The following is a 121,896-nucleotide window of genomic DNA, read 5'->3' on the forward strand; positions in this document are numbered from 1 at the left end:
GCCCATCACTGCCACCTCGTCAGTGCCTACCAGTGCAGCCTAACAGTGTCCATCAGTGCAGCCTATCGGTGTCCATCAGTGCAGCCTATCAGTGCCCACCAGTGTCCATCAGTGCAGCCTATCAGTGTGAATCAGAGTCCACGAGTGCCTCCCTTATTAGTGCCCACCAGTGTAGCCCATCAGTGCCACCTCATCAGTGCACATCAGTGCAGCCTATCAGTGCCCATCAGTGCACACCAGTGTAGCCTATCAGTGCCACCTATCAGTGTCAACCAGCGCAGCCTCAGTGTCCACCAGTGGAGCGCTCCCGACTCTGTCCTGCCCCATCCCCTGGACACAGACAGAAGACAGAGCAGCCCGAGCGGCCAACGCGCCGTACTCTATTCGGCCGCTCGTGCTGCTCTGTCTTTTTGTGGCCAGGGGAGGGGGCAGGACGGAACCAGGAGATTGTCCAGCGCTTGCGTTTGTCCAGGAGCCCGCAGCCAAATGCGGGAGACTTGTGGTGTCTGCTAATAATGCTATGGGTGACCTCATTGACCAGTAAGGAGGCTCAGTAAATTGGAAACAAAAGAAAATACTGGATTTACCAGCAAATCATTTCAGCTAAGAGAAGCCGCGCTAAAATAGTCCAAATAATAAATCAGGATAAGTGATTGAAAGACATGATGATATGCTTCGATAGTTGTAAATGGTGAAATAAATCTTCTAACATTGACACCACAGTGAATCACTCCATGAGGTGCACCACCACCATAAGAAAAGCTTGCTTACCAGATGGCAAACAAAACCAGGCATGTGGTTATAGCCCAGCCAAGGCATTTGTTTGCACAGGAGATCTTAGGGCTAGAACACTGTATAAATACAGATATTGCATACACCGGAACCACTGCAGAGTCCGTGATCGTCTCATTCAGCAAGGAACCCAAAAAGAAAAACTGACCATAGCTTAATACTGTCTAGCTGAACATTTATTGAAATATAAAAAGTATTGCACTTACATTTTATAGGTTAAAATCCCGCAAAAAATACAAAACTGTCCGGCTACAAACAAACTCCCATCCTCCTACTAAGACAGCGTGGTGACGTCAACACGTACCCTTCTCCAGATGCGTTTCGTCATATGTGATGTTCTCATTGACATTGTCAATGGGAACCCCTGATGAAGTCAGGTGACAGTGACGACACGTGTTGGGACATACGGTTGCCAATAAATGTTTTAAACATACTACACCATCCAGAATTCTCCCTTCTTCTTTTATATAGACCTCTTATATGTGCTAACTGAGGGAACGTTATTATTGCCTGTGATTTTCTGCTTTGACCGGGAAGGAGCAGGAGCATACCACCATACCAGAGGTCGGTCACCACTAGGACATATAGCGATAACACCAGGGATCTCCAAAGATACACTTATATGCTGTTACCTTACAACTGTGAGGTAAGGGGCCACCTAATATTTTAGTGTGCAGCACTGAAGAATAGAAGTCACCCTGCACTTTTTTTGCACAGAAGAAGAAAGGTCACTCATTTTGCACATTGTGTTGCTTTGCACATTGAGAAGAAATAATGGACATCTTTTATATCACATCTCAGAGGGTATCCAGTTCTTGGTCCTATCCCCTCACTGAGATTTCCAAATCAGATTCTTAGAATCAGTTACGCATAGATTTGTATTAGATCCGACCGGCGTAAGTCTCTTACGCTGTCGGATCTTAACTGCATATTTACGCTGGCCGCTAGGGGCGTGTACGCTGATTTACGCCTAGAAATATGTAAATCAGCTAGATACGCGAATTCACAAATGTACGCCCGGCCGACGCAGTACAGATACGCCGTTTACGTTAGGCTTTTCCCGGTGTAAAGTTACCCCTGCTATATAAGGCGTACATGCGGCGTACCAATGTTAAGTATAGACGTCGTTCCCACGTCAAATTTTGAAAATTTTACGTCGTTTGCGTCAGTCGTCCGTGAATGGGGCTGGACGTCATTTACGTTCACGTCGAAACCAAAACGTCCTCGGGCTTACTTTAGAACAATGCACACTGGGATATGTCCACGGACGGCGCATGCGCCGTTCGTAAAAAGCGTCATTTACGTGGGGTCACATAACATTTACATAACACACGCCCACATCTTCCAAATTTGAATTAGGCTGCCTTACGCCGGCCTATTTACGCTACGCCACCGCAACTTACGGAGCAAGTGCTTTGAGAATACTGCACTTGCCCGTCTAAGTTGCGGAGGCATAACGTAAATAGGATACGTTACGCCCGCAAAAAGATACGCCGATCTACGAGAATCTGGGCCTTTATGTTTTTCCATTCAGCACACAATCACTTTGATATAGATTTGTATCCACACCCATTGTATGAGATTATGTATATTTATTTATTTACAGATTAGTGATTATATCTAACAGCACTATTTATTATTCATTTATATCTTTTGTGGTTTTGGATTAAACCGTCAGTGTCTGCAGCAGTTAAAGAGCTTATCTATCTAGCAGCGTGGAAATATATATCTTACCTTTTAGGCCTCGTACACACGGACGGACTGTCCGATGAAAACGGTCCGCCGGACCGTTTTCATCGGACATGTCCGCTGCCGGATTTTGGTCTGATGGTTGTACACACCATCAAACCAAAATCCCCGCGTACAGGCCTGCGGACCAGTTTCAGCAGACATGTTCGATTGTGTGCACGGGGCCTAAGAGTACAAGGCGGTCACTGTATTTTTTGCCTGTAATGGGTCATTGCTAAAAATCTGTCCGATCTACAAACAGTGATTCAGCAAGAGCCAGCAAACAAGTGTGCAGGGGGAGTGTATAGGAAGATGTCCCTAAAGTTGTTTCTAATGTTTTGCTGAAGTCAAGCGGACCTCCCATCCCTATCCAAGTTTTTAACCCTCAATAAATAACAAAAACAAATTCACGGACTGTTCTCTGACTCTGGAGAGCCTGTGAAAATTTGGTGTGCCTGGCTATGCAGGAATGGGGGATCCAGTTCATCTGCAGCTCCTAACGGGGATGAGCTACAATATATTTATAATATTCACAGCAAACTTCCCCATCCATCCATGTCTTCATGGTTTATCTTGCTGAAAAATCACTTTGATAAAACCCCCTTGCATTTCTGGTCATTGCCATCTCGAGTAAGGATGAGGGGTGGGGCCCGGCCAGTGACATCATCACACTTGCCTGTATTCGCGGCGGTGTGCTGTGAGTCTGGTCTCTCTATTGTGAATGTGATTGTTACTCTTTTATTGTTAAACAAGACCGAGCAGCACAGTGGCTAAGTGGTTAGGTCTTCCACCCAACAGCACTAGGGTCGCTGGTTTGAATCCCAACCATAGTACTCCCTGCCTGTGTGGGTTTCCTCCAGGTACTCTGGTTTCCATCCAGACTCCAAAGACATGCTGGTAGGTTAATTGGCTCTTGTCGAAATTGGCCCTAGAATGGGAGTTGGGGACCTTTGATTGTATGCCCCTTGTCTCCATCCAATCTGACAGAGCTTGAGCTATTTTGCAAAGAAGAATGGGCAAAAAGTTCACTCTCTAGATGTGCAAAGCTGGTAGAGACATCCCCCAAAAAGACTTGTAACTGTAATTGCAGTGAAAGGTGGTTCTACAAAGTATTGACTCAGGGGGCTGACTACAAATGCACGCCACACTTTTCACATATTTATTTAAAAAAAAGATTGAAAACTATTTATCATTTTACTTCCACTTCACAATTATGTGCCACTTTGTGTTGGTCTATCACAGAAAAATTCCAATAGAATACATTTACGTTTTTGGTTGTAACATGACAAAGTGTGGAAAATTCAAGGGGTATGAATACTTTTTCAAGGCACATTATATCTGCATGTGGTTTGTGCTGATTCTGATAATTAGCTATTTTTGCACTATTGTTTATTATTTTAAATGGATAGCACACCTTTTTTGGTTTAATACTTTTTTTTTATCCTGTATTTGGATATACAGTATAGTACGCTGCTTTCCTGGGTTGGATATGCTTACCTCAGACCTTTGGGTTATAAATGCAGAAGTATTGTGATCACCGACCGGAGTGCAAACAGAAGAGGCTTAATTTGACAAAATTATTAAAAAACAATCTCAAAATTAATATATACACATTTTATACATACCAGTAGTATGATATACCAAGGGGGTATAGCAGTCCAAGAGAGTTAGTTAAATCCCTGTAGAGAAAAATATGTATTCTACAGGAGGCTTTTTTAAATCAATAGCTACAGTACATGTTTGTATTGTTTTTATTTTAAAAAAATTAAAATACATTTTGTACAAGTTTAACAGAGTTGTCTAGTAGATCCTTGGGCCCCATTAAAGTCCAATTTCTCAGATACCTACTGTATATGCTGTTAGATTTTGAATTTATTACTATTTTATGTGATAAACGTTTCTGGAATCACTAGTTAAACAAGTTAATTTTGAAGGTTGCTGAGGAGAAGAGAACAGGACATTTGCTGTGTATGTAACATCTATTCTTGAAGTTCTACGTCAAGACAATGGGTGGAGTTAAGTTACTTAATATACACTAGTGGGTGTTACGTTTGTGACAGTAGCCTCATCACCTTTCTTGGAGCTATTCTAAAAGTAAATTATGCTTAGCTTGGCTTTAAGAACAGTATAAGAATCCATGTGGTTTGAGTAGCTAGTTAGGAACTCTGGGGTCACCCGACCCTACAGGGAGTGGGGGTAGGAAGCCCACCCTGTGGGAAGCTTTCACTATGGAAGTATCGGGGGAAGGGACCCTATCCAGCAGAAAGATGTACCATCTAATTCCTCCTTCTGAATTACCATCTTGCCATGTGTTACCAGCTGTAATTATGTAAGCACTGTCTTTTGCTTGTCTATCTTGAAGAATAAACTTTGTACTTTTGAAGGAAGCCTGAGTCTTGAATATTGGGAACAAAACGCCTGGAAGAAGAGACTATTGACATAACACATGACACGTGTCAAATGTCCCCTTTTCCACATTCTTCATATGCATTACTTAAAGAATGTGGTGTCTGTACCCAACTCTTCAATAATGAATACAAATCCCACAATCAAATTAATTAAAATATCTCACCTTGAATCTGCTGATGTTGACCTCTGTTCCTATGATCCCTTTAATCATTAAAGCGGAGGTTCACCCTAAACTAAAATCCAAAATATAGGGGGATCATGAAATATTTGGATCCCCCTATATTTCGGACATCCTTTGACTTCCAGCTGTATTTTGAAAATCTTTGTATGTAGTTTATCAATATTGTTGTGTTCTTTCTCACAGACTATATTTGCTACACTGTATGAATTTCACACCCCTGAAGAAGCCAATGATTTGGTGAAACACGTTGGGACATTGTGCTATATTAATCTCTCAGTGTATATTCCATACTTACAGTATATTGTCTTCAATTTTGTCTAATTGCAATGAATACAATTTTGTCTTCCTTTAATACTGTTTCAAACTATTTATGTGACTTGTTTAGGCACCGTCATAATCCCCTAATTTTCTCCTCTACGTTATAACCATTTAAGGGGGTGAGGTGCCGTATCTATTAGAGGACACACCAAACACTTTCACCCTTTAAACACAGACACTGTTACATTTGTGATCCCTGTGATTAGCTATCACAGTGATCACAAGGCACAGAGCCACACTGATTGGCTCTATCTATTTGTCCTGTTATCTGCGCTGTCTAATGACAGCACGATCACAGGCAATGTGTGTTCTCAATAAGTCTACAGAGCTTTGTTTTTAAATAGAGCTTCAGAAATGCACATCCACCTACCCACCTTTTTTCCATATGGTGGTAGTAAGTATTGTTCCCTGTGTCCCAACTAAGGAGATTCCCCCTCTATATTGTTTTGGTGACCAATATTACCAGGACACAAAGTACTGGAGGATACAACATTTTAGAGTTGTAATGAAACTGGAAGTGTGGGGAAATCTTCCAATGGGTACACCACTGAACATAACTCCACACTTCTTGTTGTGTCACAATGAAATGAAGAGAACTCTCCCTTTTGAGGTCTTAACCATGCTCTACTGTATCAAAAAAAGTTTAAGCTTTAAATTAACTTTTATGTTTGTGTATTGAATGAGGAATTTGTGTTGCTGTGACCCAGTGCCCAAATATAAATAGTATTTCTTGACAGCACCTGAAGTACTAGGGTGAACAACTCCAAAGATGTAACAGTGGCAGACAAGGGTGTTGCACAGGGTGTCTTGGCGGTCATAGATACCTCCAGGCAGATGGGCATGGTTGGCTAATCCATACAGACAGGTTATTTGGTTTGGAATTTGGCAGATACCCAAATTGAAGACACACGCACAAAGAGTTGTTTCGGCTATTTTACCCAAAGTGGACCTGACCTGACATGACCTGAAACATTTTTTAAAGTAACCACAGGGCTGAATTACGATTACAGTACCTTGCGGTGCTTTCAATTACTTGTGCTAGCAGAAAATCGATCTGTGTGTCTCTGATTTCAGGTATGCACAACCTACTTTTACATCATTCTTATACCATTGATAAAATAGGCGTTTATTTCTTTTTTGCACTTGTTCAGCATGTAGCCCTGTTTTGGGGCTGTAAACCTATAAATAATAGAACCAGAACCTTCGCTAAGTGGAAGAGTTGGTTTGATAATTACATTTCCAGAGCTTCCATCCAGGATAGGGCCTTTGTGAACACAGGGGATTTACCTTTCTGGGAAATGAATCCGTAATCTAATCAAAGTAATTGGAAGCCGAGGAACTAGTGCAACATCAGCCATAAGAAGTATATACCGTGTTTCCCTGAAAATAAGCCCGGGTCTTATATTAATTTTGGCAACAAAAGACACAGTAGGGCTTATTTTCGGGGTAGGTCTTACCATGTAATGTGCTGTCTTCTCTCCCCCTGCCTGACAGGAATCCCCAGTGTGAACCAAGTTAAAATGCTTGTAAAATCCTATAATCCACTTTATTACAGTATTATATAATGTACAATGTGTGTGTTTCTGTAATATAATTGTGCCAAATACCTTTGTTATAGTGCCGTTCTGCGCTTCTGTGACCCGCCGGAGCTCTCTTCCCCGCAAATATATTACAGAAACAAACACATTGTACATTATTTACTACTGTAATAGAGTGGATTATAGGATTTTACAAACATTTTAAACTAGTGCTTATTTTTGGGGTAGGGCTTATATTGCAGCCTTCCTGGAAAATAATGCTAGGTCTTATTTTAGGGGTAGGTCTTATTTTCGGGGAAACACGGTAGATGCACACTAGTATGGAAATAATACAAGCTTTATTTAAGAAGCCATTACAGTACGTACGGTACATGTACATTTGTAAAACAAAATCGTACGGTACATGTACATTTGTAAAACAAAATTGGTAGATAAAGGAAAAAATAAATTGCAGAGATCTGCTTTACCATGGAAAAAATTTAGTTGCGCTGTGATAAAGTATATAAACAAATTACTACAACAAGTGGTAATGAACAACAAGTGGTAATAAAACATATAAATGAAACTATAATGCCGCATACACACGATCGGTCAAACCGATAAGAACGGTCTGATGGACCGTTTTCATCAGACCAAACCGATCGTGTGTGGGCCCCAATCGGTTATTTATCCATCGGTTAAAAAAAATTCAATCTTGTTTTAAATTTAACCGATGGATACCTAACCGATAGAAAAAAAACGATCGTTTGTAGGCACGTCCATCGGTTAAAAATCCACGCATGGTCAGAATCGACGCATGCTTGGAAGCATTGAACTTCGTTTTTTTCAGCAAGTCGTTGTGTTTTACGTGTGTAGGCACGACTGACCATCAGTCAGCTTCATCGGTTAACCGATGGAAAAATCCATCAAACCGTTTTCATCATATCGTGTGTACGCGTCATAACAATTGTGTTTGTAATTAAGTTCAGTGAAGTCCAAGAAAACACAAATAGTGCAAAAATTGAAGAAAACACCCACCAAAAGTGAAGACAACATCAGGAATGCAGGCTTACCAGATTGCAAGCAAGAATAGCTTGCGGCTGTAAACCCCAGCCCGGGCATTTAACATAAGCTGCAGCACTCGCCAATGAAGACAATCAATGAATCCTCAAGACACGGATGTTCCCAGGCAGATGGAATACCGAGAAAATAATAGGGACTCACAATAGTGAAATACCGTAAAAGTAGTATCAAATTTAATGAGATAAAAAACACTTACAAGAAAACGATCGTAAGATCAGCATTTAAAATAAAGCTGGCCGGCTAAGCTAACGCCCGTCCGCTGGCACTGTCACGCAATAACGTCAGCACGTCTCTTCTCCCGACGCGCATTTCGTCACTCAAATTACGTTGTCTGCTTTACCATACCTGGGCACCAGGGGCGTACTTAGAGCATTTGGCACCCGGGCGGATCCTATATTTGGCACCCCCCCCACCTTAAAATGTAAAAACACCCCACTGTTCCCCCTGCATAACTCTGCATCTTTCAATATCTTTTTGTTACTACTGTGTACCCCCTCTCCACAACTGCACCTCTGGACCCCTTTACATTACACAGCACCCTGCACCTCTGAACCCCTTAACATTACAGAACCCGTGTACCTATGGACCCCTTTACATTACGCTGTACCCTGCACCACTGGACCCCTTTACATTACACAGCCCTTGTACCTCTGGACCCCTTTACATTACACAGCCCTTGTACCTCTGGACCCCTTTACATTACACAACCCCTGTACCTCTGGACCCCTTTACATTACACTGCACCCTGCACCTCTACAGTACAGGCCCCCCTACAGTGCAGACCCCCCTACAGTGCAGACCCCCCATACAGTACAGACCCCCCTACAGTGCACAGACCCCCTGACAATACAGACCCCCCTACAGTGCCGACCCCCCCTTCAGACCTATAATGTACCTCAGAAGAGACAGAACACCCACCACATGGAGAGCCCGAGGTAGTGGCTTTGTAAGGGGGGGGGTGTTCTGACCAGTCTTGGGCCGAGCAGAGTGAAGCCGCCTCCCCCTCCTCCTGCATGCACAGCAATTTGTAGACATAAAGGAGAAGGGGAGGTGGATTCACTCTGCTCAGCTGACAGCCGCTGCCCAAGACTGATCAGAGCTGTGACTACGGAGAGAAGGGGATCATTGTGCTGGTTCCAGATGTGCCGACTAGCTCGGGTGCGGCTCGAAGTCCCCCTCCCTGCAAAGCCACTACCTGGCTGCTCAGGCACTCCATGTGTGTTCTGTCACCACGCGGTGCCGCTGTTAAACCCGTGGCGCTGTCTCCTTTCAGTCCCGGAGGGCGGGGGGCTCCACCTGACACCCCCCAGTGTGTGGTACCCGGTGCGCCCCGCCCCCTCACCCCCCACTTAGTACGCCACTGCTGGGCACTACTTCCAGATGAATGTTGCAGAAAAATCCAGCTGCAGGGGCCCCTGAGGATGATGTTGATGCAGTGTCTGTCTTTAAGTGGGAGTCCTGAAGACTAAATCACCGGTGATGGGGAGAGCCTACAACTGTTGTCTAACCAGCCTGGAATTCAGCTTGACATGATTTGCAGATGTGAAAGCGTCGGCATGTTTCGTGGTGAAACCGGAAGTGATGTAACATTCTTTTGCTCCTACTGTGTGATGAGACACCTAGCTAACAGGTGGGAAGCCTCTGTGACTGAAGTTGCCAACTTATTTGTGGTGTCACGAGGGACAGTATCAAAGGTTATGATGGGGTTTCTAGGAAAACGTCATCTGATAAGCATAAGCACGGTCGGCATGGTCAACTGACTGAAAAAGGCAAAAAGGACAATGTGCAGGACTGTGACCAGGAAAAAGAAAACAACTGCTGCAAAGGTTACTGCAGCACATCTCAGTCTTCCAAAGTCGTGTCCACAAAATCTAACTAGAGGGAGCTTCATAAGCAAAACATTCACGGTTGAGCTGCAAATTACTCTTTCGGTCAGATGACCATGTCGGCTGCTTATCAGACAACGCTTTCCCGGAAACTGTATATGCCGTCATAACCTTTTATACTGTGCCCCATGACACCGCAAATAAATTGGCAACTTCCGTCACAGAGGAACCACCTAAACGAGCACCAACAATTTGCCCTCTTTGAAGCTCTGACGTGACTACGTATTTCTAGCAGCACATGCAGTGAATGACAAAAGTGAGGCTTTCCATCTGTTAGCAAAAGAATGTTACACCACTTCCGATTTCACCGCGAAACATGTCGTCACTTTCACACCTGCAAACCATTGGTGTTTCCATATCTTTGTTCAACCCCTGTACTAATAAACAGCAAGATGACTACTTACATACATATATGAACAAAGACATAGCTATCTGGCATTTTGCATGTGAGATAATCACAATAAAACAGAAATACTCTGTCTGTCACAAGGATTCAGTTACATACCCAAGAAGCTATTGGTAGCTGCAGTTAAACTACTAGAACATAGAAATACTTGCATAAGAGTCCCTTCTGGCCTGGACTTAACAGCGTGGACAAGACATGTGGCTGCGAATTTCTCTCTCTCTCCACTTCCTCCCTTTGGGGTTTCAAAGTTATCCTCCAAGAGACAGGAATTGCTAATAGATATGCCCCTGTTGACGAAGCCGAAACACGTCGGGTCTCCTTTACAGCATCCCATACTGCTTTTATTACTATTCACGTGATCCTATTTTATTCATGTTTTTGTTTATTTTAATTTAAATAAAACCTGTCAGGGTTTATTTTGACCTGCACCTTTTTCTTTTTTTCTTCCATTTTTGCCTATCCTGCTTGTGAGCCCACTGGGGCCCTATATATGCCCTGCATTGGAAGTCACATCCGTCCGGTTCCTGTGATTGGAGGTATTCGTCTCATCGGATTCATACAGCCATCGCCGCCCAGGGAGGTCTTCTGTGCAGAGATTCAGGTCCGTCGAGACCACTACGCCTATAAGGCCCGGTACACACGAGCAAACATATACGATGAAACCGGTCCGTCGGACCGTTTTCACCGTACATGCCTGCCAGAGGGCTTCTGTACGATGGTTGTACTAACCATCGTACAGAAGTCCGCGCGTAAACAATACGCGGGGCGTGTCCGCGTCGTCGCCGCGGCGATGACGCGGCGACATGGGCGGGCCTGCCATTTAAAGGCTTCCACGCATGCGTCAAAGTCATTCGACGCATGCGAGGGACGGCGGGCGCTCGGACATGTACGGTAGGTCTGTACTGACGACCGTACATGTCCGAGCGGGCAGGATTGCAGCGGACGGTTTTTAAAAACACGTCCAGGAATATTTGTCTGCTGGGAAAAGGCCCGGCGGGCAAATGTTTGCTGGAATTCGGCCCGCTCGCGCCTACACACGACCGAACATGTATGCTGAAACTGGCCAGCGGACCAGTTTCAGCATACATGTTTGGTCGTGTGTACGGGGCCTAAGACTTACTGTTAGCTAAAACAGCTGAGACCACATCTTCTGGTAAGAGTACCCATTATACTTACCTTTTCAATTTGATGCCTTGGTGATGCCTTCAGGCAACTGTATACTCAACGTCAATATATTCACTCATCACTTCTTCTTCAGAATCCAAATTTATTCACTTATTGGTGTGATTTATTGATTTATTTAGTGTCTCAATTTTTTGAGACACAGGGTTCCCACGCGGACTTTATATATATATATATATATATATATATATATATATATATATATATATATATATATATATATATATATATATATATATATATATATATATATATATATATATATATATATATATATATACTTAATTTGTGTGTATTTATATATATATATATTTTTTTTGTGCGTCATTTAATTACTGAGCTCAATATCAATTAGCGCTGCGTTATTGTTTCACCAATTATACATATCGCTGTGATATTTGCAGCTAACAGTAGAGGGCAGAAGATCCCAACAGTGTTTACCGGGAATATACTGTATATGCCCATCTAGTGACATGGAAGGGCATATACTGTATAATGACAGTGATAAGGAGGCATTTTATCAAACTGCATATGGCAGATCGAACCTTATACTGACTTTGCGATTTTGTTAAAGTGGTTGTAAACCCTTATGTAGCATTACCCCCATTGGAGCTGCTGGATTTTTGGGCGGCATGTTACCTCGTGGCTCCTCCCAAACGTAACACTTTTCTTCACCACTCCAGCCGGACAGGCCTCTCTCACCGACCTGGCAGCCGGAGTGTCACTCGGACAATTATAGGAATAAGTCTCTGCCACAGACCCTCCTTGGTGAACTTGAACTTGGGAGAAAGTCTCTGCCACAGACCCCTCTGAAAGAGCCTCAGAAGATACCTCTGCCACAGGTCCGCTCTGGGTGATATTCTTGGAGATATGCCTCCTTGGATAGGTTACGTCTGGATCTCCTTCAACTTTTCGCCCATGTACCGACTGGCTGGTGACCAGTCCCGCAGTGTCCGGTTACCTGTGATCCCCGGTGGTTTCGTCCTAGCCCTATTGGACTTCCAGCCTCTCAATGGCGCTCCTCAGACCTACTCCCCACCGAACAGCACACAGCTTGGGATCTTCAAAAGGGGAATCCAGACGCTCACTGGATCCCCATCGCTGGTTCAGATGCTCTGGGCCAACATGGTCCCGGAACCAGGAAGCACAGCACACGCGCCCTGCCAGGTAGGCCATAGCGCCGGTGCCCTGTGATGTGACCATATATATATATATATGTATTTATGTGTGTGTGTACGACTGTGTGTCCCAAGCGTGTCAAGATCCTACGGGGTAAAATGACCGCACCAGCCAGGAACACACTGGCTGCAAAAAGCGCCTAGAGGCGATTCAGTTCGCATGTGTAGCGCTATACAAGTCATTCATTCATTCACCCTAAAGGTGGGTGCCACACTGGACGAAGAAGACCCAGAACAATGGCGTCTGTCCCATAAATACCCCCTCCCAGCATGCACAACAAGGATAAACCCTCGCCATTGGCTGCTGGGAAGAGCACCCAAACCTCGACTCTACTGCTGCCACCTGCAGTGCCGGGGTTGGAAGAACACCCCAGCACAGCAGAATGGCCCACAGCACAGCCAAGCTGAGACAGAGACCTCAATTTGCCACTAACAATCAGGATTACAGTCTAACTGTACTTTGATCTACATTTAAATTTGACTAGCACCAGTACTGTATATAGTACATAGGCGCTACACCTACAACACACTTTTTGCTACAGGTAAGCCTATAATAAGCTACCCTGGATACCGGTTTAGGAGATATCCCCTGTCCACTGCATGTGCCGATGTCATCGGCCAATCACAGTGCCGGAGCCGCAAGTAACCCAGGAGAGATGTCGCCGGCCAGAGGGGGGTACGAGGACCGCTGCGGGGGCTTCAATGTGAGGTAAGAAATTCATAATGAGTTAGTATGCTATGCATACTAGCCCATTATTCCTTTGTCTTGCAGGTTTTTTTTATTTATTTTTATAGGGTTTACAACCACTTTAATGCGACTCTGTTGCTAGGCCACTCATTTAAAACAACAATCTTCCCATACAATTATATGTGCATTTAAAGTTGAGGAAAAGGAAGCTATTTAGGAAAAAAAAATTACCTTTACAACCCCTTTAGGCTCTGGATGTTTCTGTCGGCTGGTGGGTACAAACGTTACTATTTTTCTTTCAACCCAGCGAGCTAAACAAAAAAACAGAGAGGTCGTTGTACTTACTATGCAATGTGTAAAACACCCCCACTGCCCTAATGTAGTTTATACATTGACGGAAGTAAATGGATTAAACAAGGATATTTCTCTTACAAATTACAGCAAGTATAATGCCGCGTACACATGACCGTTTTTCATGACGAGAAAAATGCAATTTTTGAAATTGGTTGTGAAAAACGGTCGTGTGTATGCTCCAGAGCATTTTTCGATTTTTTTTTTAGAACCTGCTCTATTTTTTCTCGTCGTTTTTCACGTTGTTCTTTTCCACTATGTGTGTATGCTTTAACGAGGGGGAAAAACGTGCGTGCTCAGAAGCAAGTTATGAGACCAGTTTCACCACGGGACGTGTTGCACATCACCGTGCTTTGCTAGAGCATTTTTTTCACCAACGTGTGTATGCAAGGCAGGCTTGAGAGGAATCACGACAAATCACATTGAGAAAAACTTCGTTTTTTTGCACGGTTGTGTGTGCGCGGCATAAGGGAAATGGGAAGGAAAGGTTTATTTTAGCCTTTCCTTCTACTTTAACATATTTAGGCATGGTATTTATCTTTAAAAGCCTCCCTGGTGTAGACATCCCAAAAGTTCTAAAGGCTGATGCTGAGCACCACCATCTGGGATGTCAGCAGCTCCAGAGTTGTCACTAAAGTGACAACCTATAGTGTTCACCTTCACTCCACCCCCAGCAGCTACATAACATTTTATGTAGGGTAGTAAGGTGCAAGTTTTTTTTTTTTGTTTACAAACGATTTTATTATATCAAAAGGTCAAAGATTAATACAGAGTCATTACAGAAGCAAAGGGTACATTCAAACTAAACAGGCTTGTACTTGACATGTGATACATGAAACATGTAAAGATGAAAATGGTAAAACATTACAGTCCAGCTACATTATGGACATCTGATAAGTTCGTAAAAAAAAAAAAAAGAAGAGAAAAAAGGGTGCAAGTTTTAATGTGATGGAATAGAGCAGACGGTAATTGCACACTCCCAGAACAGGTGAAGGTTTTGATGTGCATGAAAGGGGGCTCTGCTAGAGAATTGACACTTCCTGAAGTAGTCAAAATTGCTAGAAAGTTTAAAGACACATTGCAAGTAAATAAAAACTTGTGGAAAAGAAAAATGCTGCAAATAAGAAGTAAAATACTTTTATTTTTTTCTGTGCTTTATCTGAACTTTTGAGTTAGTGACAGGGTCTCTTTAACTGCCTCCTGCCAGCCATATTGTCAAATGACAGGCGGGCAGGGGCGGCACTATTTTTCTGGGAGGACGTCCTATGACATCCTCCTACCCTCAGCATGCTGCGATCTGTGGCGCACTCTGTTCTTGGGACACAGCGCATCACCGATCCCGTTAAAGAGCCAATGACGAGAATCTTTACCCATGTGGCAGCTGTGTCCAGTCACAGCTGATCACATGTAAACAAGGAAATCCCGGTTATTGGCATTTCTCTCCTCACGATTAAAGTGTGTGAGGAGAGGAGAGCCAACCAGTGGCATTACCTCACAGGAGAGATCTCAGATATATTATTAGTTTAGCCCCAACAGTAATTATCAGTGCCTCCTCATCAGTGTCCATCAGTGCAGCCGAAAAATTACTTACTGTATTTACAAAATTGTATACCAGAAACTAAGCAAAACATTATTTTTTCACAATTTTTGGTCTTTTTTTGTTTGTTTTTTTACACAAAGAATACAAAAAACAGTGTTGAATGAATACCAGCAAAAGAAAGCTTTATTTGTCTCAAAAAAATATCAAAATTGTGTTTGGGTACAGTGTTGCATGACTGTGCAATTGTCATTCAAAGTGTGACAGTGCTGAAAGCTGAAAATTGGCCTGGGCAGGAAGGCTTCATTCACACTAATGCTTTTTTTTATGCATTTTGCAGAAATGCAGGGAAATTTTTTAACATGGTTTCCAATGGAACATGTTCACATCAATGCTTTTTTGTGCCTCTGCGTTTTTGGAAAGGGTCAGGGACTTGTTTTCCTGCAAAAAGCAGCGTTTTGCATGCAATAGAATTCAATGGACCTGTTAGGGTTGCCACCTCATCCCTTTAAAACAGAACACATATGAATTCCACAGGTTCTGAGGCTAATTTAATTTAGATAAGGCTCCACTTGAGTTCAATTACCACCTTAATCAGCCACATAACCTGTGTAATTCATATGTGTTCTGTTTTAAAGGGATGAGGTGGCAACCCTAACCTGCATCCAAAACGTAAGTACCGCGATTTGCGTTTTTTTTTAACCTGTTTATAGCTGGTTGTTAAAGGAAATGTAAAAAAAAAAATATTAATGGCTAAAAAAAAAAAAAAAACGCAAATCACGGTAAAAACGCACATCAAAAAACGCAGCAAGCACCGCAAAAAGCATTGCAAAAACGCTCAAAATCAACATGCATAGGTGTGAAACGAACCTAAAACAAAACTACTGAACTTATACGTAAAGGAATTCACCTTGTTACTTCTTTTTGTACTTATCCTGAACAAAATCCACAAAAAAAAAATGAAAAATAATAATAATTCAGCAACTCATATAGGCAGCTTTATCATCTAAGGCCCCTTTCACATTGAGGAGTTTTTCAGGCGGTACAGCGCTAAAAATAGCGCTGCTATCGCGCCTGAAAAACTCATTCACTGCAGACTCAATGTGAAAGCCCGAGGGCTTTCACACTGAGGCGATGCGCTGGCGGGAGACAAAAAAATCTCCTGTCAGCAGCATCTTTGGAGCGGTGAGAGGAGCGACGTGTATACCGCTCCTTCACCGCTCCTTCCCATTGAAAACAATGGGAAACCGCGGCAATACCGCCCGCAATGCGCCTCTATAGAGGCGCATTGTGGGCGGTATTAACTCTTTATCGGCCGCTAGCGGGGGTTAATACCGCACCGCTAGCGGCTGATACCCGCGGCAATTCCGGCGGTATAGCGCCGCTATTTTTAGCGGCGTTATACCGCCACCGCAGTTCCCGCCCCAGTCTGAAAGGGGCCTTACTGTGTAGAAATATGGACCTTGATGTTAGCATAGAAAGCTGAACACCTGAAATAATACTCAGAAAATGAACGCTGCAATGAAGCATCAAAGCATACCTTAAGGCAAAAATGCAAGTGCTTCATTTAAGCGATGAGTCACAGCATGTAAGTCATCTAATGATATCTACACCCATCATTACATTGCAAAACATGACAGTATTCTCCAACTTAGATTTTGGAAACAGTTGAGAATTGTAGTCAAAACAACTACATTTCAGAATTAAATAGGTGCAATTCAATAAACTGATATTCAACAATGCTCCCTATTAATTCAACATTCTATGAAGTGCATTAGTCATGTTTCCTTCTTGAGTATTGGTACCTCAAAAGGAGCTGCTGAGTATTAATAATTCCTCCTCGCTTGTTTAGGGGTAAATGTTTAACAAATGCAAGGATTAGGGTGTAATGGATAATTGGTAAATTCAAGAAGAATTCCTTCCATGACTGAGGCTGGCCATAGATACAATTTTCTTTGGTGGAAGGAAAGAAAATTGGTTGATTCCCCGATCGACACAGAGGCCTAGATTCACGTACCCCAGCGTAAGTGTGAGCGGCCGTAGCGTATCGTATTTACGCTACGCCACTGCAACTTAGAGAGGCAAGTGCTGTATTCACAAAGCACTTGCGTCCTAAGTTACGGCGGCGTAGCGTAAATGTGCCGGCGTAAGCGCGCCTAATTCAAATTGGGAAGAGGTGGGCGTGTTTTATGCAAATAAAGTATGACCCCACGTAAATGACGTTTTGAACGTACGGCGCATGCGACGTCCGTGGACGTATTTCAGTGCGCATGCGTCGGACAGAATGCCTAAGATACGTCGAACACTGCCTATGACGTGAACGTAACTTACGCACAGCCCTATTCGCGTACGACTTACGCAAACGACGTAAAAAGATACGCTTGTTCCGACTTCCATACTTTGCATGGGCTACGCCACCTAGAGACCTGCTTTATCTTTACGCCGGCGTATGTCTTACGTAAACGGCGTAACTAATTGCGACGGGCGTATGTACGTTCATGAATCGGCGTACCTTGCTCATTTGCATATTCGATGCGGAAAACAACGGAAGCGCCACCTAGCTTCCAGCATAAATATTGCACCCTAAGATAAGACGGCATAGGAGACTTACGTCGCTCGTATCTTAGCCAAATTTAAGCGTATCTGGTTTCCAGAATACGCTTAAATATACGACGGCGCAGATTCGGATTTACGACGGCGTATCTACTGATACGCCGACGTAAGTCTCTGAGAATCTGGCCCAGAATGCGACCCACTGTGCTGGGGAGCGTAGGGAGCATTCCCGGCTTTCAGAATACAATGGTTACTGCTAGTGGCTATAGCCGCTGACAATAACCGTTTTGTAGAAAAATCGGACATATTGACGCATACCCAAGTTTATTGATCAGCCTGCCCATGTATGGTTCGAATCTTGGCCAGTCCTTGCTGCACCAGCTGAGAATTAAATTGTCTATGGCCAGCTTAACTCAACTGCAGTAAACAACTCCAGCCCCTCTCACACACGTAGATGACCTCAACTTCTCTTGCAGACTGGTTTGGTGTGCCTTTAGGCATGGTTCACACCTTCGCATTTTTTTGGTGCATTTTCAGTTTGCAGAAACACTTTACAGTCCATTTAACCACTTGTCCACCGGAGGACGTCATATGACGTCCTGGACTTTCTGCGGTGATATCTGAATGATGCATGCAGCTACAGGCATCATTCAGATATCGCCGTCTTCAGCCGCCGATTCTGTGCACGATAAGAACGTTCAAATCGGCGTTTCCGCCGCTTAATCATTCTTATAGGCAGCGGGAGGGGATGTCCCCCCCTTCCACCACCATCCAGTGCTTCTCCGGGCTCTCCCGTGCCATCGGGGGCTCGGAGAGCGAATCGGTCGGCGCTGCCTGGAAAGCATAGAGATGACTGGTGACCAGATGGTCACCAGTCATCTCTATGACCGTCGGAGGCCCGGGCGCGACGTTATGATGTCACGCCCGGTACCCGGAAGTAAACAAAGACGCAATCGCGGCTGTCGGCATGTGATCAGTGATTTTTTTTTCACCGATTTCATGCTTGTAAGCCTGGAGGAGAGATGTGGGGTCTTATTGACCCCACATCTCTCCATAAAGAGGACCTGTCACACTGATTCCCATTACAAGGGATGTTTACATTCCTTGTAATAGGAATAAAAGTGATCAAAAAAAAATGTAAAAAAAATAAATAAAATTAAAACATATTTTTTTTCAAAACGCTCCTGTCCCCGTTATCTCACGCGCAGAAGCGAACACGCATGCAAGTCCCACCCACATATGTAAACGCCGTTCAACCCCACATGTGAGGTATTGTCGCGTGCGTTAGAGCGTGTGCAAAAATTATAGCACTAGACCTCCTCTGTAACTCGAAAATAGTAACCTGTACAAAATGTTAAAGCGTCACCTATGGAGATTTTTAAGTACCGAAGTTTGGCGCCATTCCATGAGTGTGCGCAATTTTAAAGCATGACATGTTAGGTATCTATTTACTCGGCGTAACATCATCTTTCACATTATACAAACAAATTGGGCTAATTTTACTGTTTTGTTATTTTTTAATTCATGAAACCGTTTTTTCTTCCCAAAAAAAGGTGTTTGAAAAATGATTGCACAAATACCGTGCGAGAAAAAAAAGTTGCAATGACCGCCATTTTATTCCCTAGGGTGTCTGCTAAAAAAATATATATAATGTTTGGGGGTTCTGATAAATTTTCTAGCAAAAAAAATTTTGATTTTTACATGAAGGAGAGAAGTGACAAAATAGGCCCGGTGGACAAGTGCTTAAAGCGGGGGTTCACCCTGTTAAAAAAAAAAAAAAATGTTTTTTTTTATTAGACCATTACATTCGGCATCGTAGCGCGAGCTACGGTATGCCGGTCTTACATTTTTTATCCCCGTACTCACTGTGCTATGGCTCATTGAAGATTCCGGGGAATGGGCGTTCCTATGGTGAGAGAAGGTGATTGACGGCCGGCCCTGGCACGTCACGCTTCTCCGGAAATAGCCGAAATAGGCTTGGCTATTCACGGCGCCTGCGCATAGCCTGTGCGCACGCGCCGTGAAGAGCCGAGACCTACTCTGGCTGTCTTCGGGGAGCGTGACGTGCCAGAGCCGGCCGTCAATCATCCTCCCTCTCCATAGGCACGCCCATTCCCCGCGGGAGTCGGATTCTTCAATGAGCGATAGCACAGTGAGTACGGGGATTAAAAATTTAAGACCGGCATACCGTAGCTCGCGCTACGATGCCGAATGTAATGGTCTAATGATGTGAAGGAGGGTGAACCACCGCTTTAACATGGTTTCCTAGGGGTCATGTTCACATCTGTTCATTTTATGAAAAGGGCCAGGGACTTTTTTCCGGGTTTTACATAGTTATATAGTTAGTCAGGTTGAAAAAAGACCATCCAGTTCAACCATAAAAAAAAAAAATATATATATATATATAATACCATACAATATACAATATATAATACCATACAATAGCTCCAAATATTATCAACCCTCCAGTTAAGAGTTCCTTTTTTCACAATTTAGTGGGTTTCTTCCCTTGCAGGAAATGCAAGGTTTGCCAATATAACACCTTAACCACTAGAAAGATTTCAGATTTCTCTTCAACGGTTACAGGCAAACAGTACACCATAAAAACATTTTGTACATGTGCGACTAAGTACATTGTTTACTTACTAACGTGTCCCTGCGGTAAACAATATGTAGGTCGGACCATCCGCACTTTCTCTATTAGAGTCAGTGAACATATTGCACTTATACTAGGAGGTGACACTAAACATCCAGTCCCCCGGCATTACCGAGAATTTCATCAGAGAAATCCAAAAGGAACCAAATTTACAGTCATAGATAAATACACCCCTCCATGGAGGGGCGGAGCTATGACTCGTGGCGTTTCACGCTTAGAGACGTTCTGGATATATGAGCTCCAGACATATGTCCCGTTCGGAATGAATGTTGAATGGGACATTAATTCTTTTATCAATATGTCATAAATGGTTTACAGTCATGGACTCCAGTGATATATATATATGTTTTTTCTATTCTGGGTCTTTGGGAATTTGTTCAATATGTATAGTGACCATGCTTATGCTTGTTTGTAATTTTCATATCCTGTTATCTTTATAACTGCAGTTCTAGCAGTCATTATATGTGGCGATCTGACTCACGTCAATCATGAGGCAGTAGATAGATTATTAGCATAAAAGTGGTTACACTATATACATATATATACATACATTTTAATTTGATACTCATTTCATTTAAAATTTTTTATTATATGGCCTGGCATGTGATTTACATGCATTTTAAACAGATAAGATGTTTTTTTAATAAATATGGTTTTTTATATGTTTAATATTCATGCTCTAGGGCTATTAACAACGTCCTCGAATGAATTTGGCCTTACATTCTGGCTAAGATAGATATGCAATTTTAATAAATGGCGTTTTTCATCGTGGTTCCTTATGAGGTCCCATGATTACAATGTATATATACCTTAGCCTTGTGTTGGCTTACTGATCAATTTCTAATGGATGTCTAATATCCACTCTGATTGACAGATCCTCTTATATGTGTGTGAACTCCGTGTATTCCTACAGGAGTTGTTATCGCCACAATGAGGTTTGGCTTGCACAGAGTTCTTAATCCAATACTTTCCTCTCTCCAAAGAGAGGCTTGGTTTGCAGACGCGCGTGACGTATGTACGGTACGTACGCGGTTTGTTTATTTCATTTTTGGATGACGTTTACGTGCCGCGCATGCGCGGTGACGTTGTGCGAATCGCCGTGGTAGCGATTAGTAGACGCCTCCGAGTCTCATAGCGAGACGTGGGAGGGACGCATGCGCGTCATAGTAGTGTAGTGTGAGGCGGCAATTCCCCGCTATTGCAGTATACTTCCGGGTCTCATAGTGAGGCTTGGAGTGCACGCATGCGCGTCACAGCTACATATCGCGGCGCGCCGTCTCCACGCCAACTGTAGTGAATATCAGCATCTACAGTTTATTCATAGTCTAGCTATGATCTCTTCAGGGGACACAAAGATTCAATATTTTAAACAGGGGCCTGATCCAGGACTCGTGTTGTCCAAATCATAATTTCAGTGCCTCTTTATCATAACTCCCCTGGTAATAAATACAAAAACATATAAGCCATACGTTTTATATAGTTTAATCTTTTTAAAACTTTTGAGAAATCTAATTAGTCACTAGATTTGACCTCACTTCCTGCTCCTGTTACGAGGGTGGTTCTACTCACAAGGAGGCTTGGAGTGCAAACTGCAGTGCCATCTTTGATGTATAGGATATGGCCTGCAGCTGCTGATTGCTGGAGGTGAGTCAGACCGTTACATGTGATTGGTTATTGATATGTGGTGTGTGTATATATTGGAGTGGGCTGCAGTGGAGAGACACCCCAGACGATGTGCTATTGACCACGAAACGCGTCGGGAGGACTCCACTGTTGCCCCATTTTGCATGCAAGATCTTGTCCAGCCAAATGTAAGTTTGTTCGCTGTGAATAAACATAGTATCTTTTTACCTTACGGAGTTACGCTATGTGGCCACCTTTTTTTTCTTCTCTCCTTTATGCATTTTATTGAGCCTACTTGTCTCAAGACATTAACAACTATACAGTCCCAAGTGTGTTTGGATCTCTGCATCATTTGGTGCCACGCTTCCTGTCCAGGATTGTCATTGAAATACCAACTTCTTAAAAGCTCAGATTGATCTCTCTTGGCATATGCCACTAGTGATCAACTAGTTCCGGTAAGCCTGCACTGTCACCGGTGGTGGGACTATCACGTTATTGAAGTCACATTCATTTATTTTTTTTGCCTCAGTGAAGGATGTACGGATGACACAGTGGTGGTTCATTGTTTCACATGAGTGGAGGATGTGCGGATGACAATTGACTTTGTTATGGATACTCAATCATCCTAAAATTGAGTTTATTGGACTTTTTGCTTTCCTCGTGTTTATATATTCTGTGCACTAATATTCGTTCGTTGGAAGTTTCTTTCATCAACACACCTGTTTTATATTTGATGTAGTGTTATTCAATTGTAATATTACACACATTATGGTTTTCTGATACCTCTGGCATCAGACTTAGCGCTACACTTACACCCCCCACTTGCCACCATCACCTGTCAACAAATTCAGCGTGTCAATTGCCACCCATCCCCTGCCACCAGATTCAGCGTGTCACTTGCCTCCAAATTCAGTGTGTCACTCGCCACCGTCACCTGTCACCAGATTCAGCAAGTCAGTTGCCACCCATCCCCTGCCACCAGATTCAGCGTGTCACTTGCCACCAAATTCAGCATGTCACTTGCCATTGTCACTTGCAACCAAATTCAGCATGTCATTTGCCATTGTCACCTGCCACCAGATTCGGTGTGTCACTTGCCACTGTCACCTGCCACGGGGGGGGGGGGGGGTCTGGGAAACACACGGCTCCCAGAACACAGTGGGGACTAGTGAGGATGGCGCTGCGCGACTTGCGAATGCACCGTAGGGAATCGGGCAGTGAAGCCGGACCACTTCACTTCCTGATTCTCTCACGAGGATAGCGGTGGGGGCAGCAGATAGACGAGCGATTGCTCGTCTTCTACTGCAGACGTCGCTGGACTCCAGGACAGGTAAGTGTCTATTAAAAGTCAGCAGTTGCAGTATTTGTAGCTGCTGGCTTTTAATATTTTTTTAACGGCGGAGCTCCGCTTTAATGCATCGTATGCATTAAGGTGAAAAAACACCTGGCAATCACAGGCCCCCTGTTTTACCTACCTGAGCCAGTTCACCTGCTCTGCACGTCCACGGTGTCCTCTTCTCCACGGAGTCTCGGCGTTGATTGGATAGATTGATAGCAGCGCAGCCATTGGCTCCTGCTGCTGTCAATCAAATCCAATGACGCAACCGCCAGGGGGGCGGGGCCAAGTCATACAGTCGGCGGCTATGGATGCTGACTGTATGACACGGGAGCACGCCCGCAAGGAAACCCCGGAGGGGGTTAGCTATTGCAGGGAGGAGCCGCGAGAGCCGCAGCGGGACCCCAGAACGAACGAACTGCACAGTGGAGGTAAGTTTGATATGTTTGTTATTTTTTAAATGAACCTTTACAACCCCTTTAATAAAAACATGCAAAAGAGCACAAAAAAAACTTCTTTAAGTTTTTAGTCAGAGAAAAAAAAGCTCAAAAGCTTCTCTCCAGGGGAAGGAAAAAAAGCTTCCTTGAAGTGGGACTGCCCCCCCCCCCCCCAGTAATGCAGGGGTTAATAGCTTAATATGTTTTGAATGACAATGTGGCTTGTGTAGCAATTATATATGCTATATTATATTTATTTTGTAATATTTTATTTTTGCCACGGAAAGTGGAATTATCCTTTAAGAAGAGATACCTGAATAGATTTTAGAACATGATGGTATTTGATACAATTTTTTTTTTTTAATTCAACCAGAGTTTATTTACTTTAAAATGTTTTGCATAACAATGGAGTGCTGCTCTCCTAACAACACGCACACTATGTACACTGAAGTACGGCTCTCTCCCCAGCACACACACTGTATACATTTCAATTGATGGATTGCACTTCCGGATCATGTGAGTGTCAGTGTGGTGTGTGACCCCGCCCCCTGAATATGCTCTATTAATGTACAGGGAGGGTGTCAGGTGCTGTGTAACCTTGTGCTGGGAGAGGAGAGGAAGGTGCACCTCTATCCACACTGACACTTCTGATCACAGGATATGCAGCGCTGCTCCTCTACACAACATCACTTGTGTAAGTAGAAAACATGGGAGGATCTTTATTCATTGCTGTCTGTTCTCCAAGTCCAGGCACAGGGGGGAGGTTGTGTCTTCTATTGCCTGTAGTGTTCCCTTATCATTCAGCGAGGTTCAAAGATTACTCTGCATGTCACTAGTTCTCTATAGACAGCGCTGGACTCTGGAGAGGTACAGATCAGTCTATGGATTCTGGAGAAGGGGGGACAGATCAGTCTATGGATTCTGGAGAAGGGGGGACAGATCAGTCTATGGATTCTGGAGAAGGGGGGGCAGATCAGTCTATGGATTCTGGAGAAGGGGAGACAGAGATCAGTCTATGGATTCTGGAGAAGGGGGGGGGGCAGATCAGTCTATGGATTCTGGAGAAGGGGGGGCAGATCAGTCTATGGATTCTGGAGAAGGGGGGACAGATCAGTCTATGGATTCTGGAGAAGGGGGGGACAGATCAGTCTATGGATTCTGGAGAAGGGGGGACAGATCAGTCTATGGATTCTGGAGAAGGGGGGGACAGATCAGTCTATGGATTCTGGAGAAGGGGGGGACAGATCAGTCTATGGATTCTGGAGAAGGGGGGGACAGATCAGTCTATGGATTCTGGAGAAGGGGGGGACAGATCAGTCTATGGATTCTGGAGAAGGGGGGGACAGATCAGTCTATGGATTCTGGAGAAGGGGGGGACAGATCAGTCTATGGATTCTGGAGAAGGGGGGGACAGATCAGTCTATGGATTCTGGAGTAGGGGGGGACAGATCAGTCTATGGATTCTGGAGAAGGGGGGGACAGATCAGTCTATGGATTCTGGAGTAGGGGGGGACAGATCAGTCTATGGATTCTGGAGTAGGGGGGGACAGATCAGTCTATGGATTCTGGAGTAGGGGGGGACAGATCAGTCTATGGATTCTGGAGTAGGGGGGGACAGGTCAGTCTATGGATTCTGGAGTAGGGGGGGACAGGTCAGTCTATGGGTTATGGAGAAGGGGGGACAGGTCAGTCTATGGATTATGGAGAAGGGGGGACAGATCAGTCTATGGGTTATGAAGAAGGGGGGACAGATCAGTCTATGGATTATGGAGAAGGGGGGACAGATCAGGCTATGGATTCTGGAGTAGGGGGGGACAGATCAGTCTATGGATTCTGGAGTAGGGGGGGACAGGTCAGTCTATGGGTTATGGAGAAGGGGGGACAGATCAGTCTATGGATTCTGGAGTAGGGGGGGACAGATCAGTCTATGGATTCTGGAGTAGGGGGGGACAGGTCAGTCTATGGGTTATGGAGAAGGGGGGACAGGTCAGTCTATGGATTATGGAGAAGGGGGGACAGATCAGTCTATGGGTTATGAAGAAGGGGGGACAGATCAGTCTATGGGTTATGAAGAAGGGGGGACAGATCAGTCTATGGATTATGGAGAAGGGGGGACAGATCAGGCTATGGATTCTGGAGAAGGGGGGACAGATCATAAAATAGTCTATTTTCCTATATAGAGGATGAGTGATTAGTGCCTTACCTCCACAATATGAAGAATTCAGAGTTCTATATATTGTGAAGGAAAACGGGCATTCTTAATGTGTAGAGGAGGAAAGATCCAAACGGTTTATAGCTGGATTCCAGTGTTGTCTTGTGGAAAAATCGGGGTTTGTGCATTTTGTGCGTTGATGCATATTTTTTTGTGTTTCCATTTTCTCATCCGTCTGCAGGTTGTCAGGTTCCATAGTATATTGTGTTAGAAGTAGAGCTGCACCATTCTGGCTAAAATGAGAATCACAATTTTTTGGCTTGGAATAAAGATCACGATTCTCGCGTTGTAATATCTTCTTTCACATTATACAAAAAAATTGGGCTAATTTGACTGTTTAGTTTTTTTTTTTTTTTTTTTATTCAGTAAAGTGTATTTTTTTTATTTTTTTTTGTTTTTAAATATGTTTAAAAAACCGCTGTGCAAATACGGTGTGACATAAAATATTGCAACAACCGCCATTTTATTCTCTAGGGTCTCTGCTTAAAAAAAATAAAAAAAAATAATCATGTTTGGGTGTTCCAAGTAATTTTCTAGCAGAAAATAATGATTTTTACTTGTAAGCAACAAATGTGACAAAAGGTTTGGTCTTTAAATGGTTAAACTTCCTCCATCTAGTTCTTTCCTTTAATAAAAGAACAAAGAGATACTTTGTTTCACTTGTTAGCCTGTTATAAAAGTTGGCAGGTTGCCTGGATTTTTTTCCCAGCTGTGAGAAACTCTCTGCACTTGTGACATGCTGTTTTGAAGATCTAGAAAGGGAAAAGATAGCAATTTTGATTCTTAACGATTAATGGCACAGATTCTATTCCCCTATGTATTATTATCTTTAAAAGTCTTTTCTATAGCTCTTGGCATCCTTCAAGTCCCCAAATTCCATTTATTTTGCCACTGTGATGGCACTTCCTGTTAGAGGGTGGCTACGTTTGTTCTCCATGGTCAATATGTAGAAATGTAGTCACCTTCTCTTGTTGGCTCTTGAGATGGACTATGCAATATAGGATGTGTAGTGTGCATGGAACATAACCACAACTAATGGGCACTGCTTCTTCCAAACAAACTGAAGTGAGGGGGAAAAGAAGAGATTTGGGCTGTGGGGATGTTACAAGGAGGCAGAAAAATACAGTAAGGCCCCATGCACACGAGACGCTGGTAAATGCAGCTTTTTCAACTGCCCCTAGACACATTCAATGTTATCCTATGTGTCCATGCACACAGTCACGTTTTTCAGCGTTTTTCGGCAGTTGCGTTTATCCTCGTTTTTTCAGAAGCAAAAAAATTTGTTCAGACGCAAAATTTTTCCACGTTTCAGACGCACGTTTTTAAAGGTGACCTATTTTTTTTACATTAGAAATCTCAAAAATTATGGCAAATTATGAAAAACCATTAAAAAAACTGTAATTGCTTGCATTGCATCGTGGACAACCCACAACTTGTGGCAGGTGACGTGGAAAGTGGACAATTCACAACTTGTGGCAAGTGGACAATCCACAACTTGTGGCAGGTGATGTGACCAGGTGACGTGGCAAGTGGACAATCCACAACTTGTGGCCAGGTGACGTGGTCAGGTGACATGGCCAGGTTATGTGGCAAGTGGACAATCCACAACTTGTGGTCAGGTGACATGGCCAGTGGAAATTCCACAACTTGTGGCAGGTGACGTGGCCAGTGGACAATCCACAACTTGTGGCAAGTGGACACTCCACAACTTGTGGCCAGGTGACGTGGCAAGTGGACACTCCACAACTTGTGGCCAGATGACATGGCCAGGTGACGTGACAAGTGAACAATCCACAACTTGTGGCAGGTGACGTGGCCTGTGGACAATCCACAACTTGTGGCAGGTGATGTGGCCAGGTGACGTGGACAATCCACAACTTGTGGCCAGGTGACATGGCCAGTGGACAATCCACAACTTGTGGCAGGTGATGTGGCCAGGTGACGTGGCAAGTGGACAATCCACAACTTGTGGCAGGTGACGTGGTCGGGTGATGTGGCAGGTATAGTGGCCAGGTGACATGGCCAGGTGATGTGGCAAGTGGACAATCCACAACTTGTGGCAGGTGATGTGGCCAATCCACAACTTGTGGCAGATGACATGGCCAGGTGACGTGGCCAGTGGACAATCCACAACTTGTGGCAGGTGACGTGGCCAGGTAACATGGCCAGTGGACAATCCACAATTTGTGGCAGGTGGCGTGGCAGGTGACGTGGCAAGTGGACAATCCACAACTTGTGGCAGGTGACGTGGCCAGGTAACATGGCCAGTGGACAATCCACAACTTGTGGCAGGTGACGTGGCCAGTGGACAATCCACAACTTGTGGCAGGTGGCGTGGCCAGGTAACGTGGCAAGTGGACAATCCACAACTTGTGGCAGGTGGCGTGGTCAGGTAACGTGGCAAGTGGACAATTTACTACTTGTGGCAGGTGACATGGCAAGTGACACGCTATATACAAGTACACTGCTCTCTCAGCTGCTACTCACTCTGGTCTCACAAAATGGCTGAACTGGTTAAATAACACTGTTTTTTGAGCTTAGGGAGGGTCTTATGATGTTTCTTAACTAAACGCAAACGCGGTAAAACGCAGCGAAATTCGCAGCAAAACATGCGTTTTTTAAACGCCGGTTTTAGCCTTTAGCAGACTTTGCACCGGCGTCCCGTGTGCATGGGGCCTAAGATGCAGTTGCATGAAAAATAGATTACAGGGTATATTTTTTTTCATTTTGGATAAAGCGAGGGAGGGTTATAACTAGGTTTGTCCTGATACTGATACCGTGTTGCTGTCAGAGATGCCCATCTTGGTACACCCTGCACTCGGCCACAGTATGCCAGCAGCGGACATCTTGTTACACCCAGCCCATATAGTTTGGGCTGGGTGTACCAAGATGGCGACTGCTGCTTTTATGCGGCTGAGTGCACGGAGTACCAGGATGGGCGTTGCAGGCAGCCTTCCCTAATGGCATTTTAGTGCCTGCCCATCAGTGCCCATAAATGCCACCTGCCAGTGCCAGCCAGCCGTCGGCGCCACCTGCCAGTGCCAGCCAGCCGTCGGCGCCACTGCCATCTGTCAGTGCCAGTCAGCCATCTATCGGTGCTGCATATCAATGCCACCGAATCCTATCAGTGCTGCAGATCAGTGCCACCTAATCTGTATTGTGCTTTAAGAAACTGTCACATGACATTTTTAAAAAAGTATCGGTAATCGGTATCGGCGAGTACTTAAAAAATTGTATCAGTACTTGTACTCTGTCCCAAAAAAGTGGTATCGGGACACCCCTAGTTATAATAACCCCTGTCAATTTTGTGTGTCCTATTGGGGAGATTTTCCTTCACTTCCTGACCCATAGCCAAACAGGAAATGAAAGGAAATCCCTCCAAAGTTTTGCCTTTAGTTCTACTTTAAGTTAAGGATTATTTTCGGAGAATAGGGGTATTGTTTAGCGCAGGGAGAATTTTATTTAAAGAGCAACTGTCCTCTCTTTCCCGCAGCAGCTCCTCCTCTGACCCACTGTTGACTCGCCAACAGTCTCATTCACTTTAATGGGACGGCTGGTGATGCGGCAGTGACACAACAAGGCGAGGGACGTGGTGGCAGCAGGTGAGTGGATGCCCGCTAACAGGCGCTGCCATGATGGATCTGAAATGACAGGTGCTCTTTAAATGTAAGAACTCATTCTTGCTGGTAGTTAGAATCTTTAATATTTGTAAACAAAAGGAAGGTTAAGGCCCCTCAACGATCAGGTTCACCTGTCAGTTTTTCAGGCGGACCTGATCGGACGCTCCATTCAGCCCTATGGAGCGGCGGATGTCAGCGGTGACATGTCCGCTGACATCCGCCAATATCTGTTCCGATCCGGTCTGTGAAATCCATACGGATGGAACCCCTATTTTTCATCTGTCTGGAGAATCGGAACGGATCGGATGATACCCTGCTCAGCGGAGATCAGCGGATCGATCCCTGCTGAGCAAAGCGGAGTCCGTACACCGACAAGCCCGTGTGAGAGGAGCCTAATAGATCAATCGCACAAAGTTGAACTACTCAAATTTATTGAATGAGTTTATCAAAAATTGTAATATTGCAAAATATACAACCTCATCATGGGCGTCCGCTCCATAGGGCAGGGGGGGGGGGCAATTGACCCCCCCTGGAAAATCGAGAAGGTGTTGAAGAGTTTTGCGGCCACGGCTGTCTGAGCGGTCCCGGGCTGGATGTCACACAGGCACAGCGAGCAGAGTGAAGCCACCCCCCTCCAGTGTTTATGTGTACACAGGGGGAGGGAACCTGCTGTGCCTGTGCTGCACTGATGGCTGATCTGAGGTACTGAATGGAATGGGGGAGGGGGGTCTGTGCTGAAGGGGGGTCTGTGCTGAAGGGGGGTCTGTGCGGAATGGGGGGGTCTGTGCTGAAGGGGGGTCCATCTGTGCTGAATGGAGGGGTCTGCGGAATAGGGGGGTCCATCTGTGCTGAATGGAGGGGTCTGTGCTGAAGGGGGGTCCATCTGTGCTGAATGGAGGGGTCTTTGCTGAAGGGGGGGGTCTGTGCTGAAGGGGGTTCTGTACATTCTCTAGGCTATATTTGATGGGCATGGAGAGAAAAAAAAAAATACGAATTAAATAAAAATAAAAATGTCAGTTTTTTAGTTGGACCCAATCGGATCCTCCATTGCCCTCTATAGAGAAGCACATGTATATGTTTAAACCAAACGCCATCCAAACTGGTCCTATCTGCTAAAAACGGACAGAGGAATTTGTTTCCCATCCGTCTGGCCGATTGGTTCGGATGACAGTCGGATGTGAACAGACAGGGGGTTCTTTTACATTCGTCCGCCCTATTGGAGAACAAGCTGTGTCCATGTCCACTCTGCATAAGCAGAACGGACACTGACCTGTCATCTACCTGCTCAGCGGGGATCAGCAGACTGACTGGGCAGATCCGCTGCCAGTGTGCTTGTGTGAATGGGCCCTTAGGCTGTATAATTAAAGGACAGGTTCTGCAGCTGTCCACGTGATTGATTGTGATTACACGTGGATATAGACAGATGAGTGGCTCAGTATGTGGACTTGTTTTCGCCCATAGACACTCCTATGTTCCTACCTGCAGGCAGTCTCTCCATGTGCAATTACATGCAGACAGCTGGGCTGCCTACCAGTCTGTCATTGATTTGTACAGATTGGGCTAGATTCAGAGAGAATTTACGCCGGCGTATCTATTGATACGCCGCGTAAATTCAAATCTGCGCCGGCGTATCTTCTTTCTGTATTCAGAAAGCAAGATACGCCGAAATTTGCCTAAGATCCGACTGGCGGAAGTCTCTTACGCGGTCGTATCTTGGTTGCATATTTACGCTAGCCGCTAGGTAGCGCTTCCGTCGATTTCAGCGTAGAATATGCAAATGAGCTGGATACGCCGATATAGAAGCGTACGTGCGCCCGGCGGTATTTTTTACGCCGTTTGCGTAAGGCTTTTTCCGGCGTAATGTTGCTCCTGCTATATGAGGAGCAACCAATGTTAAGTATGGACGTCGGGCCAGCGTCAAATTTTGCGTCGTTTGCGTAAGTCGTTCGCCAATAGGGCTTTGCGTAAATTACGTTCACGTCTAAAGCATTGACGATTTGCGGCGGAATTTCGAGCATGCGCTCTGGGATTCTTTCACGAACGGCGCATGCGCCCTTCGTTAGAGACGTCATTTACGTGGGGTCATGTTTTATTTACATAAAACACGCCCACCTCTTACAAATTTGAATTCGGCGCGCTTACGCCGGCTGATTTACGATACGCCGCCGCAACTTACGGAGCAAGTGCTTTGTGAATACTGCACTTGCCCGTCTTAAGTTGCGGCGGCGTAGCGTAAATAACATGCGCTACGCCCGAACAAACTTACGGCTGGCTACATGAATCTAGCCCATTGAGCGTCCGGCCATACCCACCACAGGAAAACGCTGATATGAGGCTACATGAGTGCTTTTTTTAAAGCTGAACACCAGGCTGGAGAAAAGCTCCCCTTGTAGTGAAGCTGAACTCTGGGCACAAACGCTTTGACTTAAAGCGGAGTTCCAGCCTGGGTCGAGCTCTCCTTTAACTGCTTCACGTAACTGTACGTCGGTACTTTGATGCTAAATGCGTTGTTATGGCAGTAGCTAGCTGCCATAACCCCGGTATTTTTAGCAACCGCATGTGGTTCTCTTTAGGATAAAAGTAGTCTCTGCGACGGATTCGCCGCAAGATCACTTTTATCGGGGGTGCTCCAGTCATCTCTGCCACTTCCCGGAGCCGTCGATAGCGGTAGAGAGGATCATGTCCTTTCCCCTCCTGAGTTTGGATGCCGAGTGAGGGAAAGGTGGCCCCCCACTCGGCTCTATAACATTCGATGGTGGAAGCGACGTCAAACGTCACTTCCGCCTAATGGTCTTAAAGGGGAATTTTTTATTTTTTTAAAAAAAAGGCCTCTTTTTTTCTTTTTTTGCGTTTGTGAGATCTGAGGTCTTTTTGACCCAGATCTCACCTTTAAGTGGTCCTGTCACGTTGTTGTTTACAGGCGCTATTGTGCTAAAAATAGCGCCTGCAAACCGACCCTAAACTGCTGCTGTGCCTTTTTCATTTGTAATGCAAAAATGTAAAACCCCAGAGGTGATCAAATGCCACCAAAAGAAAGCTCTATTTGTGGGAAGAAAATGATGAAAATGTAGTTTGGGTGCAGTATTGAATGACCGCGCAATTGTGATTCAAAGTGCGACAGCGCTAAAGGCTAAAAATTATCCTGGGCAGGAAAGGGGCAAAGTGCTTGGTATTGAAGTGGTTAACAGGACTGTAATGTGTTTCTGCCAAACTGGAAACGCATAGGTGTGACCCCAGCCAAATGGTATACAGCTCCTCCAATAGCTTCTGGGTCCTGTGCTTAGCGACTTCCCTGCTACATTGTGAATACAGCCGCTCAGCACAGGACCCGGACACTGGTGTATACTTCAGCGATTTCCAGCTTCTAGAGAAATCTCACAGGTTTGGTATAGGCAAGCTGGGCCAATGTAACTATGTAAAAATTAGAATTGCTGTATATGAAGTGCGAATACGGCTTCCAAATCAGGAAATGCTTGTTGAGCCCTATACAGTGGAACCTCGGATTGCAAGTAACGCAGTTAACGAGCGTTTCGCAATGCGAGCACTGTATTTAAAAAAATCATAAATCCTAAAAATTGCCGACTGATTCAGGCCAAAGCGGTGTGCAGTACTACGTTTGGCCTGAGGTGGGGGGGGGGGGGGGGGGCGCCGGAGCTGACCAAAGCTGAACGTCGCCGATCGGTGCCGTTCGCAAATGCACGGAAAGGCCCGAGGACAGCTCGGCTGACCTCTGCAAATCTTGGGAAAGAAGTCTTTCCGCGGTTTTCCGAGGTCAGCCGAAGTGTCCTCGGCCTTTTTGGTCGCTTCCAAGGCTCTCCAGCGTCCTCCCGCCTCTGGCCGCATGCGGTATTGCATGCCATTGAAGTCAATGCGGAACAAATTGTTTTAGTTTCCATTGACTTCTATGGTGAAACTCGCGTTGATATGCGAGTACTTTGGATTACGAGCATTTTCCTGGAACGGATTGTGCTCATAATCCAAGGTTCCACGGTAAACCACAACAACAAATCTGGCACAACCTCTTAAAGTGGTTGTGAACTTTAAACCACTTGTACCTACAGTTAGGCCCCGTACACACGACAGAGTTTCTCGGCAGAATTCACCGAGAAACTCGGTCAAAACCCGGATTCTGCCGAGAAACTCTGTCGTCTGTACAGTTTTGGCTCGATGGAGCCGCCGAGGAGCTCGACGAGAAAATAGAGAACATGTTCTCTATTTTCTCGTTGTTCTATGGGAGAAGGCGGCCCGCCGAGCTCCTCGGCGGCTTCATCCCAGAACTCGACGTGCCAAGCACGTCGAGTTCCTCGGCCGTGTGTACGGGGCCTGAGGCCTATAATAAGTCATAGGCTCCATGCACACTGAAGTTGTCTAAGGCTCCATTCACACTAATGCTTTTTTTGGTGCATTTTGCAGAAATGCAAGGACATTTTTTAACATGGTTTCCTATGGAACTTGTTCACATCAATGCTTTTTTGTGCCTCTGCGTTTTTGGAAAGGGTCAGGGACGTTTTTTCCAGCAAAGAGCGGCGTTTTGCATGCAATATAATTCAATAGACCTGCATCCAAAACGCATTTTGCCGCGATTTGTGTTTTGCGTTTTTTTTTTTCAACCTGTTCATAGCTGGTTGTTAAAGGTAATGTAAAAAAATAAAAATTACTGGCTTAAAAAAAAAAAAACGCAAATCACGGGAAAATCGCGGTAACAACGCACGTCAAAAAAACGCAGCAAGCACCGCAAAAAGCATTGCAAAAACGCTCAAAAGCAACATGCATAGGTGTGAATCGAGCCTAAACGCCCTAAAATCGCATTCAGGATCTGTTTTTCTGCCAACAAAAAAACGCTTAAAAATGTTAAACGCTGATAAACACTGATAAACGCTCAAAAAAGTGGCTCACCAGTGTTTTTAATGTTTTTCATTCATTAAAAAAAAAAAAAAAGATTCTTAAACAAAAAAAAAAAGAAAAACACTAAATGATAACGCAGAGAACGCTAATAAACGCTATTGCAAAACCCGGAAATAACTTCGGGAGACATGTCGCCGGTTACGGCGGACCACTGCAACAGCTTCGATCTAAGGTAAGTATTTAATGAGCTAGTATGCTGTGCATTTTAGCTCATTATGGGCCAGATTCTCAAAGGCGTTACGACGGCGCAACACCATTAGCGCCGTCGTAACACCTCATCTGGCCCCGGGTATCTATGCGACTGATTCTCAGAATCAGTTGCGCATAGGTACCCATTAGATCTGACATGCGTAAGGCTGTTACGCTGTCAGATCTTAAAAGTATTTTTTTTTCCCGCCGCTAGGTGTCGCATCGTCGCTTTTCCCCGTCGTCTATGCAAATGAGGTAAGTACGGCGATTCCCGAACATACGCGAGGTCGACGCAGCGAATTAACGTCGTTTGCGTAGCGTACCCGACGCGTAAGGTTGCCCCTGCTAATTAGCAGGCGCAACCAATGTTAACGATGGCCGTCGTTCCCGCGTCGAATTCAATAAAAATTACGTCGTTTGCGTAAGATGTCCGTGAATGGCGCTGGACGCCATTTACGTATACATCTAGGCAAATGACGTCGGGGCGACGTCATTTAGCGCAATGCACGTCGGGTAATTTACCCGACGGAGCATGCGCAGTACGCTCGGCGCGGGAGCGCGCCTAATTTAAATGGTGCCCGCCCCATTTGAATTGGGCGGGCTTGCGACGAGCAATCTAACGCTACACCGCCGCAAGTTTACAGGTAAGTGTTCTGAGAATCAGGATGTAAACCTGTAGACCTGCGGCGGTGTAACGTAGATCTCATATATTACGCTGCCCAGGAGCAGCGCGAATGTATGAGAATCTGGCCCTATGTCTTTTGTCTTGCAGATTTTTTTTTTTCTTTTATGCGTTTACAACCACTTTAAGTCTGAGCATTACTGCCTACCAGCTCATTAAATCCCAGTTGTGGTTTAGTAATACATTTTAGAAATTAAATCAACTTGGGGGAAAAAAAAGGAAAGTGCTAATTGGCTTATTGTTTGTTTTGAATGTTTGCCCGACCAGAAAACTCCCATGGCTGGCAGGTATAGTTGGCACAGCGAGCAGCTTCTATACAGGTCTGATACGCCCACAGCCTTGTCATTACTACTGCGGTGCAGGGAGTGGGAGTTGCGATAATTGCAGCGCTGTGATGGTGATAAGGCACAGGGTGTGCCAGACCTGTACACAGACTACTGTCCTTAGCCGCACGCTCCTACAGACCATGGGAGTCTTTTGCTGGGGCTGGGGGCATATAAAATAAAAGTACAGTTTAGATATTTCACTTCACGTCTCAACTACCTGGCAAGCAGATCTATCCATCTCACTAGCTTGTGGCTGGCATGCCCAAAACTTCATTACAGGATGCCGGGGGATGTTCACAGCTTCGTGTTTTAGCACGTGCGTGTAAAGCCAAGAAATGCGTGTGCCTTAAAGAAGAAGTAAACTCTGATGGGTCTTGCTTACTCTTTTGCTCCCTGTAAACCCTGCAAATTAAAAGCATAATGGGCTAGTATGCATTGCATACTAGCCCATTATGTGACACCTGCAAATGAATCCAGCATTATCCCCTGTGCAGGCTGCGTCCATCTTTTCACCCTTCTTCCTTCCGGGGGGGGGGGGGGGGGGCGCAGACTTCAGCTCTGTGATTGGCCGGAGTGGCGTGACGTCACGCCCGTAGCCGTCGGTAACGCTACATGCTAGGGAAGAAACGGCACGGAGGTCCGTTTCTTCCCAACGCATGTGGCGATTACATCATCGGCACACTACAAGTGCGCACGTTTACGAGATAATTCCACTACCTATAGGTAAGCCTTATTCTAGGCTTACTTGAAGGTAAAAGTAAAGAGGGAGGGTTTACAACCACTTTAAGGCTCGGTTCACACCTATGCGAATTGATTGAGCGGTTTACCGCATCCAATTCGCATAGCGGGAAAATGTGACTGGCTCTCTATGAAGCCGCTTCACATTTCAGGTTCGATTTCAACCCAAAATTCGGGCTGAAATCGGACCTGAAACGGTGAACCAACACGCACTGGACCTCTGCTGTGGGACGGATGCGGCGACGGTGTGAACTGAGCCTGGGACTCGATTCACACTAATGCGTTTTTTTTTATGCATTTTGCTTTTTTATTTTATTTTTTCCCACTGTATATAGTTGGTTGCTAAGGAGGGGGCTGAGAAACCGGCTGCTGCATCCTTAACAACCGATGAGTCATCAGTTGTCAGCGGGCTTCCTGCTGAATGTAAAAAAAAAGAATTGCCGGGAAAAAAAAAAGCGTGGGGTCCCCCCCCACGTCCATACCAGGCTCTTGGGTCTAGTATGGATTCGTGGCGGACCCCCCCCCCCCCCCCACACCAAAATTTTAAAAAAATGGCATGGGGGTCCCCCCAAAATCCATACCAGACCCTTATCCAAGCATGCAGCATGGCAGGACAGGAAAGGGAGAGGAGCGTCCCCCTCCCCTCCTGAACCATACCAGGCCGCATTCCCTCAACATGCGGGGATGGGTGCATTGAGACAGGGGGGGGGCTCTGCGCCCCCCCATCCCAAAGCACCTTTCCCCCATGTTGTTGGAGACAAGGGCCTATTCCCGACAACCCTTGCCCGGTGGTCGTCGGGGCTTGCGGGCGTGGGGCTTATCAGAATCTGGAAGCCTCCTTTAACAAGGTGGGGCCCCAGATCCTTGCTCACCCCCCCCTATGTAAATGAGTATGGGGTACATTGTGCCCCTACCCATTCACCAAAAAAAGTAGTGTAGTGGTAAAAAAGACAGTAGACAGTTTTTGACAAGTCTTTTATAAAAGATCTTCTTCTTCTCCCTCCGGTCTTCTCCTCCATCTTTATCCTCCGGTCTTCTTCTCCCCCTGCTTCTTCTTCTGCTCTTCTTTGTCCCCTGTTCTTCTTCCTCTTCCCTTTTGTTTACATTCAGCGGGAAGTCAGCTGGCAACTGATGACTCATCGGTTGTTAAGGACATGGCGGCCAGCTATATGCAGTGTAGCCTGGTATGCACGGGCCGTGTATTGGTCGGTATAACCGAAACCCAGCCGACATTCAGCCTGTGTGTACATTGGTTCGACTTAATGACTGACTTCTGTCGAACAGGCATGCTGGAAAACCAGCTTCAAATCATTCAAGCCATTAGCCGCCAGTGCTGACTGGTGTGTTCTGACAGAGGGATGCCACCCTGCCAGAACACAAGAGCTCAGTGGGAGGGATGCTCCTGCCAACACGGTCAGCGTTGTCCTCTTGGTGGTGAAAGAAAAGAAAATTGCATCATTTATGGCCTGCTTAAGTTTTCGGATTGTTGGTGAATACTTAAACATCTGGAGAGTGGGAAGAACATATAAACTCTGTGGTAATGGCATCACATTATAAGTATTTTATAAGACATGCGTAACTGCATTTTCTTATCCACCTGGAGTTCAGTCTGTCGCTCCACATATCAAAAATAATGATGTCCTTGCTACATCCTGTGAGAATAGAAGCAGCAGGTTGTGCAGTGATAGTGGCAGGAACACCAGATGCCTACAGACCTCTTTCTGGTGTGGTGGACATTTGAGGAACATGTCCAGAGAACTTCCCTATTTGTAGTCAGATTGCAGTGAACATGGACTTCAATCATCCATATCCATATCCATACATATCCCTATAAAAGTGACACGACTGTCCCTAGTCATCAGGCATTTCTAGGTAAAATGGACTAAAGACACTGAGACTCATAGGATGGAGGTCAACTCTAGAAAATGAGCAGAACACATGCCCACATCAGTTTTAAAAAAAAAAATGATTTTGACTTGAAATACGAGCAGTACAACCCATGTAGTAAAGCCGCTGGTGTATGCAGTACTGCATGTGGCCAGAGGTCTGGGGGTGCTGGTGTATGCAGTACTGCATGTGGCCAGAGGTCTGGGGGTGCTGGTGGCTCCTAGAGCTTCGTGGAGAAAACTTGGAGACACTCAAAGACATTCCCAGCTGGATGGGGCGGGTGTAACGTGTGACGGAGCTCCCGAAAGTGTCAACAGTTCTCAAGTGTCTCAAGTTCTCCAGGAAGCACTGGGAGCCACCAGCGCCCCCACACCTTTGGCCACATACAGTACTGCATACACCAGCGCCCCGCACCTCTGGCCTCATACAGTACTGCATACACCAGCGCCCCGCACCTCTGGCCTCATACAGTACTGCATACACCAGCGCCCCCGCGGCGTAACGTAATTGTACCTGAATCTGACCCCTTGTTCCTCTTTTTTCTGCTGCCCGGGCCCGTGGTTCCCCTTTCACCAAAGCAACAACCCAACAAGGCTCCAAAAATAGAAAGAAAATAATAATAGTAATACAGGCATACCCCACTTTTAAGTACACAATGGGACCAGAGCATGTATGTAAAACGAAAATGTACTTAAAGTGAAACAATACATTTTTTTCACTTCTAGGGTGTAGTGGGGGTGTCAGGAGCTGTAATTAAGGTCTCGGGGGCTGTAGTGGGGGTGTCAGGGGCACACTGGGACAGGGCAGGCTATGCTCTCGGAGCTTCAGCTCCTACTGCAGCTACAAAATGTCTGAACAGTAAGGCACTTTACATACACTCGCGGGTATGTCCTTACTCGCGAGTGTGTAAAGTGAGTGTACTTAAAGCGGGGTATGCCTGTAAATAGTATTGTAAGAGCCGGTTCACACTGGGGCGACTCGTCGGGCGACTCAGCTGCCTGACAAGTCGCGTCCCATTCTATTCACCAGAACCGTTCTAATAGGAGCGACGCAAGTCGCTCCGACTTAGAAAAAGGTTCTTGTACGACTTGGGGGGCGACTCGGGGCGACTTGCATTGACTTCTATACAGAAGTCCTTTTGCAAGTCGTCCTCTGAAGTCGTCTTCAGGACGCCTTGCCGAGGCCCCCCCCCTCCCGAAGTCGTGCCGCCCCAGTGTGAACCGGCTCTAAAGCAAAATAAAATAAATTCTAAAAAATATAAAACACTGCTTTACTGACTGACCACTCCCACAAAAGTCTGTTGCTACAGTATTTGCGATTAGGACGCTTACCTGTCCTGGAATCCAGTGATGTCAGCATCCCACCTGGTTTCCAACTGCGAGTGTGGGAAGCGCGCTACCTTTGTGAATGGTCTGGCAGTGGAGGAAGGAGGAGGAGGGCGAATTTCAGGGGGACCTTGTCGCAGCCAGGTCTCCTGAAAGTGGGGATGGGTACCTGTCAACCCGTGTGGGGTAAATAGGGCCCTGCAGGTAGTCCCATTAATGTCAATAGGGATGCTGTTCCCAATTTGGCATCTGCGCAGGTGCTACTGCCCAGCCCAGAGCACAGACATTCAGTATTCAGGGCCGTGCACCCGCGTTCCCACAGATGTCAAATCTATGTCTGTGCAGCCGCTGTGTTCCAGTTGACATCAGTGGGGCTGGCTACATGAGGATGCCCGGAACACCTGTCCATTCCCATGCGGGTAAATGGACATCTTTGCCAGCATACCACGGATTCTGTGTCTGCTGAGCTGTACATACTGTATTAGTCCATACATAGCGACTAGAAAAGGACGAGATGTCAGTGCGAAAGCCAAGCATGTTGTTTCTGTACCCGGACATCACCGATAACGGTGGGTGTAAGTTTCCACAGAACACAAGTATAATTATATGCCAGGCTCCTTTGTGTCCAAAGAAATAACATTTGCATATCTATGAATGTAACTTTATTTTCAATTGTGAGTTATTTATCAGCATGCAAAACTTGTTCACAGATGTTCTCACAGAAGTTTGTAATATCTTGTGAACATGAAGCATAAGGCTCCTTTCACACTGAGGGTCTGACCAGGTCCGCCCAGGGCCGGATTTGCTCTCCCTGCCGCCCCAAGGCCAGGTTCCGCAATGCACCCCCTCCCCGCCAACCAAACTACCCCCACCCCCCAAATCAACAGAGAATGGCAACCGGATGGCAGGGGCGGCACGGTTAGTTCAAATATTTTTTGTTTCTTTTTTTTTTTACTTTTTTAATCACTTTTTTATTTATTTTTATTTGTAGCTTGTCATTTACTCTTTCTTATTATTTTTAATATTATTTTTCTTATTCTTTACTTTTTTAATTACTTTTTTATTTTATTAATTTAATTATTATTTCTTAGTATTTCCCCCACACTACATTTAGTCCTGCTAGAAAGCAACTTACCGCCATTAACTGTATGTTCCGGGCGTCGGGGGACTCCATGCTGCTGCCGCCCCTTGGCACCCTGCCGCCCCGAGGCCTGGCCTTGGTGGCCTTGTGGGAAATCCGGGCCTGGGTCCGCCTGTCAGTTTTTCAGGTGGGCCTGATCGGACAATCCATTCACCTCTATGGACCGGACCTGTCTATTTACACCTGCCCAAATCTAATCTGATCCTGTCCGTTAAAAGACGAAAAAAAATAAAGGGGATCCGTGCTCCTTCATCTAGGCACAGCTGATCGGAGTGCAATCAGATGTAAATGCATACTTGCCAACTGTCCCGAAATTCCCGGGACATTCTCGGGATTTAAACCTTTGTCCCGGTCTTATCGAATCAGTGGAATGTCCCGGGAAATATATATATATTTTTTCTGCCGCTAGAGGTCCGCGCCACTGGCTGTCTCCGTCACCATTTTACAGAAGACCAGAGGTGGAGCCTGTGTGGCAATGAAAGCAACTACAATAGAAATAGAGCTCCATTTTTATTGGCTATTTTCTTGCCACCTAGGCTCCGCCTCTCTTGGTTCTGTAAAATGGCGTGGAGACGAACACACTGACCGTCCCAGCACCGCGCTATACTGAGAATGAGACTCTGCTGTCTCACTCTCACTGGCTGCCAGTGCCTCGGATTGTTATGCTGCCCGGAGAGTAAGTGAAAGTCTGAGCAAGTAACTCTCCGGACGGCTGCATGTCCACAGGTGCATGAATGGGGGGGGGGGGGTCGGTACTCCTGGAGGGGGGGGGGGTCTGTACTCCGCTGGGAATTCCCGATGTAAGGAGGGACTCCGCTGGGAATTCCCGATGTAAGGAGGGACTCCGCTGGGAATGCCTGATGTAAGGGGGACTCCGCTGGGAATGCCTGATGTAAGGAGGGACTCCGCTGGGAATGCCTGATGTAAGGAGGGACTCCGCTGGGAATGACTGATGTAAGGGGGACTCCGCTGGGAATGCCTGATGTAAGGGGGACTCCGCTGGGAATGCCTGATGTAAGGAGGGACTCCGCTGGGAATGACTGATGTAAGGAGGGACTCCGCTGGGAATTCCCGATGTAAGGAGGGACTCCGCTGGGAATTCCCGATGTAAGGAGGGACTCCGCTGGGAATTCCCGATGTAAGGAGGGACTCCGCTGGGAATTCCCGATGTAAGGAGGGACTCCGCTGGGAATTCCCGATGTAAGGAGGGACTCCACAGCCTGTGAACATCAGCACAGTAAAGCCTTCCTCTCTAGCTAAGCCAAGACATACAATCAAGACTGGAAATGTTCATCTTTTAATTGAAGAACAGGACATATAGCTTTTGAGACCAAGGAGAGGGGGATATTTTCTAATAAGGAAGTAACTTTTCTAGGCTTCAACAAAATGGCTTTCAGCAAGAAGAAATAGGAGCAATGCTAGAGGCAATTTCCAGTAAACTAATTTTAGTCAAATAATTAATATGGCATGTATGTTCTTTTGTTAAAGAACATTAATTGATCTCAAATCATTATGGGTACAGTTAATTTAACCGCTTGCCGACCAGCCACCGTGATTATACTGCGTCAAGTTGGCACGGCTGCTCTAATCGTCGTAGATGTACGTCGGCTGCTTTAAAAGCAATAGGGGGCACGTGATCGCTCCACAGAGAGCCAGAACGGGCATCTATCAATGTAAACAGACAGATCCCTATTCTGACAGGGGAGTAGAGAGAGAGATATGTTCTTAGTGATAAGGAACAACACTCTCTCTCTCCTCTAGTCAGTACATTGCCCCCACAGTTGGAAACGCCTCCCTAGAACACACTTAACCCCTCGATCTTCCCTGCCAATGTAATTTATACAGTAATTGGTGACTATTTTGAGCTCTGATCGCTGTATAGATGTCGCTGGTCCTAAAAAGTGTCAAAAGTGTTCAATCTGTCCCCATGTTTTGCACCCACTTCTGGCCACACAGTCTGCGGGTAGACTGCGGCAGGACGTCGGATCCCGTCCCCCCCTGTTGTGTTCTGGGAAACACACGGCTCCCAGAACACAGCGGGAACCAGTCAGCACGGCGCAGCGCGGCTCGTGCCATAAGGAACCGGGCAGTGAAGCCGGAGCGCTTCACTTCCTGGTTCCCTCACCAAGGATGGCGGGGGGGGGGGGGCGGGGGGGCAGCAGAGTGATGAGCAATGTCTGCTCTCTGCTGCGGACGGCACTGGACTCCAGGACAGGTGTGCTGATATTAAAAGTCAGCAGCTGCAGTATTTGTAGCTGCTCGCTTTTAATTTTTTTTTATTATTCAGGGGACATCCGCTTTAAGGCCCATACAGACGCTTGGCCTTTTTGACAACAAAGGTCCGACGGGCATGTTTTATCGGACAATCCGACCATCTGTATTCTCCATCGGACAATTGTTTTCGGTTTTTCAACAAATGTTCGCTGTGCATGCTCTGAAACTTTCCGACAACAAATGTCTGATGGAGGATCATCTGTTCGTGTGTTCACAAGTCCATCAGACTAAAGTCTAAAGTACAAACGCGTATGCTCCGAACCAATGCTAAAGATCAGACAACAATAGCAGAAGTTGCCCAAAGGGTGTCAGTAAAGAGTTGAAAAACCACGTGATTTGGTGAATGTTGGCTGGAAAAGTTCTGCCGTGTGTATGCATACCAAGTTCACGGCCAACGCCCCTTCGGACCAAAATCCACGGAAAAGTCAGATGGAAGTCCGATAGTGTTTCTGAGGCTTTAGTGTGTTTTTCTGCCTCTTTGTAACATCCTCCATACATTCCCCAACCTCTCCTTTTCCATTCGCTTTGGTTTGTGTGGAGCAAGCTGTACACATTAGTTGCGGTCAGGTACCCTCCTGTATGTACACTACAAATCGCATAGTCCATCTCAGGAGTGAGCTGACGTGCCATCAGAGGCTGGGCTACTTGAACCTGAACCTGGAAGAGGCAGCTGGCTGAAGAGGACCAAGATAGGACTGAGGTTCCGTGGCAGTGCATTCAGTTGATTGGGTTGCATTTAGGCAGCATTACTGCCTACCAAATGTGAGTTAACATGGCCAATGGTGGCACCAGACATTTAGATCTGGAGTTCACACCATTCTCCTCAACCCTGTAACCAAAAGTGAGACAGTGGTCCCCTTTATTAGCTAGATTCAGGTAGAGTTCGGTGGGCGTATCGGTAGATGCGCCGACCTAACTCGGAATCTGCGCCGACCTAGGTTTAAGTGTATTCTCAAACAGAGATGCACTTAAAGGGGTTGTAAAGACAAAAATATTTTCCTCTTAAATTAAAGTCTGACAGTAGCTGATAAAGTAAAAAGTAATGTTTTGCATTATAACTAGTTTGATACCTGTTGAAATCGAGCTGTTTTATTCACCTCCGTCACTCCTGAATCATTATTCTCACTGACTTCCTGGTTTGCGGTGCACATTCATTCTTGCTACATCACGGCCTAATGGGAACTACAGTTCCCATTAGGCTTAGCCTCCATGCCTGTGAGGGATAAGAGAGCATCTTCACGCAGGGCTGTAGTCATAGGGAGGGGGTGAGCACATTCTGCTTTCCACCATGCAAAACGGCTCAGATGCTGGTGGAAAGCAAGAAGAGGAGAGACAGGAAATGGCATTTTCAAACCTGGATTTTTGTATTTTGGAGGTCAAAAGGAAAAACGAGGTAAGTGATATTTAAATGCTCTAGCTTACAGCAATCAATTGATCTAATAAAAAACAAACCTTTAGTGTTCTCAGCTTGCGCCGTCCTATCTTAGGGTGCAATATTTTGGCTGGCCGCTAGGTGGCGCTTCCATTGCGATCGGCGTAGAATATGTAAATCACTAGATACGCCTATTCACGAACGTACGCCCGGCCGACACAGTACAGAAAATTCGAAAATTTTACGTCGTTTGCGTAAGTTGTCCGTGAATAGGGATTTACGTTGTTTGCGTCCACGTCGAAATCAATAGGCCCGTGCGGCGGACTTAGCTGCAATGCACACTGGGAAATGTAGGCGCACGGGGCATGCACAGTTCCAAAAAAAACGTCAATCACGTCGAGTTAAGCCTAATTATCATAAAACATGCCCCCTCAGCCGAATTTGAATTAGGTGCGCTTGCGCCCGCCGCATTTACGCTACGCCGCCGTAAGTTACAGTAGGAAGTACCGTAAGTACTTTGAGAATACAGTACTTGCCTCTCTGACTTAAGGCGGCGTAGCGTAAATACGATACGCTACGCCGCCTTAAAGTTGCGGCGAGGACTGTGAATCTAGCTATATGTCTATAAGATGGGTGCTCCTTCTATGTCACTATAAAGAGGGCACCCAATCACTGTCATATTTTGACTGATGAGCAGTCATTTTATTTATATGGCTTTGCCTGTAAAGATGGCCATACTGTATATAAATCAAATATATAATGGTGCATGGGATATGCTTTATGTATCTTTGCTAATTACTTTGAGCTTGAGGAAAGACAAATGTGCTCTGATGCAAGCCATGTTTATATCGGTACAAATAAGGCGGATTGCGCTTAACCTCTAAGGCGTGGTCTTCTGTTAAAGTGCATGTAGATGGAAATTATTTGGCAGCTGATATGGCACCATCATTGTTTGCTTTGTTCCTGCAGCATAACCTTGTGCTTCTGAAATAGAAATCATTTTATTATTGGCAATAAGGAGAGTCAAAATGTACATTATTTGTATATGTATTTTTTTTTTTTTTACTGTCATCTTGATTGATGGCTTGCTAGTTCCAGGACTAATGGCCCGTACACACGATCCGAATATCTGACAAACGATCGTCCGAGGAAGAATCGTACGATTTTTGGATCGTGTGTATGTAACGACTCTGGTGAATGGAGTGAACCACAACTGCGGTTAGCAAGGAATTGAATGCACTTCTCTCTGTTATGTGAGATTTCAGTATTGGACCCCAGGCGTCACTCCAATCAGAGATCAGGAGTTTGGGGGTTCTCTACATCATCTCTCTCTCTCTCTCTCTCTCTCTCTCTCTCTCTCTCTCTCTCTCTCTCTCTCTCTCTCTCTCTCTCTCTCTCTCTCTCTCTCTCTCTCTCTCCTCTCTCTCTCTCTCTCTCTCTCTCTCTCTCTCTCTCTCTCTCTCTCTCTCTCTCTCTCTCTCTCTCTCTCTCTCTCTCTCTCTCTCTCTCTCTCTCTCTCTCTCTCTCTCTCTCTCTCTCTCTCTCTCATAAAGGAATGCGTTGAGCTGCTAGGGGTGGACGTATTACAAAATCCGTCCAACCACTAGCGTTAAGATTACTATGCACGTCAAGAATCCAATGCACTTCTATATGCAAGTGATTATCAGTACTGGACCCCAGGCATCACTCCAATCACAGAACAGGAGTTTGGGGGTTCTCTACATCATATCACTTAAACATAAAGAAATGCATTAGGTCACTAAGGGAGCAGTTATGAAATACCTCAACCCTTGGCATAGAAAAGATAAGGCGAACATGTTCAGTAACCTAGGGCTTGGGCCCTTAAACAAGTAACAACTCATGTCAAGCACGTAGTAATTAGGGATTGTGATAGCAACTAATAGTTGCATAAGAGAGGCATATATAGCTTGTACGTCCTCTGCTAGACGTGGGTGGGGGGTCCGATCGGGACCCCCCCCCCCCGGTACATGCGGAGGTCGGGTCCGCTCGGGGAGCGATCCGGGACGACGGCGCGGCTATTTGTTTATAGCCGCTCCGGAGCTGAAGAACGGGGAGAGCCGTGTGTAAACACGGCTTCCCCGTGCTTCACTATGGCGGCGCATCGATCGGGTGATCCCCTTTATAGGGGAGACTCGATCGATGACGTCATTCCTACAGCCACACCCCCCTACACTAGTAAACACATACACAGTGATCCCTAAATGTTACAGCGCCCCCTGTGTTTAACTCCCAAACTGCAACTGTCATTTTCACAATAAACAATGCAATTTAAATGCATTTTTTGCTGTGAAAATGACAATGGTCCCAAAAATGTGTCAAAATTGTCCGAAGTGTCCGCCATAATGTCGCAGTCACGAAAAAAATCGCGGATTGCCGCCATAAGTAGTAAAAAAAATAAAAATGCAAAAAAACTATCCCCTATTTTGTAAACGCTATAAATTTTGCGCAAACCAACCGATAAACGATTATTGCGATTTTTTTTTTTTTTTACCAAAAATAGGTAGAAGAATACGTATCGGCCTAAACTGAGGGAAAAAAATGTTATATATGTTTTTGGGGGATATTTATTACAGCAAAAAGTAAAAAATATTGCATTTTTTTCAAAATTGTCGCTCTATTTTTGTTTATAGCGCAAAAAATAAAAACCGCAGAGGTGATCAAATACCACCAAAAGAAAGCTCTATTTGTGGGGAAAAAAGGACGCCAATTTTGTTTGGGAGCCACGTCGCACGACCGCGCAATTGTCTGTTAAAGCGACGCAGTCCCGAACTGTAAAAACCCCTTGGGTCTTTAGGCAGCATATTGGTCCGGGGCTTAAGTGGTTAAAGTGAATGGGACTGTCGTGAGTCAACAGCGGGTCAGAGGAAGAGCCGGTACAGGACAGAGATGACCGTTGCTCTTTAAAAATGAAGATTTAAAAGTGATTTAAATAAGAATTTAGTTTGTGATCGACTTGATTTTAATCAAATCCACCCTGGATATTTGTGCCACATTTTAAAGCCCTTGGATCAGCATGACAACCAGGAAAATGGATAATGGTATTCTTTGTATTTCCCCAACACTTTCTTTTTAGTTCAATTCTTTTTCTTCAGATGAACTCAAGGAGGCAGTTTGAGTACTTATTTGTTGCAAATGAGCCCTTTTGGTTGTGAGCAAAACAGAAAATCCATATATCAAGCGCTAAATCAAAAACCATTTGTGTCCAAGCAATGATGAAAGAAATGTAATTTTATTGCCATGAAACACTTTAAAAAATGCCAACAGTCCTCCATAATCTAGATGGTTCAACTAGCCAGCAAAATCTGTGTGGAGGTGGAATAAACAGAGTCAGACAGCCTTGCAATGTACTGTACATGTAAACCACAAGCGCAGCTCCACTGGCAGGGGGAGGGGGCGTGTGATGCCCAGAGTAAGCACGTCCGTGCTGTAACAACCTTACCAGGTCCAAAGGGAACGAATGGCCGGCAGAAACAGTTGGATAATGGTACCGGAGCTATGAAGGGCTCGACGGTGTGATAATTGTGTCGCCGCTGTTCGGTGTAGATCCACGCTCGTATGCACTATGGCTTCCTGTTTGAGACGTCTCACCGAATCAGGGCAGCGGAGCGGGAGCGAGGCTTGGAGACAGCGGTGGTGATAGGCTAGTGCCGACCAATGGGAGTGCACTGCGGGAGCCTATGCTGACGAATGTGCAGAACGGCTGGGACTCAGACAAGCTGGATGGCTGGACGGGGGTGGCTGGATCAAAGACTATCAAGCTGCAGTCATGACAACGCGTATCGGGGCGTGGCCCTTCATCAGGTCATATGACTGTATCAGCCAATAAGCTATTTATAGGGAGCTGTGCGTGTGGTTTAAGGCTGTTAATTAAAAACATTGATATAATTATAAAAACAGGCAAACCAGTAAACTGTCATATCGTACAGCAAACCCATAATTAAAAGTAAAAATAAAAAAACATGGTATGACTTTAGGAAAAAAGATTGAAGTGAAGTAAGAGATAATTTTTTTATATTCTTTTCCTGGATTCCGCTTTTCCCCATTCCATTGGGGCGAGTGGAACACATGGGGTCCGACTTGGAGAGCATCACGTGATAGCTTACGTGCCGCGCTAGCCATTAGGAGAGGAGTATGCCTTTTTTTACTTTCGTGTAGCACATTGTATGGTGTGCTGCCGTTGATTGGGCGTCGGTCCCGCTGATTCAGAGGGGTGTTTTGTTTTCCACTGGTCGTTGGGCGGGTGCTGACCACACAAGCCCACCTCCCTCTTTTTGACATAACGGCGTAACCTTGAGGTGTGGTACACACGCAGCTCAATCCAAACCGAGGCTTGGAACGCACGTCTGGATGCCATTTGGGCATCCAGGAAGTGTTAGTTTTTCACATTCGTTTTTCTTCCTTTGGGCGGGTGTTAACCTCACAAGCCCACCTCCCTTTCTTACGACGTAACTGCGCAACCTAGAGATGTGGTATACATGCAGTTCAATCCAAACCGAGGTTTGGAATGCTCGCCTGCCACCATTTGGGCATTCAGTAAGTGCGTTTTTGTTTTTGCGTTAGTTTTTCTTCCTTTGGGTAGGGGTTATAATCATTTGATGTGCATTTTTATGCTGTCATTTTATTACTATTGACTCCTTTCTAGATATCCTTGGCCATTGGAATCATTTAATGTGATCCACATGGAGGCTTGGATCCTAGGTCACAACCACAGGAAGTGATTATCTGTTGGGCGGACACCCGGGGGATGGCCTCCCAATCAAGGGGTCATATTGTTTTTCTTTGTGGAGGGCAGCAGTGGGGATCACCCCAGATGATTCACTTTTGTTGCGAAACGCGTCGGGGGACTCCACGGCTGCCGTTTTTTTTACCTAGAAGCGCTTTTATCCTCTTTAATGTAAGTGTTCCTACCTGCATTAAATTTCATTTATAAACATTATTATGCTATGTGCCCTTTTCTTTTTCTTTCAATTTACATCTTATTGGCTCCACTTCCCGGCCCTCATTGGGTCTCCATCTGGAAGCTACTTACCATCGAAGCACCCTCTTGTTCACGTTGATTGGTGTGGGTATCGTTTGTTTGGCAACTGAGGATCCAGTTCTTCTAGTGGTTCATACCGTGCCCCCTTTTGAACATATGTTCTTTTGGGTTCACTGCCTTCGGTAAGCCTCTTCTATATTGGATGGTGGTGTTTTTTTCTCACTTCACGTTTCAGAATATAGGGATCACTATCACTTTACTTATTTTGGACTTCTTTTGGACATTTATATGTGATTATTCATTTCATTTGGTGATACATATATATTCATTTTTTTTTTTTTTTATTCATTGTTGGACACTTTAATTAATATATAGGTGTTTATTGTATATGCGCTGCACTTTATGTATGTTTTGTAATTGCCATTTGTTCACTGGTAGTGTCAGCTGCTCACATTCAGACAGCGCGGAATTCTTCCTGTATTTTGTTATCAGTTTGATGAGTTGGACATTATACATATTGGGCCGGATTCAGAAAGAAATGCCCATCTTTAGGCGGGCGTAGCGTATCTCAGATACACTACGACACCGTAACTTAGAGCGGCAGGTCCCGTATTCACAAAGAACTTGCGCTCTAAGTTACGGCGGCGCAGTGTAAATGGGACGGCGTAAGCCCGCCTAATTCAAACTAGGCTGGTAGTGGGCGTGTTGTATGTTAATGACTCGTGACCCCACGTGAATGACGCGCTTAACGAACGGCGCATGCGCGCATGCTCAGTATCACGTCGAATTGTCTCCATAAATTACGCCCGCTTAATGCTTAGTCGACATGAATGTAACCTACGCACTGCCCCATTTACGGACGACTTACGCAAACGACGTAAAACGTGTAAAATTCTACGCTGTTCCGACGTCCATACTTAACATTGGCTGCGCCTCATATTGCAGGGGTAACTTTACGCCGGTCAGACGCCTTGCGTAAACGACGTATATTGATACGCCGGGCGCAACTACGTTCGTGAATCGGCGTATCTTACTCATTTGCATATTTTTATATGGGAACGCCGAATGCGTCCATGCGACCACGATACGCCGGCGTAGGCAAGTTACGTCGGTCGGCTGAAGCCATGTTTTCAGGCGTATCTAGCTTTGTGAATCGGCGTAAAGATGCGACGGCACACATTTTAAATTACGGCAGCGTATCTGGAGATACGCCGCCGTATCTCCTTTCTGAATCCGGCCCCTAGTACTTAGGAATGGGCCCGGCCGGGCTTGTTCGGATCGAAGCCAGCACTGCACACCACCAATCATAGGCAGCGTGTGTATGTGCAGCTGCCAGTCGGGAAATGCCTTCCTGCCTATGATTGGTGTGCAGTGATGGCTTCCTAGTGGGTTCGATCCGAACACTCCTGAGCCACGTCACCCACTCACATCATGTTGACACGGGTGCTTTCAGAATGAAAAGTATAACATTTGATTTGTATTTGTCAGCTTGAAAGCCATAAAGTAGGCTGGGGCGGATGTTGTATGAGGGTTTGCCTATTAGCAAATGTCAGTCTTGTTACAATGAAAGAACTGAATGAAAAAAGCCGAGTTCTGCCTGAACTTTTGTCCTCTTGAATGAACAGATTTGTGCGTACAATATATACCCTCATTTTTTTCAGCACTTCAAAAAGCATACACATTAAATCCTAGATTATACTTAAAAAGTACACTTTATCCTTTTTGTAATGAAATGAGGCTTGCGGCCCCGTTACCATATACACTGCTCAAAAAGGAATTAAAGGAACTTTTGAATCAGAACTCCTGGGATATTGATCTGGTCAGTTAAGTAGCAGATGGGGAGGGGTCAGGGGCGGACTGACCATTGAGTCACTCGGGCACTGCCCGAGGGCCCCCATGTCATTAGGGGGCCCCCATCAGGGTTGCCAGGCTCAGTAAAACCAGGGACAATATGTAAAAATCTATGTGTGTTGTGTTTTTTTTTTTTTTTTTTTAGATATGTCCGAAACCGACATGCTTTTGTGAAAATCCAGAGATTTTAGCTGCCCCGCCTCTGCACTGCCTCCTGGCGTGGTGGCCATCTGTAAGCCCGGGGGCCCCATAATCTTCTATTGCCTGGGGGCCCCATAAGTTGTCAGTCCGCCCCTGGGAGGGGTGTATACAGAGGGGTTTGTTAATCAGTTTCAGCTGCTTTGCTGTTATTAATTGAAATTAACAACAGGTGCACTAGATGGGCAACAATGAGACGACCTCCTGTTTTTTCAGGTGGAGGTGTCTGCCATTTTTTCCCTACTCATCTTTTCTGACTGTTTTTCACTAGTTTTGCATTTGGCTAGGGTCAGTGTCACTACTGGTAGCACAAGGAGATACTTGAACCCTATAAAGGTTGCACAGGCTATCCAACTCCTGGAGGATGGCACATCAATACGTGTTATTGCCAGAAGGTTTGTAGTGTCTCCCAGCACAGTCTTAAGAGCATGGAGGAGATTCCAGGAGACAGGCAGTTACTCTAGGAGAGCTGGACAGAGCAGTAGGAGGTCCTTAACCCATCAGCAAGATCGGTATCTGCTCCTTAGTGCAAGGAGGAACAGGATGAGCACTGCCAGAGCCCTACAAAATGGCCTCCAGCAGGCCACTGGTGTGAATGTCTCTGACCAAACAATCAGAAACAGACTTCATGGGGGTGGCCTGAAGGCCCGACACGTCCTCTAGTGTGCTTTGTGCTCACTGCCAGACACTGTGGAGCTCGATTGGCTTTTTCCATTGAACACCAGAATTGGCAGGTCTGCCACTGGTGCCCACAGATGAGAGCAGGTTTACCCTGAGCATATGTGACAGACGTGAAAGGGTCCGGAGAAGCCGCAGAGAACTTTATGCTGCCTGTAACATCGTTCAGCATGACCGGTTTGGTGGTGGGTCAGTGATGGTCTGGGAGGGAAAACCATGGAGGGACACACAAACATTTACAGGCTACACAATGGCACCCTGACTGCCATTGGGTATTAAGGAAGAAATCCTTGGACCCATTGTCAGACCCTACGCTGGTGCAGTGGGTCCTGGTTTCTCCTGGTGCATGACAATGCCCGGCCTCATGTGGCGAGAGCATGCAGCAAGTTCCTGGAGGATGAAGAAATTGATACAATTGAATGGCCCCCCACGCTCACCTGACCTAAATCCAAAAGAACACCTCTGGGACATTATGTTTCGGTCCATCCGGTGCCGCCAGGTTGCACCTCAGTCTGTTCAGGAGCTCAGTGATGCTCAGGTCCAGATCTGGGAGGAAATACCCCAGGACACCATCCGTCGTCTCATTAGGAGCATGCTCTGATGTTATCAGGCATGCATACAAGCACTTGGGGGCCATACAAATTACTGAGGACCCTTTTTAATTGACATTTCAGCAAAATGGACTAGCTTGCTGCATAATTTTTTCACTCTGATTTTCGGGGTGTCTTTGAATTCAGCCCCCTGTAGGTGGATAATTTTCATTTCCAAACATAGACAAAATCCTCACTTCCTGTTCTTCTGTCTGTAACTCCACACAGTAATGCAAGGCTTTCTCCCTGGTGTGGAGTGTCATGCTTGCTCCCTCTCTTGGACTACTGGAGAGTCAGGACGCTCTCTACGTTGCAGATAATAAAAAGGAGCTGTGTGTTAGTAGGCATCCTGACTCTCCTGTAGTCCAAGGGAGGGGGCGAGCACAACACTCCACACCAGGGAGAACGTGTGCATTACTGTGTGTAGTTACAGACAGAAGAACAGGAAGTGAGGATTTTCCTGAAGAAATAAGGACATTTAAAAGCAAAATGGAAGGATGAGGTAAGTGAAGGAGGACTGCACTAAGGTAAAGGAAGTTATTTAGGGAAAACAAATTGTACCTTTACAACCCCTTTAAGGCTGACCAATACTCCATCGATTTTTAATTTACATTTTGAACAACAATGTGTGAATACTATTTTGTTTAGTGACAGGAAATGGGGGGGGGGGGGGGTTGATTTTTAAACAAATCTGCTATCTGTTAAATTTTGAGGTTTTTCTACCTTCAGAATAAACCCAGATGGTCTTTTTTGTTTGTATGACGTTGTCTTTTTATTTATACTCCTTAGACTGTCAGTAGACATGTTTTAATAACAAGCAACACTTACTAATTCTTCAAAGCGGACCTTCGCTCTCCTTTTAGCGATTTCATAACCCTCCCCCTCCCCCTCCTGTGTACACATTTGGAAAGTCTTCTTTTCCCTCAGGTACTTGATCCCACTTTTCTACTCCTTGCCTAGGATATGATGTTTGCTCGGTGACACATGATGGAGACACATTAGTCAGCCACAGTCTGATGTGGTCACTATCTGGATTTCATGTAGGAATTAGTGGAGTTCATGCATGGAAAAAGAAAGGTACTGCAGAAGATCAACAACACTGAGGCTGGGTTCACACTTGTGATTCGCACTGCGCAGATTGTATGGCTGAATTTGCATCACATTCGGACCAAACTCATGCAGGATCCTTTTTTTTTTTTTATCTGCACTGGAATCGGATCGCATGGCTGTTCACACCTATGCGATCCAATTCCTGCACCATTTGGCAGTTTGCACTGCGATCTGCAAATCAATCCGGGGGGGGGGGGGGGGGTTCAATAACTTTGCATTGACACCCGCAGCAGTTTGCAGAGGTCAGTGTGAACCGCCGGCAGGTGAAATGCAATGCAGAAACCTGCACTGAATTTGCGCTTGTTCCCGCATTGCATTTGTGTGAACCGGGATTTGGATGCAACAAAATACGAAAAAGCTGAAAACTATTTTATTAAAAAAATTATAATACACAGCTCTAAGGCTGGGTTCACACTGATGCTGTTTTTATGTCTGAAATCGCATCGCATTTGGACCAAAATGGTGCCTGCACTGGAATCGAATCACATGGGTGCTCAGACCCATATGATCCGATTCCATCCAATTTCACAGTTCGCACTGCGTTCTGCAAACCGATTTGGGGGTGTCATTAACCACTTCCATACTGCGCCTATTCTGGCACTTCTCTACTTTATGTAAAAATCTAAATTGCTCCCAAACATATATACTGTGACAGGAAGTCAGATAAATCTGTGGGTGTTGTCACGGACGGGACATACATTTCTGCCTTGTTAGACAATACACTAATTGTTATTAGGCGTCGGCTGAAAAATGTAGCCAGGAAAGGTTTGAGGCCGTTGAAAAACTTCAGCTGTTCAGAATGAGGCAATTAAGGCCTCTATAAGTAGTCCAAGAGATTACCACTAATTGGCTGCATCATTCCTGAGGCTTTGTGAGTAAGAAGAGCAGTGCCAGAAGGTCTTCTGTGGAGGTGAGGAGAGGAGTGATTTTTCTGTGTGATAAAAATCAAGACTATTGTTTTGTGCTGTACGACCAGCACTGTCTGCCCAGAGCTAGGCTGAGCCAGACTCCATAGATAGGTTCCTGTGTGGAAGGTAGATGCCCAGAGTGGCTAGGGTTTATTTTATGTTTGATTTTTGTTTATGCTGTTTGAATGCTTGCAATTGTTTTCCAGCAAGATGGAAAAATAAACCAAAAAATTTGTTTTCAACCGTCTTCGACTGCCAGTCTGTATAAATTCAGTGTGTGGTGAACCCATCCAAGGGGTCACACACCCCGCTACCGAGCTAATCCTTTACTAATATATATTAGCAGACACCCTACGGAATAAAGTGGCGGTCATTGCAACTTTTTATCTTGCACGATATTTGCGCAATAATTTTTCAAACAACTTTTTTTTTGGAAAAACAAAACTTTCATGAATTAAAAAATAACAAAACAGTAAAGTTAGCCAATTTTTTTTTTTTGTATAATATGAAAGATGATGTTACGCCGAGTAAATATATACCTAACTTGTCACGCTTTAAAATTGCGCACACTCATGGAATGGCGCCAAACTTCGGTACTTCAAAATCTCCATAGGCGATGCTTTACATTTTTTACAGGTTACCAGTTTAGAGTTACAGAGGAGGTCTAGTGTTAAAATTGACGCACGTGGCAATACATCATATGTGGGCGGGACTTGCGTTCGCTTCTGTGCGCGAGCTACTGGGGACAGGGGCATTTAATTTTATTTTTATTGTTTTTATTTTTTACACTTTTTATTTTTTTTATTATTATTATTATTTTATTTTTTTGATCACTTTTATTCCTCTTACAAGGAATGTAAACATGCCTTGTAATAGGAATAGTGTATGACAGGTCCTCTTTATGGAGATATGCGGGGTCAATAAGACCCTACATCTCTCCTCCAGGCAGGAAAATTCACCGATCTCATGCTTTCAGCCGCGATTGCGGCTTTGTTTACTTCCAGGTACCCAGTCGTGACGTCATAACATAACGGTCTATGCCAGGGGTCTCCAAACTGCGGCCTGAGGGCCGGATGTGGCCGTTTGCTAGCCTTTATCCGGCCCTTGGGCAGTATTGCTCCCAATGATATGAGGCACTATTCCTCCCAATGACACCAACAATGGGGCTCTATTTATTCCACTAATAGCAATGATGGAGCACTATTCCTCCTCCTACTGCCCACCAACACTGGGGCCATGTTTATTCTCACTGATGTTCGGCCCTGGAGCATTTTCTACCCCCATTGATCAGAATCCGGCCCCCCCTGAAGTCTCAAAGACAGTAAACTGGCCCTTTGCTTGAAAAGTATGGAGACCCCTGGTCTATGCTCTTCTTTCGGTGGCGGCCGATTCGTTCTCCTGGCCTCCGATGGCAAGGGAGAGCCTTTACAACCCCTTTAAATTGGACCCCATCATTCAAATGAAGTTTCTCATTCGTTGTTTTATTCAGTAATATTATTATAACCGATGTGGCCATCGCTAATTCACTATTCTACCGTTAAATAACGAGGAATAAGCCGAAGGAGCACAACTCCGTTGTCCACATCCTTGAAGCTTTCTCTTGGATAGTCCTTCGGAAAACATCAAGAGGAAGATTGATCAAGTCATCAATTTACTTTGTGGTTGTTTCAGGTGGATGCCGATCATTCCATAGATGAGGTCATCAAGGATCTTGCTTCATTTGAAGTGGTGAACGTGCCCATAAATGGATGAGTTTTCAGTCATTATCATCAGTCATGAATCGCATGTGCTGCTACTTCTTCAGTAATAAGAATTTGCAAAGCACTTCCTCCTAACTTCTCTGTTTGCTCGTAAAAAATCAACTCAAAGTAGAATTCCAGCTAAAGCCTAACTCGTTTTAAAAATGCCCCCTCACCCTCCTAACACCTATACTGACTTGTATGAAAAAAGATCTATATATTTACCTGTTTTCAGCCCACTCTGGTCCAGCCACATGATCTAATTCCCCCGTGTCAGCCAGTGGTGGCTGCAGGGGAGAGGAGGGACCACCAACAACTGCTGCACCATGGGAGCCTCTGGTGGGCATCCACCACTTCTAGGTTTACCCAGCCGTTGTTGGGCGCCCTCTCCATTCCTCGGAAAGCTACTGCCCTTGATAGTACCCGAGCAGGCTGAGAATAGGTAAGCTTATCAGTCTTCTGTTTCTCATTTCACTGTCCAGTCACAGGCTTTGGGGTGGGCGGACAAGATCTGTATGTATTACTTAAAGTATTAGTTAAAGATTCCATATTACTTAACCACTTAAGACCCGGACCTTTAGGCAGCTAAAGGACCAGGCCCCTTTTTGCGATTCGGCACTGCGTTGCTTTAACTGACAATTGCACGGTCGTGCGACGTGGCTCCCAAACAAAATTGGCGTCTTTTTTTCCCCACAAATAGAGCTTTCTTTTGGTGGTATTTGATCACCTCTGCGGTTTTTAGATTTTGCGCTATAAACAAAAATAGAGCGACAATTTAGAAAAAAATTCAATATTTTTTACTTGTTGCTATAATAAATATCCCCCAAAAATATATAAAAAAACGATTTTTTTTCCTCAGTTTAGGCCGATACGTATTCTTCTACCTTTTTTTGGTAAAAATCGCAATAAGCGTTTATCGATTTGGTTTGCGCAAAATTTATAGCGTTTACAAAATAGGGGATAGTTTTATTGCATGTTTATTAATTATTTTTTTTACTACTAATGGCGGCGATCAGGTTTTTTTTCGTGACTGCGACATTATGGCGGACACTTCGGACAATTTTGACACATTTTTGGGACCATTGTCATTTTCACAGCAAAAAATGCATTTAAAATGCATTGTTTACTGTGGAAATGGCAGTTGCAGTTTGGGAGCTAACCACAAGGGGGCGCTGATGGGGTTATGTGTGACCTCATTTGTGTTTCTAACTGTAGGGGGTGTGGCTGTAGGTGTGATGTCATCGATTGTGATTCCCTATGTAAGGGAACACACGATCGATGACCGCGCCACAGTGAAGAACGGGGAAGCTGTGTTTACACACGGCTCTCCCCATTCTTCAGCTCCGGCAGCGGTCACGGAGCTTCGGACCAGGTCGCGGGGGCGCGCACAGGTACGTGATTGTGCCCAGCCGTGCCATTCTGCCGACGTATATCGGCGTTAGGCGGTCCTTAAGTGGTTAAAGTGGTTTTGAAGGCTGAAGGTTTTGTAACCTTCATACATTCTATGCATTAAGGTAAAACCTTTAAGGTGCAGCTCTCCAATACTTGCATGAGTCCAATCCCAATGCAGCGATTTGCGCGAAAGCCTAGGCTCTCCCGGGACTCTCTCTCCTGATTGGCTGAGACTGAGCCCACTGCTGTCAATTACATCCAGTGAGGAGGGTGTATAGGGCGGGACTAAGCCACACTCTGTGCGTCCCATAGGTACACAGGGGCAGCTCAGGAGGAAGCACGCATGAATGCCCCCAGAGCAAGCAGCTTTGTCTGGGTTCACTCGGCAAGGGGGAGGGGCAGAAGCGCCTGCGGGAGACCCGAGAAGAAGAGGATCGGGGCAGCACTGTGCAAAACTATTACATAAAACAGGAAAGTATAATGTGTTTCTTCTTTTTTATTTGTATAAACACATAGACAATACAAACGTACAATAGCACAGCGAACATCTGGCTTACAACACGGCCGGGACCCGCGCAGGAGTCGCAAGGTAGCAGTACAGAACCAAGATATGTTGGAGTATTTGCGACTACCATAATAAGCCATCATCAATGAGGTGGTCTGGCTCAAGCTCCAGGGGTAGGATGATAGTTAACTAGCTCACCTAAGTTGTCGTGCCAACAGGGGACGGTTCAGCAAGACTTCAAGGGATGTTATCAGAAATCAAAGAAGCCTAATCTGCTGTAGCCCCAATGGAGGGCTCTGCCAACCATTTAGACCAGACCCTGTCATATTTTTTCGGACAGCCTCTATGTATATAGGTATCTTTGTATAAGGGTATCACATTATTGACAAGTGTTTTCCATAGACCCAGTGAGAAAGGGGCCCTCCGCTTCCAGCATAGGACGATGGACTTCCTGGCATAGAACAGCAAGAGACCAAGCAGGGTTCTCTCAGCCACCCTGGGCATGTGTTTATTATTTTAAAGAAAAAAACAAGGCTTTAGAACCACTTTAACTGCAGCAGAGAAACATCAGGTATCCTGCACTACCAGTAGGGGTGCAACGGATCAAAAAACTCACGGTTTGGATCGTTCCTCGGATCCGAGTCACGGATCGGATCATTTTTCGGATCACCACCATATATAGTCCCCACTGTAATGTCCACCACATCTCCCCCCACTGTAATGTCCACCACATCTCCCCCCCCCCCCCACTGTAATGTCCACCACATCTCCCCCCCAATGTAATGTCCACCACATCTCCCCCCCACTGTAATGTCCACCACATCTCCCCCCCAATGTAATGTCCACCACATCTCCCCCCCAATGTAATGTCCACCACATCTCCCCCCCCCACTGTAATGTCCACCACATCTCCCCCCCCACTGTAATGTCCTCCACATCTCCCTCCCCCCCACTGTAATGTCCACCACATCTCCCCCCACTGTAATGTCCACCACATCTCCCCCCCAATGTAATGTCCACCACATCTCCCCCCCCCCCACTGTAATGTCCACCACATCTCCCCCCCAATGTAATGTCCACCACATCTCCCCCCCCCACTGTAATGTCCACCACATCTCCCCCCCCCACTGTAATGTCCACCACATCTCCCCCCCCCACTGTAATGTCCTCCACATCTCCCCCCCCCCACTGCAATGTCCACCACATCTCCCCCCCACTGTAATGTAATGTAATGTCCACCACATCTCCCCCCCCCCACTGTAATGTCCACCACATCTCCCCCCCCCCCACTGTAATGTCCACCACATCTCCCCCCCCACTGTAATGTCCACCACATCTCCCCCCCACTGTAATGTCCACCACATCTCCCCCCCACTGTAATGTCCACCACATCTCCCCCTCACTGTAATGTCCACCACATCTCCCCCCCCACTGTAATGTCCACCACATCTCCCCCCCACTGTAATGTAATGTCCACCACATCTCCCCCCCCACTGTAATGTCCACCACATCTCCCCCCCCCCCCACTGTAATGTCCACCACATCTCCCCCCCCCCCACTGTAATGTCCACCACATCTCCCCCCCCACTGTAATGTCCACCACATCTCCCCCCCACTGTAATGTCCACCACATCTCCCCCCCCCCACTGTAATGTCCACCACATCCCCCCCCCCCCACTGTAATGTCCACCACATCTCCCCCCCACTGTAATGTCCACCACATCTCCCCCCCACTGTAATGTCCACCACATCTCCCCCCCACTGTAATGTCCACCACATCTCCCCCCCACTGTAATGTAATGTCCACCACATCTCCCCCCCCCCCCCACTGTAATGTCCACCACATCTCCCCCCCCCACTGTAATGTCCACCACATCTCCCCCCCCCCCCACTGTAATGTCCACCACATCTCCCCCCCCACTGTAATGTCCACCACATCTCCCCCCCCACTGTAATGTAATGTCCACCACATCTCCCCCCCACTGTAATGTCCACCACATCTCCCCCCCCCCACTGTAATGTCCACCACATCTCCCCCCCCCCCCCCCACTGTAATGTCCACCACATTTCCCCCCCCCACTGTAATGTCCACCACATCTCCCCCCCCCACTGTAATGTCCACCACATCTCCCCCCCCCACTGTAATGTCCACCACATCTCCCCCCCACTGTAATGTCCACCACATTTCCCCCCCCACTGTAATGTCCACCACATTTCCCCCCCCCACTGTAATGTCCACCACATTTCCCCCCCCCACTGTAATGTCCACCACATTTCCCCCCCCCACTGTAATGTCCACCACATTTCCCCCCCCCCCACTGTAATGTCCACCACATTTCCCCCCCCCCACTGTAATGTCCACCACATTTCCCCCCCACTGTAATGTCCACCACATTTCCCCCCCACTGTAATGTCCACCACATTTCCCCCCCACTGTAATGTCCACCACATTTCCCCCCCACTGTAATGTCCACCACATTTCCCCCCCACTGTAATGTCCACCACATTTCCCCCCCACTGTAATGTCCACCACATTTCCCCCCCACTGTAATGTCCACCACATCTCCCCCGCCCCCACGGTAATGTCCACCACATCCCCCCCCCCCACAGTAATGTCCACCACATCTCCCCCCGTCAGCGCGCCGCTCTGGGGAGCTCACCTAGGCCGCCGGGTGTACCAAGATGACCGCCGCTCCAGAGCTAGGCCAAAGGCGCGACCTTTCCTATGGGCTCAATCCGTGGATCGCGTGGTGTGCCGATCCATGAACGTTGACCTGTTCGGATCACAGATCAATGACGATCCATTGCACCCCTAACTACCAGAGAGCTCTGTGCTGTTTGACAAAGCCATGTTTATCTGAGGACTGGATGGACAGAAATACAATAAAATAGCTGTGTTTAATATTTGTGTTTAGCTATTTCCCTGGAGTTTTACTCCCTGGAGTTTTAATTATTGAAATCCAGGTAAAATATAGATTATTTATATCTGTAATGATGAATAGTGAAACTATTTAATCAGAATAAATGCTGTTTACCTTTGGTAGTACTTTGACAGCTTAATCCACCTTGGCTAAACATATCAGGATGTCGTTTCCCAGACTGATTGTATGAAGCTTTGATCATTTTTGTTCACCCACACGTGCAGCTGAACACACATTCACCTGGAAAGGTGCTTTTACGCTTTTTCTTTTTATTTTATTTTAGTTGCAAAGTATTTTGAATGATATGACTCTTCATGACTAAGCAAGTCATGAACGTGAGAAGGGCTGATTTACTTCAGTAGCACCTGTAGTAACAAGCAAAAATCCATAACATCACAGGCCCGGAGTTTTGGAAACTTCCTTTAGAAACAATATTCCACTACAGGACTTGAGTTGGTCCCCTCTTTTCCCTGGCAAACTGTCTAACCCTCTGAAGACCCCTATTGTCATCGGATCCTTCTTTGTGTTTTTCAGTCCCATGTCATATGAGCTCCACAAACCACTGATATGGTTCATGAGAATCCCACCAGATTTATTCCCATAATCTTTCCATTCATTGTTCATTGGATGATTTTATGATCTAATACTGAAGAAGGGTGGTCTGTAAAATAGAAGGGATCAAAAAAGGTGGACATTTCATATTGGGGGTTTGAAGATCTGAGCAGTTGCTTTACAAACTTCCTGCCCGGCGCATAGTCAAATGACGGCCGCAGGAACCCTTCGTCCCTCCGGGCGGCTGTCATGACGTCCTGGGTTTCCCTGCAGTAAGGAAAGCCGTCAGCGCGCGCACGTACTCGCCGCATCACTGGGGACCTGATGCACGTGCCCGGCACCCGCGATTGCTCATCACAGAGCAGGGACGTGGATCTGTGTGTGTAAACACACAGATCCACATCCTGTCAGGGAGACCGATGGTGTGTCCCTTGTACACAGGGTCACCGATCGGTCACCTCCTCCAGTCAGTCTCCTCCCCCCCACAGTTAGAATCACTCCCTTGGGAATACATTTAACCCCTTGATCGCCCTCTAGTGTTAACCCTTTCTCTGCCAGTCACATTTATACAGTAATCAGTGCATATTTATAGCACTGATCGCTGTAGAAATGTGAATGGTCTCAAAATATTGTCAAAAGTGTTTGATCTGTCCGCCGCAATATCGCAGTCCTGACAAAATTCGCAGATCGCAGCCATTACTAGTAAAAAAAAAAAAAACCTGGAGCTATGCGGAAAACCTAAGGATTAAGACTTGAATAGGGGCTAGGGCAGTGATGGCGAACCTTGGCACCCCAGATGTTTTGGAACTACATTTCCCATGATGCTCCACTGCACTGCAGAGTGCATAAGGATCATGGGAAATGTAGTTCCAAAACATCTGGGGTGCCAAGGTTCGCCATCACTGGGCTAGGGCAAGAAGGAACAATATTGAAAGGGTGTAGGTGTAGCAACGTGGAGGTAGCAGGGGAAGGGATGGGGGGGGGGGGGAGTGGGATAAAATAGGAAGCAGTTTATTTAATATTTGTTTTTTCTTCTCTAAATGTCTGTATATGGTCACATATTTGTTATTTGTATATTTCGAAACTAAATGGGACTGTTTACGACTACCAGGGGGGAAAAAAAAGCAAAAGGGGGAAAAATAGATAGATAGATAGATTAATAATAAAAAAAAAGGAATAACCACAAATGATGCAAAACCATAGCAGAGACGTTATAAGCAAATAAAGTGTGAGCAAGTCTCGTGTATCTTTTTGGTGGAGTCTGAAGTGTTTTTTTTTAAGAAGCAAGACAAAAAAAATGCCATAATTCTATCCCCTATTTGTTTTTTTTTTACCAAAAATATGTAGAATAGTACGTATAAGCCTAAAATGAGGAAAACAAGTTTTTTTTAATGGGATATTTATTTTAGCAAAAAGTAATAAATATTGTGTGTGTTTTGTCTTTTTTTTTTAAATTGTCCAATTTTTGTTTATAACGAAAAAAATAAAAACCGCAGAGGTAATCAGATACCACCAAAAGAAAGCTTGTGGGGGGGGGGGGGATGATCAAAATTAATTTGGGTACAACGTCGCATGACTGCACAATTCTCATTCAAAGTGTGACAACGCTGAAAGCTGAAATTGGCCTGGGCAGGAAGGGGGTGAAAATGCCCGGTATGGAAGTGGTTAAGTAACAACTCCTTACTTCTCCCTAAGGTGCAACTCACGGCAGCAAACTAACGATAAAGTTCAGTAGAAAAGCATACTGTGTGTGCAGCAGAATACTTTACTTATACAAATTGTGAAAGTATTACAAAATAATCAACTAAAATAAGGGCACATGATTTGGCTGTCATGCTTTTTTTTTTTTTTCAAAAGATGGAAAATGGGTCACTACAGAGGCAAAAGTTGGTAGCATATGATGTAGTCTGACACTGGGAGTAGATTTGCTCCGCTAAACACTTGGGGCCCTTTCACACGGGGCGGATCCGTAATGATCCGCCCCGTGTGTCCGTACAGCTCAGCGGGGATCCTCCGTAAAATCCCAGCTGACTGTGCAGGGACCGCCCTGTCTTTCCTCCGCTCTCCCCAATGGGGAATCGGATGAACACGGACCGTATGTCCGTGTTCATCCGATCCGATCCGGCAGACTGAAGAAAAATAGGGTTTTCTTGCGTCCGAAAATGCGGATCTTTGCGGAGGCGGACAAATTACGGGTGTCAGCAGATGGTCATCCGCTGACACCCGGAATCGCATAGGAACCCATGTATGTCCTGTTTTCATCCACAACGGACGGATGAAAATGCGTACATACGGTCCGTAAGTGTGATAGGGCCCTTATTAGGCAGGACACACAGAGATATTTTGCTATGAATCGGCCTGTATGGATGGAGGGAACAGTGGAGACCGACTTTAGTGTACCTGTTGAGTCGTGGTTGCACTGCAAGATGCTCTGGCCCCTGGGATTCTCTGATCCCTGGGTGAGACCTCCGGTCTCTTGACTCCTGGCCGGGGCTCCTCTGACCCCTGGGTGAAACCTTCTGTCTCTTGACTCCTGACTAAGGCTGCTCTGACCTCTGGGTGAGACCTCCTGTCTCCTGACTCCTGGCCAGGGCTCCTCTGACCTCTAGGTGAAACCTTCTGTCTCTTGACTCCTGACTAGCGCTCCTCTGACCCCTGGGTGAGACCTCCTGTCTCTTGACTCCTGACTAGGGCTCCTCTGACCCCTGGATGAGACCTTCTGTCTCTTGACTCCTGACTAGGGCTCCTCTGACCCCTGGGTGAGATCTTCTGTCTCTTGAGTCCTGGTCGGGGCTCTTCTGACTCCTGGGTGTCTCCAAACTAGGAGCTCTGAGCTATCCTCAGGCTTGAGTATACAACGACCCTGCACACCTGTGTACTTAAAGGGGAGTTCCAGACTTTTTTTTTTATGTCTATTAAAAGTCAGCAGCTACAAAAAGCATAGCTGCTGGCTTTTAATAAACATACACTTGCCTGTTCCACTGTCCAGCGACGCCCGGAGCTCCGCTCCTCTCCCTCCCCCCCTCTCTGCCGGCGCCTCCATCCTAACTGTGGGCACCAGGCCGTGACAGCTTTCGGCTTTACGGCCGGGCACTTACTGCGCATGCGGTACCTGATTGGACAGGCAATCGCATGCGCAGGAAGCCCCCACTCCCCCCCCCTAAAAAAAATTACATTTGGCATGTAAGGGGGCGAGGAGTGGACTTTTGGGTGTAACTCCGCTTTAAACAGGCGGCAAGAATGCTGTAAGATCTGGACACAGGACTGAAGGTTCCATTCTACCCAATATATTTTGGAAACTGCAAGCTTTCGGGCCCCATCTGGGACTACACAATCCGGAGAAAACCAAAAACACAGCATTCTCCGCTCAGAAATGATAGTCTGGAGTTTCATATTAAGCCTTATTGCAAATCCTGTGCCCTTTTCTCCTACATTTTCAAAGTGGCAGGGCCTGGCACTGTCACAATATCAAGAAAAAGATAAAAGCTTGGGCACGTTTAAGGTAACGAGTAAGGAATGCTACCGATTAAATAAAATTTTGCCGTGACTTCTGGTTTAAATATAAGAACCACCGTGGACCACAATCTTAATTCTGGGAACCAGTTTGAGGTTTAAACCCATCTCTCCAATATATAATAAAGGGCACATTATGTCCATAGAGGTTTTGGTCATATTTTTCACTGTTTAGACCAGGGCTGTGGAGTCGGTAGATAAATGTTCCGACTCCTCAGTTTTATGTACTTCCGACTCCGACTCCTCTGTATTAATATGCAAATGTATTTTATACATTCCTTGAGGGAAAGAAACGCAACCTACCACAGGACTACTGGCTGGGAAGCCAACAGTCTACTGTATTGCACAGTTTAAGCAAAAGACAAACACAATGAAAACAAAGTTTTATTATATTTTTTTTATTAATCAATCAAATGGCTGGATAGTAGCAGCAGGCATAAACATCAGGAACAGGATCTTTACCAGTTCAAAAATACAAACCACATTATTTGGTTGTTTTAGAACAAAAACAAAGCTTATCTATAATGAACCAAAAACAAAATCTGTAAAACCTAGAAATGGTTTATATTAATCTTGAAATGTAGTTATAGGCTTAGCAAATGCAAATCAATTCAATGTAGAGTTCTAAGAAAGAGAATTGCCTCTGCCAGATCCTCTTTCATAGAGGCTCTTAAGTCAGACTTTATTATTTTTAGGGCTGAAAATAATCTTGGAGAGGTAGTTGGGCTGCTGCTTTCTCCTTTTGTGTGCTTATCTGCTGCTAAAGATAGGGCAGTGGGAGGATCCAGGAAGGGGCATTTATTCTAAAACATGATTTTCCTAGGAGAATCCCATAGTCATGTTTAAAGTTTAAGCTAACAATCGGAGTTTACAAGTTTTTATAGCCTTAGGGCTCTTTCACATGGAGCGAACCGTTTCTCGGTCCGCTCCGTATGTCCGCCAAAGCTCAGCGGGGATCCCCGCTGAGCTGTCGGCGGATAGGGCGGTCCCCACACACAGTGCAGGGACCGCCCTGTCTCTGCTCCGCTCTCCCCTATGGGGGACCGGATGCAGACGGTCCGTCTGCATCCGGTCCGTTCCGCCGAACGGAAGAAAAATAGGGTTTCTTCCGTTCGGAAAAGCGGAACCCGACTGACGCGGACGCTAGCGGATGCTCCATCCGCTAACGGACGCGTCCCCATAGGGATTCATTACAAGTCCGTTAACGGACTTGTAATGAACGGACAGACGGAGCGGATGTCTGAAAGGGGCCTAAGCTAAATGACAGCAGTTTTTCCAATGGTTTACAGCTTCAGTCTTGAACTATTGGCCCTCCATTCCCTTCACTTATACAAGTGTCTCACTCTCTAGTCCTGCAAAAAACATATTTATTTAATCCCTTATCAGTGAGAGGCTAGGTTACACATGGACGCTGCGTTCCCTGTAAAAGCAGAACACAACACTATGGAAAGTATAAGTATTGCAGCTCCTAATTGTGCGTTGCGTGCCATATAGTGAAGCACATGAAAAGCATGCTTCTTCACGGTCACTTAACGTGTTCGTTTTGTGGTTACGTGAGGCACTGCATGCATTGGTCTTTATTCTTACAGTAGAGAAGTCATTAATTATAACTTTTTGTGAATTGGGACATTTAAACTTGCTTTTTTTTTTTTTTTATTCCAATCTGAATTTAGTAGGAGTCAGAGTCGGTGCATTGTTTGCCGACTCCGACTCCAGGTACCCAAAATTTCCCCCGACTCCGACTCCTCGACTCCAACTCCGACTCCACAGCCCTGGTTTAGACTATCAGTTTTGTTAATATAAACTGAAAGCATGGTGCCAGTGCAGACGATTTAGAGCATGGTGAGATTTCAGAACTTTCTGGTATAAAAATCACCCCAGTACAATGGCCGTTTAGTTCCAGTTGGACAGAATGTAGAATTTATTCTAGGTGCAAGGACTGACATGCTTCTATTTCCATTCAGTTATATTTATACGGAGGTGGTGATTTTATTAGCTGATTCTGCCGATGTTTGCAAAAATCAAGCTGAACCATGCCACTTAATGTTTATAACCAGTAAGCACATGCTCTTTTTTTATCTAACCTACCTACAGTTCTCTATGGATTATTATTAAACAGCACTATTTTAGGCTTTCCTAAGCGCTCTTGTTGGCACTTGTAGGAACATCTCCCAAGCAGAAACAAGTACTTCTGTGCCAACTCAGATTCCATATATTAGCTGGCAAGATTCAATTGGGTATGAAGACTGTTTTCATGTGGTAATTTGTTTTATAAGGTTTGCAGTGATATAAAGAATATATTTACATAGTTACCTGCAGTTGTTCTTAAAGCCAAAATGTTTTTTTGTCATTTAGACACTACAGTCAAAGAAAATCACTGTAATGCCTCAGGCCTCGTACACACGACTGAGGAACTTGTCGGAAAAGACACATCGTTTTCCTCGACGAGTTCCTTGTTAGGCTTGTCGAGGAACTCGTCAAGCTTGCTTTGCGTACACACCGTCAAGACAAAATCTCCTGGTTCTCAAACGTGGTGACGCACAACACATACAACGGCAGGGGAAGTTCGATTCCACTGGCACAACCCTTGGGGCTGCTTTTGCTAATCTCATGTTACTGCGTGTTAAGTAAAAGTTTGGTCGGAGACGATTTGCACTTTTCAGTCTGTTACAGCGTGAAAAATGTGTTATCTCCATTACAAATGCTACTTTTACTCCCGTCTCATACTTTATTCTGAGCATGCGAGGGTTTTTTAACATACACACCATCGTGTTTCTCGTCGAAAACCAGCCCGACGAGGAAATTGAGACTCCCATTGAGGAAAAAGAGAACTTGTTCTCTTTTTTCCTCGTCGAGTTCCTTGATGGTTTCCTCGATGAAAAACATACACACGACCGGTTTCCTCAGAAAAAAGCTCTGCCACCAAGTTTCTTGATGGATTCTGTCGAATTTCTCGGTCGTATGTATGAGGCTTTATGCACACAACCGGTTTTCCCGTCAGGAAAACTGCCACGACAGCTTTTGGCCGGGAAAACCGTCCGTGTGCATGCTCCATCGTAGTTTTCCTGAGATGTTTGCTTTTTTCCCGCCAGGAATCCTGGCGGTATTTAAGCCGGCAGTTTACCTGTGGGGAAAACCTGCGGTGGAGCATACACATGGCCGGGTTTCCCGACCAAAGCTCTCACGGCAGTTTTCCTGCTGGGTAACCCAGCTGCGTGTAGGGGTAAAAAGCTACCGAGCAGGTTCTCTGTTTACCCGGCGGGAAAACCGATTGTGTGCACAAGGCATAAAGTAAAGAAACTCCTTCTATAGACATTTGTCTCCAAAACAAGTGCCCAATTGAAAGATTTTTCCCTCACTTTCAGGCTGGGTGACTTTGGTCACCAGGAAAAAAAGAAGGGGTAAATTTCCACATTGGGGATACAGCAGTAAAAATCTTTATTGGAGTTCTAGCTCCTTAGCTCTATATCGAAGGCTGACGCGATATAGGATCCGACTTGTGAGACCCCAAGTTGGATGACATGTGACATTCAAAGTCGCGCAACTGTGGAGTCAGGCTAGTGTGAACTAGGGTTGTACCGATACTAGTATCGGGACCGATACCGAGCATTTGCGCGAGTACTTGTACTCGTGAAAATGCTCCCAATGCCTTTGCTGATACCTGGGTTATGAGAAGTCAGAGGGCGGAGAGCGGAGCGCGAGTTCTCAGGCGGGTAAGCTTGCAGGATGCAGCCGCATCATGATCCATCGGTGACTGGAGCCGTCACATTCGGTAAAGGAAGTGACGCTCCATGTTGCCGGTTCACTGTCAGTGCTTGAAAATCACCCATCTTGGTACACCCTGCACTCGGCCACAGTATGCCAGCAGTGGACATCTTGTTACACCCAGCCCACGTAGTTTGGGCTGGGTGTAACAAGATGTCCGCTGCTGCTTTATTGAGGCCGAGTGCAGGGTGTACCAAAATGGGTGTCGCAGAGGCAGCATAGAAAAATAAATCCTCTCCTCAGTCTCCTGCCTATAAGTGCCAGCCATTAATCAGTGACACCTATTAGTCCAATCCATCAGTGCGTGCCACCTCTCGGTGCCCACCAGTGTGTGTGCCACCTCTCGGTGCCCAGCCATCAGTGTGTGCCACTTATTAGTGCTGCCTAATCGCTGCCACCTATCAGTGCTCATCACTCAGTGCATGCCAGTCAGTGCCCATCCATCAGTGCGTACCACCTATCAGTGCGCATTAGTGCTGCATATCAGTGCCACCAGGTTTGAAAGCTGTCACATGACATTAAAAAAAGTATCAGTACTTGTACTCTGTCTTAAAGTGGTATCGGGATAACCCTAGTGTGAACCGAGCCTAAAACTACTGTGCATATATAAAAATTGGCATTAGATACACTTTACTTACACTTTACTTTACTTATACTATGTTGTTTGCAGGTCTACATGTTTAATTGCCTAAGTTTAGTAACCAATTTTATGTTTCAGAGATGTGGATTGTTCCAGAATCTGAAATTTTCAGCATGGGATTGTGGTCCTTCAGCATCGGAGCCCTGGGAGCTGCAGTAGCTGGAATAATACTGGCCAACACCGATTATTTCCTTTCTAAAACTGAGAAAGCCTCTCTAGAATATCTAGGAAATGCCGACCTACAGACTATATCAGATGGTAATGTTAATAGATACTGTCTTGTTTTCGCTTGCACTTAAAATGTTTGTAAGTTCTAGAAAACTGTTTTATGGCTTCTGAATATTCCATCACAAACACATCGTACCAGTGACGTGCTGTATTACACATACTGGATTTTATTTATAACCGTGCCAGAAGAAAAATGATCACAGTCTGTATTGTGCATAGCAATCAATTTTGATTTTCGCATTCATTCTCATACTTCATTCAAAAAAGGAAAGTAATTGTTGTTAGCATTGGGACCTCCATAATTCTCACTCACTCGAATGGGTGGTACAGGGTATTGCTTTTTTATAGTTCACTCCAATGCAGTGGTCTCCAAACTTTCTAAACAAAGGGCCAGTTTAATGTCCTTCAGCCTTTAGAGGGGTCAGACTGGCCATTGGGAATACAAATTGTGGGAGTAAATAGTGAATCTTTGGTGTCCGTAGGAGGAATAGTGTCCTGTCATTGATGTCAGTAGGAGGAATAGTGCCCATCAATGATGTTAGTGGGAGGAATAGTGTCCCATCATTTGAATCAGTGGGAGAAATAGTGTCCCATCAGTGGGAATAATGAATGAATGAAAAACTTATAAAGCGCGGCGCATGCGAACTGAATCGCTTGTGGGCGCTAGTTGTTCGTGTCTCATGACATCAAAAGAGCAGAGTTTTGATCTGTCTTCTGAAAGTCAGGTGGTTTTCCTCCAACCGAATGCTGGTTGGTAAAGCGTTCCATAGTCTAGGACCCTGAAAAGCAAACCTTCTTTCTCCTTTGGACTTATATTTGGTTTTTGGTACCCTGACCAGATTTTGGTCGGTGGATCGCAGAACGCGATTCGAATTGTGAGGTTCTATCTTGTCGCAAAGATATTGCGGAGCCTTCCCATGGATGCACTTATGTGTCAGGCAGAGTGCTTTAAATGCAATTCTGTCTTTTACTGGCAGCCAGTGAAGGGTTCTCAACGAAGGTGAGATTGATTTCCCATTTTTTTTTTTTTTCCCAGTCACCAGTCTGGCGGCCGTATTCTGAACGACTTGCAGACGGGAGATTTGGTACTTTGGGAGTCCGAGGTACAGGGCGTTAGCATAGTCCAGTCTGGAATTCACGATTGTTCCCACCACGACTGCTACGTCGTCTTTGGGGATAAATGGAATAAGTCTGCGTAGTAGGCGCAACAGATGGTGCGCTCCGCTGACTACTGACCCTATTTGTGCGTCCATTGTCATGAAGGTGTCGAAGATGACCCCAAGACTTTTGACTTTGGAGCTAGGGGTGATGATTTGGCCCAGAATGGGCGGGGGTGTCCAGGTTGTTGCCAGTGTCCCATCATTGGTGTCAGTTGGAGAAATAGTGCCCTGTCATTGGTTTCAGTGGGAGGAATTGCTCCCCATCGTTGGTGTCAATTCAAGAAATAGTGCCCCATGATTGGCGTCAATGGGAGAAATAGTGCCCCGTTGTTGTCAGTAGCAGGAATTATACCACATTGTTAGTGTCAGGGGGGTCAATAGTGTCTTATATTAGTGGGAGGGAAAGTACTCAAAGGGCCAGATAAAGGTAAGCAAGTTTGGAGACCACTGCGCTAATGCTTAGAAAATATCCTTGTGTGAGATTACAAGTACCTCATATTTCTTGTGGTGCTTTTTACTGCACTCTAATGCCTTGTACACGCGACCAGTTTTCCCGACGAGAAAACTGCCATTTTTTTAGATCGGTCGGGAAAACCGGTCGTGTGTATGCTCCATAGCAGTTTTCCCAACGAGAAAACTGCCCACAAAAAAAATAGAACCTGCTTTATTTTTTCCTGTCGCGATTCCCGTCAGTCTTTTTCTCGTCGCGAAAACCGCTCGTGTGTATGCTTTTCTGAGGGGAAAAAAATGGCGTTTGTAATGGAGATGGCACATTCGTCACGCTGTAATGGACTGAAAAGCGCGAATCGTCTCTCATCAAACTTTTACACAAGGATCAGTGAAAGCAGCCCAAAGGGTGGCGCCATTTGAATGGAACGTCCCCTTTTATAGTGCCGTCGTACGTGTTGGACGACACCGCGCTTTGGTCGAACGTTTTTTTGACTGAACGTGTGTATGCAAGGCAGGCTTGAGAGGAATCACGTCGGCAAAAACGTCAGGTTTTGGCATGTCAGGAAAACTGTACATGTACAGGGCATAAGAGAGGAAAAGCGGCACAAACTTCACAAGTGATTCTTAAGTTTAGTGATGAGCTCAGACATGTTTGACTAGGATCCAAAGCCACATGTTTGAGCCTGAAAGAAAACGGTCACTTGTAAGGGCCGATCATCTCAGTCCGGGACATCCTGACCCCGCTGCGGCACATTAGCAAGGGTCGTGCATATCTGTGGCTGCAGGGCAGGAAATCCCTTGGCGGTAGATGATTGGCCTGTACAGGTGACCACTGCCTGGTAAGCTTGCACATGTAGGCTTGGATCCTAGTCCAAACATGCCTGAGCTCATCTCTACTCAAGAACAGCAACATCACTTCAATTGATCAATCATTCATGGGCAGTCATAATACAGAATATGTGTTACGAATTATGTCCCTAGATATCTGCATACATGTGGCACTTTAGGCTTCATTTCCACTGGCGTTTTTTACAGCCACTTTTGTTAGCCTTTTTTACAGCTTAAAAACGCCTGTCCATGTTTATTTTGTAAAAAAAAAAAAAAAATGCGGCCGCAGCGTTTTTGCGCTTTTTTAATGTCTGGCGTTTTTACAGCTCTATTGCTGGAGCCACAGAATGCCCTGGTCCTGCGTTTTTTTTACAGCTCAAAAACGCCTATGCCATTTGCACCTCAAAAACGCCTATGTGGGCATGATGCCATAGAATAACATGGACAGGCGTTTTTAAGCTGTAAAAAATGCTCAGGAAAGTGGCTGTAAAAACGCCAGTGGAAATTAAGCCTAATACTTAAAGCGACACTCAGCTCGCCCCACCCCCCTCCTCCTCATGCTTTGTCCCCACTTAACTGTAGTGCTCTTCAAAGCAAATACTCACCTGCACAGCAAATCAAACATTATCCTGCTGCAATCTGCTGTTCCTGTACCACACAGCAGGTCCTGTGCCACCATCTTTGTCTTCAGCTGGCTGCCTCTTCCGGGTGCTGACAGCTAGTTCCGATGACATGCTGCATGCAACCTCCTGGGAGATGTGATGTAAGTGTCCCAGGAGGCTGCAGGACCAGGTACATGTCAGGGCAGAATGGTGGCAGGGGTCGGGGCTAAGAATTAAAAAATATTCCCGCAATTCTACTTGGGGAAGAGGGGAGTGTGAAAGTTTGTCAAGTTCTGCTTATATATATATATATTGTCGTTGTAGATATAGTAGAGGATAATTAAATCCCCATGTCAGGTTTTTTTTTTTTTTTGCTGGAGATATTTTCCTTTAGTTCTTGTCCTGGAGATGCAACAGGAAGTGGGAGGAAATCTGCCAAAGTGAGGGGAATTCCCTTCTTGAACAGTATTATCCCGTAACATTTTTTGTTTTGGGGACAAGGCTAATGCCGCGTACACACGGTCGTTTTCTGCGATGTAAAAAAACGACGTTTTTAAAAACGTCAATTTAATTGATCGTGTGTGGGAGAAAACAACGTTTTATGTCTTCTGAAAAACGACCAAAAAAAATTGAAGCATGCTTCAATTTTATGTGTCGTTTTTCAAAACGTCGTTTTTTACTTCACAGAAATTGACCGTGTGTAGCAAAAACGACGTTTTAAAACAACGTTTTTACACCCGCTCATGCCCAGAAGCTAGTTATGAAGCGAGCTTCAATGGAAAAACGTGGTGAACGTAACCTCGCTTTGCTAGAGCACTGTGAAAAAACGATGGTGTGTAGGCAACATCGTTTTTGAAAAGTGTCGTTTTTTACTTCACAGAAAACGTCGTTTTTTTACATCGCAGAAAACGACTGTGTGTACGCGGCATAACATTTAGCATTTCCCCCACTTTCCTTGACAATGGTCACCAATATAAACAGAATGGTGTAATATCCCAATGGACTCCGATAGCAGTAATCCCCAGCCCTTCTCTAATAAAAATGATTAATTATATGTGCTAATGGGCTTTTGTATTTTTTAGACTAGTCAGCGATTAATTAGGAGTATTGCTGTAAAAAAGCATGAATACATTTTAAAATTATTTTCATTTTTAAGTTTTATTCTGCCATATTCTAATTAAAGGGGGTTGTAAAGTCTTGTTTTAAAAAAATAAATAAAATTACAAACATCATACTTACCACCTCTGCAAGGGTTTTTCAGAGTGGCCTGATCCTCCTCTTCTGGGGTCCCTCCGCGGCACTCCTGACTATTCCTTTTCTCTATTCCCCCGACGGAGAAGTGACTTCTTTGGGGGGCACTCGTGTGGGTGCACACCCATGTCCTGCTGCTGTGTCCTTTGACACAGACAGCAGGATCCGGCCCCTCCCCCCGGCTCCCACGTCATTGGATTTGATTGACAGCAGCGGGAGCCAATGGCCTATCGATCTATCCAATGAGGACCCGAGACACCGGCTGGAGCTGGTGTGCTCGTCCCCGTCGCTGGAAATACCGGGTTCAGGTAGGTAAAAGGGGGGCTCTGGGGGCTGCTGCATCACAGAAGGGTTCACCTTAAGCCCTCATTCACACGAGGCGGACACCAACGCTACAGAGTCCACCAGCTTAGCGGGAGATCTCTCCGCTGAGCCGGCAGATGACAAGTCCCTCTTTGCTCACTGAGCAGGGAGTGGATTGTCGAGCACCGTTGTCTCCTATGGAGAGATTTGATGAAAATGGACAGCATGTCTGTTTTCATCAGATCTCACCCGATCCGCAATGGACGGATGGCGACTTATCGCCATCCATCTGATTTTGGCGGATCAGATGTCACCGGACATGTCCCCGCTGACATCCTTGCATGGAGCGGCTGTTCAGGTCCATCGACAAAACTGACAGGCGGCCCGCGGACCTGAGCGGTCCGACCGTGTGAAAGGGGCCTAATGCATAGAATTTTATTAAGGTGAAAAACCATGAGGGTTTACAACCCCTTTAAGAGTGAAAAAAAAAAAAAAAAAAATAATAATATTTTATAACTCTTTTGTAACTCAAATAGTATTCAATAAATTAAAAGTCTACCTCTGACTAGTGGAAAGCTGCTTTTTGATAGGAATCCAAAAAAAACAGCAGAATCATCATTGCTGCAGGCGAAGAGAATTTTGTATTAAATATTAACAGAGATCCAGTCCCTGGCTGACTCAGCAAAAACTATTCTACCTGATTAATGGACTGCTGCATGTTCAAGCACTGTTTGCATTGAGACTAATTCCCTTTTGTATAGAAAATAAACTATCTGGTTTAGTATAAATTCTTCATACGTGATGTGTGATCCGTAGATCAAAGATATCTGTTTTTGTTGCTATCTGGAAGTGCCCTGCATAATATGGAGCCTACTTCAGCACTGGCTCTGTACAGAAACAGAACTAGTCCGTAGAAGAATATTCAATATCCAATGAAAACATGTATATTATATTGGTGCATCACTAGCTCTAATGCCGCGTACACACCATCACTTTATGTGATGGAAAAAAAACAAAATTTTCTGTGAAGTAAAAAACGACGTTTTTGAAACTTCAATTTTCAAAGACGAAGTTGCCTACACACCATCGTTTTTTCACAATGCTCTAGCAAAGCGAGGTTACGTTCACCACTCTTTTCCATTGAAGCTCGCTTCATAACTAGCTTCTGGGCATGCGCAGGTGTAAAAACGTTGTTTTAAACGTCGTTTTTTGCTACACACGGCCAATTTCTGTGAAGTAAAAAACGACGTTTTGAAAAACGACACCTAAAATTGAAGCATGCTTCAATTTTTTTTGTCGTTTTTCACAAGACCTAAAACTACGTTTTCCCCCACACACGGTCATTTAAAGTGACGTTTTTTTAAAAACGTCGTTTTTTTTCATCACATAAAGTGATGGTGTGTACGCGGGATTACTCATAGAATGCCGCAATCCTGAACTTGCAGTATTATTGTGGGTATATCATTGGTGTTAAAATTTAAAAATTAAATAAACAATATTTAATTTCTATTTTTTTAAAGCGCCCCTGTCCCTGTGTGCTCACTCTCAGAAGCGAATGCATATGTACGTCCCCCTACATATCTAAACGGCATTCAAACCACATATGTGAGGTATCGCCGTGAACATGGGAGCAATAATTCTAGCCCAAGATATGGGCAAGATTAAATGCAATGTTGTGTAAAATAAAAAGTGTGAATAGATGCAGATTGTAATATACAGTTTGATGGTTATAATATCCAAGATCATAATTGCACATCATAACTCCAAATGTTCCTATAACTAGTGGTAAAATTGTTTTCTCTATAACTTAGATGCTGATGGTACATAGGCTAGGGAACTCAGGAAGAGGATCTACACTCTTTAGAATCCTGTTGTGCCTCTGCATGACACATATTGCTCAGAAGCATGGTAGGCAGTGCCGGCCCAAGACATTGTGCTGCCTGGTACCAAGAATGAAATGCTGCCCCCCACCCCAATAAAATAAAAATTACACCCACCAAAATGCCCACACATGCATTATTTTATATCATGATAACTAAAGTGGACCTATCATGGCTCTATACATGTATATAGGAGTATAAAGAGGACCTGTTATGGTTGTTTACATGTATAGAAGTATAAAAAGGACCTGTTATGGCTCTATTCATGCAATTAGCCCCACAGTGGAGCGGAGAGCAGAACGGGAGGAGCGGCCGGGCGGCAATTAGCCCCACAGTGGAGTGGAGTGGAGAGTGGAGCTGGTGGAATGGGATGGCGGGCGGCAATTTGCTGCCCCCCTTAAAGTGCTGCCTGGTACAATGGTACCATCGGGTCCTATGGTAGGGCCGGCCCTGATGGTAGATTAGAATGTCCAATTGCAGAGACTCTTGTCCTCTAGTACATCATTGGTTGCTAGATGCTGTCTTCTGTGCAGCTGGCATCATATCAACCATTGAAGCACCCCTGACCTCATTTAGCTCCTAGCTAGAAGATTCCCATCATTACCCAAATATGGCCAAGTCAAAAGCATATTTAGGTAATGACGTCGGTAAACATCTCCGCCCATTTTTTTAGGCCATGGCATCCCTCCGCTGAACGAGTCGGGGAGTCATTGGTTGTTAGGATGCCGGAGCCTACTACTGGAAACATAGCCACCACGATCCCTGTGCAGGAAGTTGTCACAGTTATGACCGATTCCTAGCACAAAACTCCTCCCTATGATCCCAGGTATCTTTCTGTATACCAGCTCAGCGGTTCCCTTAAAGCGGTTCTCCACCCTAAAGTGGATTCCCGCTGATCGGAACCCTCCCCCCCCTCCGGTGTCACATTTGACACCTTTAAGGGGGGAGGGGGGTGCAGATACCTGTCTAAAGACAGGTATTTGCACCCACTTCCGGCCACACGCTACGGGCAAAAGACAGGTTTTTCTGACTTCCCGTCTGTCGCCCGTTGTGTGCTGGGAACACTCGGCTCCCAGCACACAGCGTGTGAGCCAATCGGCGGGCGCAGCGCGACTCGCGCATGCGCCGTAGGGAACCGGGCAGTGAAGCCGCAGCGCTTCACTTCCTGGTTCCCTCAGCGTGGATGGCGGGGGGAGCAGCAGAGAGACGAGCGATCGCTCCTCCTCTGCTGCGATCAGCGCTGGACTCCAGGACAGGCAAGTGTCCTAATATTAAAAGTCAGCAGCTGCAGTATTTGTAGCTGCTGGCTTTTAATATTTTTTCCCCATGGCACATCCGCTTTAAAACTGCCATTTTTTTCGGAGAACTGGTGGTAATCTTTATCAAGTCTGTTACAACCATAGGGACAAATTCCTAAATTGCCGGAAATAAAAACCACCTGAATCTGGCACATGTGTTCAGTCTTCTGCACTGTAATGCCGCATACACACGATCGGATATTCTGTCAACAAATTTTTGATGTGAGCTTTTTGTTGGAAATTCCGACCGTGTGTAGGCTCCATTGGACATTTGCTGTCGGAGTTTCCGACAATAAAAATTTGAGAGCTGGTTTTCAAATTTTCCGACAACAAAAGTTCTTGTTGGAAATTCCGATCGTCTGTAGCCAATTCCGAAGCACAAGAATCCTACGCATGCTCGGAATCAATTCGCTGTATGCTCGGAATCATTGAACTTCATTTTTTTTAGCTCGTTGTTGTGTTGTACGTGACCACGTTCTTGACGTTCAGAATTTCCGATAACATTTGTGTGATCATGTGTATGCAACACAAGTTTCAGCCAACATTCCGTCGGAAAAAAATCCACAGTTTTGTTGTCGGCATTTCCGATCGTGTGTACGCGGCATTACAGTGCTTTTCTGAATTAGGTGCAGGCCATTTTCTATACTGCTAGAAAAGTGTTGTAACTCCTTATCAAATTCCCCTCAGGATGTTTTTGTCTTTTCTCTTGAGAGATATGCCGTCACTTCTTGTCCTGAGAGGATTTGATTGAAGATCTCTACAACGGGCAACAAATCACAAAGGATCTGACTTTTCCCTGTTCTATGTAACACAAAATAAAATAAAAAATCAATAGAGCTTAGCTTCAATTTGTAAGTTTATGAACACTTCTGGGAAGATTAAGCCACAGTCGTAATTTCGTTTTCTTCTTTTAAGAAGGATTTAAAGAGGAACAGTTGCATGCTGCTCTAACAAGATAAACCATTGTGTTCAAATCCAGTTTTTCGGGAAACTTACTATATCAATTCTTTACTGCTGCCTTTCACAAGGGACTATGACCTAGCCCTGGCCACCCAGCAATACTACATCATCAGTGCTTTCCAGGGAGCTCTCAATGAAACTGGGAGATCTTGGGGGAAAAATGTCATGGGGTTTCAGACCTCCTAAGTACCCCTTTAACCAAATGGTAAGGAAGCCTCTTGAAATGGGAAAAGGTTAATTAAATGAGACAACGAAAGACAAACCATCTTTTGGAAACATTAGGCCATGAAATTCAATAACCTCTCTTTAAACCTTTTTTTAACCATAAACAAGTCAAGTATTTTTAAAATAAACCTCACAAACCAAAGCTCCGTCACCAAGACTCAAGCTGAATGTAGGGGTGCGATCAGCGGGTGCCAGCCAATGATTGACCACTGGCACTCACTGATCGGCGAAAAGGATGACAGGACAGAGCTCTGAATTTAAAGAGGGGGTTCACCCAAAAAAAAAATAATCATTTTACACACATTAGAGCCAGCATAGTATGGGCATTTACATTCGGCGTTTTTTTATTTTTTTTTCTCTCTGTACATACCTTTTTATATTCTGTGTTTGTCCAGGGCTTCCAGGTTCCGATGACTGCAGGACTGGGCGTTCCTATCCTTCCGTTTGATGATTGACGGCTTGTGAAACAGGTGACCAGTTGTACAACGCGCGTCACCAGATGTAGGGAAATAGCCGAACTGCAAGTTGGGACTATACGGCGCCTGTGCAGTCAGCTCTACACGGCGGGCGCAGGCGCCGTATAGTGCCGACTCGCAGCTCGGATATTTCCGGAAATCTGGTGACGCGCGTTGTGCGACAGGTCACCTGTTTCTCAAGCCGTCAATCATCGAACCGAAGGATAGGAACGCCCAGTCCCGCAGTCATCGGAACCCTGAGGCAGGGATAGGAACGCCCAGTCCCGGAGTCATCAGAACGCGGAAGCCCTGGATCAAATCAAAATATAAAGGTAAGTACGGAGAATAAAAAAAAAACTGCCAAAAGTATATGCCCTTACTATGCTGGCTCTAATGTTAAAAAATTGTTTTTAGGGTGAACCTCCACTTTAAACAATACAAAGCTCTGTCCTGTCAGCGGGGATGTGTTCGTTTTTTTTTTTTTTCCATTTCCCTGCAAAGCCAGGGATAAAATCCGGCACATCCCTTAGGCCTCGTACACACGGCCGAGGAACTCAACGTGCCAAACACATCGAGTTCCTCGGCCAGTTCAGCACTGAAGCCGCCGAGGAGCTCGGCGGGGCGAGAGCTCCCATAGAACAACGAGGAAATAGAGAACATGTTCTCTATTTCCTCGCCGAGCTCCTCGTCGGCTTCCTCGGCCGAAAGTGTACACACGGCCGGGTTTCTCGGCAGAATTCAGCCAGAGACTCGGTCGGAAGCTGAATTCTGCCGAGGAAACTGGTCGTGTGTACGGGGCCTCAGTAAGTTGCTTATCACTGCCATTACTAGTATAAAATAAATAAATACAAATTCCAGTATGTATAGTTTGTAGATGCTATAACTTTTGTGCAAGCCGATCCATATACTCTTATTGTGCTACAAAAATATGTAGCAGAATACAGTGCATCCAGAAAGTATTCACAGTGCTTCACTTTTTACACATTTTGTCATGTTAAAGCCTTATTCCAAAATGAATTGAATTAATTATTTTCCTCAAAATTCTACCAACAATACCCCATAATGACAACGTGAAAGAAGTTTGTTTGAAATCCTTGCAAATTTATTACAAATAAAAAATGGGAAAAAAAAACATATGTACACAAGTATTCACAGCCTTTGCTCAGTACTTGGCCACTCAAGGACGTTCACAGAGTTGTCCTGTAGCCACTCCTTTTGTTTATCTTGGCTGTGTGCTTAGGGTCGTTGTCCTGTTGGAAGATGAACCTTTGGCCCAGTCCAAGTTCCAGAGGGCTCTGGAGCAGGTTTTCTTCAAGGATGTTTCTGTACATTACCACTCCATGTTGGAGTATAAGCAATCAGCATGGATTCATGAAGAATCGTTCTTGCCAAACCAATCTATTAAAGTGGAAGTAAACCCTTCAATTTCATAGTTACAAAAACCGTTAACATTCCCGGCATGCCGGAAATGCTAGCTGTCACATTTGTTTGTGCTCTCAACCAAACTGCCAAACCATCCAATGGCTGGTTTCATAACAGGTCACATGTACAGCATCATGGCAGTTGCAGATTAAACAGAGGTCAAGATGGCTGCTTCCTTGGCTGAAAACGATAGGAGGGTTTACTTCCACTTTAACCTTCTATGGGGAGGTGAACTGCCATCTAGATAAAAAAAGGTCCGTAGATGTGGTGTATGTGGATTTTGCAAAAGCATTTGACACAGTTCCCCATAAATGTTTATTGTACAAAGCAAGGTCAGTTAGCATGGACCATAGGGTGAGTTCATGGATTGAAAACTGGCTACAAGGGCGAGTTCAGAGGGTGGTGAAAAATGGGGAGTACTTCGCATGGTCAGGGGTGAGTAGTGGGGTCCCCCAGGGTTCTGTTCTGGCACCAATCCTATTTAATTTGTTCATAAACGACCTGGAGGATGGGGTAAACAGTACAATCTCTGTATTTGCGGACGATACTAAGCTAAGCAGGGCAATAACTTCTCCGCAAGATGTGGAAACCTTGCAAGAAGTTCTGAACAAATTAATGGGGTGGGCAACTACATGACAAATGAGGTTTAATGTAGGAAAAATGTAAAATAATGCATTTGGGTGTCAAAAATATGAATGAAATCTACTCACTAGGGGGAGAACCTCCTGGGGGAATCTAGAATGGAGAAGGACCTGTGGGTCCTAGTAGATGATAGGCTCAGCAATGGCATGCAATGCCAAGCTGCTGCTTACAAAGCAAATAGAATATTGGCATGCATTAAAAAGGGGATTAACTCCAGGGATAAAACAATAATTGTCCCACTCTACAAGACTCTGGCTGGAATATGCCATCCAGTTCTGGGCACCAGGTCTCAGGAAGGATGTACTGGAATTGGAGCGGGTACAAAGAAGGGCAACAAAGCTAATAAAGGGTCTGGAGGATATTAGTTATGAGGAAAGGTTGCGAGCACTGAACTTATTCTCTCTGGAGAAGAGACGCTTGAGAGGAGATATGATTTCAATTTCCAAATACCATACTGGTGACCCCACAATAGGGATAAAACTTTTTCGAGGAAGGGAATTTAATAAGACACGTGGTCACTCACTAAAATGAGAAGAAAAGAGGTTTAACCTTAAACTGTGTGGAGGGTTCTTTACTGTAGAATCGGCAAGGATGTGGAACTCCCTTCCACAGGCGGTGGTTTCAGCGGGGGGCATCGATAGTTAAAAAAAAAACTGTTGGATAAGCACCTGAACGACTGCAACATATAGAGATATACAACGTAATACTGACATATATATTCACACACATGGGTTGGACTTGATGAACTTGTGTCTTTTTTCAACCTCACCTACTATGTAACATAAACTTAATTGTAAAAAAGCCGTTTCATGTTGTAAGTTCCTCCTGTCTGCTGGCCATCTCTTAACATAAGGTCCTGGAATTGCATGCTGTAAAGCTTCTCCCCCGCTGTTTACTTTTAATTTCTATGGACTATATATCCCATGGTACCTTGCTGCTTGCAAGCCATGATTCCTGTAGTGACTCTGCCTCCATAGACTCTTTCTCTCAGCTCCTCTGTAGTTCAAAAGGCAGACTCTGTAAAATGTGTATGCAAGATAATGGCACTGCAACCCAATTGTGCAGTTAGGGCCAGCAAGAGCTCTCTGTTTCCACTCGCCTTGCCTGACGTGCAGTTTTTACCCTTCCATGTGAATAAAGTCGGCAAACGGGTGAGGACAATTTTTTTTAATCCTATTTCATCCAAAGGAGTACATATGTTCCAAACAGAGCCAACACTACCGCGTTTCAGCCTATCAAGGTCTTACTCATAGCTCAACATGGAAGGACTCTGAAATGTGTGACGCAGCAGTGCCTACTCACAGGACATAGTGACTATGTGTCACAGAATTCAAGAAAGTTTAAGTACATGTGTGGGGGGGGGGGGGTCTTCACAACGTAAGTTTACTCATTTCAATATCAGTCAGATTAATAGGAGTAGGTTGGAAATCGGTAAAATACAACATGGAAATGAATATGTGACTTTACATGTTGACCATAGATACTCTTTAATAATGATAGACAACGGAACCTAAAATTGACAATTTTTCTGCAGAATCAAGGACTTTCAAAGCTAAAGAACTGTGGGAGAGGAATGGAGCCGTGATAATGGCTGTACGAAGACCTGGCTGTTTTTTGTGCAGAGAGGTAAATGACAAGTAGCATAAGTTGCATATCACACTTTTGTATTCATTACTTACCTGTGTTCATTATAATCTAATATTATAATCGGAATAATGTGCTGTCTACACTACAGTGTAAAGATATTAAAGAGCCACGCAGAGCAAGGCAACACGTCCACTTAAAGCGCAGAGTTTCACCCAAAAGTGGAAGCTCCGCTTGTCAGCCTCCTCCCTTCCTCCCCCCTCCCCTTCCGTTGACACATTTGGCACCTTTCGGGGGGGGCTTCAGCCATGACTAAGCGCTGAAGTACAGCGTGAAACGCGTCGGCCTATACTGTATCTGTTGCTTGCGGTGAATGCATGTGCATTTGAAAATAAAGACCAACTTTGTTTTAGTTATTTTGGAGTGCGGCCGTCCAGAGTTTTTTTCGTCCATTTGCTACAATCAGCATCGCCAGCACCCTGGTGGTTCAACAGCCCTTAATGATACATGAGGCTCACCTGGAGCGGTGAAAGATTTGTCTTTCGGGGGGGGGGGGTACCTGTTTTTGACAAGTACCCATCCCTACTTCTGAGGCCTCGTACACACGGGCAAACATGTCCGATGAAAACGGTCCGCGGACCGTTTTCATCGGACATGTTAACTGGGATCATTTGGTCTGATGGCTGTACACACAATCAGACCAAATTCCTCGCGGACAGGATACGCGGTGACGTGGCCGCGGCGACGTGCGCGACCCTGGAAGGTCAATGCTTCCACGCATGCGTCGAATCACTTTGACGCATGCGAGGGCTTTCGGCCGAGCGGACATGTCCGGTGAGTCATACAGACGACCAAACATGTCTGACGGACAGGCTTCCAGCGGACATGTTTCTTAGCATGCTAAGAAACATTTGTCCGCTGGAAACTTGTCCGCTCGGCCGGGAATCCGGTTCGGTCGCCCGTACAGACAACCGTACATGTCCGCGGAAACCAGTTTCAGCAAACATGTTCGGTCGTGTGTACGAGGCCTGAGAGATCTCCCCCATGGTGAGATCACTCGGAAGTTTGGTCCTCCTCCTCCTTCCACAAAGAAAAGAGAAAAAAGAAAGAAGACAGGGAGGGGAAAAAGGGATATTTCCTCTCCACGTAGAGATGATCCCCCCCCCCCCACCCCAATATCTGCTAGTACTACACTATTCCTATGCAAAGCTCATATAACAACTCCCTAAATTTATAAGATGTAAAGAGAGATTTCCATAGGAACCACACTTCCAGAAGTTTGGGATACTTTTCATTTAGTGTAACTGGCAATTCCTCCATTCCTTATAGATAGGGTTGTCCCGATTACCACTTTTTTAGGACCGAGTACAAGTACCGATACTTTTTATCAAGTACTCGCCGATACCGATCCTTTTTTTAAATCTCATGTGTCAGTAGTTTTTTATTTTTTATTTATTTATTTTTACAATTTTTTTTTTATTTTTTTTTACAATTCTTTATTATTATTTTTTAAGGGGGGTGGGGGGGAAATGTACATTGTCGGTGTGTTTTTTATTTAAATTTTTATTCTTTACAACTCATTTTTTTATTGCAATTCCTTTTTTTATCAGCCCTGTTGGGGGGTCTTTGGTGAGATATCAGGGGTGTTAACCGACCTCTGACATCTCCCCTCTGAGACAGAGAAAGGGACTAGGGACACAAATTCCCCAGTCCCTTTCTCTACAGCCTCAGCTGCGCTGAAAATGAAAGGAGAGAAGCCAGCGGGAGGTTACAATGTTTCATTTATGTGAATGGACAGAGTCAGTGAGGTAGGCTCCTACCGCCGCTCTCCATCCTGACAGATCGAGGGGGGCATGACGGTGGAAGCAAGGAGGGGGGCATGACGGCGGCAGCAAGGAGGGGGGCATGACGGCGGCAGCAAGGAGGGGGGCATGACGGCGGCAGCAAGGAGGGGGCATGACGGCGGCAGCAAGGAGGGGGCATGACGGCGGCAGCAAGGAAGGGGCATGACGGCGGCAGCAAGGAGGGGGCATGACGGCGGCAGCAAGGAGGGGGCATGACGGCGGCAGCAAGGAGGGGGCATGACGGCGGCAGCAAGGAGGGGGGCATGACGGCGGCAGCAAGGAGGGGGCATGACGGCGGCAGCAAGGAGGGGGCATGACGGCGGCAGCAAGGAGGGGGCATGACGGCGGCAGCAAGGAGGGGGCATGACGGCGGCAGCAAGGAGGGGGCATGACGGCGGCAGCAAGGAGGGGGCATAATGGGGGCAGCAAGGAGGGGGGCATGACGGCGGCAGAAAGGAGTGGGGAAACGGCAGCAGCACGGAGGGAGGGAGGCATGATGGCAGCACGGAGGGGGGGACACACGACGGCAGGACGGAGGGGGACATGACGGCAGCATGGGGGGACACGGCAGCAGGACGGAGGGGGGCAGCACGGAGGGGGGACACGGCGGCAGCATGGAAAAAGTTGGCAGCACGGAGGGGGACAGCAGCAGAATGGAGGGGGAATGGAGGAGGAAACGAGGACAGACAGCGGTGATCAGTGCTTGTAACTCCCCCACCGCACTGATCACCCTGACTGTCCAGGTATCGGGTGAAGCATCGGAGCATTTGCACCGAGTACAAGTACACAGGCAAATGCTCGGTATCGGTTCCGATACCGATACTAGTATCGGTATCGGGACAACCCTATATTGCATTTCATCAACCCACTCCCTCAAGCTAGGAGGGGTAGGAGACCTCCAAAATTTTGGTATTATCACTGTAGCGGCTATCAGAAAAAAATGTAGGAGGCCTTCCTTAGAATCTTTCATAGTACCCGGTAAAATTGACAATAACGCTATTCGAGGGACACAGGTTATTTGAGACCCTGAAGTGGACTTTAAAGCGGAACTAAACACCCCAGTATTCTCACATCTGCTTTCCATTGATGCAGCGATTACATCCCTCACCAGCCACTGGTATTAATAATGCAAGCATGGGCTGCCATCAGTCAGGATGTGGCCCAGAAGTTGATTGGCAGCATGCCAGGGCCAATTGCAAAGGTCTTGAAGGGTCAACACTGCAAATATTGAGAAAATAAAAAAATGGGAGAGGGATCTCATAAGAGAGCCAGTGCATTTCTAGTGCAACTTAAGGCAAATGGCACGGTTTCCCTTCCAGTTCAGGCCAGGCCAGTTCACACCATCAGGTTGTGGTGATGTGCGTTGAAGAAAAGTACAGTGCAGCTGTAGAAACATACACACAATCCACTGCACCACATTGGGGACAGTAGAGCCTAATGAACTGAACTTTGTGACATTTTAATATTTTAATAAAGTCGTTCCCCCCCCCCAACAAAAGTACTGCTGCCCACGCACCACGCTTTGGTGTGAACGGGTCTTAAAGGAACACTAAAGGTTCGTTTTTTATTGGATCAATTGATTGCTGTAAGCTAGAGCATTTAAATATCACTTACCTCGTTTTTCCTTTTGACCTCCAAAATACAGTAATCCAGGTTGGAAAATGCCTGTCTCCCCTCGCCTTGCTTTCCACCAGCATCTGAGCTGTTTTGCATGGTGGAAAGCAGAATGTGCTCACCCCCTCCCTATGACTACAGCCCTGCGTGAAGATGCTCTCTTATCCCTCACAGGCATGGAGGCTAAGCCTAATGGGAACTGTAGTTCCCATTAGGCCGTGATGTAGCAAGAATGAATGCGCACCGCAAACCAGGAAGTCAGTGAGAATAATGATTCAGGAGTGACGGAGGTGAATAAAACGGCTCGATTTCAACAGGTATCAAACTAGTTATAATGCAAAACATTACTTTTTTACTTTATCAGCTACTGTCAGATTTTAATTTAAGAGGAAAATATTTTTGTCTTTACAACCCCTTTAACCCCCTTGGCGGTAAACCCGAGCGTGACTCGGGGTGGGTTTCCAATGTTAGGATCGGTATCCCCGAGTCACGCTAGGGGTGGACGTGCAGAGTGTGCAGCGGCGCGGCTTACCTTCTCATTGGATCCACAGGCAAGTTACTTACCTTGTCCCTGGATCCAGCGATGCCACCCTGCTGTGTAAACGAGCGGGTCCTCCTCGCTCGATTCACAGTCTCCCGTGTGCCGCCGATCTCCGTTCCCTGCGACGTTACGACGCAAAAAATTCAAAAAAGTAAACAAACACATTACATACAGTATACTGTAATCTTATAGATTACAGTACTGTATGTAAAAAATACACACCCTTTGTCCCTAGTGGTCTGCCCAGTGTTCTGCATGTACTTTTATATAATAAAAACTGTTCTTTCTCCCTGCAAACTGTAGATTGTCCATAGCAACCAAAAGTGTCCCTTTATGTCAAAAATGGTTTTAGATCAGCTAGAAAACAGCGATAATAAATTATAATCACTTGCAGAATTGTGCGATAGCGATTTGTGGGGAAATTCGTCATAAAAAATAAAAGTAATGACAACGACAATTCTGCAACTGAGCAAATTTCAGTGATTTTGAGTTAATTACATTATTGAATAATTTTTATTATTATTATATTTATTATTTGTTATAATTATTTATTATATTATAATTTATAATTTTGTTTTAAAAAAAAAAATGTCATACCCGGGATGCCTACAAGACTCTTGTTTGGTCAGATTTAAGTGAGTTATTCCTAAAAATTACAGGCCTACAGTATAAAACGCCAAATTTCCTTGCAAAATAATTGTACCGCTTTTGGTACGTAATTCCAGACAGAATCATACCGCCAGGGAGGTTAAGTCATGCCCTTGCACTTCCTGACCAAGAATTTACTTATGGCATTTGTATCTAAAAGGCTTTAAACGATGCCTGAAGTGAATCATAACATTAATAAAAAAAATCCACGCAGATTCAAAAAAATGTATATACTGTACAATGTAAAATGGCTCAAACTCTGCTGAGCCTAACAATTCATACCATAGCAATTTGTTTGGGTTATCCTACTAGCAGTTGATTTCCTTGAGCGACATCTAGAACAGGTACTATGAGTTCCCTTTCTAGCTTACATACCAGAAAAATGACATTCTGCAACAGATTTATCTTAAGAACTGTGGAAGATATTACCGGTGTTTCTCCATTATTACTCTAAAGACCTGAGATTATCACAACAAAAGGCACGTCAGAAATCTGCTCATTCAGAGGGAACTTGGTAAACAATCCACTAGTAAATTCTTAACTTGGTAACCTGGGGTGAACTTCTCACGTATAGTTCTGTGAAGGTAGCTGAACAAAACCGAGGATTCTTGTTTTGTAGGCTTTTTTTTTTTTTTGTATGTGTATAAAAAATAAAAAAAGCATTTAAAGCAAAAAAATTTGAACACAGTACAGTAAGTGGTACAAAATAGTACAGTAAGTCAGCAAAGGATAAAGCATAATGAGGATTTAGGCCGCGTACACACGATCGGTTAAACCGATGAACGGTCTGATGGACCGTTTTCATTGGTCCAAAACGAATCGTGTGTTGGCGCCATCGGTTATTTATCCATCGGTTAAAAAAAAGCCAACTTGTTTTAAATTTAACCGATGGAATACCTAACCGATAGAAAAAAATGAACGTTTGTAGGCACAACTGTCGGTTAAAAATCCACGCATGCTCAGAATCAAGTCGACGCATGCTTGGAAGCATTGAACTTCATTTTTTTCAGCACGTCATTGTGTTTTACATCACCGCGTTCTGACACGATCGGGTTTTTAACTGATGGTGTGTAGGCACGACGGACCATCAGTCAGCTTCATCGGTTAACCGATGAAAACCGGTCCATCAGACCTTTTTCATCGGATGGACCGATCGTGTGTACAGGGCTTGAAAAAAGTATATTTCTAGTAATAGATTGAACTTGTAAAGACCATGGGGTTAATTTACTTACATAGTTACATAGTTAGTCAGGTTGAAAAAAGACACAAGTCCATCCAGTTGTCCATCCAGTTGTCCATCCACTTAGGCTTGGTTCACACTGGTGCGACATATGCTCTGATTTTGGGAGCATATGTCGCATGATGTGTATAAATCAATTCCCTATGAGAGCCACCTTAACCCCTTCCCGACCAGCGCAATGGCACGGGTGAGCAAAATCGCGATTGCGGCGAAAAGAGGCAGAATGGGGAAATGCCTATGTAAACAAGGCATTTCCCTGTTCTGCCTAGTGACATGGCAGAGACCCACTGCTTCCTGTCTTCGGGAGCAGTGATCTCTATCATGTCCTAGGTAGCCCATCCCACCTACAGTTAGAACACAGTGTCCGCCGCAATGTCAGTCCCGATAAAAATCCCTGCCATTAATAGTAAAAAAAAAAAAAATTGCCATAAATCTATCCCCTATTTTGTAGACTTTATAACTTTTGCGCAAACCAATCAATATACGCTTATTGAGATTTTTTTTTTTTTTTACCAAGAATATGTAGTAGGATATATATCAGCCTTAACTGAGGAAGAATTTTTATATATATATATATATATATATATATATATATATATATATATATATATATATATATATATATATATATATATATATATATATATATATATATATATATATATATATATATATATAAATATATAAATATAAATTTTTTTGGGGGGGTATTTATTTAAAAGAGAAAAATATTGCTTTTTTTCCTAAAATTGTCGCTCTTTATTGTTTAAAGCGCAAAAAATAACAAATCGCAGAGGTGATCAAATGCCACCAAAAAGAAAGCTCTATTTGTGTTGAGAAAAAAAGGGAGTTAATTTTGTTTGAGTACAGCGTTGCATGACTGTGCAATTGTCCATTAAAGTGACGCAGTGCCATATCACAAAAAAATGCTCTGGTCATTAAGGGGGCAAATTCTTCTGGGGCTGAAGTGGTTAAAGAGGAATTACAGTCTGCTCGCATAATTTGTAATAAAAACCTCTTTGCCATTCTGAAGTTTACTTCCAACCACTGTGCATGTTATTTCATATATACTGTGATTCTGTACTTGCCAAATATGCTACAGAAATCTCCTTCCACTGAGTCTGGCTGCAACCATTTTAACTGTGGGCAGCTGAAGCTGCTGCCTGTTCACTTCCTGGATTTGCAGAGGCACACCTCCAGCCCTGCAGCTCTCATTGGCCTTCTTATGACTCATCCCTCCTCCCTTACTGGCAGAAAAATGTTACTAAACAAAGTTTAAAACAACTAGGGCAGAAAATTTAAATGGATGGAAAGTTGAAAAAAATGACTGAAGGCTGACTTTTAAAGAGGTTCCTGCACTACTTTGATCCGACTTCAACCCCTTCAACAGGAAGGGAGAAGACATGCTGGGGCTACTTTAATAAAGGACTTTGTCAAAAACCTGTGTACTGGTTTTATTTATTTCTGACACTTTTTTGGGGTGAATGGGTAGGGGTACAATGTACCCCATACTCATTCACATAGAGTGGGGGCCGAGAGCTGGGGGCCCCCTTGTTAAAAGGGGTTTCCAGATTCCGATAAGCCCCCCCGCCCGCAGACCCCCCCACAACCACCGCTTAGGGTTGTCGGGAAGAGGCCCTTGTTCCCATCAACATGGGGGTAAGGTGCTTTGAGGTGGGGGGCCCCCTTTTGAGGGCATGTGGCCTGGTATGATCCAGGAGTGGGCGCTTGCTCATTTCCCCCCCCCCCCTTCTTGGCCTGCCGGGCTGCATGCTCGGATAAGGTCGTACGACTTCTCCAATTTTGCCCTACGACTTCATGTCCGACTGCAATGCGACTTTAATGAATGGGATCCGACTTTGACCCAGAAATAGCAGGTCCTTTAGGTCTGGTATGGATTTTGAGGGGGACCTCATGCCTTTTTTTTTTTTTTGGCATGGAGTTTTTCCTCAAAATCCATACCAAAGCAAAGGATCTATAATAAAATGTTTTTTTTTTTAATTTGGCGTGGGGTCCCCCCTTTAAGATTCATACCAGACCTAAAGGGCCTGGTATTTCTGGGTCAAAGTCAGATCCCCGTCACATTGCAGTCGGACATGAAGTCGTAGGGCAAAGTCGGAGCAGAAGTCGTACGACTTCCATGTCGGGCCAGAGTGAACCTGGCCTAAAACTGGAGAGTGCAAAATCTGGTGCAGCTGTGCATGGTAGCCAATCGGCTTCTAATTTCAGCTTTTTAAATTTAAGCTTTGACAGTAAAACCTGGAAGCAGGATGGTTTCTATGAAGAGCTGCAACAGATTTTACACACTCTCTCTAGTTTTAGTAAATCAACCCCAATATGTCAGTTTAGTTAGGGAACGTGTAATTATTTGTCATGCGGTAAGCAGTTGTGGTTTATTATCATAATAATTTAGTATGTTTTGTTCATGTACCTTTTTTTTATATTATAAAAAAATTGCTTTTGTCGCATTACAGGAGGCTGCAGGGTTGTCGTCACTTAAGTCAGATCTTGACCAGCTTGAAATCCCGCTATATGCTGTGGTGAAGGAAAAGATTGGAACTGAAGTAGAAGAATTCCAGCCCTACTTTACAGGGGAGATTTTCCTTGATGACAAGGTACATGTATGGTATAGTTTGTTCAATATCCAATTGTAAAATTGTTGGCGTGGATGTTTGAATACCCAAACAGTAACTGAATCTGATTGGATGCAGCCACCGTTTGAGCATTCAAGTAACCACAGGTTCCCCAGTAAACTATTTGTTAAAATATTTTACCCCAGTACTTGCAGTTTACAACTTTCCATGCTCTTGGCTCCTGCTCTTTGTGCTGCTTCCCTGAACTTACGATCTTCACAGAAAAGATTAAACAGTGGACAGTGCAGTCTGTCTCTTGGGGGACAGAGGAGTGTCTTGCCATCCCAGGCTAAATGCCCATGTGTTTCTATTGTTGCACATAGTGTAGAGAGACAAAACTGTAGTCCCTACATGAAAGGGTGGCTCCATAGGATGCTGCAAGAAAAAAAGAGCCCCTCAAAAACGGCAAACCTGGGGCAGTGGTTATGGCAGCAGCTTAAACTGGAGCACAAGCAAGGATTAAAAGATGAAACCGCTACATACTCAGTAAATGATTAAATCAGCTGCTAAAAGTGCGTAAAAAATGAGGGGTTAAGATCAAAAATGGAACTTTGCTAACCTTCAAAAGATTTTGCAATCAACAGAAACCTGCAATGCAAATAGAACACCGATTACATCAATTCCCATTCCATCTGGTCGGATTGGCAGCGCACAAAGGAGGAACATCCGTTTCCCCCTCTCCTCTGTGAAAACTGAGGCCTTAAGTGATGAAGATTTCATCACTTCCAGTATTGGTTCTGCATTTACCTGGCCTTGGATGGCAGAGGAGAGATCAGGGGTCTAATAAACTCCAGATTTCTCCATAAAGAGGATATGTCACTACCCAAGGGATGATAAATATCACTAGTTTTGTTAGCTGTTTTTTTTTTTGTTAACCCTCCTGGCGGTATTCCCAAGCGTGACTCGGGGTGGATTTTTTGGGCTGAAATCGGTAACCCCGATTCACGTTCGGGGTAGCTATGCAGAGCCTGCAGCGCGCGCTGGATTACCTTGTTCCTGGATCCAGCGATGCCACCGCGCTGTGTGAGCGAGCGGGACCTCGCTCGATTCACACAGTGTCATCCTGTGTCGTCGATCTCCGTTCCCTGCGACGTTATGACACACGGGAGCGGAGATCGGCGCCAAATTCAAAAAGGTAAACAAACACATTACATACAGTATACTGTAATCTTATAGATTACAGTACTGTATGTAAAAAATACACACCCCCCTTGTCCCTAGTGGTCTGCCCAGTGCCCTACATGTACTTTTATATAATAAAAACGGTTCTTTCTCCCTGCAAACTGTAGATTGTCCATAGCAACCAAAAGTGTCCCTTTATGTCAAAAATGGTTTTAGATCAGCTAGAAAACAGCGATAGAAAATTATAATCACTTGCAGAATTGTGCGATTGCGATTTGTGGGGAAATTCGTCATAAAAAAAAAAAATGACAGCAACAATTCTGCAACTGAGCAAATTTCAGTGATTTTGATTTGATTACATTATTGAATAATTTTTATTAGAATTATATTATTATTTGTTATAATTATTTATTATATTATAATTTATAATTTTGTTTTTAAAAAAATGTCATACCCGGGATGCCTACTAGACTCTTGTTTGGTCAGATTTAAGTGAGTTATTCCTAAGGATTATAGGCCTACAGTATAAAACGCCAAATTTCCTGGCAAATAATGGTACCGCTTTCAGCATCTTTTTTCTGAAAGAATCATACCGCCAGGGAGGTTAAGGTTATCTGAAAGATGGGTTTCAAATGTTTCGACAGGGGCGCAGTTTCAGTGCTTGCCATAGGCGCTATTTTCACTAGATACACCTCTGCGCTGGACATCTAATCTTGCAGATACAACTGGCCCTTTTGAGGGCAATCATAATGCTGATGCAGCCCACAATATAATTGAGTTTAACACCCCTGATCTACAATGATTAGAAAGGGATTCCAGGGTCATTATTCATTTTTGCTGCTTCTCGTTTAGTAGTGAGAAATAAGGACTATTATGAGAAATACAGAGTGTATGTAAACCCAAAATACATTTTTCAGTATGCCTCACTGTATAGAGCTTTTTTTAGGCAAGTTATTTTATGTGAATCTGTAATATTTTTGACCTGGAGATCCTGACAATAACAGCACTTCCTGTTGCAGGATGTCAACACTAAGCCGCCTATTCACAGTTGGCAACAGCATTTTCAGACTTTCATGTACGCCTTCACCTTCAGTTGGCTTTGGTCTGCCTATCTGACAGACCCGATAATAAATAAATCGAACAAAGGTCTAATGCCGCGTACAAACAATCTGAACAAACCTTGGATGTTTTTCCCGACGGAATTCCGCTCAAGCTTGGCTTGCATACACACGGTCACTCAAAAGATCTCTGAACTTTCATCCTTCAAGAACGCGGTGACGTACAACACTACGACGAGGCGCGAGAAAATAAAGTTCAATGCTTCCAAGCATGCGTCAAATTGTTTCCAAGCATGTGTCGGAACTTTGCGCGTCGGAATTGCTACAGACGATTGGATTTTCAGATGGGAATTTTTTCCGTCTGAAAATTTGAGAACCAGCTCTTAAATTTTTCGTTGGCAGAAATTTCGACAGCAAAAGTCCGATGGAGCATACACACGGTCGGAATTTCCATTCAAAAGCTCACATCGGACTTTTGCTGTTGGATTTTCCCATTGTGTGTACGGGTCATAAGAGCTTTTTCAGACTTAAACATTTTTTTATATATATGTGTGTGTGTGTGTGTGTGTGTGTGTGTGTGTGTATATGTGTACAGCCATCCAACCTAGAGGTGAGGCCTCGTACACACGACCAAACGTCTGCTGAAACTGGTCCGCGGAAACTGGTCCGCGGACCAGTTTCAGCAGACATGTTCGGTCGTGTGTAGGGCCGACTGGACCGGATTCCCGGCCTAGCGAACAGGTTTCCAGCGAACCAATGTTTCTTAGCATGCTAAGAAACATGTCCGCTGGAACCATGTCCGTCGGACATGTCCGATGGTCAGTACGACTCCTCGGACATGTCCGCTCGGCCGAAATCCCTCACATGCGTCGAAGTGATTCGACGCATGCGTGGAAGCATTGAACTTTCGGGGTCGCCGCGTCATCGTCGCCGTCACGTCGCTGCGTATTCTGTCCGCGGGGATTTTGGTTTGATGGTGTGTACAACCATCAGACCAAAATCTCAGAGCGGACATGTCCGATGAAAACGGTCCGCGGACCGTTTTCATCGGACATGTCCCCTCGTCTGTACGAGGCCTGAGAGTTATGCCTCGTACACACGATCAGAATTTCCAATGGAAAAAGTCAGACGGAATTTTTTCATCGGATTTTCCAACCGTGTGTATGCCCCATCGGACTTAATTTTTCTAAGCTCGTCATAGGGTTGTACGTCACCACGTTTTTGACGGTCGGAATTTGGTGTGGCCATGTGTATGCAAGACAGCTTGAGCGGAATTCCGTCTGAGTGTATTCCGACGGAAAAACCGAACGCGTGTACAGGGCATTATACTCTTCAATAAAAGATTGACTGACTGTGTCCCCAATGAACTACAGGAGAAACAAGTTCATGTTGGGGACAAGGTAGAAGTGGACTTTAATATTGGATTTTTTGTATATGTATTTTGCATTGTTTCTAGTGGACATTCATTAGGAAGCCAGAACTGACATAGAGGAGCAGAACACTTAGGCCTGAATCACACTAGTGCGTTGCGTTTTGGAGCTCCGTTGTCTTTGCGAATTTCTCTATAAGGTGTTGTGCAGATCAACTGCGTTTTAGCTGCAGATCAGGTGCGAATTTGGAGACCTGGGAGAGGGGAGGGGGAGGGGGGAAGTGTATTGAACTGAATGAGACAAATACTGAAGAGAAAAGAACACATCTGCGAATTCAGCTGCGTACCCATAGAAGATAATGGGACTGAATTCGCACCTGAGCCGCACCGCAAGACCTAAAAACCGCACACGGTTTGGAGGCAATGCGCAGTGCGGATGCATCGCACATATGTGAACCAGCCTCATTGAAAACAATGTATTTTGAAATGTCCTGCGAATTAGATGCGGTTTAAGCCGCACTCAATTCGCATAGGTGTAAACCTGGCCTAAAAGTTGGAGTAGAGCTGTATAAGCCAAAGCCGCAGTGTTCAACACTAATTAGTGTGCAACTGTTCTGTTTAATGGATTACCACAAAGCGTAATGTTACTTTAGCATTAGCAGGATGTGTATAGAGTATTAAAGTCAAAAATAACTCCTAAGCATCGAACTGTCCAACTGAAAATAAGTGGACATAAAAGAAGCTAATAAGAGTGCTGGAGTTATGAGAAATGAATACGAACTTTTAACTAATTCTATGTAGAGAAGAGATGCGAAAGAGGGGATATGATCGCATTATACAAATCCTTAAATGGTGACGCTTGCATTGGGAGAAAACCTTTTAGTCTTAGGCCTTTAAAGAAGACACACAGCCACACAATGAAGGTGGATGAGAGGCAGTTCATTATTTTACTGTGTAAGGGATTCTTTACTGTTAGAGCAGTAAGAATGTGGAACTCTCTCCCACAATTGGTGGTGTCAGCGGGAAGTGTCAATACATTAAAAAACACTTTTAGCCCTGGTTCATACTGGTGCGTTTTGACATGTCAAATCGCATGTCAAACGGCGGCAATTGCCAGCAATGGCATCATCCTAATCAGTGCAATGCCGCATCTGCGGCGCTGCACAGATTTCAAAAGTAGTTTCTGTACTACTGTGATTTCGGCACGCGATTTACATTGACATCTGTGCAGAAACCTGCACATATGTTTCTGTAATCGCTGCCGAAATCAGGACTGACAGGCGGGAATGAAATTGTGCGAGTTCAGCTGAACTCGCATGGCTTCACTCCCGCAGCCCAGTACACAATATACATGGATATGGACAATGGTGACATAAACGCACACACAGGTTAAACTGGATGGACTGGTGTCTTTATTCAACCTTACCAACCATGTAACTTTATTCATGGAATCTAAAACATTAATTATACAATCAAGTATATAATTTTATAAATAATCAATACAATAAAAAAAGTAAATGATGATAAATAAATATGTGTGTGTGTGTGTGTGTGTGTGTGTATATATGTGTGTGTGTGTATGTGTGTGTGTGTGTATATATATATATATATATATATATATATATATATATATATATATAACAATTTTAATACTATAAAATCAATCAAAAGCAAATAGTTCAATGTCCAAATTCAGTCTAGCTAGTGCAATTTTATTCAATTCATAATTCCTCTTTGATTCACACCTAGAAGTTTTTAACAAAATTTCCCCTTCACCAGCCCAATTTAACTATTTCAATCTCTCATTTTCATAAAAATTGGCTGGGTAGAGGGTGTTTATCACTTCCTTCCCTCAAATTCTTTCATTCAAATTTTGTTCCACAGTATATGTGTAACTTCTGACATGGACACTTATTTTTAATATATATATATATATATATATATATATATATATATATATATATATATATATATATATATATATATATATATATATATATATATATATATAAAAATAAATAAATATCTCACTATCGATATATACACATATATGAATATTCATGTATTATGTACATTGACCCCGGGTGGTATTCTAGGGGACTTAGTATAGGTGAGTGGTATCACACTATCAAGGGGGAGGGGGAGGGGTTTGGTCACTTTTTTTTCCCTTTTTGGGTCTGGTGGCTGTTCTGATCTTGCTTTATAAGGGGGAGAGAGAGGGAGGGAGGGTCGCGTGTTTGCGTGTTTGTAGGATGTGTATGAGGGAGAGTAGAGAGGTCATTATACAAGCCCCCAAGGGGTGCCCAGTAGGGCGGGGTAGGAAGGGGGTGGGTGGGAGGGGAGGGTGGGTATGGGAGGTGTTAAAGGGAGGGGTTAGGGAGCGTATATTACTCAAATTAAGAGCAGTGATGGCGGAAACGGGGGAGGCGAGTGAGGGGAGGCTAGGGGGTTTTTGGACCCAGTTAGTAAAAGGAGTGCTGGCCAAATACCTGTACTGCTGGACTAGAGTGGTGTATCCTACTATTATGTTAGTCTGTCTAGATGCAGGATAGATTATTGGCCATCACTTCCTGGAACGTTCGAGGTATGGGAGACCCAATTAAGCGAACATCAGTCATGTCACTCCTGGAAGAGGGTATGCCGGGATTCTTATGCCTACAAGAGACACACTTGACTAAGGACACTGTCCCACTACTGAACAGTCGTAAATTTCAGGCTCAGTTCCACTCAGTGCATTCCTCGTATTCAAGGGGGGTGAGCATTTTGGTGGGGAGGGGGGTGACGTTTTCCTGCACTGAGTCCCAGTTAGATGATCAAGGCCGATACATATTTCTCTTTTGCCTAATTGAGAATAGCCCATACGTTTTGGCCAATATGTATATTCCCCCACCATTTAAACTAGATGTTCTAAACAAACTCCTCGAATTCACACTCGATAAACCAGGGGTTCCAGTGATAGCCATAGGGGACTATAACGAGGTGTTAGATGGAAGCCTGGATAGATTTCCTCCGGGAAAAAGATCTGGTGAGGGGCGACTAGCTCGATTCCTGGAGGAAATAGGAATGAGAGATATATGGAGAACTCACTTTCCACAAGATCGCCAGTACTCATGCTATTCTAGCTCCCATCATACGCTTTCCAGAATAGACCTGGCAGTGGGTAGTGATGATGCAATGTCCTTGGTGAAGAAAATTTACTATGGCCCCAGAGGGGTTTCGGACCATTCCCCTCTGGTGCTAATAATAAAGATTGGAGTTAAAGTCTCCCGTAGCGAGTGGAGATTTAATCCAGGTTGGCTGGAGTTGATTGGTGACCCAGAGATCCTGATGTCTAGACTAAAAGAATTTGTATATATTAACACAGGATCTGCTCCAACGGGAATAGTGTGGGACTCTCTGAAAGCTTTTTTGCGCGGCTTATTAATTCAGCAGGTAGCCAGGGTGAAAAGGGAAGGGAGAGAGCAGGAGGGCAAGTTGGCCCGTGAAACCACTCAAGCTGAAGTAAGGTTTATTGAGCAACCCACCCCAGCCACGCGGGAAACATGGTTGACAAAACAGCTAGAATATAAAACAGCTACTTTGAAATGCGCGGAGAACAAGCGGACTCTACAAAGACAGTGCCAGTTTGGAGAAGGAGAGAAGGTAGGGCGGATGCTATCCCTTCTAAGTAGGACTAACTCCCCTCCGTCAAATATTCCAGCAATAAAGACAATAGGGGGAGAAATATCCATGGACGGCCAGGTGATCTCACAAACATTTTGTGAATATTACAAAGAATTGTACAAATCTAAAGGGGGGGCTGAGAGTGGAGCTATGGAATCATTTTTTCAGAAAATAATAGTCCCTACCCTGCTAGACGAGGACAGACAGGCCTTGGATGCACCAATCACGTTAAACGAAATTCAGCAAGCCGTAACTTCAATGTCAAACCAGAAATCCCCTGGCCCGGATGGACTACCTATCGAGGTGTATAAGAAATTTGGCGAGATTTTGCTACCAGAGTTGTTGAAGGCTCTGGAGGGGGCTGAGAGTGGAGGCACTCTTCCCCATTCAATGCTGGAAGCAACCATCATAGTGATTCATAAAGAGGGGAAAGAAAAATTGTTCCCCTCATCTTATCGCCCAATTTCTTTGTTACCTACCGATGTTAAGATCTTAGCCAAAATTTTAGCAACTCGCTTAAATAGATGCATTAGTAAACTTATTCACCCAGATCAGTCAGGGTTTATACCAGACAGGGCAACAACTATTAATATAAGAAGAACTTTTTTAAATATAGAAATACCAACTGATAATGAGAGGCCCAGAGCAGTGTTATCTCTTGATGCCGCTAAGGCATTTGATAGCCTTGAATGGAGATATTTATGGGAAGTATTAGAGAAATTCGGCTTCGGGCCTTGCTTTGTCAGATGGGTTAAATTACTATATAGCGAGCCAAAAGCTAAAATTAAAATTAATAATGAGACATCGGAATTTTTTCAATTGGAGCGAGGGACGAGACAGGGGTGTCCTCTGTCCCCCCTTCTGTTCACCCTCGCCATGGAACCACTTGCAATAATGGCCAGGGCGAGGTCGGACATAATGGGGTTCAGAAGACACCAAGGGGAAGACAAGATTGCATTATTTGCAGATGACATCTTGTTCTTTCTGGGGGATGTTGAAACCACTCTAGACAAAGTGATACAACTGGTAAATGACTTTGGTCATTTCTCAGGTTTGACAATTAACTGGGAAAAATCTGCCCTTTTACCACTGGATCCAGTTGATCTCCAGCTCCTGCCAAGTGCTTCTCAATTAAGCGTGGTCACAAAATTTAAATACCTAGGCATTTGGATAGCGAAAGATATTACCCAATACGCCAGTTTAAATCTTGATCCACTGTTACTAAAGTGGAAAAATAAATGCGATATCTGGAAAAGACTTCCCCTGTCTGTAGCAGGACGATGCAACTTAATCAAAATGATATGGCAACCGCAATTAATATACCTGCTCCATAACGCACCTTTATGGCTGGGATATAAATGGTTCAAGAAAATAGAAACACTATTTAGAGAACTCATATGGAGGGGAGGCCAAGCCAGGATAAGTTTGCAAACACTCCAGCTGCCAGTAAAAGAAGGGGGTATGGCGGTTCCACACCCAAAGTTATATTTTATTGCGTCACAACTGCAACATTTGGTAGGGTGTGGAACCTTTGAGGGAGACGGCTTTATTAGCCGCTTGATGTTAACGGGTAATCCCCATAAATTGTTGGTGGAAGCCCTAGAGGCAGATTATTTTCCCCATAAATTTCCAACTATAAAATTGGCTATTAAAGTATGGCACACAATAAAGACCTTATTGGGATATAGTGGTCAAACAGAATTCTCCCCCCTATGGAATAACAATAATCTACAGGAAATAACAAGCATAGAAGAATCGAGAGAATGGAAGAGTCAAGGTATAACTCGCTTAAAGCATCTGTTTGAGGGTAACACCCTAAAATCATTCTCAGATTTAACAAGAGAATTTAATATTCCCAACAAAACATTCTATAAATACTTGCAGGTCCGCCATGCTATTCAAGTACAATTTAGTTCTAAAACAATGGTATGGACCCAGATTCCCGTCCTTCTCAAAGTAATCAGGGCAAGTACGGCCAAGGGCTTAATAACAGTAACATATAACAGCTTGAGTGCTAGTGCGATAAGCAGAGCGGGCCCGGCCAAGAGTAAAGAAGCGTGGGAAAGAGACCTGGGAACAATACCATCTGAACAGTGGGAGAGAATTCTGCATCAATGCGCCTGTGTTTCAATCGCCCCAGCGCAAAGATTGTCCCATTTGTTTTTACTGCATAGGGTATATCATACCCCGCATAAAATGTTTAAACTGGGGTGGAGACAGAATAACGAATGCCCGAGATGCAAAGATAAAGGGGACCTAATTCACATGGTCTGGAAGTGCCCCAAACTCTATGATTATTGGGTAGAAATAATAGAGAGGATAAACAAGGTATTTGGAACATCCCTCAATCCAGTGGCCAGGACTTGTCTACTGGGGTGTATAGAAGATATAAGGGCACCTCAGGGCAGTTTGGAAGCTATATTGAGGTGCCTTTTCCAGGCACGAAAAACGATAGCCCAAAAATGGCAGGCGCAGACGCCCCCGTCGGTAGATAACTGGTTAGCGACTATGAATCTAACAATTTCAAATGAGAGAGTATATTTTACTAGACAGGGGAACTATGGGAAATTCACTAGCATATGGGGGCCGTGGCAGAGGGCGGTGTGGAACATATGAGGATGGCACTTGAGGAAGGGACTCCAGGGTAACGCGCCCCCCCCCTTTCCCACCCCCCCCTCCTCCCTCTCCCGTTGGAAGTGGCTGTCACCTATTGTGGTGGGAGTATGGCTGATGGGTGCTCTAATGGGGATTGGCGATATAGGGCATGTGATCACAAGTATCGTCACAAGAGAAAAGGGTAGAGGACGGACTCCCCCTCTCTTCTGTGCTCGTCTGTCCGCTTAGTGGATTAACAAATGGGGTAATACGCTCCCTTAGGTAGTTGGGGGGAGGGTGGGGGGAGGGGGGGTGATTGGATACAGAGTTACAAGACTTAGAAGATATCAGGTACATCTGATTATACAGGCTAAGAATATGTTTAGCACTGATTATAGTATGTTGTCTTCTTTTTCTTTTTTCTGTTTGTATAATGCTAGATGGTTACCTGTTAAGATAATTGTCTGATGTATAAGTAATCTTAAAATCAAATAAAAAGAAATATATATATATAATAAATATAGATCTATATATATCAAATAATTGGAGTTGCAATCTCAATTTCAGTTAAATTTCTTTTACTTCAATTCTTCAAGCATATAAAGGTTTGCAAACACGTCCTTCTTTAAGCTGCATCTCTAAGGCCGGGTTCACACTGGTACAACATACTCTCCGACTTTGGGAGCGCATGTTTCATGATGTGTATAAATCAATGATTCCCTATGAGGGCCGTCTTAACTGAATATCCCATTGAATATCATTGAAGTCAGATGCGTGTCCTAACCATCCGATATGTGACATCTGACATGCAGGGCAGGACTTAGGGTGGTGGGGGCCCCTGGGCTTGAGTGTTGAAGGGGCCCCCTGGAGCCGAGAATTGGGGGGATCGAAGTTGTTGAGCGGGGGGGGCGAATTGAAGTTGTTGAGCAGGGGGGAGCGCATTAAAGTTGTTGAGCGGGGGGGGATTTTGCAGTTGTTGAGGGGGGGAGTGCCTCTCACCTGTGCCAACAGCCGGGGCCACAGACTGTCATTAGCCCGGCTCTCGGCTATCTTCCCTTCAGCAGCCACAGTCCTCCACACACCACTCCGGTTCCTCCTGCTTCCGTGCTGCCTCCTCTTGCAGTGCGGGAAAATTAACCCTTTTGCGGGACTGCGGGAAGAAGCTGTCTGTGCGGGAAAGTCCCACAGAATCCGTGCGTGTTGGGAGGTATGCGCAGGGCCGCCATCAGGAATTTTGGGGCCCCTTGCACAGCTTAAGGCATGGGCCCCCTGAAGCAGAGAACCTAGGGGGGGGTGGGGGTGCTGCCGCCTGAAATTGTGAAGCGTGGGGGCTGCCGCAAATTGAGAAGCGGGGGGCCTTTACAAAAAAAAGAAGAAATAAAGAAGAAAACAAATATATATAAATATATGTAGCCATCCGGGGCCCTGGGGACCTCTGGGCCTTTTAATAAAAAGAAAAAATAAACCTCTGGGCCCTTTAATAATAAAAAAAAAAAACATTTATAAAAAATACATAAAAAAAGGGAGGTTGCCAAACCCGGGGGCCCTGGGAACCTCTGGGCCTTTTAATAAAAAATAAAAAAATAAACAAAAATAAAAAAATAAACATTTATAAAAAAAATAAAAAAGGGGGGGTTGCCACATGGGGCCCTGGGGACCTCTGAGCCCTTTAATAAAAAAAAAATATATATATATATATATATATATATAAAAAAAATGTAATTTTTTTTATAAAAAAATAAAAAAGGTGGGTTGCCATCCGGGGGCCCTGGAGACCCCTGGGCCCTTTAATAATAATATATATATATATATATATATATATATATATATATATATATATATATATATATATATATATATATATATATATATATATATATATATATATATATATATATATATATACATACATACATACATACATACATACATACATACATACATACATATATATATATATATATATATATATATATATATATATATATATATATATATATATATATATATATATATATATATATATATATATATATATATATATATATATATATATATATATATATATATAAAAATAAAAAATATATAAAAAAAACATTTTTTTACAAAAAATAAATAAAAAAAAGGGGGGTTGCCATCCGGGGCCCTGGAGACCCCTGGGCCCTTTAATAATAATAATAAAAAATATATATATATATATATATAATATTATATATATAAAAATAAAAAATATATAAAAAAAAACATTTTTTTACAAAAAATAAATAAAAAAAAGGGGGGTTGCCGTCCGGGGCCCTGGGGGCCTCCGGGCCCCTGGGGACCTCCGGACCCCTAAAGGGGGCCCCCTATTGGGTGGGGCCCCTGGGCTTGAGCCCAGTCAAGGCCAATGGTAAGTCCGGCCCTGCTGACATGGTGATCACAGCAGCAGTAAAAGGAATTTGTCACACTGAGCATCACGTCTGGCACTTACCCAATCGTGGCAGGCAGCAAGCATGTAGTGGCTGGGCTCAGAGTCCTGTCCTCCATGGCGGCGGGTAGCAGGCAGCATGTAGCGGCTTGGCTCCAAGACCTGTCCTCCATGGTGGCTTCCAGCTCCTCCCCTCCTCCTAGGTATCCAATAGGATCACCTGTTCTTTCGGCCAATCGGGTGACCGGTGTCCACAGCCTGCATCCTGATTGGCTGCAGTGAGGTTTGTAGCACCTGCTGCCAGAGGAAGGTTAGGCAGTCCAGTTCAGCGAGCTCACCTGCATCCAGCATGCAGGATCAAGCTTCCAAATTGCTCCCCACGCAGCCACAGTCTGATCAGCCGGCGCACACTCAAGCTCCAGGCCCTCAGGACAGACCGCGCCTGCGGCCTAAAAACTTCTGGCAATCCCCCCTCCTTTCCAGGCTCTTTTTTCCCCTGCTGCTTCATTAGCGGCCTTCCGCCGACTACCAAGACCTCCGGGGGACGTCCACTCGGCACAAAATCTTTCAGGTAGGCCTGCACCCCCCCCCCCCCCCCCCACGGCAGCCACGGCTCTCCTAGGAATGTCCGCGGCTGCGGGCTAGCTCGAGGCCGACACAGCCATCTTTCACGCCTGCATCCAAGTCAGCTTGCCACCCCTCTCCCACGGGCCATTCCGCACCACCCCTAGCCCTAAGCCTCACCGCCAGCTCTCTTTCATCCCCGGATCCCACCACGAGTCTCACGGCCGGCCATCCACTGTAGGAAAGGACGCGGCTCGGGCCTAACGACCATTCAGCGGCCATCTTGGTCCTCCCAAAATTCGGTACCTAGCTCCCACCACTCTTAAAGGACCAGGGAGACCCACACCTTACTCCTCTGCCCTCAGACAGGCCACTAAGGAATAGCCATAGTGCTATACCCAGCACTGGTTATCCCTTCATCACCCCCCTCTTTCCCACTTCCCCCCGCCCATCGCACCCATAACCACCTTCATTCAGGAACACCGCAAGGACCACATCAGATCATCGGCACCACCGATCAATCGACTAGCAGGTAAGCTCCAGGGCTCCAACCGATTGCCTTAAAGGGATCAGGAAGGAATTTTTTCCCCTGCTTCAGCACATTGGCAACGCCAGGCAGGGTTTTTTTCGTCTTCCTCTGGATCAACTAGGTGGGTTTGATTAGGCCCCCCCTCCACTTTTCTTTCCCGCAGGTAACACCACCATCGCCTCCAGCGTCATTACCGCCATCCACTCGCACCCGCGTTCTTTTTTTTTTTTTTTTTTTTCGCACCACCGTCAACATGAAATATTCAGCAAAAAACATCCGTGACCTAAAAAACACCACGCCAACACTACCAGACGCCATCCTAAAAATACTACAAAAAGAACAGCTTCTAAGAACGGATCAACTGACGACCCTCAAAAACAAGACGACATCGCAGACACAACATCTATCGTGCGCCTTGATCAACACAAGATCCGCAGTCAAGCACAGACAAGAAACCCACGACTTTATCATCCAACACAACATAGATTGCCTGTTCATTACAGAAAGTTGGCTAACATTGGACTGTAATGCCATTCTAGGAGAACTTGTGCCAGAGAATTATGGTATTCTAATGGAGAACAGAATTGGGCAAAGAGGAGGAGGCCTAGCGGTGATTTACAAATCCCACCTCTCTCACCAAACCAGACGCACAGAGTTCGCTACCATTCATGGAAACACTCACCCTACAACACCCCAGGATATGATCCATATACTATTATGCTATAGACCACCAGGCCCAAAGACGCATCTCCCCTCATCGCTGACAGAATTTATCACTACTTACACTCTAAAAGCCAAACGCCTCCTGCTTCTTAGGGATTTCAACCTCTGGGCCAACTCCTCACAGGATCCCATAGCCAACGCCTGCATTGACCAATTGGAAGGACTAGGTCTGCAGCAACTGATAAGCGCACCCACGCATGCCTCAGGCCACATCCTGGACCTGATTTTCAAACAGGATATGGATATCAACATTTCAGAAAACAGACCCTTATCCTGGACAGATCATCATGCAATTAATTTCAAAACACCATCCTAAAAAAAATTGCAATTCAGCCAAGGACATACTGGACAAGATCTATGAAGAAACTTCACTCGGAACACTTCAAAAATACCCTATTAAATAACATGACAGAAATAAAGCAAACTCAATCACCAGCAGAAATTCTTAATTCCAGTAACAAAGCTTTGCTGCAAACAGCAGATATAATGGCCCCAAAACGCAGAGCGCTTATCCGTAAAAACAACTCCAGCTGGTTCAATGACACTCTCACGTCATTGAAACAAGAACGCAGGAGAGCGGAAGGCGCCTGGAGAAGAAACTCCACTAAAGAAAACCACGAAAAATATAAATTAATCACTAAGGGCTCGTACACATGACTGTTTTCCTCGGCAGAATCCATCAAGAAACTTGGTGGGAGAGATTTTTTGACAAGGAAACCGGTCGTGTACATTTTTCATCGAGGAAACTGTCGAACTTGTCGAGCCAAAAAGAGAGCATGTTCTCTTTTTCCTTGACGGGAATGGAGAAAATTGGCTCGTCGCGTTCCTCGACAAGCCTAACAAGAACTCGACGAGGAAAACGATGTGTTTCGCCCGCCGAGGAAATTTTCAAAGCAAAAAAGGAGCATTTTTCAAATGCTCTCGTAAAAGCCCGAAATCGCCCCCGAGAGCTCTTCAACATAGTCTCTCAAACCATGAACCACAAGAGTTCTGCAACGAATTATCAGATTTTTTTCATCAATTAAATTGAAAAAATTTGTGAAACAATTCAGCAAAATCAAATCACCAACTTCACCCCCACTAATCAAAAAGAAAATACAAATGTTTTTTCGATCCAAAAAATGTATATTAGCGCCAATCTCCATCGATACCACTAAAAAAATCATCGGAAGTCTCCGAGATAGTACATCTCCCAATGACATCATTCCCACAAAAGTGGTGAAAGAATGATATTTTGGCACCCGCAATCACTCACCTCATAAACCAATCATTTAAAGAAGGCATAGTCCCGACCCCCTTAAAGCAAGGTATAATTAAACCCCTTCTAAAAAAAAAAAAACAATTTAGACCCCAAAGATCCAAACAAGCGACAATCAATAACCTCTCAACATCTTTTCCAAGGTTATGGAAAAGGTAGTAGTAGTACAACAACTACAACACCATTTAGACACTTATAAACTCCTGGACCCACTACAATCTGGTTTTCGTCCAGGTCATGGGACCGAAACAGCGCTTCTCAAAATATTGGACGACGCCCTTGAAGCAGCAGACGACGGAGAATCTTGTCTCCTGATACTGCTGGACCTCAGTGCTGCCTTTGCTACAGTAGATCACAAACTGCTGCTAACCCGGCTCACAGAGATAGCTGGAGTGGCAGACTCTGATCTACCATGGTTTTCATCATTCCTGGAAAATCTATCCCAGATAGTGAAACTAGGACCTTTCACATCTGAATCACGCAGCGTGTCTTGCAGAGTCCCTCAGGGATCTCCCCTATCGCCCGTGCTTTTCAATATTTACCTCCGCCCACTACTAAAAATTATTGGTAATCACGACCATCTCTATCACTCCTACGCGGATGATACGCAACTTTATTTTCGTATCAGCGACAAAAAGAACCAATACCCTGCATTAGAACAATGCCTCACTCAGTCACCTGGATGACGGAGAGTCACCTCAAACTCAATGGAGAAAAAACAGAAATCCTTCAACTCCATGCAAACCGGAGGAAACTGGCCAGGACTATCTGGACACCACCACCCATTCTGGGACAAACCATCACCCCTAGCACCAAGGTCAAAAGTCTAGGAGTCATCTTTGACACTGACATGACAATGGATGCACAAATAGGATCAGTAATACGCAGATCGCACCATCTTCTACGGCTCCTACGAAGAGTTGTTCCCTTCATCCCTAAAGAAGACACAGCGGTAGTGGTAGGGTCAATCATTAACTCCAGATTAGATTCTGCAAATGCCCTCTACCTTGGACTCCCAAAGTACCAGCTTGCCCGGCTCCAAATCATCCAAAACATGGCAGCTCGACTGGTAACAGGGAAAAAACCCAGGGAACCAATCACCCCGTCCCTGAGATCCCTCCATTGGCTGTCCATAAAGGACCGAGTCACTTTCAAGGCCTTATGCCTAACGCACAAATGTGTACACGGAAGCGTGCCCCTATATTTAAGTGAGAAAATAAAACAACAAAACCCAAATCGAGTTCTTAGATCATCTAACAAAAAATTATTACAAATTTCCAAAGCCCGCTATAAGACCAAAAGAGAACGTTGTTTTTCAGTTCAAGGACCTCGACTATGGAACGCTTTACCAACTAATATCCGAATGGAAATTGATCACCTGGCCTTCAGAAAAAGACTAAAGACCCATCTATTCTGAGGGTTAAACAGAAGGAAGCTGGATGCCAAGCGCCTTGAGGCGATTTTAGTTCGCATTTGTAGCGCTATATAAGTAATTCACTCACTCCCAACTACATTCATTGGGCCCCTGTGTTTAACTGTTGGAGCAATTTCTAGCCCCTCCAACTTTTTCTCCTGCCTGTACTGTAAGGAAATTTTTTCAAATCTGAATACACTGTACAGAGGACTAGTACGTTGTCCACAATCATCACGTTCTGCATTCAAGTATATGTGTCAAAGTCCCTGTGTTGTGAATTGCAGTGCTTCTCTGCTATCTCCAGTTGATTATATTGTATATGATAAATGTCGTATGAGCTCTCTCTCTGTATAACTGTCATGCTAACAGTACACAGCTGTCACAGCAGAGACATATAACCTTTTAAATCAAAATCATTATACACAATCTTTTCCCCACAATAACAGGATCTGTTTCTAGGAAATTGTAGCTAGAACATGGACTGATTAGAATGATAATGAAAGTTGTGGCAAAGGGTTCTTCCTGGCATTAATTACTTTGTAACAAACTGCTTTGTAAAATATGTTTTGGGTGGTTAGTTTGTATTTTTTAAGTTCTGAACAGTTTGATGACATTCACACAATAAACTAGCAATGTATTGTGTACCACAGAATGATCATAGATCACCTTGGTAAACCTAAAATTAGTCATACAATTTTTGAAACCGTTCTGACCCTTTCGAGTATCATTCTTGACACTTAGGCCAAGAAACAGTTAGTCTTTTGTGAATGTTGGAAGTGTTCATTATCATCTGGAGATGTTTTCCAACCGAGGAAAATCTTTGTGGTTGCGCAAAGAATAGTTAATTTTTTTTCTGTAGAAAAAGGAACTGCACATATCTGATCGCCAAGCCAAGATGGGTAGATAAGCATTGGTAGGTCACAACAGAATTTGCCTTCTAAAGCGGAACTAAACTCTCAATCAACAATAACTATTTTTAATCCTTCTGCCCCTAGCATTAGTAAATAGATAGGAAGGTATATTAAAGTGAAACTTTACCCATATCAACAGCAAGAAACATAGTCAGGTTGAAAAGACACAAGTCCATCTAGTTTAACTGAAAAAAAAACTACAATCCCATATACACAATCCTTCACCCACAGGCGAAAAACCCCAGCAAAGCATGATCCAATTTGCTACAGCAGGGGAAAAAATTCCTTCCTGATTCCCAGAGAGGCAATCCGCTTTTCCCTGGATTAACGTTACCTATAAATGTCAGTACTGTTCTATTATTATGTACACCTAGGAAAGAATCCAGGCCTTTCTTCAAGCAATCTACTGAGCTGGCCAGAACCACGTCTGGAGGGAGTCTGTTCCACATTTTCACAGCTCTTACTGTGAAGAAACCTTTCCGTATTTGGAGATGAAATCTCTTTTCCTCTAGACGTAAAGAGTGCCCCCTTGTCCTCTGTGATGACCTTAAAGTGAATAACTCAACATTAAGTTCTCTATATGGACCACTTATGTAATTGTACATGTAGATCATATCCCCCCTTATTCTCCTTCTCAAGAGAGTAAATCCAGTTCCTCTAATCCTTCTTCATAGCTGAGCTCCTCCATGCCTCTTATCAGTTTGGTTGGCTTTCTCTGCATTTTCTCCAGTTCCCTTCCCTTATATTATTTTTGAGATACATTCCACATTAATAATTATGCTACCAAAATTAGTATGTGCTGTAAAGTGCCTCCAGCATTGCTCCTGTTTCTTCTTGCTAGGGGCTGCAATTTTGCTAAAGCCCAGAGCCCCAGAACAGCAGAAAATCTTTAGGCTGTCAGTAGATCGGCCTCTACAAATGAACCACAGTGCCAACAAATAGAGAGCAACTGAGCATGTGCAGAGCGGAATGAGACATTGTATTACTGGATTTTAAACAGCATAGGTGCTTATTTGTAATGTTTCACATAGATATACCTGCAAAAGGGGCCAGCCTGAAAAGACCCAGCTGGACTTAATTTCAATTGTAAAGTTCCACTTTAAATTTACTTGTGTTTAAACTTTTTTTTGTACATTTCATCAGTTGCTTCCTGGTTTCTGGCCTAGGTGAAAACTATCTCTTATGCCACGTACACACTGTCGTTTTTCGGCATGAAGAAAAATTACATTTTTAAAAACGTCATTTAAAATGATCGTGTGTGGGCTTCACATCATTTTTCAGGTTCTGAAAAACGAAAAAAAAAAATTCGAACATGCTGCATTTTTTAATGTCGTTTTTTTAAAATGTTGTTTTTCGGGTTGTAAAAAATGATCGTGTGTGTGGGCTAAAACAACGTTTTTAAACCCGCGCATGCCCAGAAGCGAGTTATGAGATGGGAGCGCTCGTTCAGGTAAAACTACCATTCATAATGGAGTAAGCACATTCATCACGCTGTAACAGACAAAAAAGCGTGAATCGTCTTTTACTAACAAGGAATCATCTAAAAGCAGCTCAAAGGCGAATAGAACTTCCCCTTCAGAGTGCCGTCGTACGTGTTGTACCTCATCGCGCTTTGTTCATCGTTTTTTAAAAAAGATGGTGTGTGGGCAACATCGTTTTTAATGATAAAGTTGGAAAAACTTCGTTTTTTTTTCATGATGAAAAACGATGGTGTGTACGCGGCATTACATCCCATAAGTCTTATTTGGCTTTTTTTTTATTTATTTCATCTAGAGGAGGGGAGGAGGGATTTTCTCAGCTAAACAGGAAGTAAATGCTATATGACTCTTCTGCCCTTACTTAAGATGGCAGGAGCTAGAAATGCTAAGGGGGTATTTTTCAAAGTGATTTCTCAACAAAGCATGGAGACATATATGGATAGGCAAGTTTGCTTTAAATATTAACATTGAATGAAATGGTGTTTTCAGTTTTTGGTGGTCAGATACAGTTTAGTTCAAGTCCATAGACATGATGCTGATCCCAGTGTCTGTGTGTAGGTATTGTAAGACAATAACTGTTGTACATTGGTATGTCTGTGAAGGTTCTTAAATTGGTTGGTTGGCAAGATTGACCCCACCAGCTGGATACTAAATATTTGAATTCATTCTGTGTTCTGCTGGATAGAGAAGCAACACATCTTCTTTTTTTTCTTTGATTTTAAAACTTAAGATCTTTTTTCCTGGTGTTCTGCAGAAAAGATTCTATGGACCGCAGAAGAGGAAGATGATGTTCCTGGGACTGATCCGATTGGGAGTTTGGCAGAATTTCCGCAGGGCCTGGAAAGCTGGATTTGAAGGGAATCTTGAAGGGGAAGGTCTGATCCTGGGAGGGGTGTTTGTAATTGGCTCTGGAAATCAGGTGACTAACTAGTGTAAATAAATCGTACTAATAAACTGTTGCTTGTTTAATTATTATACAATTAAGAGAATAGGTTATTCTTATGTTTTTCTGTGCAATAGTCAAAATGTGTAAGCCATCCCACAATGACGGAGTATGTCGGTGCATGGCGAATATGCCTGTTTAGATTTTTAGCATGAAGATTGTGCAATCCTCTCATCTCTTGACCAAAAGTCATGGGTTGCTTTATACTGTGCACTTTTGCTTCTGATGAAGGACAGAAAAGCTACACTGGACTAAAGGCTGGTGTAGCTCTTGGCCAACACTCATGAAGATAGCATTACACGGGAATGAGTTGTGTTACCTAATGATTGTAAAAAAAAAAAAAGAGCCCCAGGGTAACCTATGCTTGTTTAGAGGCCCCCAATTCTGATTCACAAGAATTTTGCAACAAATTATCGGATTATTTCATTAATAAAATTGAAAAAATCAGTGAAAGTATTCAGCAAAATGGAACAGTCACCAACTCCCCCCCAAATCACAAACCTAATACCCACATAAATCCGTCGCAACCACCAAAATTCACTCTAAAACCCATTTCCATCGATGCCACTAAAAACATCATCGGGACTCTGCGTAATAGCACAGCACCCAATGATATCATCCCCACTAAACTGCTGAAAGAAAGTGCCGATATACTGGCACCAGCTATCACGCAGCTCATTAACCAATCATTCAAGGAGGGCATGGTGCCCACCTTGCTAAAACAAGGTACAATAAAACCAATTCTAAAAAAAACTACCCTCGACCCCAAAGACCCAAACAACCGGAGGCCCATAACAGCTCTAAATGTCTTCTCCAAGGTAATGGAGAAAATAGTTGTACAACAGCTGCAACTGCATTTAGACACCCATAAATTACTCGATCCGTTTCAATCAGGCTTCCGTCCGGGTCACGGAACAGAAACGGTGCTGCTTAAAATATGGGATGACTCTCTAGAGGCTGCAGACGAAGGAGAATCTTGTCTCCAGATACTGCTGGACCTAAGCGCGGCTTTTGACACTGTAGAGTCCACGGACTACTACTGGCTAGGCTAGCTGAAGTAGCCAGAGTCGCTGAATGTGTTTTACCCTGGTTCTCCTCCTTCTTGGAAAACCGATCACAAATAGTGAAACTGGGGTCTTTCACTTCTGAAAAACGTACGGTGTCATGCGGAGTCCCTCAGGGATCTCCCTTATCGCCCGTATTGTTTAATATCTATCTTCGCCCTCTCTTTGAAATCATCAGTAACCAAAAGTTACTTTACCACTCCTATGCAGATGACACACAACTGTATTTCCGCATCTGCAACAAAAAGGATCATTCTCTTGGACTAGAGAAATGCCTCACTCTAATAGATAACTGGATGACAAACAGTTATCTTAAACTCAATGGTTCGAAAACAGAACTTCTCCTGTTTCACGCTAACCGGAAAAATCACCCCGCGTCAACATGGACTCCCCCACCCATTCTGGGTAAAACTATCACCCCTAGCACCAAAGTCAAAAGTCTCGGAGTCATTTTCGATACCTACATGACAATGGATGCACAAATAGGGTCAGTAGTCAGCGGATCCCACCATCTGCTGCGCCTATTACGCAGACTCACACCCTTTATCCCGAAAGAGGACATTGCAGTCGTGGTGGGAACAATCATCAATTCCAGACTCGACTACGCAAATGCCCTCTATCTAGGACTCCCCAAATACCAAATCACTCGTCTGCAAGTCGTTCAAAATACGGCCGCTCGACTAGTGACTGGGAAAAAAACATGGGAATCAATCTCACCTTCACTGAGATCCCTTCATTGGTTGCCAGTAAAAGACAGAATCACTTTCAAGGCACTCTGCCTAATACATAAGTGTATTTAAGGCAACGCCCCCCAATATCTATGCGAAAAAATAAAAGCCCATAACCCCAATCGCATTCTGCGATCCACCAATCAAAGCCTCCTCCAGATACCCAAGGCCAGATACAAGTCCAAAGGAGATCGAAGATTTGCAGTCCAGGGACCTCGCCTGTGGAATGCACTACCAACCACCATCCGACTGGAGTCGGACCACTTGGTCTTCAGGAGAAAGATTAAAACCCATCTCTTCTGAGGTCAAGGGGTTTCTTACCCATGAAATGGATACAGCGCCCAGAGGCGATTCAGTTCGCATGTGTTGCGCTTTACAAGTCTCTCTCTCTCTCTCTCTCTCTCTCTCTATGTTAACATTTCTACCATGATGTTACTCTTTCAAGTACACTACTTACAAGAGGTCCAATAAGACTGTTCATCAGGAGCCGGTTGTTACACCAGAATTTGTTGAACAGACTGTGCGACATGCATACTAAAATTTGTCCGGTTCCTGCTGACCTGGCCGAATTTTGGTAAGTGTGTACTAGGCTTTTGTTGGTTTACAGAGACCAGACGGAGTACCATTTTTTTTGCCGCCACTACTCTCCACATCTGTCACTTGTTAACCTCTTCCCTCCAGGTTGAATGCAGAGAGACCACATATATGCAGTCCTATGTAAACACTTTTATGTGCTGAGAGTGTGCGCTGTGTACCCTCCCAGCACAGTTACCGACAGAACTTTCCGTGACTTTTCATGTGACTTCTGTGGCAGCCAATCAGTGGTCACATGACCCAAATGCCTGCCTCCATCCAAAGGTCTGGGAGGTGGCAACGGGAAGGGGTTAAAGCAGAGTTCCACCCAAAAATGGAACTTCCGTTTTAAGTGAAGGTGACCCCCTGACATGCCACATTTGGCATGTAATTTTTTTTTGGGGGGGGGGATACCCTCTTTTTAGAGGCATCCAGCTTTCAATTCCTCCTGGGGGTCCGCAGCGCCCGAAGTTCACCTCCCCCCCCCCCCCCCCCTCATTACAATTTTCTGGGACATGTCACAGGTCCCAGAAGATTGCCTGGCTAATCGCAACCGGGCGCCCACAATCAGAATGCCGGTGCCACAGAGAGGAGTGGGGCTTCGTTTGCCCGCATCGCTGGACTGTGGGACAGGTGAGTGTCCGATTATTACACTTTTTGTAGCTGCTCACTGTTATATGGGTGGATCTCCGCTATAACGATGCTGTCGGCTTCACAGCCAACAGCCTCCTAGCAGCCAGGGATGTTGGCAATGGGTGGAGCCCGCTGGAAAAGCTGACACACTAATTCCCATCAGTTCCACTTTTGATTGACAACGTGCATTGAGCAGATTCTATAGCCAATAGCAGGCTGTCTGTTAGCTATGGATTTGTCAACTGCCTTCCGTTAGTCACAAGGGAAACAGACCTGTTGGGGAAGTAGGGTGTGTGCATTCGCCCCAGATTCATGTAACTGTTTACAACAGATACATGAATTTGTCACCTGCACCAACATTTGTTATGTGGAGGCACATCGGAATTCTAATGGCTGTCTTAAGCCGCGTACACACGATCAGTCCATCCGATGAGAATGGTCTGATGGACCGTTGTCATCGGTTAACCGATGAAGCTGACTGATGGTCCGTCGCGCCTACACACCATCGGTTAAAAAAACGATCGTGTCTGAACGCGGTGAGGTAAAACACAATGATGTGCTGAAAAAACGAAGTTTATGCGTCGACTTGATTCTGAGCATGCGTAGATTTTTTACCGATGGTTGTTCCTACTAAGAACCGTTTTTTTCCCATCAGTTAGGAATCCATCGGTTAAATTTAAAGCAAGTTGGCTTTTTTTTAACCGATGGTTAAATAACCTATGGGGCCCACACACGATCGGTTTTGACCGATGAAAACGGTCCATCAGACCGTTGTCCTCTGTTTAACCTATCGTGTGTACGAGGCCTAGGACGCTGATAGTATTGTTTTATATAGAGATAACCAACACAGCCACAACCAAAAAAATATTGTTTTTTGTTTAATTACAGTGGGGTTGATTTACTAAAACTGGAGAATACAAAATCTGGCGCAGCTCTGCATAGAAACCAACCAGTTTCTCTATTTATTTTTGTCAAGCTGGTGTTAGAAGCTGATTGGCTACCATGCACAGCTGCACCAAATTTTGCACTTTCCAGTTTTAGTAAATCAACCCCTATGTCAAATCACAAATCAAAAATCCAAAAAATCAAATTAACATGACTTTGTTCTCTTTACAATATCCACTCAAGTTGAGCACCTACTGAAAATAGTTTCAAATTCCTGTGTGGTGTTGTGATTATTATCCCTGGGGGTTTTCAGTACTGGGGTCCTGAATTCAAATCCCAAAAGGAACTTGCAGTCTGCATATTTTTTTGATTTGTTGTTTCTGGGCACAATCCAAAACATAGCCTACTAAATGTCCTGTATCAATGGGGGCACCTTGTTAGAACTGTGTATATAGTAGGGGCATTATGGGCATACAATTGTAAGCCACTTCTGTATGGGTCTGTGTACTGTCAGGCCAAGGTGACTGACAATTAATAAAATAATAAATATAGTACTGGAAGTTGTCAGCTAGAAATTCTCAATAGGTCATGGAACAAACATGATGGTGGAACTGTAGGCTGACTAAAATCACCCGATGCAATGGGGTGGGTGGGGGTTACAAAAATATAATTTAGGAATTTTTTATTTTATTTTTTAAAGCTTGCTCAAACAAATGTGTATTAGTTTAGTCTTTAATTTTCTGTTTGGTTTTCTAAACTCGGTAGATGGAAAGTTGTGTTCATCAAGATGTAGTAAAGCCCTACCTACTCCTTAATAGCGCATTCCCATCATTATTGGTAGTAACAAAAATAAATGAGATACATTAGATACTGTTGCTACAACAGTTGGGTTCAGACTATTTTTGAGGAAGATCACCCACAAACATCCCATGCTTTCCTTGTCCTCAAGGCACATTTTGTTTACCAAAAGCGTTGAAAGCCGCTCTAACAAAAGGATCCTTGGTGACTAATTTCTTCTTTAACATTTCAGAATTGAGCCTATTATAATTTCAATACAAATGCAGCTGATGGAGTCTACGGCTCCAAGGAGAAATACTTGAAATTGCACGATTGTGTTTCTTATAACATTTTGTTTCACAATTTCCAGGGAATTCTTCTGGAGCATCGTGAGAAGGAATTTGGAGATAAGGCAAACTTGACGGCTATACTTGAAGCTGCTAAGAAGATCAAGCAGTCGGGATCCCATTAAAGGCGTGGAAGCTGCCACAGAGAGCAGCAGTCCTTAAACTGTGGCCCCCTGGCCTGTCTTTACATGATGTTCTGTGTGGAACAATAATTTACAGATGTTATTTATTTTTCTGCTGACTATAAAAAAAAATTACAGACTTATTCATTAGGCAGTGTGGAGAACAATGATAATGTGAAAAATGCAAAAAAAAAAATACATATTAATCAGATTTCTGCTATAGTCCATTTAAATGATTTCTGATTGGCTGCTGACAAATTTGCGTTTTTTTGCATTATCGTCTTTCTTTGTATTTGCTTACTGAATAGTCCTGTTTGTGGAATGCATGCTATACTTGGAATGAGGTTAATTTATGGAAGCTGAACAAGAGGCTTTTGTCCGCTGCATCTCATCCGCTTCCAGCTGTCATATTCCAGTATCTTATTTTACGACAAAACAAAGATGATTGATAACTTGGGGGAATTTTTTTTTTTTTTAATGATGGGTTTGAAGGGCATGTGAAAACACTACCTATTTTTATCTAATACTGCTGAAATATACAGCTGTGCACACTTGCAAATCCAGTATCTGCAAATGTCAGAAGACCAGGCAAGCTGCATGAGATCTGAAGATGGAAGCGCTGGCTATTTATAATAAAGAATAGAAAAATACATGCCACTCCCGCCCTTATGCAAGGGTATAGAGGTAGTGTCGTATCAGCAGCCCTGGAGTTTCAACCAGATTTCTCCAAAGAATAATCCAAAATATGTCATAATTACATAACCGTCTGCTGAAACTGTATTTATTGTACAGTGCACATTAAAAGTCAGGTTACAGAGCCTTGGCGTTTTCATGAGTTGGCATGTACCGTATTTATCTTGCTATAACGCGCCCCGGCTTATAGCGCACACCCCCAACCTAGAAGGAAAATTCCTGGGAAAAAAAAATACTTAGTTTGAATGCCCCTCGTTGGTGTCTTGCCCGCCGTCCATCGGCGGCCTTGTCCGCTCCGGCGTCCTTCTGCGGCCATCATGGTGTCCTCCCTGCTCGATCCCTGCTTCCCGCGCTGTGTTTGAACCACTCTGCCGACATATACCGAGCACAGTACACTCGGGTATAGTCGGGTAGGCTCGGCTCCTCTCGCGTAAAGGACGTACAGGACGTGACCGCGAGCGGAGCCTGCCCGACTATACCCGAGTGTACTGCGCTCGGTATATGTCGGCGCAGTGGTTCAAACACAGTGAGGGTATCGGCGTATATTGCGCACCCACGATTTGCCCTGATTTTCAGGGCAAAAAAGTGCGCAGTATACGCCGATAAATACGGTAATTTTTATTGCAGGCTTTGTGATCAGAGTGGAATTCCACTCGTTTGTAAGTTTATTAAAGGTCAGCAGCTACAAAAAGTGTAGCTGCCGACTTTTAATAAACAGACACTCACCCGTCCTACGGTCCAGCGATGCGGGCGTCCCGAAGCCCCGCTCCTCTCCCCCCGCCCCTCCGCGGCGCCGGCATTGCAAGTGTGGGCACCCGGCTGTGACGGCTTGTGGCGCATGCGGGAGTTGCGCAGCGCTTTCTGAATAGACATGCAATCTTCTGGGGCTTGTGACGTGTCCCAGAAGATTGTAGAGAGGGAGGCGGAGAGGAGGAGTCACCTAGGCGGCGAGTTGACCAGAGCAGGAAGTGGGAGCCGGGTACCTGTCAAAACTAGGTACCCCCGCCCACCACCACCAAAAAAAGTGACATGCCAAATGTGGCATGCCAGGGGGCGAGGAGTGCTTAAAGCGGAAGTTCCACTTTTAAGGTGAACTCCGCTTTAACATGTATGTCAGAGCAATATATAAAAATATATATGCAGTGTATCTCGGAAAGACATGCACCTTTCCCTATGTTTAATGAACTGCATTTACAGAAGATATCTAGCAGGGCCCTCTGACTCCTACTGTATTAAAGTGTATTGTATTTGTACGGTCTACCCTCAAGTTGTAAAGCACTGTGTAAACTGTTGGTGCTATATAAATACTGTAGAATAATAATATATGTTGATCTGCCATTTTTGTTGGGGGTCTTGACAACACTTTTATGGACTGAATGATGTCAGTCCTGCCCAGTAATACATAGAATGCATTAAAGTGTTACTAAACCTAGCACCCTGCATTCACTATATCTGATCTTCCACAGTACACAGAACATGGAAATACAATTATTTTAGTGAATACATACTATTAAATATTTTTTTCTCATTAGCAGTCTTGTGACATCTATCAGTGTCTGGCCAAGCAGTGGTTAAAGCTTTTGGGAGGAATTTTCATTCTTCTCGGACTGTCCTATGAGGCTGCCTGACCCTGGACAGCACTAATTGGTCCTGTGCTGATCACATGCACCTTCTCTAGAAAAAATAAAAACTCTAGCAATACACACTAATCTGAGCAGGTGCAGAGTGCCTCCAAGGCTCTCTACTATCGGCAAATGATTGGGGACTGTGGAATAAGGGGATCCAATAGCTTTTATACACAATGCAGAGTATTAACACCTTAGGTTCCACAGTGAGTATACCAAGCATGCTTTACTGCATATACAGATTGATTTTACTGTTGAGGGTTTAGTAACACTTTCGAACCACTTTAATACTAAATCATGAAACTTAACAAGGCTGTGCTGTCTTGGAATTTGACCCGAGCTTTGCAACAAACACATTTGCAGCAGAGAAGTGTGTAGATTTACACAGCTTTTACAATGACTATTTGCTGTATCGGAACTACAGTGGTATATGGTACGAAACAGTAGTGATTAGAAGTCAACAGAATTTGTTCTGTAATGTTGAATCATGGGTCTGGGTGACAGATGGTGTCAGGCCTTGTACACACGACCGAGTTTCTTAGCAAAAACCAGCTGGGATTTTTTTTTTGCCGAGGAAACCGGTCATGTGTACATTTTTTGAGGAGGAAACTGTCGAGGATCCCTTCGAGCCAAAAAGAGAGCATGTCTTCTTTTTCCTCGACGGGAATGGAGAAACTTGCCTTGTCGAGTTCCTCGACAGCCTAACAAGGAACTTGACGAGGAAAACAATGTGTTTCGCCCGTCGAGTTCCTTGGTCGTGTATACGAGGCTTAACAGACCCTTGTGCTTGTTTAGGAATGGTTAGTCCAGTTTAATGGCCTATTTCATGAATTGGTTGTCATCTTTGTGTAATGCCACCCTGGTGATTTAACCACAATTCACATCTTCAGCCATGTAATCTGAATGGTTTACAGTATTCTCCCATGGCATTGTGGGTTTGGATTGTTGATTTAAGAACAAGGTGAATTCACAAACCTTCTTGCCTTCCATTATGTTTTTTGAACAATCAACATCTTCCATGACACAATCCACGTTGTTTGGGTTGAGATGAGTGAGTTACCAGTTTGGATTAAAATGTTGTGGTATGTTCCCAACACTCATTAGAACCGAAGAAGGGATTTGGGTAAGCAGTGAAAGATCTTCCGCATTATAGGTCAAGTCTCTAGTTGAATGTGTCTACTACTAAGTATACAATAAGACCCGGTTCACACTGGGGCGACTCGTCAGGCGACGCAGCCGCCTGACAAGTCGCGTCCCATTCTAGTGAATAGAACTGTTCTAATAGGAGCGACGCAAGTCGCTCCGACTTAGAAAAAGGTTCTTGTATGACTTTGGGGGCGACTTGCATTGACTTCTATACAGAAGTCATTTTGCAAGTCGCCTTAGAAGTCGTCTTCAGGTTGCCTGGCCAAGTCGCCCCCGAAGTCGTGCCGCCCCTGTGTGAACCGGCTCTTACAAGGATAAAGGAGAAGCTGCACAGACAGTGGTATGTATTTATACCAAACTGGCTTCACATTACCTTACCCCAAACAGAATATCTACATAAAGTCTTCCATTTAAAACATTTTTTTTTATTCTAAAAACTTTTATTGGTGGATAAACAACCCCCACGGGGAGAACTGTATACATTTTATTATTGGTAATATTATTCTTAAACTTAAAGTGAAATTGATATCGATGGATAAACAATTACTTTCAGGTGAACGGTGTACATTTCACGAATGTTGGCAAACTGCTTTGCAGATTCCTATTGGTTCTTTTTTCTAAAGATATTAATGTAGTCTTTATGTCCCTTTCTCAAGCTGACTGCCAATTGGGAGGGTTTGCCTCTGTCATTGTAATAAGAAAAGCAATAGTTCAATTTGAAACTATGTTTGCAGGCACTCCACCAAAAATGAAACTCGTATTGCAGGGGATGCCTTTAATTTGACCTCAAACTGCAAGGAAAAGCGGTTAATCAATCACATGTGTAGACAATTCGATTTTTTTTTTTTTGAGGCATTTCCTACAAGCAGTATAACATTTTTTCCTAGGTCACTGTAGGAACACTTGAATTTATAGGCGGTATTGGAGAAATATAGCTGAAATAAAAAGGTAATTTATAATCAAATTTAATTACAACGTGGCTTATGTAGCAATTGTTAATGCTATAACAATGTCTGAATAAATACAGTTTTCCTGTAAACCATGCCAGTGACATTGCAATAAAGAAACATTTTGACACTTATTAGCATTCTCTGTGAATTACAATATGAGTGGTGTGGTATATAATAATAATAATAATAATAATAATATAATATATATTTTTGGGGGATATTTATTATAGCAAAAAGTAAAAAATATTGCATTTTTTTCAAAATTGTCGCTCTATTTTTGTTTATAGCGCAAAAAATAAAAACCGCAGAGGTGATCAAATACCACCAAAAGAAAGCTCTATTTGTGGGGAAAAAAGGACGCCAATTTTGTTTGGAAGCCACGTCGCACGACCGCGCAATTTTCCGTTAAAGCAAAGCAGTGCTGAATCGCAAAAACTGGCCTGGGCATTTAGCTGCCTAAAGGTCCGGGGCTTAAGTGGTTAAAGAGGAAGTAAACCCTGGTGGGTTTTATTTCCTCTTTTGTTCCCTGCAAAGTAAAAGCATAACGGGCTAGTATGCATCGCATTATGTGCCACTTACCTGCAAACGAAGCCTCCGATGTCCCTGCTGGTGGCCGCG

The 121,896-nt window shown here is 44.6% G+C and overlaps 1 protein-coding gene across 2 annotated transcripts; it reads left to right on the plus strand.

Moving 5' to 3' along the window:
- Window positions 1-24,422: 24,422 nt before the first annotated feature.
- Window positions 24,423-117,682, plus strand: PRXL2A (peroxiredoxin like 2A). 2 transcript variants are annotated; one of them, XM_040320713.1, is made up of 6 exons: window positions 24,423-24,555; window positions 69,972-70,151; window positions 83,132-83,223; window positions 91,543-91,683; window positions 111,547-111,711; window positions 116,766-117,682. In XM_040320713.1, exons 2-6 carry the CDS (start codon window positions 69,974-69,976, stop codon window positions 116,865-116,867), a joined length of 678 nt encoding a protein of 225 aa, XP_040176647.1. In that variant the 5' UTR covers window positions 24,423-24,555; window positions 69,972-69,973; the 3' UTR covers window positions 116,868-117,682. The 2 variants fall into 2 exon arrangements, with proteins under 2 accessions (XP_040176647.1, XP_040176648.1); XM_040320714.1 differs by lacking the exon at window positions 24,423-24,555 and adding an exon at window positions 24,710-24,728.
- Window positions 117,683-121,896: the final 4,214 nt, after the last annotated feature.

This window comes from Rana temporaria, chromosome 8, assembly GCF_905171775.1.
Source record: "Rana temporaria chromosome 8, aRanTem1.1, whole genome shotgun sequence".
NCBI classification, from domain to species: domain Eukaryota; kingdom Metazoa; phylum Chordata; class Amphibia; order Anura; family Ranidae; genus Rana; species Rana temporaria.

What these genes read in the sequence shown, in the direction of transcription:
- PRXL2A (XM_040320713.1), top strand. Translation starts at nt 69,974, where the DNA reads ATGTGGATTGTTCCAGAATCTGAAATTTTCAGCATGGGATTGTGGTCC. An exon ending in GCTGTTTTTTGTGCAGAGAG is followed by an intron (nt 83,224 to 91,542) that starts GTAAATGACAAG and finishes GTCGCATTACAG; the next exon opens with GAGGCTGCAGGGTTGTCGTC. An exon ending in TAATTGGCTCTGGAAATCAG is followed by an intron (nt 111,712 to 116,765) that starts GTGACTAACTAG and finishes CACAATTTCCAG; the next exon opens with GGAATTCTTCTGGAGCATCG.